Source organism: Dicentrarchus labrax, unplaced genomic scaffold, assembly GCF_905237075.1.
Source record: "Dicentrarchus labrax unplaced genomic scaffold, dlabrax2021, whole genome shotgun sequence".
In the NCBI taxonomy this organism is placed as follows: Eukaryota; Metazoa; Chordata; class Actinopteri; family Moronidae; genus Dicentrarchus; species Dicentrarchus labrax.
The window spans coordinates 3,760,877-3,898,813 of record NW_026136722.1 but is presented as its reverse complement, the minus strand read 5'-3'; the positions used below and the strand labels follow the sequence as shown (position 1 = coordinate 3,898,813).

The following is a 137,937-nucleotide window of genomic DNA, read 5'->3' as shown; positions in this document are numbered from 1 at the left end:
GGGACTTTAAACAAAGTGCCTTTTGCGTAAATATTCAGTCTGATGGTTTAAGGTGTAAATATATATCTTGAAAATGGGTTAGCTCAGACTAATTTCCTGCTGAGAGGATTTATATAGTTAATCTGGTCAGTAACCTAGCTTGTGGAGCTTTAGGCCTCCTTGTCTTCCTACCATTGCATGTTCATCTTTCTATGTGTGCTGTCTTGGCTGTAAACAGACGCTGCCGACCCAGACAGTGAGCTAAGCAGGAGTTTGAACTTGATTCCGTACAGTCCTGTCACCCCCCAGCGGACCCAGAGGAAAAGACCAGTCCTATTCACTCCCGCTTCTCTAGCCAAAACCATTATCCAGAAAATACTGAACTTGGGGGGAGCCATGGACTACAATATCTGCAAACCAGGTCAGTGTGTGATGAAATATTTCCACCTTATTGGCACAATCCCAGTGTTTGCACCTATTGTGAATCACAGATAGAGGAGATGGGAGGAGGAGAGAGAAGGGAGCTACTATTGGGATTCAGGTCAGGTATTGTACTGCGGTGTGGTGTAAATGTTAATGAGTGTAACCGGAGAGATGGCGGGGCAGGATGGAAGATGGCCTAGTTGATAATTAGGATGATGCATGATGATGATGCTGATGATGACAGTGACACAGAGGTGTTTACATCTGCATATAGGGATATTTCAGACGTTGCACCCTTTGTAAATCAGTTGACTTCCTGTAATGTGAAGCGTTTTGGTTGTACTGTCAGGCCCACAGGGAATTAACTTTCCAGTCCCATGACAGACCAACTGCTCCCAGGACAGGGGGGTCAGACAGGTTACTGGTTGAACATCTGGCAGAGACACAAGCCTGTGACATGTCTTGGTTACGTGGAGAGTCCCTAGGGCAAAAGACTCAGAAGTTTCTGTTCCTTCTGTTGTTAATGTGCTGTGTTGAATAAGATCAGTTTCTCAACATTTCTCTTTCTATGCTATTGTATTTGACTCTGTTATCTACTGTTTAGACACCCTGTCCAAGGAGGAGTTCCATCTGAAACAGAATGTGGAGCCCTTTATTCACTACAAAGAGAAACACGCCACATTCGAATGCATCACCCGAGAAAACATAGAGGTGGTCGCTGCTAAGGTAGGCTATAATTCATGAGTATGCGTATGCACCTGCCTTTCTCTGCGTATGTGTCTCCTCATAATGAAACTTTTGCACCTAATGGAATAGTTTTAAATACCACTCTTAACTCTGTATGGTTAATAGCTGGAGCCAGCACCACATTAGCTATACATAAAGACTGGAAACAAGGGGAAACTAACATTACAAGCCTCGCTTTGTCCAAATGTTGGTTTTAATTGATGAGCTTTAATGTGCTGGTAGGTGGATTTTGTTACAGTTTGAAAGGGCAAGGCTAGCTGTTTCTCCCTGTTTCCAGTCTTTGTGCTAAGCTACGCTAACTGTAGCTGGCTTTAGCTTACTGTACAGACATGAAAATAGTGTCGATCCATTTATCTCTTTTGAACACAGCAAAGAGACGTATTTCCAAAAATGTTGAACCATTCCTTTTTTTCTTTTTTAGGTTTCTGTACGTCACCTTATTCACATATTTACTTTTGTTGTTGTTAAATTCATAGATTCATGCATGAATTCATTTTTTGTCTGTCTTTGGCCAGCAGAAGAGAAAAACATGGCAAACATTTTGTTTCTTTTATTAGATCTGATTAAGCAGTCAAAACGCCTTCTAGTTTCATTGTGTTATATGTGAGGTGTTGTGTGCTTATCTCTGTGTTTAATCGTATCCGCATTACACAGATCTATATTTGTTTATAAAGCCCATTTTTTCCACCCGTCACCAGGGCAAACACTGCCTACTGGAGGCTGAGCTGAGCTGCGTCAAAGACCTTCTGCGGAGAGAAATCTACCCGATCATCATCTACGTCAAGATCTGTGAGAAAAATATCAAGAGGTTACGGTAGGCCTCTCAAACCTCACTTACTCTCACACATTTACATAGAGCCTCTTACCCGCAACTGCAAACCACAACCTTTTTTCCAAATGCAAATATACGTCAATCCTTGCTTGACATTTTTAATTCAAGCAGGAGATAAGATTGAACAAGCTAAAAGACAGGTCCACTGTTTGACTCTCTTAACCTAAGCATTTATGTGTGAGGTTTATCAGCAACCTGCAGACAATAGTTATGGATTTGAATCAGTGATAGGGTAGCTGAATAAGAACTTGTTCCTGTCCACAAAGGGGAGAATTAGACACCTAAGTAAAACAAAAAGTATGTCCAGTGGCTGCATGATTTCAGTGGCGGTACAAACTTCTGTTTCTCAGTGTATGATTGCTCTAACTATTGGCGAGTGTCAACAAACCCCGATGGGTGACGTGTTTTCTGGTGGATTGTTCCTTTAAATAGACAAATCGTACTTGAACCTATTAATGTCAGTGTAATCTTTCCGAGAATTACAACAAAGTTCAAAAGCCGCCGCTGCAAAGTGTCTACAGGATCTCATCAGAGATACTGGGTTCCAAACATTACCACACTCACCACCACAGTGCTGCTTCCTTCCTGTTTCCTGTCCACACAGGAAGTTTCCTCAACGCGTGGAGTCGGAGGAGGAGTTTCTGAGGTTGTGCCGGGCCAAAGAGAAGGAGCTGGAGGGCATTCCCTGCCTCTACAACAGCCTGGAGCCCGACTCCTGGGCAGGAACGGACGACCTCATCAAGGTCATCAAAGACCGCATACAGGACGAGCAGAAGAAGACAGTCTGGGTGGAGCAGGACCTCCTGTAGACACACACACACACACCAGCACAGATACACACAACGGTCTGTACATAAAGATAAACATGTGTAGCTGAGCACCCCAAACACACCTTGTACATCATGTTTCTATGCATATTATTATATTTATGCTCAGACTCAAAAATGTGGACACTGTTTTAGACTTTAAATAAATGCATTATTATATATTTTGTAAATGTGTGCCTTTCCTTTCCTTTAGATCAATAAACACATGGAAAAGATCAAAAAGGGTAATCTTTTATTTATAAGTTAAACATTTAAAAGGGTTCAAAGTGCTGATCCTACTTAACCTGGAGTATACTGACCTCTAGTGGCTGGTGTCATACATCAAATCATACCAAACCTTTTATTTATTTATGTTGGATGTCTTTTTCAGTTTTTTATGCTCCTCCTAAAATGATACAGAAATATAGTTTACATAAAAAAATAAACCCATACAGGGTCCCTTGGTAGAGCTAACACCCCATGTAACCAACCAGGCTCAAGTCAAGTCTGGCATTCAAAACCTCACTTAAATAAAAGTAATATTATCAGCAAAATGTACTTAAGGTAACAAAGTAAAAGCACTCATCATGTCAGTGTTTTACTAGTATATGTGCTGTTTTTGGATTAATATTACAGCTGCATTTATGAGTATGTTGCATTTTACTGCTGTAGATGTTTTAACTACTTCAGATACTGTTGTTTAGTTTTATCTACAGCGATGCATCATATTCTGTAAGATTATCATCATAGTTCTCCTACTGAGTAAATTATTAAAAAAAAAAAAAACTTTTGCTGCCCTGTGAGAAACCATTTATTTAAGTCAACTTTACATGAACTGAAGAAAAACAGTCTGTTATCAGCTCTGGGGACAATACAATGCTTTTTCCAGTTAATCCAAAGGGGGTTTTAAATAATTTATTCAGTTTAAGAAGTAGGAGAATTTTCTCAACTCATAAAGGAACACTTTTGGGTTCATCACAAGCATTTAAAATCAACGCATGTACAATAATTAACTCAACATTAATATGAGTTGTTGGCTGGTTTAAGTCTTGTTAGTCTTTTAAAAAGGCTGCTGTTCAGGTTTGTTTGCAGGTTCCATTCATGTGATTTGAGTTTTTGGTGTTGCTACTCTTTTATTTTTATTACGTCATGAATTGGGCCTTTGAAGCTTGGATAATCTTTGCACTGCAGCTGTTCATTGACAGAACTGTATTTCATTGAAATATGCAGTATTTGGAGTTTTAAATTGCCTAACCGTCAACAAAATACCATCCAGGCTCACTCATTAAAAAACTCAGACTTGGACACAGAGTTCACTCAGCATTATTATCTAGAACCCAGTAATGGGCTCCGCTCACTGGTGATTTCTACCGATTATAATTCAGCGTTTTTCAAAGGACACCAGAAGGTTCAATTTGACAAAAATGTGCAGGCCAGAGGGGGATTTAGAGTAACCTCTTTCATAAGGGTGCTGGATAATCTCATCATCTGCGGGGACAGACATGGATACAGCAATATGCAGCATTCCCAAAAATGCTGCTGTACTGTGGCTACTGTCACCATTTGGTAAACTGTAACACTCATTATCAAAAGTTATAAAATACATACAAGTAATACATATATTAAATATGGTGAGTATAATATGATTATAGCCAAAACTATATATTTATCAAGCTGGTGCCAACTTTTTCATCATCCATGCTTTTCCTTCTGTTGTGTGTGTGTGTGTGTGTGTGTGTGTGTTGTGAGGTGAATCAGCTGCTCTGTGGGGGCTCCTCGCTACGTTTGATGTCACAGGATGAATAGAGTTCACAAATAACAGGATTTTTTAAGCGCATCAGCCCGAGGCCACAGAAATAGACGCAGATCCCCACCGCCACATCACCTTATCATCCTTCTCTTGCTCTAATTTTCTGAGTGAAGATGACATTTGTTTTTGCAGGTACAGCAGGTTATTTTCTGCACGCGGTCCCCCATGTGGGAGGGAACAAGGGAGGAGGCGTGGGGGAGCGAAACTGTCTACATAAATCATCCCAGAGTAGAGACATGTTGTGCTGGAGCTGACCCAGAAAAGTGAATTTTTCCCTCTCATGAGCTCACTCTGCAGAAACCTCAGCCAGCGAAGTCTCGCGGTATTTCGCGTGCTCCCGCTCCATCTCATCTCATCAGAGGCAGCTGACGCGGCGCTGGGAGCTCGCGGCCACAAAAAGAGGTGAGAAGGTGTTGTTTTGTTTTTGTTTTTTAAAAAAAAAAACCTCGTCTTTTTTTGTTATGAACAAGAAATCTTTAAAAGTAACAAACCCGTTCACTTCTGAGTAGCGCCAACATTTTCTTTATTAGCATGCACCTTTGCTCCACTGCTGAGCGCTACTTGGACACCTAGATACCGCTGTAGGCACCCTGACAGCGTATATTGATACAAACCACAGGCTGTACGGAAGCTCCGGGGCTTCTTCTGCTAACTCCGCATTGTCTACACGTTAATTCGGTGAACCGCGCGACGCTTTTAACGGAGCGAGCCTCATGCCCAAAAGCCTCCCGGTGCGAGGAACAGCCCGTTCCCGCGGCGCTGCTCTCCCGTCAAAGGCTACATTGTGTCCGGTGGTCTGGCATCCGCTGGCGGCTGCTGCGGACAGGACGGTGGGATTTATCTGTCGCTGGCTCTTTTAATGGCTTTTATCTTTCTTGTTTACACAGCTGGCGTGACACCGCGGTGGTCGTGGGGGGTTGGTAAACACAAACAAAACGTGGACGAGTTTGGAGGTAACTCATCATTAATATGTGGTGATTAATAACCTTTCCTGACACGAGCTGGACGTGTAACGTTACGTCCAAAAATAGTTGTGTCAACACAGAAAGGAGCGTGAACCGCGGACGTAGACATTTTAATTGGTGTTTCTTCTCCACGTCTCCAGATATCGATTCAATGCTTCCGCCTACTGTCCACACAGTACTCAGTATTCAGATACTTTAGTAATACATTACTGTAATACTCCATTACAAGTATAAACAGTATATCTGCCCAGTGCAGAAACGTGCCTCCGGTAAGAGTAATTGTACTATATTATATAATGTGTTTATGAGTTGCAGTGATTAGTTGATTAATGAATTAGTCAATCAGGTCATAAGGATTAATTGGCAACTGTTTTGATAATTAATAACTAATTTATTCATCTTTAAGTCATTTTTTAAAATGCCAAACGTTTGAGGCTCTCAAGTGTGAAAACTTATATTATTTAATAATTAATAGTTTTAACTTTTGGACTTTTGCTTCATCATCATGTCAAGTTGTGCTACAGGATAATGTGATGAGAATTCTTTCATTATTTAGTTTCATTAACAGTTATTAATCAAGAAAATAATCAGCAGATTAATTGATAATGGAGATAACTGTTCATTGCAGCTGTACGTGTTAAGTTTTATTATACACATTGATGTGTAAGTAGCATTTTGTAGTTGGTTTGGGGTGGAGCTAATTGGAGCTAATTTTAACTATTTTATATACTGTTGAATAGTGTAAGCCAGACGAATGTGTCACATTTGATCCTGTTTCCTAATTAAAATCTAAAACATACAATATTTCACTCTGAATTTGAGTGGAGCTGCAGTAAAATGGAACTAACCTAATTTATTGCTATAGTACACATTATAGGGCGGCAGTAAATGTGTCGGAGCGTAGAGAGGGAGAGGATTGTAGTCTGCCGCCTCTGGAGAGTGGAATGATGATTTTCCATGTCAATGGTCCCTCTTAGCTTCAGGAAAGAGGAAATAATATGAGGACTGTTGCACGAGAGCTCCTTATTTAGAAGAGTGTTGGAATGGAAAAGTCACGCCCTGCGACTTTTAAACTGTACAGGAAGGAGAAGAAGATAGACCGGAGATAAAGCGGAATTTAGAAACGTATTGTGACTGAGATATGGTAGAACACATTTATCTTTCTGCAGCTCTCCGTAAAGCAATAGGCTGTTTTGTGCATTGCATGAGCACAGTAAGCTCCAGTGTGTTTTTCATGCAGAATGTACATCTTGGTTAGGTGTGTAAAATATTTGCAATTGGCCCCACTCTCAAACGTTGCAGCTAACATAGGGGCTTTTATTACTTCAGAGGTGCTCAGTATTAAAGTGTGCCGATGCTGCACCTAGTATGGGTACAGCGGGATACTTGTGCAATGAAAAAGTTAGTACTGTATGGTATGCAGAGCCCCCTGGCATGCAGACATTTGACAACCACTTGTGATTTTACTGCTGAGAGTGGGAGTAAAGTCAACTCAGAAATTCAGTTCATGCCAAGTGAAGCCCAGTAAACTGTCTCATTTTGCTCTTGTTTTCGAGCTGTTTTATTAACAGAGGAGCTGAAATACCTCACTCGCACTGGAGCAGTTCTTTTGTTTTTATTTTTGCCTTGAAATCTGTTATGCCTTTTGTAACTTAGGTACTCTAGGGGCTTGAACAGGAGGCTTTAAAAACACAAGGAACTCGTGCCTTGGTGTATTACTATACTTTACATTCAACCTGTTTTGTCATCATTGTCTTTGTTCTCTGCTCAACTCCCTGCTGTTTTGTGAGCTTATCTGTGTCAGTGTTTCTTCGATATGCTAACCAACGATGAGACAAGCCTGTAATCTGATTTTAGAAATGGAAGTGGTTATTTAACTCTGAGAACGATGGAATACACGACTGTGGTTTTTTCTCTCTCTGTGTCGTCTCTGTTTACAAGGTGCTGCAGGCATGGAGCGGAGGTGAGAGTTAATCCATGGATGGCCAGTTACGCTCCTGCAGTGCACCAGCATCATGATAAACTCCATCCTACCACACACTCTGCTCTAGCTGCCCTTTATCTATCGCCATGGTGAGAGAGAGAGCTCCTGGACCTTGAATCTGTTGCCATGGTGACCCAGTAGCAAGAATCCTTTAACTCCAATCTGTTGCCCTGGTGATCGCGTGAAAAGGACCCAGGTAACTATTTCAATCTGCTGCCATGGTGATTCTGTAGAGACGCCCTGTAAAGTCATAGTCAGTTGCTATGGTGATCCTGTAGCAAGCAACAGTCACCATGGGAACGTCCAGGATGTTCCGCATTTTTGTCGTCCTGGGCTCGGCCTTCATGATCCTTCTGATCATAATCTACTGGGACGATGTCGGAGCGTCCCACCTATATTTGCACACTCCCGTCTCGCCGGGTCCCAAAATCCCACACCCTGCACCCCCGCAGCGGCCTCAAACCTCCCGAACCCCGTCCTTCCTGTCGGACATCGATGCCTTCGTTAACCAGTTCTTAGAGCCAGGAACTGGTGAGCCCACAGACCCCGCCCCTGCAGACACAAGTAACCAATCAGAGAAAGCTGAAGAACGGTACATACCACGGCGGGAGTGGAAGATTCACCTGACTCCAGTGGCAGCAGAGCTCCGTGAGAGACAGGTTAATATATAATTTATTATTATTATTATTATTATTATTATTGTTATTATTATTATAAATTGTACTAGTATGGCGAGATGTCATAGCAAGAACAGCACATGTATAAATATCACAATTCACAATGACTGTATTCCAATTATGCTTGTAGCCAGCTGCGTGTTGACTCAGTGGCACAACAGACATATAAATAGAACAGAGCCATTGTTTACGTCATTAGTTCCACCTTTGATAGAAGTCACAATGTCTACCATGAAAAAGACCTGTGGGAGGACTCAACAATCCATGTTCTGGACTCTGATTGGTTGACAGCTGCAGCTCCTCTCATTCAAATCATGTGAACATTAATTAAAAGGAGCAAATTGAGACGAATATCATTTGTGAGTTGTTAATTGGAGTAAGCTTTAAAGCCTTGTAATATTGATGGAGATTGCAACACTTGCAATAACTTGAAATTAAATTGAATTCCTCATCTAAAATTGGATTCTTGCATTTATGCACAAGGCTGGGCATCTCTCTCTCTGTATTTTAAGTACCCGCACAATTTTGTCACGAGGAGAGGTTTAATCAGCCAGAATAAGTGGAAACACCTGTGTGGGTGTAGAGTAAAGACAGGCACTGTTAAAGTAAGCACGAGTATCAGTACCAATACATTTATATGCACATAAAAGGGTAAAGGCTTCCTGAATGTCTCCTTATATTAGTCACCATTTATTACCAGTTGTTTTGGCACTGTAAGAAAAATGTGATTTTAAAAACCAAACATTTTAATTGCTAACAATAAATATCTGCGTATAACCAGGAGCAGCGGCGGAGGTTACTGCAGGAGATGTGCGCTAATGACAGCGTGGTGTTTCCTGGCAAAAACCGTTCGTTTGACGACATTCCCAACAAAGAGCTGGATCACCTTATTGTGGATGACAGGCATGGTATTATCTACTGTTATGTTCCCAAGGTATGCAAACACCTATGTTTTTCTTACTTTGTTAACATTAAATTTACTTTACTGATGATGCAAGTCTGGCAGAAGTTTAACATGTTAAAGGCTCTCAGTGGCCTTCATGCTGCAGGCTTTCAGCTGTTTCTTTCATCTTTATTAACCTTTGTGGCTCCCTCACAAGATTTACTTTAACATGTGCTCCCTGTCCCCCCCTCAGGTAGCGTGCAGTAACTGGAAGCGCATTATGATTATCCTCAGTGAAAGCCTGCTGCGGGACGGTGTTCCCCAGAGAGACCCGCTGGCCATCCCCAGGGACCTGGTCCACAACAGCAGCATGCACTTTACCTTCAACAAGTTCTGGAAACGTTACGGAAAGTTTGCAAAGCACCTCATGAAGGTTTGTTCTAATACTATATGATACTGTGATCATAATACTAAAATATAGAAAAAGTAACAATATAGTTTGTTAATTGAATGTATTGATTGCTGAATTGTTTTGTCATGTGCTGCATGATACACAGTGAGGTTATGTTTCAGGTGCAGAGCTTCACAGCTGCACCTGTTTGGTACTTCAGTAAATTGTTTGTTATGTAAGTGACTATGACACCTGCTTAAACCATTAAGTACGGCATGACTGGTATGGGCTCCTGTCTTAGAACATGCTTTGGTTTTTCCTGATGTTTTATTTTTGCGACACAGTAAGAACTTAATTAGACGTGCATCACTCTTCAGTGTCATATAGGCAGCCCCGGGCTCACATCCAGCAAAGCATCTCAGTGCTTGTACTGCTAGTGTTACATTATGATGTTCATGTGTATTATCACATCTGCTATCTTTAATTCACTCTTGGTGATTCTGGACCTCTTCCAGACTGTCCATCACAAAGCCTGTTTCTAGCTGTGTCACTGTGTCCTACTGGTCACAAAATTACATAGAAAAAAAGGTTTTGCCACAAAATGTCACCATTGTTTCTCTGAGCTTTAGAGTCCTCTATCATCTCCTTCAACATATAATTACTCTTCATTATTTTAAATTGCCTCAATTAATTTTCCAGTTTATGTCTGATAATAATATGTTGTGTGTTAATACAATATTAATAATTTGTTTAAGGTGAAGCTGAAGAAGTACACCAAGTTCCTATTTGTGCGGGACCCCTTTGTGCGCCTCATCTCTGCCTACCGGAATAAATTTGAGCTGCGCAATGAGGACTTCTATCGGCGCTTTGCACAGGTCATGCTGCGTCGCTATGCCAACCAGCCGACGCCTCCTGCCTCTGTGGACGAGGCGTTCGGTGTGGGTGTCCATCCTTCTTTCTCCCACTTCATCCAGTACCTCCTGGACCCTCAGACAGAGAAGGAGATGCCCTTTAATGAGCACTGGCGGCAGGTATATCGGCTTTGCCATCCATGCCAGATTCAATATGACTTTGTGGGCCACCTGGAGACTGCAGAGGAGGACGCCGAGCACCTACTACGTCAGCTGCGGGTGGACAATGTGGTGGAGTTCCCCACCTCCCATAGGAACCTCACAGCCAGCAGCTGGGAGGCTGATTGGTTCAGCACAGTGCCTGTTGAGGCACGGAGAGAACTCTACAAGCTGTACGAACCTGACTTCAGGCTCTTTGGCTACGACAGACCAGAGTCGATCCTCAATGAATGACTCATGTTTCTACAGACCTGACCCAGCCACACACGGACACAATGTTTTTTATGTCATGAATTAATGCTTCACACACAGTAACACCTCCCTTTGTTCTGGGCTTTGCAGATTTGTTCTCCAGTCTTGTCTATTCTACACTGAATGTGCACATTATTCCAGGACCCTCGCTGTTTCTAAGGAAGCACACTACTGAGGTGAAGCCACGCTATTATTGTCTTTCTTTTTAAATCACAAAGATAACAAGAAGCACACAAGTTAGAGTCAGACAGTTGGATAGCAAGCGTCCTAAGATGTTGCACATTCAGTGTAGTCTTCAATTCAAAACTCCACGCTGAGTGCACTCCTAACTTTGATGTCACGCCACGCCTGTCGTTTGTGATGCCACAGTTTTATTGTGAGTAACTGTGATAATCACGCAGGCTCTGTAGCAGGATGTTTGAAACCTCCCCGAAGTGATGTCACAGAGCCATAGAGAGGCAAAATCCCTCTCCTTCTGGTGTCCCCCATGGGTGCTTGTTTCATCTAGTCAACGCCCCTATCAAGAGCCAGTGTTTGGTTTGTTTGTTCTGGGTATAAAAACCAGCTCATTCCAAGTTAACGAAAACACAACAGCTCTTACATTCAGGTGATTATACTCTAATGAAAACATACATATAAATATTAAATTCAATTTCTGCCAATAGATCCTCCTAAATGTTACACACTAGACGTTTAAAAGATAATTTTGCAAGTCAAGTTTGTCAGTAGTACCATTTAGTTTCATGTGGAACTCTCACCTCGCACAGTATATGTCGCAACTTGGCCATCCCTTGTAATGTTTTCTTACCTGATGTGTTTTATCCCATGAGTCGTGGTCCTTTTATCAGCCGGCAGGTGAAACAACGAGCAAGACGAGTTGCACATCCCAGTACAAAACACACAGGCATCGTAGCTTGTGGAGAGAGAAAGCTATGACGTCACTTACTGACTTTTGGGTGTGTAGTTTTTCTAATGATGTATTTTCAGTCTTTTACCTCAGCAGTTTCACAAACAAACTGCAACTTTCTTGACTTGCAGTAATTACCTTTTAAAACATCAAACATCATATGTGTAATTCATGGCACAATTTGAACAGATCAAAAACGTAATCGCCATTAACTACAGTACATATTTTTTCCGAAATAAGGTCCCGCGGTGATTCACCGTAAGAGGAGGGACGTTGCTTCTCTGTACTCTATGCTTGTGATGTCATAGAAACCCTTTAGGCTGTGACAGTGGACAGGAAGTCTGGGCGAATAGGTAAAATGAAGTGTTACTAGATTAGTTTTAAGTGTAGTTGCACTAGTGTTAGTAATCATCTTATTTATTTCACATTGTGTAAGTGCAATGTTTCTGTTAAGCATGAAAGGGATTTCTACATTGAAAACATACTTATGACAGCTATCAACATCAGAAACAGAATTATTTCATACCTCATATGCAGATTAAGAAGGTACTCATGTTATGTAACGCATACTTAAAAACAAACACTACTTCTTCAGCATGGGGAAGTCCGTTAAGTTATATCAGTAGAAACATTTCAGATAATATTTTAGCAGCTTGTTTCATTTGGCCTGTTGCACAGCATGGTGTACATGCCACACTGTAGCATCATCATATAGGAGCGTAGTGAACAGTAGGCTGCGTAACTGGATTTGTCTCAGCTTGTCTTTGAGGCATAAAACTGGAGTTTTGACATTCTTTTGTTTCCATCAGCAGGATGTACACAGGTGAGCATCTGTGTTTCAACAGACAATTTTCCAAAGGGAACTCATTCTTATTATTTTACTGGTTGTTGTTAGTGACAGTTTTATCATCGGTTGTGTTTTCACGCATAATCTGCAGTCATTAACACTGAACACTGGGTAACCCTGGAGACTACAGCAGTGTCGTTGCCCCCCCCCCCCCCAAAAAAAAACTGTATTAATATGACATTTTATAAAGGCGGCATTTTAATGGGACGCAGTATTTTGTAGCAAAGAGCTGAGCACATTATGTGACGCCAACAAGGAGCAAAGATCACTCATCAAGTTGGCTTGATGCTAGCATATTAAGTACAACTGTTGGTGCAAGATGAGTCTATGGTCAGTATTAATGAGGTTCCAAGTAAAGGTTTGATCATGATTAGAGTCAGGCTTAATCATCATGATCTGGGCGTGGATAGGGCCACACGTTTTATATGAGAAAAGTGGAAAGATACTTAGATAAGATAGTGCCTTTGGTTGCAAACGTTTACACAGCAAAAAAGTATTTTTGTAGAAGGACTTAATTTTTACTTAGAACATAATACAGTGAGAGCTGTATGAAGCCACAACAAGGTATATTTGATATACTGGGCCTTGTTTATCATGTGTAATTATTATTTGGAAAGGAAAGGGAACAACAGAGCCCTTCAGCAGAACTGACTTCATGGGAATTTGTATGGTTCTTGACGCTGTGAGGACTCTTGTCAGTGTGCATGTGTCCAGTGGATTGCTGTGTAACATTTCAATTGCAGGATTACTGTGTGGTTTGTTCTGTCTGATGTCATGGACATGCTGTGTGCCACATTATTCTGCAAGTCACTAAGGTGTTCACACTATTGAGTCAGTGTTGTCTCACTGCCTTCTGGTTTATTTGTTTTGTATAAGTGTACACAATTTACAGTATTTTACTGTGTTGTTTTTTATTTTAATCAAATTTTGACTCCTTCATGACTTAGTTTTAACTTGGACAGCCTGGAATTATTATTTTTATATATATATATATATATATGGCTGATTTTCTGTCATCATCACTTGGTGCATTTTTCCATATAGGTCTAAATATATAGAAAAACAGGTATATGTTAAGCAAAAAAAAAAAAAATTGTGCACTCCCACCTCTCTTTTGTATTTTTGTTCTTTTGTTGTGTTTTTTTACGGCCTGATGTTATCCATGTCAGCAATGTTGTTCTTGGCTGGTTTTTCTTTGAAAGTGCAAACAACAACACTCACTTTTTGTAAGGTGGAAAGAGGTGTTTATTTATTGGCAGAATAAAACCTATGAGTACATGCTGCTTTTGAAAAGAGAAAATCGGTCTTAGGGCTGTTAATGGCTCTTTCCGAGGGTTAGAGTTTGACTGGTGATGTGTTATTTGTATATCCACAGTGACCTGACGCTTCATCAGCATTCGTACTTCGAACTGCTTAAATGTTGTTGAAGCTGCAGTGCCAAACCTTCTCCTACATTTTGACCTCATGCCAATTCCTAACGTTCAATAGCATCACAGACCAAAATACCCAAATCTATTTTTGTGATTCATTGTTTTGTAAAACATAAAGCAGTTTGACAAATGTGTTCCTTCTCTCATAAACGGGAAAAATTCTGTTTCAGTGTCATGCATCATCTGGTCTTCTCTACAAGAGAAATAAAGGTTGTGTGGCATGATGGAGAATCTAATTGTCTTTTATTGTGCAAATCACTTGTATATATGAGATAATATTGGCGCAGAATAAATATTGATCTGCCATATTTTATCATATATTGTTAATATCTTTATAAAGCTGAATGGTAGCTTTGTTTGAGGACTGACATGAAGGCATTGTTAACAGGAAAAGGAATTGTCAACAGGAAATGTGGATAATGTTAACAAATACAAGGAATGTCTGGATGTTTGTGCCTGAAATGTTAACACACTGGCTTACCACACACACACACACACACACACACACACACACACACACACACACACACACACACACACACACACACACACACTCATTTTGTTTATTTAGATCCCTATTAGTTTGTGTATTGTCACAGTAGCTACACACAGTGTATGTGTATCATATGTGAGACACCAAACAGCTGTCATCAGAAAGCTGATGGGATGAAAGAAGAAACATAAGAAACCACTAAAGCTACAGAATAAAAACACTGAACAACCATTCAGTGCGTCCTCAAGGGGTTACTGTGTTCATGTTCATGTTCATGTTTATCAAAATCTTCATTAAAAGATCTTTTGTAGACGGTGTAGACAGACCAAGCTGAAAAAAACTGCAAGATGTGCAACATGGGCGTGATCCCTCACTGGCTTCCCATCCATCAATGTTTCCAAAGGTCTTTGTAGTGGTAGACAAAGGTTTTTTTTACCCTGCACCAGCTTTAATGTCAGTATAATGATTTTTAGTGAAACTATGTACAAACATAGTAGATTAGTGTGATTAGTACAAATAATAGTACTATAGAATTGTAATAACATTAACAAAGAACAATTTTGGTTCCTTCCTTAAACTCACTGGAGCTGAATCATGAGTGTTTACTGCCCTCCAGTGGTCAGAGCAAGGAACTACATAAAAGTAAGACATAAATGTATAGCTATGATACCATACTAATACCTTCAGTAAATACCTTCAAATTAAATCTAAGACACTGAATGCAAGCAATGAGAAACAAACAGTAATTACCATGAAAGTATCATGTTTATTGTTCTCTTGTGGTCACAGGAAGAAAACAAAACCCCATATCTATACTCATTATTGTTCTTCTGTAGTATCAGTTATGGCATTTATGGTCATGTTAGTGGGCCCACTAATGTTAATAATATCTTTATTGCAGGTAATGTGTCAGTTAACATGAGTGTATTTAATATTATTTAATTTTGACTTTTAGTGCTTTATGTTTTATTTAGGCCTCCATTTTATGTACAATGCACTGTTTATATTCATTCTCTTTATATTTACATGATACTGTATTAAAAGGGAGGGAGTGGAGGAGGATAATCAGCACCTTCTGGTACACATGTTTAGCACAAAACATTCAAGTACAATTTAAAAGCACAATATTATCAATCCAAAAAACATCAAAGTCAATCCAAGAAATGAAATCTTACTGGGAGAGAACATTATGTTTCCTGCAGTTTCACAAACTCCGACTCAAAGTTCACACACAATAGAAGTTCAGTTAGCACCAAGTTTTAGCACCACGTACAAATCTCAGTAACAGTCCACATTACCAATGAAAGTGTACTTTTTCTCACCATATACTGCACGGGCCATTGCTTAGTTTCTTTATTACAACCATCTTTCAACTTTAATTTGCTGTCACTGAAAGTAAACAGATTTGTTTTAAAATCAGTATTTCTCTGTGGGATTAATCTCTTTAAAAATATGATCTTTAATCCATCAAGTACACATTAGGGATTGACAGGGGAACATTACCAGCTCATTTGGGGAAATACACTTATTCATGTTTTTAGAGTTGGATGAGAAGATTGATACCATTCTCATGCTAGTACACTAAATATGATGTTACAGCTAGCAGCCGGTTACCTTACTTAAAGTCTGGAAACATGGTGAAAAGGCTAGACTGGCTCTTTATGAAGGTTACAAGATCCACCAACCAGCACCTTTAAATCCCGCCACGGTTCATATCTTGTTTGTTTGACCAAATTTCAAGTCTCTACTTGTAGCCAAGAAATGGTCTGGCAAATAACCCCTGTAAAATGATCGTTCTTTTTATACTTTGTGCTGATTTAACAAACAAGATCTAACCTTTGTGAACGGAGCTATGCTAGTTCTTTCCCCTTTTACCGGCTTTATGCTAAGCTAACCGGCTACTTGCAAGAGTGGTTGCAATTTCCCCATCTAACCCTCAGCAAGCATATTTCCCAAAATGTTGAACTAACCTTTTTCTTTTCTTGTTGTGGCATGTATGCAGTATTCAGACAATTTTCTATTGGGGTAATGCAGTTTATTTCTTCACATTTTATCAAAGAGGTATTGCTCATTCTCTGGCAACCATTTTGATTCTTGCACCTTTTTATCTAAATATAAAAGTAAAATCTAAATTTTCAGTCATTGTGCTTCCATGCCAGTCCAATGTGTTTCCTTTCCACAAATCCGAGCTCATCAGTCTAATCCTCAGCCTTACCTCTCTTTTTCATTTGCCCTCCACACTAGCTTTGATGAGGTATCCATTGAAAGTGATATAGACATCTACATCATCGCTGTAAATTGCGTTCTCCCTCTCCCTCTTGTACAGGCGGACCCACACCTCGTCGCTCAGCTCCAGCTTCAGCATCAGGCTCTGACTCTGCATGATGGAGCGGTCGCTGGGCTGAGCGTACACGATGGCCTGCTCCGTGTCGTTCTGCATGATGTGTACGTACGTCTCTTTGAAGTTCCACGTGTGAATGTTCACGTTGAAGAAGTAGATCCCGGGAATGTGGCAGAGGAATTTCCCCTTAAACATGTCGAAGTGACCGTCCAGGTTGACAAAGACCGTGTCAAACACAACTGCCTGGTAGGACTCTAGGCTGTGCAGGGATTTTCGACGGCCGACGGAGAAGGCGGAGTACTGGACCTTGCAGGGGTCTCCTGGAAGACCCGCCTGTCCCTTTGTGCCTTTTGAGCCCATGGGACCTCTGGAGCCTGGAGGGCCTTCGTGTCCAGCTTTACCTGGTGTTCCCCTGTCACCACGTTCTCCTTTGTCACCTGCACAGAGTGATATTAGTCACACTACAGTATACCATCAATAAAAGTAAACTAAAGAAATTATATGCTTATGGAAGACAAACTAAGCCACCAAAACCACATTTCCATCCCAGTTCAATTCATGATAACTGTTTATGTGTTTTGGGGTCACCTGTTGGATACTTGGTTATAAAGGCTGGAGCTTTCTTTAAACTATATGGAACTCAAAGACACTGGACCTGGTGTGGAGTTGACTTAGCTGTCTAAAAATCTGTGAATGCTCCGTCTGTCTATTAGCACATGTGAACACTTAAAAGTAGAATATATGGGGAAAAACCTAATCAACCAAGAGAAAGAGTGAGAGGTTGAGTAGGTTTATGATGGACATATAGTATTTAGGGGTCTAATAGGGGTCCATACTGTAGATATAGTACCTTTAAGGATGGTCATGTTGATGTAGGTGCGGATCTCCGGCACATGGCTGAACCCCCCTGTGGGAGGCTGGTCTCCGCTGCCCTCTTCTGGCTCCAGGTGATCACAGCAGTGCCTGCACGGGACAGGAGGAGCACTCGGAGGAGGCACCAGGGCCACCAGGGAGGTGAGGGACAGAAGGAGGAGGACACCTAACATAGCTATATGCCTACAGCAAGAACAGAGGGAAAAAACAGATGATTGGAAGAGCCTTGACATTCTGGACTTTCTACTTCTTCTTGATCTTGGAAACTCAGTGTGTGCCTTCCAGGTTACTGAGGCTAATACAAACAGTCAATGAACAGCTCTGGGACCCTATAATATGATTATATTTCCAGTTTTCTCTTCCATTTTAAAAATCAAGACGTTTGCACACAATAACAGGTTGAATTACAGTTACATAAGGGACTCTTAAAGAACACTTAAACAAAAAAATGAAAGCATACAGCGAGAGTAGTAAGAGTCTACAGCCACAATAGCGGCTCTGCGAGTCTATGCTTTGACACAGCAGTGCTTTGAGCTAAAATGTGAGCATGCTAACATGCTGCTGATTATGTTTATGACTGTCACTATCTTAGTTTACCATGTTAGCATGCTAACATTTGCTAACTAGCACTAAACACAAAATACAGCTGAGGTCATAAACCAAAGTATAGTATAAATTCATATGTTTTACCTCATAATGGCACTGGATGAAAAGTTAAGTGACTGTACCAACTTTCAGGGCAATCCATCCAGTAATTTACACGTTCGTTTCACAGCCTCATGGTGGCGCTAGGGTCAAAGTCAGAGGGCCACCAAAGACTCAAAGGATTCATCATCTGGGATCATGAATGTCTGTATGAGCTATTTCAGTCTGGACAATGTGGTGGACTGACTGACTGCTGTTTGGTTATAAATGCCACTCTGTACAGGCAGTTTCTACTAAAATGTCACAGTGACACAGCTGGCCTGATACTGAGAGTCATTTTGTTTCACAGTGTTGGAGCTAAAATTAAACTGCAGGACATTTTTGGTCAACAGATCCAGGTGGCCAACGGTGCAGGAAATGGAGTTAAAGGGGAACTTGGCAACTATTTCAACTTAATAAACCCGTTTAGAAATCATTTGGATGGTTAAATGGCCTGTTCCGGGGAAAATGGTGACTTTCCCCGCTCCCCCTAGCGTCCCCAGGCGGAAAACCAACCTTGCAACTTTGGGACTACCGTCCCGTTAAGTTGGAAATAGGAAGTATCGTGAGAAGCGAGAACGAGCGAGAAACACCAACTGCTTTACGGCAATTCCACTTAAACGCACACGCCCCCCTCAATACCGGTTAGCCACGCCGGCTATAAGAACAAGCGACGATGAATGTATTACCCACCTCGGTAGACATTGCTACACACGAAAAAGTTGCCCAGCAACAAATGCACATCAGCAGCGGTAGAAAGGGAGAGGAGGGTGCCACAAGTGAGTTTTTTTACGACAGTGTTTTGAAATATACGTCCCAGAGCTGTAGGGGGAGCTCGTTGAGAAAACAAGTGACGACAAAAGTGAAAACCAGCGAAGAAATGGCTAGAGTTGCCGAGTTCCCCTTTAAAAGATCTGAATTACTGTATGAGAGGGAGCAAAACCATGGAGAGCTTTAAAACCATTAAAATAGTATTGAAATAGAAAGTAAAGGTAATGAAAGTAGGAGAAGTTTGATCTGATTTTGCAATTATTTTGGTTGTTTTGAAAAAAAGTTCACAGAACCAGAAGAAGAAGGAAGAAATTCGCCAGTAGCGAGAGACTGTTTGATTCAAATTATAAAACACATGTACCAGCCAAAATATCAGTTGTTCAGCAGCTGCTCAGAAAATAAGATCATTGTGTGCTGGATATCATTCCCAGAGCAGTGGAAAAGAGAAAGAGGAATCCTCAACGCTGAGCCAGAGAAAACATTTATTACCCCAAAAAAGAAGAAGCAGGAGTCAGGAATTGTGGAAAAAACAAATAAAGTGAAGCTTTCTTGCAACAAGAGAAGCATATTTGTTTATGAGTTGGCCATTGGCTCACAGAGGCATTTGACTGGTTGCTTAAATGAAATGCAATAAGGGTTTTCTTTAATACATTTCCAGAGCTGACTCGAACTGTGTCTTAAAGACTCACTAATGCACTGCTCATCCAAATCCCAAAAATAAAGAATATTGCAAAAAACAAAAATGGGAGAGGGCAAGGGTACAGTGATCATAAATCAGATGAGACATTACCCTGCAGACAGCCCATAATTTATCACCAATTAACTCAGTAAGTCTGACAGTTTATTTTATCCCAAGAAGGTCAGTAAAGTGGGTTTTCTTGGACAGGGAGCCAAGCGCAGTATTTTTCAATGGAAAAGTGATGGCGGTCTGCCAGACTGTCAGTGATCAGCTAGTCTCTGTGTACTGTAACTGGAACAGTGTGTGCTGCGGTGTTTATACAGGACAGCTGTATCCATACTGACAACTGCATTCTTCATACATGACTGGACATTGTAGCTCAGTAAAAAGACCACAAAATACTCTAAAACTTAATTTGTTGTTTGAGTTTCCTATGAGTAACAGAAGAAGCAAGACTTGGACTCATGGTTTTCCCTAGAAACGGAACTACAGTGAAATGAAACCAGTTGCTGTACTGGTGGGAATGAAAACCTAAACTGGACCAGAATGAATTTAGCTTATTTTGTTTATTAGGTACATACAGTATGTACGCTCTAATACAGACTGAATAGTGTCTTTCATTTTTTGAAAATGTGTCTGTGAAATGTTAATTTTGAAGATGTAGATAGTGGTTGTGTTATGTTGGAACGCATTATATTAGCCTATAAGGTGTTTCTAATATTTTCTACACCTTGGGGACACACTGACATGGACGGGTTACTGAATGGGCCAACTGGTTCTCTGTTTGGTGTAACGGTTAACAATTCTTGTTGTAAAGTAAATTACAACAAATTAATGCAAAATTATTCCAAAGAGACACAAAACAGTTATAAAGAGACACATATTGAGACACATACATACAGCACAAATTGACAGGTATAACAAGTACGTAGACACACAGGACAAGTACAAAAAGAGACAAAATTACTACAAAAAATACAAGGAGGCACAGAACGACTACAGAGAGACTAAATGACTACAAAGAGACCCCATTGTGGCGGTGTTGTTTATTGTTGTTTTGTGTCTTGTCTGTGTGTCTTGCTGCAATGTAGAACGGGTGGCGGGGGCCCATTGTCTTATATTCTGTCCATACTTGCTGCCGTGCCATTTGATCTCTAGATTGAAGAATTGTTAAGCAGCAACATTTTGTGCTGCTTAACAAGTGCAGCCAGTAAAACTCTAAAGAGAGACTGAAGGCCGATGCTGAATGTTTACATTAGTGTGGACTAACAGTGTGTGTGTGTGTGTGTGTGTGTGTGTGTGTGTGTGTGTGGTGGAGCAGTGTGAGTGTACTGCATATTCAATCAAAGTGGAAATCTGTTGCTCATGTTAAGGTTCTGTTGGGATTTCCACACACAGCCATGGATGACCATTCATGGCACATACACTGACCAGGGATATTACATAACTGGTTTTCCGGGAAAAACCCACTTGAACTGGAAACTTGTAGGGAAAAATTAAATATACAAAATGCTGGATTCTCATATATATATATATATATATATATATATATATATATGAACATTTAATCTTTCTGTGCAGCACTTTGGAAACCTTGTGTTTGTTAAAATCGTGCTATATAAATAAAGTGGATTGGATTGGATTGAAACTACTACCCTGAGGCAGCAATATATGTGTTATATTTACTTTAAAGTGCATTTTGTCTAGTATAATCCTAAAAGTCCATCTTCAGTGGAGACATGCAGGGATACCGCAGGCGGCAGCAGTGAAAACAACTTGCTTAATGTACATTTTGCAGATGGCCATGCATTAGACTATAACAGTGTGTTTCTGTCTGGTTGTGGACCGGTGCAGCAGCCCCGGTGGTGCCGGTCTGGCCGAGCGCAAACGGAGTTGCAATCAGAAGTTCATTTTTAAATAATCCAAAACGATCATCATGACGCTCCCTCCCGCTCATGCAAGCAGCGCTCAGCCGACGGATAACTGAGTTTATCTGAATGAATCTCACCTCGTTCACGTCTGCAGCCGCTTCAGTCCGCTGGAGGAGACAGATCCCTGAGTCAGCAGCCCTCTGTCTCTATGGGAGTGAGTTGAGAGGTGTTTTCCTATAGATCCCTCCTAGTTTCACGCACACTCGGGCAACAAGTGTGTCCGTCCATGTATTTGACAACAACATCCAGGGGGGGTTGACAGCTGTGTTAAAGGGGACCCTGATGGTGAAGAAGGTGAAGTTAGTTTGAAGTTATTCGATATTCTGTCCGGATCAAGCGGTGTCCTCTGAGACAAAGACATGCAAGCTACTGAAGAAAGTTTAGGAATTTTCCATAAAATATTAATACGAAAAAGAAATCGCACTAAAATCCAATAAAAAGAGGTGTGTGTCATTTGTCCAGTGTAGTAATATAATTGGTTTGGACTCACTGGGTCAGATTTTTTCCATAAAAATATTCATAAAATCCTGAAAGAAAAATATTATTTTCTGTTTAAATATTTTTGTAATATTGTAATATTTTATTTATATGGGCAAGTCAGCAGGGAGGTATTAAAATAACACTGGTTTTGTGTCATTCCCACAGTTGTGTATTGATGGCCTGTAAGTGAAACTCCTGTGGTTAAAGGGGCAGTTCACCCCAAAACCAACATCTCTACGGCTGATATCTCCAAAACTCAGCAACTCCCACCAAAACAATCTAGATGGATAAATAGCACTACAGCTAAGAGGAAAAAATATGTATTCTTGATCTTGGAGTGAACTGTCCCTTTAAGAGCGAGGGCTTGAAGGTGAGCTGAGGTCCTTTTACTGCCAACACCGAGTAAGAAGAGTTGGATCTTCAGCTACAAAAGCTACTCAAGGTAGGGCACATGTGCTTATCCGCTCACAGTTGCCCATTAACTGCAAAATAACACACATTTCATCAAACAACACGTATGGTTTTAAAGTTTAGTAATGCATTCATGGCCATCTCTCCTGGATTATAATGCCACCAATAACTGTGTACAGTGGAACATTGGCAGACCACTCTCCAGGGTCTGTGCACACAGTCACTAAACCCCTGGTCATTCCCCCATGGGTGTGCATTTTCTCTGTGCTGAATTCCTCCATTCCTCCCGTTTGCTGCAGCTGTAGGGAGAAAGGGTGTGTGTGTGTGTGTGTGTGTGTGTGTGTGTGTGTGTGTGTGTGTGTGTGAGTGAGAGAGGCTATAATCTGTGTTTCCAGACCTGAATTATGACTGTAATGTTCTGCTTCAGTGGCAGACGCCAGAGAAAATGCAAGAAAAAGAGAAATGTGATTATGGGAGTGTAAATGTGCCGAGAGAGAGAACGTGAGGGACAGAAACTACAGTGAAAAGGATGTTAACAGATAAAATCAAACCAAATTAACCGGGCAGGTTTTTATCTGGTGACATCAGTGTACACTCGTTTATTTGTGGAATTTCTTAGTCTTTCAGCTAAATTGGCCTTTACATTTTAATGGTATCTTTTCAGGCAGTGGCCTCAAACCCTTTGGCTTATGACCCTTTAAACGGTCAAGTGATTAAAGCATCCAGTATTTCACGATAAAAAGCAAATTGAAAAACATAATAAACATAAATAAATACTTTTCCCCTTATTCACACAGTGACCCCTCAGATTGATGCAGCAACCTGCACTGTAAAAAAAATCTGGTGAGAAAACTCATTATTTAAAGGCAACTTAACTTAAGTTTCTAAGTTTTAAGTCAAACTTTTAGGTTTTGAAGTAAATCTAAAAAAGTTTTGTTGACGTTATTTACATTTCTTCTTTAGAAAAACTTAAATCTTTGAGTTTTAGAAACAAAACATTCTGCATTTCAAAACTTGCAAGTGAACTATGAACCTGATTTTTAATTATTTTGGTGCTTGAAAATTAAATAGTTGCAATTGAAAATATTAAATTATTATATGAGTTTCACTTTATTGAGTTTGCTGAATAATTTTGGCAGCCGTTTGCAGAGAAACAAGAGGAGGAAGAGGCAGAATTTGTGCACACGTGTAACATGAGCACAGCTGTTGAACATTACCGCCGCTGGGTCCCAAGGGTTTCCTAGATGCAGTTACATCAGGAGAACATTCCTCTGGTTTTCCGGCCTATGTAAACTATTAAGAGACTCGTCTGAAACCACCTTTCTGTAAACATTTATTACCTGTTGTCTTTGGGAATCAAACACTCATCTCCCGGAGGAGCTCGTAACTCTGCCGTCTGTGGGTCTGTCTGACCCCAGTAATCCTCCTTTGGTGTTCTTTCAGGTGGTATTTTATTTGGAAGTGCTGCAGTCTTAAATCAGAAGTCTCAGTTATCTTTCTATTCGGTATCTGTTCTATAAGCTCCGGCAGCAGCATCTCACAAACATCACTGCACACATCTAATTCCTCCTCTCTCTGACCTCTGGAGTAATAAAAAAGACCCATGACCTTTGACCTTCCAGATGAACGGGTTTCTCTTCTGGGTGTGGCGACTGCTGACGAAAGAATAGCTACTAAATTTTACAGCTCATAAAACTGACTTGAAACCAGGAGTGGAAGTGTGGCTGGGTTAATCGATCAATAGAAGGAGATCAGATATTTCCGCTGTCCTGTGATAATAAATAGTGATTGGAGACTTTCTTGGCCAGAAAAAGATTTTTGCCTGACACCCCCCCCCAAGAAAAACCATATTGTTAGTGGTTGACATAATCATGGAGCATCATTCAAAGTTGAAAACCAGAGAGAATTTCAGACCTCAAAGTGTTCTTGTGGTTCAGCTCAGGAATGGACAGTTGGTCAGCGAGCGTACTGTAGCTGTTCTTTAACAGCTATGTCTGCTGACGACTCTCACGCTCAAATAACACAAATACTTATAAAACCATCTCTGCACGCACACATTTCATTATTATTTACAACCTGTTTTACTCTAAAATTGATGATTTATAATAAGATCATTATTTATTATTCGCAGTGCATTCTGCCCTGCCGTTGAAATAGTTTCAGGAAACATTTTATTTGTGTTGTGGAGAAGATTGTTACCACTCTCATCTCTGTACACAGCTGGTTAGCTTATCTTAGCACAAAGACTGTACACAAGGGGAAACAGCATCGAACATAGCGCTGAAATAATGGTCCCCTTTCATGATGAAAATGCCTTTGATGCGTGCAAACACATACATGTGCATGAACGTGTGCTACACCTATGGGTCCCGGTTTCAGGGTCTGAAAATATGGTGACCCTAGTCCAGCTGTCTAGCAAGGTTAGCTGGCAGTATAGTGTCCTATTTAGAATACAGACATAACAGAGGTATTGATCTTCTCATCAAGTTTATTTCCCAGAATGTCGATCTATTGGTTTAAATAAAACAAAAACTATTAAAAGTATTGTATTAATGATCATGAAAGAAATCAAGCTTGCATTTGCAACTAAAGAATTCATCTGTTTTTTTTATCACAGATGTTTTGTAATAGCACAGGCTCTGGGGTTCGTTTACATGTGAACACAAATAGTTAAGGGTCACTGTGATAGTCATCCACACATCTTTATGTATAAGTGGCTAAAAAAAATCCAACATCTGTTCTCTTCTTACTTCAGAAAAAGCTCATGGATCTGTCCCTGGTTATCTTCTTTGCTTTGGTAGAACCGCTTTCCCCCTCACCATTATGGCCAATGTGGTGGTTGTGACTGCTGTGTCTCCTCCTCCTGACAACAGTGGTCTGGCTTTCTGTTTCTACTCCACATAAAAAGGGTGAAACATGCAGGCAGCCTGACCCCACATCCTCTTATTTCACTGTGGGTTAGATCCAAAACAATCCCTGTGGCTTTTCAACAGAATTTACAAGGTATTTTTTTCCTTTCTCTCTGTTTTATGGTACTCTCTCTCTCTCTCTCTCTCTCTCTCTCTCTCTCTCTCTCTCTCTCTCTCTCTCCATCTCTTCTGGCCAGCTGGGTCAAAGCTTCCTCTGTGATTGACTGAGCAGGCAGAGGAAATCTAAAAAGGCTGAGACTGCAAAGCCTTCCAGCTGGACGAACGCCTGTTGGCCACCAGCACACTCAGCAGATAAAGAAAATATTTATTGAATCAGGACGTAAGGAGTGAATGTAAAATGATTGATATGCTCATTTCTTTGTTTTTTTTGTTGTACAGACAAGACAACATTGACACTTTACAGACACCATAGAGGGAAGATTTGTTCAGTTTTCTAATGTCACCTAGTGGTAGAGTTAACACAGTGCATCAGATACTGCAGGGATATAAATGACAAACTAAAATCACAGATGCAGTACTGGGATAACTTTACCCAGCAAGCCAACTGTGGGTAGAAAAGTGTTAGTGCTATGTTTTATATTATTGTTGTCTTATTTACTTAAAATAAAATATCTTTTTACTCAAGCTGATTGCTGATTGAAAGGAACTTTTACACATGTGCTGCACTGAGTACAGTTTTGAGGTATTTTCTTTTTTGAGATATTTCTCTTATCTACTTCTTTATCCTTCTACTCCATTACTCAGAGGGAAATATTATAGTTTTTAATCTACTACATTTATTTAATAACTATTGTTACTTTGCAGATGAAAGTCATTAAAATGAGCTCCAGCTTTACCAGCTTAAATATATGAACACCTTCATATATTTTCTGCCATTCTGCACAATGAGTACTTCTACTTTGGTACTTTAGGTATGTTTTCATGCTAGTACTTTTGTACTTTTACTAAAACTTACCACTACACTGTGGTAATAGTACTTTAAATTAAAGTACTTCCTTTGCAGTTTTTAATGTCGCATGGACATTGTTTTGTACAACTAACAATGTATTTGAGACAGTTTTAAGGTTAAACTCAAGCTTTTTTGTGCCTAACAATAGTAAACAACCCAACAGTAAGATAAAAACTAACACTAACACTGGATCAAAGCAATCCATTGTCCTGGGTTTGATTGGCCACCCTTTGGTTTTCAGAGTTAAGTTAACCCCGTCACCCAGTCATTTTGTAAATGTATCCAGTCACTTGTGAATCAGCGAGTACATTAACAGAACTGTGTATAAATACCTAGTATTTTAACTAGAGCTGGACAGATATAAAAGTGCTCTTTTAGAGTTATTCGTAGTTTTGTGTGGCTTGAAACTATTTGGGTATGGTCCATAACAGGTTAAACTCTAAAGTCGAAAGTAGAGATGGAGAAACTCTGATGAAAAGCATCTTGTGTGGCTTCTTACTGACATGGCTTAATATTGTAAATTCTCTCTGAGGTGAACGGATGTTGCTGGTTGTGTCAGAGTTAAATGTCAAACCACACTCTAATACACATGCTCACTCTCTCACACACACACACCACCAGGACCACCTGACAGGACATGTAAACACTACACACACACATATACGCTCACACACACATACACACGTGTGCACACACACACACACACACACACACACACACATATATATTTCACATACACACATACAACTCAGGCTGGCTCTCACACTCTCACTCAGCTCACATGCCCACCCCTCAGCCCTTATTCCACAACGACACAGGAAGTCAAAGGGTGACCCATTTCTATCAGAGGTTTTATTTTGTTTGGTCTCTGCACAGATGTCACTGAGTGCAACGGAAATATACTGCATATGTAGAGACAAGAGCAGCAACGTATCAGCGACCTCAAAGGTTTACATAAATCTAGAAATAGCAATCTGATAAATATTACATTAAATCAGTTATGGTATGAAGACACAATTCTTTCTGGATGAAAGTAAACTTTACCAGGTGCAGTTAAATTGTAGGTTGGATGATCTGTTTCTGATATAATCATTACTGATAACTAAAGGAGGTGTTGCTCTCTTTAATAGCATGAAATCGTTCATAAGATGTACAAACAAATGAGATTGACTAACAAAAACATCAGCGGCAAACCAGCTGCCTTACTTGTGACAGTATCAGTAAAGACTAAAGTCAGCGATGCTTTAATGCTTGAATGTTGCTGCAGGGTTGGTTAGTTTCATACCCTTAAACTTCATCTTAGATTGTGTGAGCGATAACAGACATTATTCACTACACTGTCCTCTCATGATTCGACATGTGAGCCCCACTCACATGCTCTGAATTTATTACTAATTACATAATCAGAGCACATTTAAATCATGTTTCAGTGCTTTCAAAATCACAGATCTGCCTACAGGAATGCAGAATTTGTATTTAGCAAAATTTTCCTTGATAGTATATAATGATAATAGTAGTTCAAAAGAGCTCTCACAACATATGTCTTAAGATTTAGGTTAAAGTAGTAAAAAGCAAACTCCTGTTCTTTTTAAAGACAGTGCCATTGATATATGACAGTAGCATTTAGTTTAAAGTAATGTCTACTTTCATGCTTTGCTTTGCAATGTTTTTCTATATGTACTTCAACATTAACGCAAATAAAGCGCAATGAAAAAAAAATAGATTGTTTAAAGTACTTGTTAGGAGTCACACAGAGTCAGTAATGGGGTACACTATTCTATATACAGTGTGAATCAGCTACATAATGACCCTATAAATGTATAAACAGCATTTTTGAAACTCTCATGAGGACAAATTCTTGCTACATAAACTGATAATAATGATGTATATGTACAATTGATCAAATGACTACCTGTCGCCAGTTTAGACGTAGTAACTCAGAATGATCACCCGACTCTGCAACACTTTACACTTCACATTAAACCCACTGCACAGGAGCTGTCCAGCGCCAATCAGCTGACAAAGTTAGCGATTAGCTGGTCAACCCAGAGGAGCAGCAGCTAAAGAGACAGATATTTCCCTTGGGAGACTATGAATGTTGGACTTACATACATCAAGTGGCCAGAAATAGCTCAGTGTCTGTTGAATGTGTAAACGGGCAACTGTTGGTTAACACATTCACCATAAAAACGTAATAGGCTGATATTATGTTACGCGTGTGTTCAGCTTGTTACTCTTCCCCCAAGTGACCAAAAAGGAGTTAATACAGGTTTAAAGCATAAAAATCCTGGAATCTGTAAAAAAAAAGCACTTGTTTTTCTTAATCAGAACTGAACAAGAACTCAATATATTCTGTTGGAGATGCTCGCATCCACGATCTCATTGACATAAACAATCAGTAAGGTTGCTTATGATGTAAACACATTGGATTTAAAATGATGAATGTATTCCAGATACATTACAAGTTTTCAGATGGATTTATTACTGAATGTCGTCTGTAGCTCTTTCAGGGTCAGATACCCTGTTTTACCGGGCTCCACAGGCATGGAGGAGGACCTGCACATGGCACCGGCCAAAGGCCAGGCCGCATAGCTCTCACCAGCAGCTGCCACAGATGCATCTACTGGCTGGCTGTCAGAGGATACCTGAGTTAGACTGGGGGTGTAAGGAGGGGGCGAAGGAGAGGAGGGTGGGGGCATCCGGGAAGGAAGATGGAGAGGGAGGATGAAAAGAGGAGAGCTTTCGTTTGAAACCTCTTCCCCTTCAACATCCACGGCGCTTTTGTCTTCACTATCGTCTTCATCTTCCTTTCCGATGCCAAAGCCAGAGTCGGGGCTCTGCGGCTCCCTCTTCAAGCTCTCATAGGTTGCAGAGGAGGTTAACATGGGGCAGAGGGAGAGGTGAAGGTTGCGGCTGTTATGCAGATTGTGGAAATCGTCCTGATAGGTGAAGTAGGCAGGATTGGGGTCGGTTCGAGCTGAGCTGCTGGAGGAGCTGGACATGAAGTAGCCCATGTTAGAGAAGCAGGATGAAGAGGACGAGGAGGAATTGTCAACGACCCCGCTGGTGTCTGAGCCCGCCGAGGGGTAGCTCTTGAAGTGACGCACGGCGCTGGTGAAGGCGGCGCTGGACATGACTACGTCAGAACTTTCACACAACTCAACGGGAGAGATTTGGTCGCATTGCTGGACTCTGAAGAATGATTCAGGAGCTGACAGAGGATTCAGCCATTTCTAGGGGAAAAGAAAGAGAGAGATTTAGAGTAAAAAAACACACTTCAAGAAGGATGTGTGTTTCTAAAGTTTGTATTCATGACAGCGAATGTTTGTCTCTGATTTCTCAGAAAGTGCTATAAATGTGAGTGTGTGTATGTGAGCTTGTTTATTGATGAGGGTTGGAATACAAGCAACAGATAAACCACACCAAGAGTCAAGTTCTTCTGTGGTTTAAAATTTGTTTTTTACTAATCTGGGACAGACTGTGGCTGTACCTGTCATTTTTACGGGTAACCAGTGGTGAGTGGGGAGTGATGCTCCCTCACTTCTTATTAACCTAAACCAAAACTGCAAACTGAAAATAGGCAAGGAGGTCATGCAACTACTGAGCGGCCCATAACAGCAAAAGGCTCATTTAGTATTCAACCTTCCTGCTTGTTTGGCTGAGTAGGCTTGTCAGGGAGTTATACCCATTAGAAGACAATAGCATTAGTACAATTAGTACATTGTTGTAATGTGCAACTCACAAAAGACATACAACTCTACATCTAAATCCCACAATTCCCACAATGCAACCATTAACATTATTTTCCTTATTGTCCTCTTGCCTGCAAACAGGCTTTCTGTTGTAATAAACAAATAGTCTACGAACCCAAGCCAATATATCCCTGACAAAGCCCCAGAAGATAATATACAATTGTTTTCACAGGCTGAGTAGTATTCCTCAAGACTTGTAAAGAGTCCCCTTTAACCCTCATCATACCAACATATTCAATATACAAGGATTACCGGCTGGGGCCCCCCAAGAATGAACTACTGTAAGAAACACCCACCCTACTTCTCAAAACATTATTAGCCTTGTAATTAAAGTAATCTAGCAAGAAACACAGGTATGTTTTATTATTAGTTTAGGATAGTTACAGTTAATTTGCTCATTATGTAAAATGAAAATAGAAAGCACAAATAAAAAAAGAGAAAACAATGATAGGAAATCATTAAGAACACACTGACTGATAAAGTCCTGTGAAAAACTGGAATGTTAGAATAAAGCACCTGTGAGATATGATAACAAGCACACCTCAGGGGTCTATGGGTACGGTCGGTAGGTACCCAGTCGGTAGGTGGGGGATAAACATTGCGAGGTAAAAACACAAAACAAAGCAAGACTGGATTTGTGATGAATATTGTGATGAATATTAAGGGTTTTTATGTTATAATTAGAAAACAAAAACAGCCTATTTAATAGATTTGGTGAATACTTTTATGCCTTTTTTGAGGCTGTGAATCTTTCAGGAGTTGCTAACAGCAGCAACATTTTATGATTTTAGCCCAACATTGGTCCTTGTGATGACCAATTGTTTCTGGAACAAAAACACATTAATACGTTAATGTACAGCAGGCTAGAAAGCCATCAACACTATGTTATATCACAGCTTCTGATCTGGCTGTAGGGCTGTTAGAAACACAATCACCGACAAAGGAAACATAATATAAAATCTTTTACTCTTCTGAGTCAGTTACTAGTAACTGAATACAGGTTACTCACTGATGTTTGTCCATCTACTGCAGTAGACCAACAGCAAGAGGCCAAAGTGAACAGATCATCATACTTGAATGTTATTTGTGTATGAACATGTTTTTGTGGTAACACCTGCATTCTCTAATGCGCGTCAAAATGCTCTATGTGGTAGGATACAGTGGTAAAAGACTTGGTGAGAACATTTATTTTTACCTTTAGATTTCCTCCGTGGACAGAGTGGAGCGTATGGAAGTATGTTGAAGGGTTTGGTACTGGTTTCCCTCTGTGGAACCTGAAACAGCAAAAAAGAGCCATTGGATTAGACATACTGCATGGAAACACACACACACACACACACACACACACACACACACACACACACACACACACACACACACACACACACCAACATTTTACTCACCTTCTGTTCATGCAGCTCTTGTAAAGGACCAGCATTACAACCAGGATGAGACCTGAGATGAAAATCACTCCCCACCTTATCAGGGATGTCTGATCCAGAAACCAATCTGAAACAGAGAGCCGACATTATAGTATGTATAAGTCAAACGAACATTCAGTATTTTTTGTTTTCCTTCTGATCATAATTAAAATCAGGTTTATGTATGTGTACACAATCACCTCATCGTCTCACTGTTACAACTAGTCCTGTTGATATTCACATAAAAAGCCTGTGAACCGTTTTAATTGCCACTTAAACAACCTGGAAATGAAAAGTGTTGTTACCTTGATCCTGTAATGTTCCCACCATGTCTGTTGCTCCTACCCAGGATGTTGCTGGACTCCAGTTGCTCCAGTGGCTGCTGGTTTGCTTGCCAGTGGGGCGCACTCTCACCCTGACCTGGCAGTGCCCCTTTAGTTGCCAAGAAGGCTTTTTTAGCTTAAGATCTTGTGTGGTCCAAGTTAGGGCATCCTGAAAAATTGGCAGAATACCAAAATTAGGGTGTATCTTAACAACAAGAAAGTTTGGTAATAACATGGTAATAGTGGGATAATAGTTTAAGGTAATGAAAAATAGGTTAAAAAAATAATTAATAATATATCATATCCTATATATATATGAAGACATTGGACTGACTTATATGTAACAAAAAACCCCTATGAAGTCAAATTTGTCTTTTATGTTGACCTTTGCTGTTTGTTGTGTGATTTGATTGGTTCATCTGTATCATGCACATATGCTTCTTAGTTTCATACCCTTAAACTTCATCTTAGATTGTGTGAACGATAACAGACATCATACAATACACTGTCCTCTCATGTTTCTAGTCCCTACAAGTGTCTAATTGATTCAGTGAAATACAACATGTTTTATGCATTCCACTGTGTTAAAGCCAATTAGTGGATTATGGGTCGCTTTACTTTTGTTATTGCAAGTGTGCTATTGCAACAGCTAAAGTATTTTTGTAAATCCACAGATATTTTCTGGGGTGACTGTGATTTGGATCGTCATTGTGTATTCATGCTTGTCATTATATGCGTTTGATTTCTTTATTTTTTATTCACATAATGAATTGTGCTTGCTTCTGTGTAATGCCAGAAATGTAGTAACGTACATTACAATTATCACGTGATCTAGTTTTTCTGCAGGAGCACTATTTGTTACTGTTTGTTGCATCAAAGTTCAGCAGCGCCTACTGATCACGAGCAGCGTCAGTTGCATGCATTGGTGTGACTTATGTGTGAAACCAAACACTGGTTTATTTTCTGTGATGAGATCATTATACCAAAATAGATAAAAGAATACAACATTAAGACTAAGCCTTTAGTGGAAGGGGAAGTGATAGAAATGTATTAGAAGCTAATTCAGCAAAGCATTATCGTATGCATGCTATGAATAGTTGTCACTTTTGAAATGAGTAATAAACTCTGGTGACGGCACAGCTCTAGGGATGGCAATGTCAGTCAGTCAGCTGATCGGTCCACCGCTTTGGTCCAGCCTGAGATATCTCAGCAACTATTGGAGGGATTGCCATGAAAGTTAACATTCGTGCCTGGCAAATGGCGAAGCCTACTGACCCATAGACATAGCCGGCAACTAATTGGTTGGCTGCTAAAGGGCCAAATATTTCCTTTAGAAGTGGAGAGATACCACAAACGGAGCTAATGGAGAGTGAATATTGGACTTACACTCACCAGCATGGCGGGAAAGTTTAAAAATGGCAGGTTTAACTTGTCTTCTAAAGCCACTTGATTGTGGCTTTTGATGACAAGTTAAACGTGTGACCAATCACCTGCAAAGTGAATGGCATTCCCATCAGCCTCAGCTGTACTAAACATCCCCATGTTAGCATTGTCATTATGAGCTTATTGATGTAACTACAGCCTCACAGGACAGCTCGCAGCTTAGTCTTGTTACTTTGTGCCAGTGGTTTACTATTATGCTCACATAGCATGTTATGTCCATATATCCATGTATAAAATGTCCATTCAAGCATGTACAGTATATGCACAGGCACTCACCTTCCATGTCTGGTTTTTCTGCGTGGTCTGAACTTCGAAGTCGTAGGCTGTGATGTAGTAGGATACAGGACTGCCTGCACTCCATGATATCCAAGTCTCATTGACAGTGAGATTGACTTTGGGAACACCTGGAGGATGCATTTTGACTGTACGCACACACACACACACACACACACACACACACACACACTCATATGAGGTACGAAAATGTTTTCTTGACTTTTTCAACAATCTCTTAATGAATGAGAAATTGTGTAAAATGTGTTTTATAACCATATTTGTGAATAACATTTCAGGGGCTACAAAGGTAAAACAGTTTACTGAGGAATTAAAAGGCACTCACTGTGATCCCGTGGGTTATAGTCTGTGAGGTTCTCCACCAGCGTACCATTGCACTCCATACTGATGTAGGGCATGGGATTATATGTGTTGAATATCTAGCGGGATCCACAATATAATAAATTAAACAGTGAAGACAGAAATTGTAATGGGTAAAGCAACAAGTCATGGCTTTTACTTTGGAAAAAGACTTTTGATTAGGGTATGATGGTTGATCTTAACATTAAAAAAATCAGTGATTCACAAGGGTAAGATAGAGAAACCAATGTTTTTACACGTGGAATGAATGATATATGTTGGTGACTTACTTTGCCTTTAAAGACAAAACTGCAGCCTGGAGGAGAGTTTCTGTGTTGTTTCAGCTTGCAGGTTTGACTAAGTAAAAAAAAGGACACAAATTATCATTAACTGCTGCAGATATGACCAACTAATGATGATGTTATTGTATTTCACACTTTTCTTTTCCCTTTGTGGAATTTCCCAGAAAAAGGGAGCACATATTTTCCATCCATGATGTTTTGGCAAGCGGTACTGTGTAGAATATCTCTAACATCTTACATCATGTTGCATTGTCTTCTATCCCGATCCCTAACTTTCAACACACCAGAGATCCAACAGTCCACACCAGGAGACACCGAGCCGTTCCACGTGCAGCTCACATTGTTGACATAGTCATTCAAGCAGGAGAGTCCTTGAGAGACAGAGACATAACAGCAGACAGAAAGAGAGAGATTAGGATGGTGTCTGTATTTATCAGTGCTGTCGGACTTCATGCAGGACATTCAGATAGACCAGTGATCTCTGTGCGTACTGGAGTTTAAGTTTCAAACAGTAGTTTTTCAGCTTTAAAATGGTCACGTTTAGTTAATATACTGTCATTCATTCAATCATATAAGTCATGACTTGTAGTGACACTTATGTATGTGTATATATAGCAGATATAGTAGAAAAGAGACGCTTCATATCGGTTCAAGAAAATAAGTATACTAGAAAGACTAAATGAAAAAGCACATGAAAAAGAATAATTAAAAAAAACATTTTATTAAAAAATCATCCTCTTCTATCCCTTGTGCCAAAAGGACATTGACATAAAGACTATATCAGTTATGAACATACTCAATCATACCTTGCGAGCCTTTGTGAAGGTGCATTGAATCTACTGAAAACAGAAGCACCAGGACATGTAAGGACGACAGGATCTTCATTGCTATGACCACAATACGACTGCGAACAGAGAGGATCAGCACACACTGTACATTAGAATCTGAATCAGAAGGGTTAAATACGTTGACAAATTCAGTGGAAAGATACAGCTTGAAAAAAAAAGAAATTTGACAAAGGAAATTGTATACATGTTTATTCCAGAAGAAAACTGCTGGATATGTGTCAAAAACTCAAAGAGGCAGTGATGACCACATAGTAACTGTTATTGACAACAGTTATGCAAATAAGTTTCTACCTGTGGTTTCTTTTTCTTTTTTTTTTAATGGAGAGAAACTCATTTCTGAAACCTGGACGTTGAGAGTGAGAAAACAATACTAGATCCGCACTGAGCAAAATATTCATCCTGAGAAGGCGACAACCAGCAGTTATAAGTGAAACTTGGCACCTGTGCTGGTGCTCTATAGAGAACATATTAACTGTGTGTTACAGTAAGAGCTAATAAAATGTCAAAGTTTAGTTTAATGTGGCGAGGCATAAATTTCTGCAAAAAAAAACAGAAACCCTCAAAAACTGTGAAGAACTGACATGAAAAAGTATTCAGTATATATATCAGGATTCAGATTATGATGACATGATATAAGTATTTTCTATAGAGCACCATATTTTGTCAGAAGTTTGAGTCATCTGGTGATGCACTTTTTTCCGCCAAAGCCTGAAGTGAGTAGGACTAAAATGAATATGTGCCACCATAATCAAAATGCATATTACAACATAATGTACAGGGGAGACAAAACCACTTGTGAATAATAACCACCAGTCAAGAAACCTACATTATATCATACATTAAATGCAGTAAAAAAAAAAGCCAGTGTGACTGTTCAAAATGATGCTACATTCTAATTATAATAGCAGAATTTATATGCACATTATTACTTTATAAATTATTTTTGAACATCATCAGTAAAAATTAGTGATAGATTACCTCATGAGTCTTGGTTGTTAAGGGTAGCAGGGGGTCCCAGAGAGAAAACACATTGTCGTTTCCTTTTACTGGACTGACGAGTTCAGAAGATTTCCTCTCTCTTCTGTCTCTTTCTGTCCCTCTTGCTCTCTACTCGCACATCTCTATCTCGCTCTCTTATGCAATCTCCCTCCCTCCCTTTCTGTCACTCATCCCTCTGTCTCCTTATTCGTGGCCCTCTCTCTTTTTTAAAGTGCCCAGTGACATTTTCCACTCGAAACCACAGCCTGTGTCTGGTGCTTACAGGAAGCCTCATGCTGTGTGTGATAGTGAGAGAGGGGAGGAGGAGGAGGAGGAGGAGGAGGAGGAGGAGGAGGAGTGGGGCTGAGAGGGCTTGTTGTAAGAGCAGAGCACCTCCTCCTGCTCACCAGCAGCAGCAGCTACCTGGACCTCAACACAGCTTTTAAGATAATTGCACTGAAAACAAGAAATACAAAGCACACCACATCCGGTTTCAATCACAACGTAAAGTGGGTTGTATAAAGAGGAACACACACGTTGTCCTATGAAGTGGTTTATGTCAATGAAAGTCAGCTTTAAATGAAGATTCGGAGGATTAAAGAGGCTAAAGCTACCAGATTTAGAACCATGGGGTTATTTAAGATGCAAACACACACACACACACAACAAAAAAGTTGTACAGCGTCAAACCGCCGCTGTTACAGCCGCAACCACTGCAGAGACGTATATTTACTACTCTGCCTCTGTACAGGTGAAAGAGGAAAAGAGGTTGAAAGTTAAAGCAGCAGCGTGTTCTACACTTAAAGGTCACCGGACATTCAATTTCTGTGTCCGTTGCCAGGAGACGGGATTACTAAATACGGGGTTGTATAAAAAATGACCACAGATTGATATTTTATTTAACCCTTTTCTTGCAAGAGCTCCAGTAAAAATGACAAAAAGTTGAATATTTCCATCAAAAGGCCGTCCTGGTGGCTCACCTGTACCTACTGCAGCAGCTCAGGTTGGATTCCAGCCTGTGGTCCTTTACTGCAAGTCATCCCTGGTGGAGAAGAACTTTCATTTGTTATGTTTGCCATCGTTTTTGCAAATGCTAAACCCATCACTAGTGTGTGATTTGGTCTATGGAATAATTGTTGTTAATCCACATATTAAGCTTCAGGCTTAAGAAATGAGGGGGACTCTTAGGACGAACTTACTTTGGCTGCTTTGTGTATCCTGTGTTTGTTTGGACTCTTGGTGGAGAAAGAGCAAAACAGAGAAACATTTGTAAGAGTATATTTTGACCCAATTACACTCAAACCTGTATAATCAAATGCCAAACTGTGAGTGCAGTAAGTGTAAAATACAATAGGTGAGCTCAGTGTGTTCATCTCAGTGTTAAAGTTCAATGAAAGGAAGGCCATTGCGCAACACTCATCCACGCTGTATATAGACCTACAAACCACAAAGCAGTCACGCAAACAACTGTTGCAACACAATATGTTTGAACTCAGCAGTCAGCAGCAGCCTGTTTTGGGTGCCTGAGTGGGTTCAGGCCTGCAGTAGGCCAGAGGGTGATCTGATACCCCCCCCCTTAGTTCCTGCAGTTACTTAGGTGTCAGCATCAGCTAGCAGTGGTAAAGAGAGAGAGAAGGGCAGAGAGGAGGGTTGAAGTGTGCAGAGGAAGAAGAAGAGCATACAGCTCTCACTGAAAGGTCAAAGTCCGCCGCGCCTGAGGGAGGAAGCTACTAAAAAGACCATAGTGTATGTTTGTGCTCGGAAGGCAACCAGAAAACAGTCTCCATCAACAGACCACAGAGACAGGGGAGGAGGGGCTCAGTGGGGAGGAGGTGAGAACAGTAACACGGGAGGGCACACTCATACTGCAAAACCTGTAGCTCTCGAAAAAAAACATAATGCATGTCTTTTGCTGAGGTATCACAATTAAAAAACAGCTGTTAGAGACTTAAGACAACACCTGCTCTTTATACGCCGTTAATTGACTCATCTAATAAAATATGTACAATTCCTGTAAGTAGTGGCCAGAGTTGACTAAGCTCGATATCCTGTGATGCAAAAGGGCTGCACATTAACATACGCTATGATTCACGTACAGTGCCACCTAACACAAGACCTAGTGTGAACATGTGGCTGCACAAATGTGTTTTGATGCAAATGCTAGGCCTTAGCAATGCCAATGCTAACATGCTGATGTTGATCAGTTATAATGTTTACGACGCTGACCTTTTTAGTTTAGCTTTTTAGTTAAGTACAGTTGAGGTTGAGGCACATGATAGTGACCCTATGAAGGTTAATACGTACATTATATGTGTAAACTGTCATACCCACATATTCTTTGCTAAACTGAGGTTGCCAAAGATGTAATTTATTAATTTTTACTTTAAGCAGTGCAGGGTTGATATTTTGAGCTGAGAAATACAATGTAACAGGAAAATTGATTATAATGCGGTTAATTATTCAATTATTCATCAGTACCTCTTTATAGATCATTTGACATGAGAAGTGCTTTAAACTTAAACACCTAACATAAGCTTCATGTGATGAATTTAAACAAGAAGTCAGAACTATCTGTAGATCAGTGCTGCCTGAACACCTCAATTTATTTGGACAGTTTATTGTGCGTTGTTGAATCATTGTAAGTAACTTCAAACAGTCAAACTCCCTGAATGTAGACCGGATCAGGTTACTATAACAGATACTCATTCTATATAAGTCCGACTTGATAGGAGAGGCAGTAGGTAGTGACAAAAAGTAAGTTTCAGTGGTTTCTGCTGAAACCACCTTCATTCTGCTGCCTTTATAGATCACACGCAGAGACAGAAGTTCAGCTGGCTGCTGGTAGCATTCAGCGGTTTAGGTCCTTTAGTTTTAGTCTGAGTGGGGACTTTTGTGTGTTATCACAATGTGTTATAAAGGTTAGACAGCACTCTTTAATATCTCATCTTGAGGTAGAAGGAGAAAAAAAAAAGCATCTCTTTCAGTCAATTAAACACAGTGAGTGAAGGTTACCGATCATTACTAATTTCCTTCGCACATTCGAAAGTGTGTTTATATAGTTGCCAGTCCTTACTACCCAACTGATTACAGTTTGGTTTAGCCCAAACCAAAGAGAGCACAGATATGTTTTATCTGACCAATATCATTTTTAGTGGCATTTCATCTCTACCTTTCATCTTGTTTGTTTATTGTCTAGCAAGCAAGCTTACAACAGGTATGGTTGCAAATCACACTTTATTTTTGCATTTCCAAAGGAACCCGAGGTGTGAATGAAGAGGGCGTAATGTGTGTTGTGGTCTCGCAGGACCTCATTTTGTGGTGCCATTTCTTTCCATTTGCTTCAGCATCTTGTTGAGTTTCTGGTTCATGATATTTCTCTCTGTCCACTGGACTGCAAAAGAGGTAAAGAAACAAAAAGGCATGATTCTATCAAAAATACATCAGACCAGAACAATGAAAGAGAAACAGAGAGAGAGAGAGAGAGAGAGAGACAGGAGGAAAGCAGAGTACCTACCCATTTCATCAGTCTTATGGCCGTACCAGAGATGGGGGTCGGCAGGCCAAGCAGTCAGAGGGGGGCTGATGTAGGAGTCCCTGGTGTGGGATTTCCCTGTGAAAGAAGGACCTACAAACAGTGTGTTGAATTAAAGGTGTGAAAAATGAAACATGCTCAATATGCCATTCCTAACATACTGATGTTCAGCAAGTATAATGTTTACCACATTCACCATCATCATCAGCACTTGACCTTTTAACATTTTGATGACAAGGTAACCATTAGAGTTTGTACGACCGCCCAGTCAAAGCAAGTGTGGCTCATATCCCAAATGTGAGTGAGTGCTCTGGTTAGTTACATAACAATCCATCAAACGTCATGAGGAAGTGTTACTTCTTCTTTCTAAATGTACATTTTCTTAATTTAAGTGCCAGCCAAACACCGTACTACACCTGGCATACAAGCATAGAGTGAATGAGTGAGAGTAAGTTAGGGTTGTCACACAGCCGCAGTGTGTAGCAGTGCACATGGCAACATTCACAGTTGAATTATTCAACAGGATAAGACAGATTGTGTTTCAACTACTCAAGAGTCCCATTGATTTACTATCATTGTTTTCCATGTGGCCACTGTCTGTAAAATAATGTTACTGTCATGTCTAACAATGCATTACTGTCAGCAGTGTATTGAATATTAATCAATATGTCACAGAAGCAGTACTCTGGACACATCTTCTCAGCTGAAGACCAACCACACCCATAGACATGGTAATCCTAATTCTTCCGGAGCCATCAGCCGCCTGATATTGGAATACCTCGTGGACCAAAGCTCACTGTGAACCAATTAACTGCCAGTCATTTAAAAACAAATTTGCAAAGCTGCATGACCTGATCCTGAGTCTTTTGTTCAGCAGTTGGTCTTACAGCAAAGCCGCTACAGATCCACTGGGAATTAGAGTGTAAGCAGAGACTGGATGCTGATGTACAGACCTGGAAATATGTTTCTGCGGAGACAGTGACCCAGGCTGTGGTAGCTGTGGGGGTATGAAAAGGCCGATCCGGGATCAACATAGTGAGGCAGCGACAGGGACAGCACCTGAGGGATTTCTACTGCCTAAAGCACAACATGTTCAGAGGAAATCGTCACAACACACAACAACAGCAACAACACATTGTTAACACGCAGCAGCAGAAAAAAAAGAGAGAAAAAAAAGAGAAAAAACAACGTAGATTTCTCACCTGCCTCTTTGCTGGTTCTGTGTCTTTTTGGCCATTTGTGGTCATACTGAGATAATAAGCGGCAACACAGGTATGTCAAAACAAAAGGTGTTAAATTTCTCAAGAATGTCATGCAAGACACCCGAGAACATTACATCAGGGTTCACCTGTGGTCAAGAAGAAAGAAAAAAAATACTGACATTTTAAAATAAATGATAAGATTACACCTCGGTGTGCAAAACACTTTGAAGTGCACAGAGGCACAATTATTGTGAAGTTATTTGCTATTCAGTGCTGTACGCTTATTGCTTTAAAGTCTACTAGTTCATTCCTAAGAAGGACAAAACACCAGATAGATAGACAGATAGATAGATAGACAGATAGATAGATAGCTAAATAGATAGATAGATAGATAGATAGATAGATAGATAGATAGATAGATAGATAGATAGATAGATAGAAGCACATTTACGGCTGTTTGTAAAAGTTTCTGTGTGGTACTTGTGCTGTAACATTAGCTATGCCAGCAGCTCAGCGCTAACTGAGCTAACTGAGCTAGCAGCCGCTGTGAGACTCTTTGCGTCCGTGCTGGACACTCGTCTGTTAAGGTTTCTGTGAGGGGCTTGTGTTGTAACATCTGCGGTACAGTGTCATAACTTATTCACACTAATTACAGGAACACTGCGTGTACGTGGTGGAACTTCATGCTTATTACCGCTATTTCAGCGGCCATAATAACAGATACAGCAGTCACGCCTCAGCCACGGCTGCAGCGACACTTCACTAGAGAGACGAGGTCTCACCTATTTCCAGCAAAAATAGACAGTGAAAATCTTACGTTCATAGTCATATCGTCATTAACCCGGCAACATGTACACCTTTAAGTACAGTTTCAATGTCTATATCTGTAGAATGTGTCGCAGACATGTAACACCTCCTGTATGTTTCAGATTAAAAGCTCTCTGGTGTTTCTGTGGACAAGGTCCACTCGTGTTAACTAGGCTTTTACTGTGGGGAATTTATCCAAGGCAGGCTCCGTATAGAAAGATAGGGCTGGTAGCAGCGCCGCAACCGGCACACGCTGCTCAGGTAGGCAGTGTGAGCCGAGGGTCAGGCTGCAGTCTGCAGAGTCCAGGCCAGTAGCACAATTAAATTGCAGTAGTCGGCTTTCAGCCAGTAGAGGATGGTTGCTATGCATTTTTATACCAAAAGATGTAAAATTAAAATACTTTGCACTAAAATGTCAAGATTGGGACTATTGGAATAAACACCAGTAAATACCCATGTACAGAGGTTTTTAGCAGAAAAAGTGGTGTGGGGGTTTACTTAATCTTTAATGACAGATATGGGATGTCAGTTTATACAATTTATAGATTGTAAAAAATAAGTTAAAAAAAGTTCTGTACTGAATAAAAATAAATACTAAATATATGTTATGACAATATTCAAACATATTCCATGCATAAAGACAATCACAGCACCAGTTTTAATTTTATTGCCACCAATCATTAGGTTTTCTTAAAGTAACAACAAGGACTGTTTATTTTCTGTTGCTTCTGGCACACTGTGGACGTAAGCGGTGGTCGTTGATTTCTTAGGAAACCCAACCCAGTGGTAGGCATTAAGAGGAACTAGACAGGAAAAGCATTTAGTTTGTTTCATAATCAGTTAAATACTCCTTGTAGTTGGTTTAAAGCTCCTATATAACCAATATTTAATAATAGTAGTCAATCTACAATCTACAGCTATAGTTATAGTGACTTTCAGCTCGTTGTTAAAATGTCTGGTCTGTAAATGTTTTAAGAGAAAACACTGAAATACAGCATTTAAATCAAAGGTCACCATATTCCACTGTCAAATCAGACCTCTAGTTTCATTAGAAAGGGAGGAAGGGAGACTTTATTGGAGTACCTCTTATACCTAATTTTACAGTGGGAAAACTACAGAGCTCAGATCTCTGCAGCATAATTCAACACATTAAAATCTCAGTTATATTTAAAAGAAATTCACAGGAACACCTTTTTTTTGTACTTTTATTTAACTTTATTTCACAATTTTATGCCATTTATTGTGTTCTTTGTTATAATACCACACACAAATGTCAACTGGCTAAAACAATATAAAACATAACTTCCACAATTTCATTATTTATATTATGTACATGCACTCATATATTCAGAGGCAAAAAAATCTCAGGCCTTTGCTTACTCTCAAGTGCACTTTCATCTGTCTTCCTTGCTGGTTGAGAGGCCATTCCAATGAGGATCCTTCAGCTTCTGTTTGCCAGATCAACTTGAAGATTTAACAGCTTTTGGATTTATTCAGGTGTGTGTTCATTTTGTAAGCATTATGGGAAAAAAATAACTCCAAGTGATGCTATTTCTAATTGCTTGAAAGCCAAAAACGAACACACAGCAACCGCTTTTGTTTACTTTTACCATGAAACTCGTACTATAGCATTTCTTTTTGGGAAGCAGATGACGTGCTGGTGTCGAATGTGCATGAAGTTCATAAACCGTCACTGAAAAAATACTTTCGCTCCCAGTTGGATTCACAAAAAGAATCTTAACACTAAGCTTATCTCAGCTCCACTGCAATAAAGGATGATTTTAAACTCATTGGTGGAAGCAAAACCCTGACCTGTGTGCCCCATTTTCCACCCGTCACGCATCCCTTCTTTGAGGTGGACCGAGCGCCACTTCCTACATACGTAACTGCCACGGTTTAGCTTACAACCAAAGTATAAGTGCCAGGATTGTCTTTTACCTGAATTTGACGTGTTGATGGTGTTCTTTTGATGCTTTTCTGGAAACTCAGATGTGACGGATGCGTAATAGGAACGAAACAAGGGAATCAAGAGCACAATGGGTGGATTAACTTCCATTGTGCGTTTGACTGCTTTGTCGCCAGTTCATTCCCATACTCATGAAACACTATCTACAATACTTGTGGGGTTTGATGGTTTGATAAAAACTGGAAGGTTTAGAATAAGCGAAATCTCCTCCTCTGCCACAACAGACTAAACATTACACAGAGAGTGGTTTGGACATGAGATCTTATTTCTACAGCTCTGCCGATACATTAGCATGACTTACAGTATTAATGAAGGCATGAGTGAGCATAGCAGCACTCATGACAAAACTGGAGATATGGATTATACAAGAGTTACAAATAGCAAAGGTCCGTGTTGACAGCAGAGTCCTAGGATCATCAGCTATGCATTAAAAATGCATAAATATTTCTTGAAGAGGTAACATTATGATCGTATTGAACTTTTGTTGTTTGAAGAAAGAAAGAAAAAGAAAAACAGGCTCACTTGCCACCTGTGTAGTAGTATAATAATACTCAAAACTGGATTCTTATTGGAGTGGTCCTTCAGGCGCTGCCTGCCTCCTGTTTGTATCCTCCATCAGTTCAGGCTGCTCAGGCGGGACAGAGGACGGCTCTCCTCTCTATGTGGGGGCAAACTTCTTGGCCTGTGCCCTTACCCGCTTCTCATAGTCCATCCTGTTCTGACTGAAACATAAAAACACAAAGAGGCAAAGACATTGTTAACCATGCTGATGCTAGTTACATGTTTATTTAGAGCTTCCATTTGCAACACATCGGTGTATAAAGTGCTGAAACAACAGGAGACGTTTCTTTCTTCTTCTGTGTTACAACAGGCACTGTCCTGAGAGTGTCTGAACTTCAAATAGAATCACAACAACAGGTTCAAGAAATGTCAAACAAGCTAAAGTTTTAGAAAGGCAAACGCACTTACCAGTAAATTGTGTAAGCCTCTGCTTGTGCTGGGTCTTGAATGTTGGGCTCATTCAGCAGCTCCTGGATACCCAACAGGATCTGAAAAACACCACCAATCAGTCTGCAGTCAGTGTGATAATCTACTGGTTCATTTAAAACAATGTGCATTCATTTCCTCACTGCAGTTACAACACAACACAAAGATGTTATATTCATAAGTTATACGCTAAACAAGTTAACAAGTAAAACAACCACCTCCCCCTGTTGAGTATTAGACAGAGACTGTGGATAAGCGAGTGTTCAGACCTGTTTGATGGTGATGGCAGGCCTCCAGTCTTTGTCCTCCTCCAGGATCGACAGACACACGGTGCCGGATGGGTAGACATTTGGGTGGAATATTGGTGGCTCAAACTTGCCTGAGTGGAAATCAGTGAAAAGAAAGTCAGAACTTTAAAGCTTGAAGAAAGCCTGACGTGGAAAAATGAAAGATTTCAATTACATTGTTCAATTTAGTCATTGTAGAAAACTGTCATTACCTTACGTTTTTCATTCAATATCTCTAAAACACAAGAGGATTTGTGAAAGTGCTGTCATTCTTTCCATGACAGACAATTTACCTCACATGTATCTGCCAACATCCTGATTAAAGAAACGTCTCTTCAACAACTGATCTGAATATCACAACACTTTAGTAACGGGGACATTGATGTCCTACGGAGGCTAAGCTCAATAAGATTTTATTAAAGAATGGAAAAGTAGCACTGCACCATCACACTCTACTGTACCATCAATTAACTAACCAGAATCATTATGCAATTTGAGCATGCAACATACAATATGTGTTTTTGAAATTGAAAGCATTATCACACCAACATTTACACAAGTGTAGCTCAATGTGTGGCTTAGAAAATAGTTTTTAAAAAATTGTTTTCCGCATTCACAGAATCCAAAAGCAGTGGGTCAAAGAATTAGGTTTTTGCATGGACCAACACAAAAATGCATATTTATATATTTTTTGTCATCTTTCACTCTGGGTTCATCGTTTACTCAAGGTGGTACTGACTGAACCCTGGTGTACAGACTTTGTTATTTCCTGAGCTTTGAATTTGAATTTCTGCCCTTCAACAGAGAATGAAACTATGGGGAGAGGTACTCACATTTGGGTGGTGAGGAAGGGTAGTCATCTTTGAACAGCATTCTGAGTTTGTAGAGTCCTCCCTCCCACAAAGTCTTATGAAAGAATAAGCAAATAACACGGTTAAATTCAACACTTCAAGAATCAAACTTTAAGACATTTGAAAAGGCATAAAATTCTGATTATGGCATTTCAACTTTTTAAGACCTTGCAGACACCCTAAATAACTGCTTTAGTAATTTCAATGAGGACATAATTTAATTTTTATAATAATTTAAAAAGAACTAAAAAAAGTAAACATACATAGAAACATTGGCTTAATGAAATCTGGAGCCAGAGTAGAAAGAAACACAGACATTATGTAACAAATTTTACACTGAAAGTAAAATTAGACAACAATGTGGATTTTTGTCTCTATATGATGAACAAAGTTATTGTTGCTGCATGTTTTGCTTAAATAACAAGTAAACACTTGTAATACACTCAAACTATGAACTTCAGATACTGCTCCTTTCATTTCCAAAAGTTTTTTTTTTCCAGCATTAATTAGGCCAAAAGATAAAAGCATTAAAAATGTCTTGCTTGTGTCATTTGAGTGTCGTATTTGTTGTGTTTGGCTGGATCTAAACAGGAAGTAAACAATAAGCCGGCTTCATCACTTGCAGTAATTACTCATATAACATTAGTCATTACAAATTCATGACACAGATATTGAAGAATTAAATGTAATGTGTTGTTTAATGTTTGTTCAACATGCAGAATTACCTACACAACAATAAAAAAACAATCTTGTGACAACTTGCAATTACATGCATGTCGGTATATATTTTCATTTATTGTCTATTAAGTTCATTCACTATATGGGAGTGCTACTCCAATTACTACTGTACTGCATTTATTGTTTGTATGTTTATTTTACTTTGGAATACTGAGCACGACTGTTATTGTTATTATTTGTAAAATAATTTGAATAATAATAACAACTTGTAATTACAGTAATACTGAATGCAAGTGTCCAAGCAGTGGTTAAAAGGGTTTGAGTGGTAAAGTTGGTGAGACTTGCAAACAGATTCAAGATTATATAAAAATATACAGCTATTGAACGGGCCTAGTGCTGGTCATACAGAAGATGTGTGAAAGCATCACTTTGATATGTACGTTAACTTATAGCCGACTCTGTGCCAGAAGGAAACTTACTCCTTTCTTCCCTGGGATGGCACACTCCCAGTTCATCAGATTCATGGTTCCATCAGGATTCTTCGTAGGCACAGCAACAAAACCCTGTGTGGTCGACAACAGACACAAAACATCAGTGGACAACCTGACCTGTTCCTGAACTGTAATCTACTACTCATAAATACTGGGGGGACTCACTGTAACAAACATGGGGCAAACAAAGTTGATCCTGAATTAAGGGTGACTTACAAATGGGTGGTCTTTTCTCCAGGCTTTGCGCTCCTGGGACAGTCTGCTAAGAGCGATGCCAGACATTGCTGCTCATCAACGCCTCCCTGTGGAAAAACAACCCAAAACTAATTAATTATTCAATTCCAGCTGTCCCAGACTAGTAACACAGCCCCAAATGTTTCCTCTGGAAACTGAATTGTGGATGTTGGGCATGTACCAGATACCACCGACATTGATTTACGTTATTTGTTGTGCGACCGGTAGAAACTACAAAGGTAACTTAGCTACTGCAACAGCCGTAAAAGGTAAAACAACCGCTGTACCACACTAACAGACGACAGACGGCAACCTCTCGACTGGACTTACCTCTGAGTTTGTTTGGCTAACTATCGGAATTACGTTGGTTTCAGGGCTAACGTTAGCTTGGTTGCTTCGCTAACGCTAACGTTGCTGCTGTGTTGACGGCGAGCGAAAAGAAAAACACACCCTTCGACGTTGGACACCAAACCTACGGGAACAGTTAGGGCGCAAATGTACAAAGCGAAAGAAACTGTGATTTTATAAACATTCCCCAAACACTCTATTCGGCATATATTGGTGTTATTTTTTGATAATTTACCACACTTGTGTAAAACAATGTGACTCGTATGACGGCTTCAACAGCTAGCTTATTGCGAGAAAGGACCCCAATTTGTTTATTTCGGTAGGACCTTCAGGCAGTTTACGGGACAACCGAGTGACACACGTCACTGGTGGTCGGCCATCTTTGTTGTGGCGTTCTCAATGGGCAGTTCACGACTTCGGAGGATTCGATCATTTTGAGTCATGTTTCCCTGAAATGAATCAGCCAGGGTGCGAACTAATAACGTCTTAATAAGACATGAGCTCAGCTGAAAACATGATTTGTTGAATTTTATAGGTTCTCTTAAATATTGCCCGATGCATTTAAGAACCTCTCAACTTTGGGAAGCAGATGTGATTGTCAGCATCCATGTTAGCGATAAAATGCCTGATTTTTAAATGGAGTTTGGTCTGCAGAGGTAGAACGTTTTTTAGATTTAAAACAGTAACACTGATGTAGTGGACTCAGAGGAGCTCTCAACTTTAGGAAGAGTTGTGGATTGTTCTGTTTTGTAGTCAGCCAATTGTGAGTCCATCAATCAAGTACCCCCCCCGTAAGAAAAAGTGAGCTGCCCTGAAAGCTGTTGTATATTTTGCACACTGGAATCACCTTTCACTTCCCTGGTATTTGTAATATTGGGATTGCATACACGCATGTGCATTATTATTAAATGTTATTTCAAGGTCCAGTGTGTAGCATTAAGGAGGCTCTTTTGGCAGAAATGGAATATAATGTTCGTAGGTATGTTTTCATTAGTGAATACTTTAGGTGGAAAAAATAGTAGCATTTTTGTTATAGTAGAAGGAGACATCGTAGTTCCTCCTATACACTTCACAGCCTGTTTTTATTCTCAGGCTGTCAAATACCAACATGAGCGGCGTTCAGTTACAATCTGCAACTTCACTTCTTCATATCCTTCATGCTGGTCTTTTAAGTAGATGGGACTTCATACAAATAGCCTATCGTTACATTTTAAAGTTATGATCAGTGTGTAAATCCTGAAAAATATTGTCTTACCTTTATCAGCTTTTAATGATAATACTTATATACTACAGCATGTCGTAAGGGCTACAATGGTGTGACCTGGAATTTTGTGTAATAGGCTTCAGAAAAATACAATGTAAAATACATAATCTGCCCAAATAAACACCTTGCCAGCACATGTTGTATAAAATCAGTAGCACCTCCACCATTCAGTACTTTTGCATTGCTACGATAGTTTATACTATCACATTATGCGTGTGGAGATGACTTGTGCATCAGTGGGTGAGTGTCTGAAGCTAAATAGATGTTAACAAAGCTGCTGTCAGTCACAGAATGGGAGTTTTGATGTATTTTAAGCAATATGCAGGTAAAGTAAGCAAAGTCCACAGCTCGAAAAGAATTGTTCAAAATGAGCTGTTCGTTCTCTTTTGCCCACTGATAATGCTCTTTTGTTCTGGTCTGCACAGTTTGCTTTATTTATTTATTTTTTTACCTCAGTGGAACATAGCAACAGCTGACAGCATAAACAGTGGTTAATATAACTTAATACTCGTTATGTTTAACAGTTCAAAGATGAACAATGCCAAATTGCTGGTAACAAAAGACGACTCTGCAGGTTGGAATAAGTGCACAGCTTCCACTGCAATCTTCTCAGCCACTTTAAAAATGGGACACTTGCTCAGCAATTTATAAATTATTTTTGTACGCATCTTAAGCCCCATATGAGTTAAATGTTGTACATTGTAAAACCAACATGGCAACTAAACAGAAGCTAAAATACATAAACTTTGTTTTGAAAATCGGGCATCTTGCCAGACACCTCAAATCAAGCACTGGAACCGGACTGAACTGGTTTTGATTTCCTCTGCGTCAGCATCCCAAATTTTTTTATGTGTTGTATTGCGTCTCGGCAAAAGCTGCAGTCTTTTTGTGGAACTATTATCTGCTTCACTTTTTCACACTACATTATATTTTCTTATTCAACATGTAACTTTGCAACAAATAAAAATTGTATAAAGTAAAAATACAATTGCAAACATTTAGACTCCCATTGAAATCAGCATAAGACTGGAAGAAAAACACAAAAAAAATATTAAAATTGGTCGATCAATATTTCTACTGTCTATAGTATTTTGCCCCTCTGTCTTCCACGGCCCAGACTAAATATTTACTTTTCTGTTTACTGAATAAATGAGTTTTCCTCAAATTCATGAGCGTGACATATTTTAAAGGGGGAAGAAAAGATGTGACACCCTACCTGTATGTAACATAAGAAAACAAGAACCTCAAGCAGCCATTTATTGTAACATTTGTAAAAGAATTCAATATATCCATCTGACCTCCTCCTATCAAAAAGTGCAGTTCTTCCAAGAATCAAACGTTCACTGGCCTAATAATGCTGAACCTTTTAACATTGCAAACATGTTGAGATAAACTAGACAGAAACATGTTACATCATGGTAGTATAAACGTGTCTAAAAGAATGGAAAGTTAAATAGGTTGCATAGTGTAGAAGAGATGTTCATTGAATGTTTGTGAGGAAACTTGCAACTGTTGAGTTAGTAATTAGGTTTCACAACAAGCTTGCTGTGCAACCCGCTCACAGCTTGTACTATCTCCTTAGTATTAGCAGAAAGTACATTATAAGGCTAGTTACTCTTGATCTATCACCCTTGCTGACAGCAAACACACTGCTTTCCCTTGTAAAAATATCATCACATCCTTGGTTGTGCAAGTCCACTGCCTTTCCGCTTCCATTCACAGCTTCTTTCCTTCTCCCTCTGAGAGGATGTGATCAGGAGAAGCCCTTTTGAACCATTCAGACCAGGAGCCATCATAAACACACACCCCGGGGTGTCCCAGCAGGTGAGCCGCCAGAACAACATGACACGCTGTGACACCAGAACCACAGGAAGCCCAGAGTGGTTGCTCCAGGTCCACCCCTGCCTCCCTGAACAGTCTGGACAGGCCCTCGGTTCCCAGCTCCTTCCCAGAGGCATCCATGAAAGAAGTGAATGGCATGTTGACGGCACCGGGGAAATGGCCCGGCAGTGTGTCTGTGAGGGTGAGACAGAGGGGTGAGACACATTTTGGGCGATGAAGACTTTGTGGTTAGACAAAAAAAAGAAGAAGAGAAACACTCAAAGTTAAATTACTAGATTTCTTCTAGTGCTTTCAGACATATCTAATGCCCTTCATCAGCAGATGGTTTGATGAAGATGAAGATCATTAGATGTGGCTGAAAGCCCCAGAGGAAATCTAGTATGTTTTTGAGCCAAACTACTGGCTACAAGCTTGACATTGAGCTTGATGTAACTGCAAAACAGCAATTTATACATTTATAAATATATAATAGGCTATATAAATAAATAATAAGTCACACTTCATTATTTTACACAATCAACCTGTCAGTAATATTGACTATCACAAGATTATATATGCATCACATACATATGAAAGCAACCATGCATAATAATAATTGATTGATCAAACATTTAATTATCAAAGATGCAGTGTATTAGGCTATTTTCATGCATGCGCTCCCTAATCTCTCCTCTTTATTATAGAAAAGGGCAAAATTCTGACCTCTGTTAACTGAAAACAGGCTATTATTATTACTTATTGTTTTGTTTTCAAACTAGTAACCCTGCTCACCCTCTCTGGGCTCCGGCTCAGTCCCCCTGAACCTCCCAGCGGACCTTGCGTCCACCGTCTGGACCTGCTTGGTTTTGATATTCTCCAGCACGTCCTCGTAGCTCTTCACCCACGACTGATTCAGGGTCGCCTTGAACTCTCTACGCTCCGGCTTGGAGTACTCAGACGCCACCGGGTAGCCGTCAGCCAGCCAGTTCCTCATCCCGCCGTCCAGCACCGACACCAAACTGTGTCCGAACAGCCGGAACATCCACCACACCCGGGGCGCGCTGAACGACCCGAAGTCGCTGGTGTCGTACACGACTACGTGCGTGTCGTTGCCGATGCCCAGACCCCCAACATACTGCGAGAAGTGGCTGGAAGTTGGCAGCATGTGATCTAAAGGAGAGGTCTTGTCACAGCACTCGTCTATGTCAAAGAACGAGGAGCCCGGTATGTGCTTCTGCGCAAACTCCGCTCTCGGGTCCCGTTTCGTTTTGGGTAGGTACCACGAAGTGTCCAGAACCCGAAGCTTTGGCCCGACCAGGTTGTTCCTGACTGCATCTGCTAGCCACTGACTTGACACCAGAGCCCGGGTCTGTGCCGCCATGATGAGGCTCTGTGATATAATACAAGCTCCGAGCGCTAGAGGGAAATGTTTGTGCTCTTTAAAAGGAGAACATGGGAAGTTAAACATTTGGCAAATGTACGGCCGCGGTGAACTTTGGATGGTCAAGATGTACAAACAACAAAGCAGGATGCACACGTTCTTGTACCAACGTTTAATAAGAATTCATTGTGAACATAAGAAAATAGACTTTTGGAATTATATTTAAATCACATATAAAAAAATAAATGGATCAGCTTTATTATCTAAAGTAAAAGTGAAGTGTAGGGTATGGCACACACACACACACACACACACACACACACACGTATAAGTGCTGCATTTGTAAAACTGGACTTATAAGTCCTCCAAGGCACATCTTTATAAACTGCACATCTGCTAAAGCACCAGCAGGTTGTGCCATATTTCTTCAAAGGCTCATAAAGAGCAGGCACTAGAGTAGGAAAATGCTTTTCAGACACATTTAGTTGGATTATAACGGTTAAGGGGTTGGAAAACTGCTCAAAATACACAGGTTTTATAGAATGGTATTGAAATAATGGGAAGATAAAGCTTGTAAAAGAGGCCCAAAGATAAACAACATGAATATGAAACTACCATTTTTAGCACCATCTTCATAAGGTCCTACATACTGATGATACTGAGTTTTGTCAGCAATTAAGTGAAATTAATTCAGGGCAACCGTTGTTTCTTTTAACATGTTTCAACATACAAGAAAATTATTTAAATTCAACAAAAATAAAGTACAGTGTAACGCTCAGACCTGCGTCCATACTGCCAACAAACAGTCCATTGTCTAGAGGCTGGGTTCGCATTCAAATAAAGCTTATGTGTTAAATCCACACGCAAATCCTCTGACAAGCTTCAGCAGACATTTCCATTCACACAGCAGATCTTAGGTTTATATCTCTGCTCATTTCAGATATGATAAATCAATGACCTGGTGAATCAACCAGTCACATAAAGTGATTGTTTAATGCTGAGTTGTAAATTTAACTTTGCCATTCAAAAGTCGTCTGCCTCAGATCTTGCTTTCTACCTCGGAGACGACGTGCTCTGGCGGGGCCTTGGTGAACCACTCATACCAGGATCCGTCGTACACAGACGCATCAGGGGCGCCGCACAGATGTGCAGCCAGCACCAGGTGACATGCGGTCACACCGGACCCACAGGATCCACAGATTGGCTTATTCAGGTCCACTTGTGACTTCTGAAAGAACTTCTTCAGCTGCTCAGGAGAGAGCATCATGCCATCGTCATCGACAAACCCGAAGAAAGGCATGCATTTGGAGCCAGGGATGTGACCTGGTTTGACACCTGTGGGACGATGACACAGTAGTTAACCTTTTTGCACACACCTGTAGCACAGTTAAAGTATATGGAAATGTAAAAAGTCCCATTTTCTTTAAAAAAAAAAAAAAATACTAAGAATACATTTGTATATGAAACTTTTTGTTGTTGTTGTTGTTGTTGTGTCCCCTGTGGATAAACATAGTGTTTCTACCACCTTGTGTCTTTGATTGCACTGATGGTCTGGTGTGCTTTTAGATCATACAAAGGCATTTGTATTAAACTGAGACTATTTCAAAACCAGTTAAAAACTCCTTGTAGTAGGGTTGCATTTGTCTGTTGCTTACTTATAAATGATTTTTTTCAGGGGCTTTAAATTAAGTTTAAATGAAGTTAAGTTGATCATCACAATAATGCCAGTGACGGTGATCTACAGTGACGTTTGAATAAACTGGTACCTTACTTTGAACTTATTAAATACTAACAAATCACTCCTACTCACACTTTTTGAGGGTAAATATTAAATGTAAAACTAGACCTACCCTCTCTTGGTTCGGGCTCTTTCCCGCGGAACCTTGCATAGGGCCTCACATCCACCACCTGGAACTCCTGGCTTGCAATATTATTTGTGATGTCCGCGAATGACCTCACCCAGGAGCGGTGTTTTACAGTGGCGGTGAAGCGGGCCGGTTCAGGCCTGGTGTACTTCCCTGTGACTGGATGACCCTCTCTGACCCAGTTCCTAAAACCCCCGTTCAGCACAGACACCTGTGGGTGGCCAAAAAACCGGAACATCCACCAAACCCTGGTGCAGGTAAATGCCCCAAAATCACTGGCGTCGTAAACAACGACGTGGCTGTCATTTCCAATTCCCAAATTCCCAACGTAATCGGCGAAAAACTTCTCGGTCGGGAGCATATGATCGAACTTGGATGACCTGTCCGAGCACTCGTCGATGTCGAAAAACGAGGCCCCTGGGATGTGAAACTGTGCAAATTCCTTCTTGCCGTCTCGACTCATCATCGGTAGGTACCAGGACGTGTCCAGGACCCGCAAACGCGGTCCCACAAGATTGCGTTTGACCATGTTTGCAAGCCATTTTGCAGAGACAAGAGGTTGAGTTTGCACTCCCATGTTTACACCAGGGTGAAGTGCAGCTATCCTCATTTAACCTCTGCTTTCTCCAGCCTGTTTGATGTCTGCGGGGTAAACAACTAATTGGTGCATTACCTCCACCAACTGGACTGGAGTGGATCAAATAAAAGTAATACAACAATCACAAGAAAGAAAAATAGAAACATTTTTCATAGTTTTAACCGATGTATTAAGTTATTAGATTTCATTGTTCATTGTCATTCTTTTTTTAGTATTTTTCTGGGCTTTTTATTGCCTTTATTGATAGTGACAGCTGAAGACAAGCAGGAAAGGGAGGCAGAGATTCGAACCCTGGGCCGCTGCAGCAAGGACTCAGCCTCGGTGCATGGGTCGCCAGCTACCGGGCGCCCTCATTGTTATTCTTAATATCACTGTTAATATTTCCCAAAATTCATGTCCTCATTAATGGAACAATAAAAACGACAGAATCATAACGTGACAGGTTTTTAAGGTTGGGCTTCACAAGGAGATCTTTACCTCTGAAACCTCTCACATGATATAGGACTAGGCAGTAAATATAAAATATTATTTTCATAACATCATCCAAGCCATTTAATTGTATTGTTACGGTCACCTTGGGAAGGGAATGCTTACATTTATGAAGTGACATGCTATCTTAGCTACACCCAGTACTAGCATGATGTCTTGCACAAGCATGTCACTTCTTCTCTCTTAGCGTATGAATCAGTATCATCACAGAGACTAACTATCCTTTTTATATTGTACTTGGCAGGGGTTCTGAATCTGAGTGACTAAAGAGGAGAGTAACTGTAGAATAGCTGTAATTTAGATTACCAAAACTACAAGTAGTTAAGGAGTGCAACATCAGAACATCAGAGGTCTTAATAATGGGAATTACAGAGGCACCACAGTTACATGAAGAGGCTTTTAAAACTTTTTAAAGTTAAAGCTTTCTAGAGACATCTTGTAAAACTGACTCCATATAGTAATGACAATGATTTGATTAAGCAATTGATTTTATTGACAATTTCATAAGAGTACCACCCACATAGCGAACAAACACAGTATATCAATTAAGGGGGATCAATATTTAATCAGTATTTTAATAATATTTAATTGCTTGCCCAAAAAGTAATATTTTCAAAAGGAGGATCTGTAAATTTATCAAAGCATACAAACATAATTTGTCACTTGTAAAGCTATGGTCAGTTTGCTACTGATTGGTATTTAAACAAGAACAACAAAAACAGCAATGATACATTTTACATGATACAGACTCACATAAAAATGCTTATATTTGACATAGGATGATCAGGAAAAAGAAAAACTATATTCTATTATTCACCTTTAATCTTTTCTATCAGACTTAATTTTGTGGTATTTTTTGTGATTATATCTCTCATTTGTTCTGCTATTTAATTAAATATCATGTTGCATTTCTGTAACTGAAAACCTGTGGAGAACTTATGATCAGGGCATGTACTTCATTCCTTTCATCCTAGGAATGATATGTATATCTCTGATGTCATGGTGCTGAAGCAGCCAACACAAGTAGCGCTCCGTCCCCATGCCCCATCCACTGGTAAGGAGTGGTTTCACTTGCCGCATGTTAATGTACCATTTGTAGGACTGCTCTGGCACTGCATGGTGCCTCAGGGCCTCCTGTACCATCTCTGGGGTGGAATGACGTTCACCAAGACCCAGAGTCTCACCCAGGCCCAGAAGAAGGTCAGCAGCTTTGGCTTTGCACCGCCCAGTGCCCTCCACATATGCCTGGTAGAAGGGAACTCCTAGATGATCCATCTCAGTCAGCCAGACAGCACCACCATATTTCTCTATCAAGACCCGCTCTCCCTTGCGTGTTAGCTTTCTGCCAAACTTGGGCTGGCCATCTTGGACCCACTCTGAGCAGTCAGCAGAGGGCATCATGGGAATGGCCTTGTCTAGAGGGACTCTTGGTAGTGGGGTCTTCCCATCCAGCTTACTCAGCATGGCTGTGACATGTGTAAGGGTCCCTGCAGTGTTGAGGATCAGATCAGAGTGTTTCTTCAACATGGACTTGGTAAGATGAGCCAAGTATCCCTCTGCTATGGACATGGCTTTGTCCATGTCACCCAACAGTTCACACTCCACATGGTAGAACTGGTTCAAGTGTGTGGCATCAGGATCTTCCCCTCTAAAGCTGGGAGAGATGTAGTACGTCCCTGGCAGGTTCTCTTGGAAGCGAAGGAAGTATTCAAGTACAAATTGCATTGAATCAGCCAGGTAGATGTCTTGGCCCAGCAGATTAACAGAAACTGGTTCTGAGTCAGATCCTAAGCCCATTGGTGAGGAGATGGTGTCTGTGGTGAGAGGGGTCAGAGCGTAGGAGTACTGGCAGGAAGTATGGAAATATTCCACTGTACTGTGGAAAAGAGTGTTTTGAATCTGGAACAGGTTGCGATACCACTGGCTCTTGATGGCAAGTGTGGAGTGAGACTGTGGGTCTTCCCATGAACGAGGAGGCCTGCACTGGGTAATTTTTGTATGGATCGTTTTGAGGGCCTCAGGGTCAGCAGCTGGGCCATCCAGTGATGACACATATCCAGGATAGCTTTGGAAGCATTCTGGTTGCAGCTCAGCATGATTAGTACCAACTGGTGAAGGTAACACAGGGATCAACTTGGCATGAGCATAGTCAATCTCAAAGCCTTCAAAGATCAGTGCAACACCTCGAGCTCTCATGCTCTCTTCCAGAAGTCTGGACACTTTTTGAGTGGCTAAGATCAGTGCCTTGTAGTCAGCTTCCTCTAGTTTGAAGATGTCACTGGACAGTGGTTTGCGTGGCACCACAACAGTTACTCCAGGAGTGTTGGGGTATGGTGTCAGGAAGGCAATGTGCTCACTGTCTTCCCATACTCTCCATTGTTGCTGCTCTCCACGCACAATGCGACTGAACAGGTTATCATTTGAAGCATCTCCGAAAAAGTCAAAGCAAGAGGGTGCATTTTGTGTTGGCAGTCCATTTCTAATCTTGGCTTGAACCTGGGTCAGTGCCTCATCATCCCAGCGTGGGCCACTTTTTGAGGTGCAGTAGCCAGGATCATGAGTGTGGAATTCTTCTTCATTGGCAAGATGGGGCTGCCACTTTGGCTGTGGGCCATGAAGCGGGAGCAGTCTGATTTTTGCTGGCTGATCAGGGGTTGGGTTAAAAACCAAGGCACAGCGCTGCACTCCCAGACGCTCACATAGCAAGCTTGAGGCAGCTCTTGCTCCTTGTAGCATAGCCACAAAATCAGGTGTAGCCAACTGAAAGATGCTACTTGCCCCACTAAGAGTTTTTCTAGTCAGAATGGTTGACCCAGGGATCCAGGGGTTGGGATCAAGGTAGGCAACCAGCTCATCTGTTTCCCAGATCACATCAGAGAAGCTCTTCAGGGGCCTCAGGACTTCAACTCGTGAAATGCCATTTACCATTGAGGCCACAAACATCACACTAGCATTTGTTTCAATGATAGCATCACCTTTAGCGTCCACTGCAATGATTCCTGCACAGATCCCATTCAGATTTTCAGCCATCACTTCTCTACATGCCTGCCTAAGGCTATAGCCTTTGTGATGGTAGAGACTAGCTATTTTCTGTGCAACTGTGTGTCTCAAAAATACATCTCCATCTCCAGAGCAGGTAATAGCTACCTGGTCATCAGCATATATTCCTGCCCCTACTACTGCTGTATCCCCAACTCGCCCTTTCAGCTTTCCTACTAACCCACCGGTGGAGGATGCAGCAGCCAACCCATGCCAACGATCCAAGGCCACAGCTCCAACTGTCTGAGGGTGATTGTTTTTTGAGGTATTTCCACCACTAAGCTTTGCAGTTAACTCTTTGTGACGTATATCAGTGTAGAAATACTCAGGCCCAACAGGCGTCTCTTTCTCCTCCAACCCCTGCAGAAACTCCTCAGCCCCATCTCCCACAATTAGTGAATGTGAGCTTTTCTCAAGGACACACCTGGCTGCTTTTATTGGGTTCTTCACACTCTGCACACAAGCAACAGATCCTGACCCCTTTGCATTGCCATCTGCGATGGTTGCTTCCATTTCATTTTTGCCATCTTTGTTGAATACTGAGCCTTTACCTGCATTGAATAGGAAGCAGTCCTCCAGAGCTTCCACTGACCTCTGAACTGCATCCAGACTCCTGCCCCCTTGTTGAAGCACTTGAGTTCCAAGGGTTAAGGCTGTCTGTAGAGAAAACTCAATAACTCCGATCACTTCGGTGTTCAGCATCATCACCTCTCCTGCGCCACCATGGATCACCAGATTATAGTCTGGGCTCATGCCAGAAGTGGAGCCAACAATGGTTTTGCCATTGTTTAGGCTCTCTGGACAGTGATATGTCTCTCCATTCATTTTCTCTGTTTGACCCTGTTGGAGTATACACTCCAGGGCTCCCATTTGGTATGCAATAGCATATCTAACAGCTAGAAGCATCACTAGCTTCAGGTTTTTCTTCAGGCTTTCTTGAAGCTTCTCCAGAACAAGAGCAAAGCTCCCTTTCCCATTAAGCACAATGCGAACCTTGTCTCTCTTCCCAAGGTAGGTTACAGCAAGCTGATCTTGGGCATAAACATTCCCTACTCCACACTCCACACCCTCCATCAGATCTGTACCTGTGAGGTATACAGATGGACACCCAAACGGGTCCAGGTACTTCTTCAGTGGGTTGTCAGATGGCAATGATCGACGCAAGGTGGCAATATGGGGACCGACTCCGTGACCATTTTTGGTGTTTTTGATGAGGCTTTTATGTTCCAGAAATGCAACATGGAACAAGTGTAGGAGGTCAGTTGTGTATTGGATTGTGTTATCTGGGCCAGCACATGATGCCAAGGCACCAACCAACTTGCGAGATTGCATGGTGAGTGAGTATGTAGGATCACAACGGCCATGTTTGAAGTGGCGGACATGGGTAGGTGTCACAAGTATGTGATTGGCAGCAGATTCCCCAAGAGTCTGCTTTAGGGAAAGCTGCAAAGAGAAATTGATCCAAGCATCATACAGGCCTCTCTGCCCCCTAAGAGTAGAAAAGACATCAGGATAGGAGGGCACATCAAAAGTGAGAACTGGGTGTGCTGCTTGTAAGGAAGCGCTTACTTTGGGGGTATTTACACCTTGCAAAGAGAATGTTAGGGAGGTTGGGAAAACAGAATCAACATTAGCATTGTTCAATGTGAAAGACTGATTTGTGTTTTTGGTGTCAGTATGGACTAGATTTAGGTCAGCAGTCTCAGACATATTGTAAACACTCGCAGTCACGAGCCCAGCCACCATCCCATCCACAGCACTGTGTTCAAACATCATCCCAGCTGTGCTGTCCTTGAACACCACCAGGTTCACCACCTGTGATAAAAGCAAGCATTTGTTAATGATCAGTTGAATCATTAAAAAATGTTATTAGCTCAGCTTGTTTATGTCCTGCTTTGACATTTGATGTCTTATCTGACTGTTGTGGCAACTCTTCTTCCATTCTGAGGGTGTTTTTTATTTGTTTTGAGCTGCTTTGACTGAGTATTTGAAAAGAACAGAAATGTTTAAATAAAATTTGAATAATCACTGTGTTTCTGCAAATAAACTGAGCTAATTTTATATTTCCTATTGCATATTTTAATACCAATCAATTTCTCAATTGCTTTCCAATTTTAGTGGTATAAATTAGGTTTTGATGAGTATGTGTCAGTCAGTTGTATGGTTTGGCTGATTTGACATGTATATGTAACATGGAAAAGCAGTGTGGACACATGCGATATCTATTCAGATTCTATCCAATACCTTGTCATAGTATCTCAGACATGGACTGTCTCCTCCTCCTCCCAGTCTCACTGCACTGAGAATATCGGCCAGTTCAGAGGGTGCGTTGCACTCCTCCAGACACAGCGTCAGCACAGCACTCTCCATCAGCCCCAGTGATGCCGCTGTGTCCCCTCCTTGCCCCATGATCTCTTCCCTGGTGGCAGCCCAGGTTTTGCGCTCCAGAGCGGAGAGGCTGCAAATGGCAGAGGGATCATTCTGTTTTCCTGCTCTGGGTTGATCAATCACCTGAGCCAGCTGTTTATAGATGTCATTGAATGATCGAGCAGAAACTGGCCCACCAGTGCTGGGACGCCACAGTATGTCAACAGGGAACACTCCTCCAACACAGGTGATGATGGCATGGAGGCTATCTGGGTAGACCTGGAAATAACATAGCTACAGATTAGAAATAGTCTTGACCTATTGAACTCAACATTGCTTTGAGAAATGTTATCAGTTGTGCCCTGCCAGTAATCTCACCTTAATCTCATCTTGATGCCTGCCAGGAATCCGGCTGGCAGCGAATATCTCAGACTGCTGTGTGCGCTCCATTGCCACATTGCCCTCCAGTAACAAGGGCTCACTGTGCAGCTTTGCTGCTGCCCAGAGTAGAGCGGCTGCCCTCCCCAACTGGGTACATTGGTTTGCTTGGGAAGGAAGAAGAACAAGAGGGAGGGCTGTGGAGGTGGGCAGAGGGTCAACGCAAGACAGCAGACCTCTTTTGAACTGCTCTGTCACCCAGTTCTCTTGGCCTGCACCAATGCTTGCTAATTTTTGCTGGGCCTCTTGAAGGAGCTCCCTCTGCTGTTCCAGCGTACTTTTGAACTCAGGATAAAGGTCAGGGCTTAAAGTGAGCTGCAGGACACGGCTCACTTCTTGTAAGGTAACATCCAACTCTGGAACAGGGTAGTTGAGAAGGGCCATCCTGTTGATATGGAGGAGGCTTGGGTGAGATAGATTCATAAAATTCATAAAAGGTACTCATTTTTATTTTACAAAATAATTGTATCCATTTACACAGTGCAAGGTGTATTAAAATAATTGCTGCTACTGGCTGAGCAATATTGCCTGGTTCAAATAAGCAGAGCAGCAAAGAGTCATCAACCAGATATTCTAGTATGACCATCTATTTTCATGCACTTAATTACTTTGTAATACTTTGTGTCTAGCTTTAACAAGTTTGGTACACTGAAAAACTAATATTTGGACCCCATGTAAATGTTACATGTTTTAATCTGTCTTATTTAATTGACTTTAATATGTTATTGAAACCTACTCATCTTTTTAAATTCATTTTAAAATGTACTGTGCTTATTTAAAAGAAGTTAATTTCAGTCAATTAAAAATAATTAGAAAAATATTTAACACATTTTAATTTCCTCATACTGTCCTTTCTGCACATGTGCAGACACATACCACTCTTTGTTCTGGAGGCAGGGCTTTTTTTCACTCTTGAGAAGCCCCATCAGTGCCGTATGGCTCTGCATTTTTGGTAAGTAAGCATTATAACCATGGATGTGCTTCACTTAAACAGGGTTGTGTAAAGTGTTCTGAATCATGTTTTTGATAGAGAAAAAGTAGTCAGCTAATGCTTTCAGTTGTGTTAGCTCAATATCAGCTATCCTTTCAGCCACTAGCCTATTAAACCTGACTATCACTCTAAAAAGTGGCCCTATTATCACCACTTAATTAAGTGCATGATTGCAAGTTAAAAATTCTTATATATTGATTTAGATCGACCTTTTAAGTTCCAAAAAATGTTTTTTGAGTTGTGTTGATATAATAATGTTGGTAATTACGTCAACTTAATATTGTGCGTAATTTGAACTAACATTTCTGTGTTAATTGGCTCAAAACAAAAGTCAAGCTGTAATCACTAAAATTTGCTTGATAACTTCATTTTTCTCCAACCTGAGTTCAGCCTTTCAAGTTCCCTCCCCTACCCACCTATCACATGCCTGGGCAAATTCAGACATTTAAGGACCTGTAGGCTGAGCACATACTCAGGTGTTGACAGTAATGGCATGGGAAAATACTTTCAATGTATTAATAAATCAATGTATTTTTCTTTTAATTTGCTGTACAAGGAAACAGTAGCGTTTGAGGCAGGCCTCAATAGACAACTGATGAAAACTGCCACCATTGGTGACCAGTCCACCCCAGAATCTGACTATATGACAATAACCATCATGGTTGAGGGAACCAAAATCCTGGAGGGCAAGGATATCCCAAGGTGCTGTGCTTTGCTGATGGGAATCTGAACTATTGGAAATTAAATGTACATTGATAGTGACAGTCTGCTGCTCTTTGTTACAGTTTTTGTAAAAATTGAGCTAAAAGGTCTTTCCTATAATGTGTAAAAAAAGACTGCAGGACCCTTTTACACTTTTATATTGAATATTTAAAACTATTAATATATTTGTCTGATAACCTTTTATTACAATATGTTAGGTTCTGGCCCCATAAATGTAGTCAAACTACTTAATTTGTCCAAACTGTCTAAAACCCCTCAATTATTTCATTTATAATGATATAAAATAGACAAAAATACACCTGGTCAATAGAATATTAGAAATATGCATCAGCAATAGACACCTCATCATTAGCAAAAAAGGCTATTTTTATTTTTATTTTGTTATTTTAAAGTCATCAGTTTGGTTCTTTAAATGTTGATGAAGACTGACTTTATTCATTATTTTTCTCGTTGTCCTCATCTGTCAATAATAAATAAATTAAATAAATAACCACTTTACAAATGTATAGTTTTGTTCAGAAAAATATAAAATATGAACAGATTATCATCAGGGATTAATAGATATGTGAGGATAAAAAATAGAATAAATTCTACTCAAAATAGTTGAGATAAAATTATACAATTACTCTTAACTTAGTTAAAAATAATTAGTACACTCAACTACACCACACACATTTAGATTTAGATAAAGAAAAAAAAATTTCAGTATATTATCAGCAAAATATACATCTCCAATAGCTCTGACACCACCTGGGACATAAATACCAATATCAATATAGAAACTAGTAAATACAGGAATATATCAACATATGAAATAACAACTAGGCTATATATTGAACATGTTCACTTTTTGTATTATAATTGTCCTTATAGTACAAAAATGACCTTAAATAAAGATTGCCCAATAGGCAGATATTACATTGTAAATTAATCTCAACTCTAATTTAGTGAAATATTTCCAAATTAGTCATTTATTTTTGTTTTACCCAACATCTGCACTAACAAGTGCAACTAATTCCTGTACTTTCAAACATACTATTTAAAGATCACTGCACAAATGCTGCTATACATGAATGTTATTTAAAACTGATGACATTTTCTTTCTGGATAATTAACAGTTGATTGTAGACATTAGGTCATGTATTTAAATATTGCAGTGCAGTTAAATCAGTGACCTCAGTGGTGGGTACAACCATGCTCACCAGAGGTGGCAGTGCTCAATAAGAAATAAGGATACTTGTGTGGAAAAATACTCTGTGCTGGTGAATGCAAGCCCATTTCAGGCACTGATGCTACATTAATATGGAAATTAAGATCTATCCAGTTAGAAGGAGAACAGTCACCAGAGAGAACATTTGTTTTCACTACACTACAAAACTGTTCACGTAATGTGAAGCCAGTGACTCCAATTTCCTTTTATTTAAATTTCACTCATTTCTGGGACTCACTGTCTGCCACATGTGAGTATGAACTAAATTTCAGTTTTTGGTCATTCTTTCTTTGACCGTTTTCCAGTCATCTGGAAAGGGAGATATAAATAAGTACATCAACCAAGAAAACTGAAATAATGAGCAAACTATTGTCAACTTTTTAAAAAATTATTATTATTATACTGCATTCAAAGCTGACAGGAAATCATGGGGAGAAAGAGCAACAAAGAACCCCGTCATGGTTGAAGCCCCTATAACACAATGCACCTGTAAGTCTACAGGCCTGTTGTGACAGAGGATCGTATGTTCAGAATATTTTGCAATTGTTTTTTCTCTTGCAGTATTTATGTTATATTATCAGTTTGAAAGTTAAATACATAGTTAATGTTTGAGCTTGCCATAGGTTTGGATTTATTGCAAATAGTCTGAATAACTATATACTTTTATTTCTTTAGTTATCATTTTTGATCATTAAATTTAAGTATTTTATTAGAAAATAAGCAAAATAAAAACAAACAAAGAAGAAAACCCCAGTAAGACTAAACAATACAAATAAACTTACTTGTATCTTCAGTGTCTCTGTGTAGCTTTGCCTGATGCCAGGTAGATGTGGCTGCCTTGGGCACATTGGCCTTATATACACATCCAACCATGACCCACCCCAAGTTGGTCATAGAGGAAAAACAGTCAAACAGAAACTAAAAGTGCCCCTTCAATGTCACACTGTGATTTTTTTAAACCATGTGAATCAGCCTCCTATTCTTGCACCACTCTCTGTACACTGCTGCCTCAGCAGTGTTTCAAAGGTAATATTATTACTTTACTTATTACTCCCTGCCAACAGTAATTAGTTACACAACTATTGCTTTTCATTTATTTCCAGACAAATGTAGGTGTTTCCATCTTATCAGTGATATTGTAACTAACAATTTTTTGGGTAATTAACTAATTATTAGTAATTAGTTACAATACTAATAACAGGGAAAAATAATATTACTTGTAATGAGTTACTGCCAAACACTGCTGTTGGGTTGGGTTATTGATTATAATATAATCAGACTGATTAAAGGTTTTTCCTTTCTCATTTAATTCTCGTCATTGTATCAAGCCACACAGATAAAGTTCATGCTACTTCTACTCCACTATATTTATTTGAGAGCTTGTTATGTTTATCCAGAATTGTTCATTCAATATTTATAAAATATAATAATAATAATAATAATAATAATAATAATAATAATAATAATAAGAGAATTAAAGGAAATAGAGGAAAGTTTCATTTTTACTCATTCAAGCAGCCTGTTCAATAAATGCCACTTGAATGAGTAAAAATTAAACTTTCCTGCAATATAATAGTTACGTGCAGGGGGATCGCTAAAGGTATATCTTATCTTATTCTATCTGGTCAGCTTCAGTTTCAGTTCATAGTTTAGTTTATACATTACACAACTCTTTCATACATCACTCAGTCATTCATTCATCTGCTGACACACTGATACTCCTTTTTTCCATTCAAAACGGTTTTCTTCCTGTATTTTAATGACAGTATGTACGAGTATGAATGTATGGGTGTATAAATATGTGAGAAAAAAAATTGGTGATCCATTTTCTAAGTCTGATCTGAATGGTTTTCTCTCCTCTGTTTATTACTTAAGAACAAATTTTAAAAAATATGTTTTGCCAGGTTAATCTTTTTAATTCTCTTAAATATTTTTATTTATTTCTTTATCTGTGAAAGAGGTGGAAAAATCAGTAGGAGGGTGTCAACAAAAGTAATATTGTAACTAACTACTCTGTACTGGATTGTGATATTATTATGGAAATATTTTTTGTAATTAGTTACAATACTGATCACTGGGAAAAATAATATTATTACTGTACTATTATTCCTTGTAATGAGTTACTGCCAAACACTGCTCTTGGGTTTGGTTATTGATTATAATATAATCAGACTGATTAAAGGTTTTTTCTTTTCTCGTTTAATTCTTGTGATCGTATCGAGCCACACAGATCAATACAGTACAATTTTCAGTCATTTGTACTTCATGCTACTTCTACTCCACTATATTTATTTGAGAGCTTGTTATGTCAATCCAGTATTGTTCATTCAATATGTATAATATATAATAATAATAATAATAATAAGAGAATTAAAGGAATTAGAAGAAAGTTTCATTTTTTCTCATTCAAGCGGCCTGTTCATTAAATGCCACTTGAATGAGTAAAAATGAAACTCTCCTGTAATATAATAGTTACGTGTACTCACTTCTCTGCTTTGTCTCCATTTGACCCCTGTCCTACATTCAGTCTAATGTCTATTGTATGAGTCACAATGGATGTCATCCTTAAAAGGTCAGCAGGCCTCAAGGCACTTTGCACCTACCTTGGTGAGGATGATTGACATCTCATTTGGGAGTATATGGTTTATGGTATATTGTATAACTTATTGTAATTACAGTAACACATACTGTTTCATATTGTAGAAAATGTTTCACACTCCTAATGTCACTCTCTCACTAGTTATTGCAGGCTAGAGAAAATGGCTTTCACAATGTGCTTTAGAAAGACACTCAATGAAAACAAAGCAAACCTACAGCCTCTCACTATGCACAGTATGAACATGCTGGTGGTTTTTATGTTTTAGCTCATTGATGACAAATACATTAACATTACCATGACCATTGTCCAAAGCCTCAATTTTAAAAAAATATATATTGAGAATTTATATATATTTATATAAAAGTAATGACTTGCTGCACGGTGTTGCAAGCAGGAGCTATTTTCTAGAAGAAAGTTTCGTTTTTACTGGCTGCTTGAATGAGTAAAAATGAAACTTTCCTCTAATTACTGTAATTCCTCTAATTCTCTCCTATCAGCTTACATGAAATACCATAGTTTTTTTCCTGCAAGTTTCTCAACAGACTGAGGACTGTTTGTACGGTTCTGATCTGTAGAGCCTAGAATTTAAATACCATGTGCCTTATTGTTTTATTTAAACTAAAATCAAACCAAAACGACCACAAAAGCCAATGTACATTTGTTTTTATACATATGATACATAAGACATGAGTAGAGGGAGGTAATGACAATTTAAAAAATACAGCATGCTGTTTGGTATTTTAGCCTATATCTATGCCCTTAAAACATGAGACACGATACCATACTGAGGCCTTAAATTTAAGAAAAATATAGCTCTAGTTGGGTCTATACACTTTTTCTTTTTAGTTTCTAACCATTCAAACCATTTTTTTCTCCTGTACTTAAAGCTGCAGTAGGTAACTTTTATATATATAAAACTTTTTTCATATTTTCAGAAATGTTCCTCATCTTTACAGTAGTAAATGAGACATATAACCTGTGAAGAAATCAGGTTCCTCTGGCCCCTCCTAGTGCTCCTAAAGGTGTTTGCAAGAACCAGAGCCGGTCCACCATATACTCGTGCGTAGGGGTCCGCCTTCTCCTCATGTCAAAGCGGGTGTCAATGTTAACAACTTTGATGAGAGGATCAACGGTGAATTGTGGGAACATTAATTTGGTAAACTTGTGTTCTCTGCAAGTTTGATGTCAGTAAATAACAGTCATATTAAGTTTGCTGTCTGTCTGTCTTACTAACAGCTGACAGTGCAGCTCCCTGTCTCTGTCTGTCTGTCTGTCTGTCTGTCTGTCTGTCTTCCAGTGCTATTCTGTGACTTTGTGTCTGACAAAAGTGAGAATGAAATATAACTATTTATTACAACAAACACCAACAGACAGCAGTGTTTATTAACTGCAGCTCGGGAATGATTACCGCGTCATATGAGCGTGCACAAAATTAAACTCATGCTTTCCAGCAGCGGTAATGTCTCTGGGCACCAGTCCAGACAAAATATGGGCATGATGGAACTCCTCACATCCTGTTTTATAATGTTGTGAGGACTGGACTAATAGGGCAGCAGAACTAAAGTAAGGTTTTAGTTTTTATTTCTAGTTTTTACTAAATATAATATAAATATATATTTAGTAATAAAAAACTACTGTCAGGATATAGTGAAACATACGACAAAAAGTTACCTACTGCAGCTTTAAGTCATAAACACAAGAGAGAGAAAACAATTCAGATCAGACTTGAAGGATCACCAGATTGTTTTCTTTCTCACTTACCTCAGTGGGCTTCTGTATTTTAGATATATGTGTATCTATATATGATTGTACATTGTGTGCATATATATATATATATATATATATATATACAGTGCCATGTTTCTACAGTAGCCTAGACGTGACAAACCAAACACTTGCTCTAGATAAGGGCGTTTATAATATCTCATTAAATGTGTTTGCTGTGTTGGTGCTAACTTGACTTCATTTCAATGTGATCAAATTATCTCAGTTTCAGGTTGTTGGGGCCTGATGTGCCTTAAACATCAGGATGTTACAGAATCATAGTTTGTCATTCAGTATCACATTATACAAGACAACAGCTGAGGTCCTGAACAGGAGTTTAGATATTTGCGGTCACTGAGGTACATAAAAACTTTTATTTCAAATTTGTTTCACTCCTGATAATATTGCTCCAGTAGGATGTGAATAAGAAAGAAGGAGGAAGAGTCATTGGTGAAGTTAGAACATAAAATGACATATCAAACACATGAACAAACAGTGAAGAGACCGACAGACAGAGAGAGGAAGAGACAGAAAGAGAGAGACAATTTGGACAGGGAGAGGGAGGCAAGAAACTGAATTGCTTAATTGGAGTCACTGCTTCTATATTACAGACAAACCCGTGTTTTTGTAATCCAACCAAGTTTTAGTCCCACTGACTGCTCTGCCATCCTACCAACTGGTCAGATCTTAGAGAAATTTCCATATTGAGGTAAGCTGATTTTTTTTTTTTTTTACGTGTGAATAACGTAGAAAATAAATGTTGGCTTTATAATGATTTACTCTCATGTGTAGTATGTGTATCCATGCTCACAAAAGCCTGAACCTTTATAAGTCTTGTTGTTTTTGTAGATGTAAAAAGTTAAAACTATATACATATAACTAAAGATAAATGAGATAAATTAGTAGTCATCTGTCCCTCTGATTGCTTGTTGGCAGTTTCTGTAGGGACTTCTTGTCTTGATAATAGTTTTAGAATGGAATATAAATAAATCATGAACAATAATTCTAAACAATAACGTTCTGTCATATAAGAAAAGTGCATTTTGTCCTGAGATCTGCAGTATGAATGTTGCATAATGACATTTTGAACAGACACAGCACTGTGTTGTCCTGTATAGTCATATTAGCCTAATCCACAGACTTGACTGTGAATAGTTTTCAGAGAGACTATTTCTAATTTCTACTACTTATTCTTTTTTGAGCAGTCATCTCTGTGGCTTATCCCGAGTAATTGGGATTTTGTTTTAGGAAAGCTCAGACACTGATATCGCAAAATCTCAGCAGATAAAACTGAAATGATCTGCATGGATTGGGAAAATATGTTTATGTAATTTGGGTAAACTTTAAAGTAAGAGAATCACAAATAAGAGAAAGGGTAAACATTTTGGAATATGTTTTTGTGTTTTGTTCATTTTTCCTAGAATTATTAAAAATAATTTCCATGTCCATAAAATCTGATGATTTGAATTTGATCAAATATAAGCCAAATATCCTCTAGGGTTACATTGTTGCGTTGAAAAATATCTATTATGTAATATATGGTAGTAGGCCTAGTGGTACTGGTAGTACTGCTTGTGTTGAGTAATTGAGCTATTGGAATCACAAGATCAGTATCCTTGCAGAACCTGAATTCATCCTCTGACAGAATACAGACAGACAGCATTGTGTGGATGACTTGAACTGATGAGACATATCAGGAGAAATCTAATTTTCCAACAGTCATACAGCGGGGCAATGCATTCCCATGGCAACCAGCAACAAAAAATGTCAAGCTTTAGTTTTATGCGGAGGAGTGGTGAAAAGGGGGTAACTGCTTTCACGTGCGAGCAGATGAGTTTAGTTATCAGTCATTACCAGAGTCTGTATGGATATTGAGTACAGGGGGTATTGTCTCACATGGAAGTAAAATCTGGATGCATTCCATTGCATCCAGATTAAAACACAAAGAGACCTGTGTTAGACTCAGCAGTACCTTTACCATAAATTAGATAATTCATTTATTGGTTCCACTAATGTGAGAAAGGTTGGACATCATGTGAAGGGAATATACAGTAAAGGGCAATGAGCAGGGGCACATGTCGTGTGATATATTGCTCCTATATTGCAATAGTGCTGATATATTGCATTATGCCAGTTTTGTGTGTGTGTGTATATGCATGTCAGTCTGTGTCTGTCCTGAGATGTAGGTTGTGAGCCCACTAGCAGCTCTATGAGGCATTATGTAGGCACAGTAATGCATTGAGGTAAATCCTAAATCCACATGCTAACATGCCAACAACGACAATGCTAAAATGCTGATGTTTAACAGGTCATTTTCACCATTTTCATCACATTAGTTACTTAGTTTAGCATGTAAGCATGCTAACATTTGCTGACATGCACTGACATCGTGACAACACAAAGCACAGTTGAGGCTGATGGGAATAATAATTAGTTTTGCAGGTATTTGAGTTGTTACAATTTATCCTGTGAGGATCATGAATGTCTTTAATGGCAATATCCTATATTTGTTTAATCATTTTGCACACACACACACACACACACACACACACACACACACACACACACACACACACAAATTGTCAACCTCATGCTGGCACCAGAGAAAATGTCAGGAGATCACTAAAGTCATTACTACTCATACTTCAGTCCCCCTACGTTAGTAGACCAGCTGATAGACCGACATTGCCATCCCAAGGGCCACAGTAGCAGTATAGATTTAGAGCTTTAAGCTGTTTTCAACACACACTCTCATGTACATTATGTGTTCTCTGTAGAGTCATAGCTCCATAAATGTAGGCAAAGCTGAATGTATTGGTTTTGGAACAAAGCATAAATTAAAACCTAACGGTTTTTCTGTTGAATATAATGTAACAAAGATACAGGAAATGTGTCCTATTATTTATCTTTGATATGAACTGGAACAGTGTCCAGTGAGTCCCTCTGTGTCGCTGGAAAAGAATAATGGGAAATTAAATCTGCTCATTCTCTTTTTTATGACTGGTGCCTGAACTTGTGAAGCTTTCATAGTTTTCATGATTGTATAATTATGATGTTTTAATTAGGCGTATTAGTGTAAAAATAGGACATTACTAGCATTAACATGTCACTCCCTTTTCCTGCCGGCCTCCTAGCCTAGACTTCAGGACTGCAATGGAAATAAGTCATGAAACTTAATTATTATATTTTTATTATATATTTATAATTTATTAGATATTGTGATATCTTGATGAAATATAGAAGGCCTACTGTATGCACATCTGTGTATTGTATTTTACTTTATAGAAACTAATCAATCAGCGTTCAAAAGCATACACTCTATACAGCACATTCTGATGATTTGGAGTTTGCTGTACTGACTTTGATTGATACATAATATTGGTAGAACACGTTTGCTAAATACTTAACATGCACTAGCATGGTTTTCTTTTTCTATGTTCCTTATTTGCGTCTAACACTGTTGTGTCTACACTGCACCGTCAAACCCATCAAACAACCACAAAAACTGAAGGAGCTGGCCTCACCACTGATTCTTTTTCTTTTTTCTCCTCTATAATAAATATCAACAGGATGGCCCTTCTCAGCTACCCTGTTCCAGAGTTGGATGTTACCTTGCAAGAAGTGAGCCGTGTCCTGCAGCTCACTTTAAGCCCTGACCTTTATCCTGAGTTCAAAAGTACGCTGGAACAGCAGAGGGAGCTCCTTCAAGAGGCCCAGCAAAAATTTGCAACCATTGCTGCAGGCCAAGAGAACTGGGTGACAGAGCAGTTCAAGAGAGGTCTGCTGTCTTGTGTTGACCCTCTGCCCACCTCCACAGCCCTCCCTGTTGTTCATCTTCCTTCCCAATCAAAACGATGTACCCAGTTGGGGAGGGCAGCCGCTCTACTCTGGGCAGCAGCAAAGCTTCACAGTGAGCCCTTGTTACTGGAGGGCAATGTGGCAATGGAGCGCACACAGCAGTCTGAGGTATTCGCTGCCAGCCGGATTCCTGGCAGGCATCAAGATGAGATTAAGGTGAGACTACTGGAAGAGCACAACTTCAGTGAAAATGTTAAATGTTATACTGTTGGGTGTGGTTACAGGTGAAACAGGCTTGAAACTTGCAACCAGAGATGGCAGTTAAAACTGTTTTTAGCTTGATGTTAAACGACTCATTAAATATTCTAAGCAATTTCTAAATCTATAGCTTTGTCATTTTTATTTCCAGGTCTACCCAGATAGCCTCCATGCCATCATCACCTGTGTTGGAGGAGTGTTCCCTGTTGACATACTGTGGCGTCCCAGCACTGGTGGGCCAGTTTCTGCTCGATCATTCAATGACATCTATAAACAGCTGGCTCAGGTGATGGATCAACCCCGAGCAGGAAAACAGAATGATCCCTCTGCCATTTGCAGCCTCTCAGCTCTGGAGCGCAAAACCTGGGCTGCCACCAGGGAAGAGATCATGGGGCAAGGAGGGGACACAGCGGCATCACTGGGGCTGATGGAGAGTGCTGTGCTGACGCTGTGTCTGGAGGAGTGCAATGCACCCTCTGAACTGGCTGATATTCTCAATGCAGTGAGATTGGGAGGAGGAGGAGACAGTCCATGTCTGAGATACTATGACAAGGTATTGGATAGAATCTGCATAAAGATTTTAAACAAAGCTGTGATCAGATTTCACACCTCTTTAATGCTCATACTGTTAAACATGGTTCACTTTTCAATTAAAGCTACTTTTTGTTCTATTTGTTCCATCAGGCAAAACACACACATTATTACACAATTCATACAAGGGTTCAATTACTATATTATATGACAAAATAATTCAGTTACAATAATTGCAAAATTTTTTTGATTAGTGCTAGCAATCAGATCTTGAATTACAATTTCTGCATTGGTTCATCAAAAGAGAATGAGGGTCAGCATCATCTGCCACTTAGGGCATCCAGTCTCAAAAGAGAACAGTAACAAACTAAGCTCATAAAATTTCCTATTAGACGTGGTCAAATGTCACAGTGCTCACTGATTTCCAATGGACAACATCTTTGTTTTTCTATTTTTTAACAGGTGGTGAACCTGGTGGTGTTCAAGGATAGCACAGCTGGGATGGTGTTTGAACACAGTGCTGTGGACGGAATGGTGGCTGGACTTGTGACTGAGCTTTTGTACAATCTGTCAGAAACTGCTGAGCTAAACCTAGTCCATACTGACGCAGAAAATGTGAATGGGTCTGTCAAAGTAAACAATGTTAATTCTGTTTGTCCAACTTCCCTAACATTCTCCTTGCAAGGCATCAATACCCCCAAACCCAGCCCTGACTTAAAAACAACACACCCAGTTCTCACTTTTGATGTGCCCTCCTATCCTGATGTTTTTTCTACTCTTAGAGGGCAGAGAGGCCTGTACGATGCTTGGATCAATTTCTCTTTGCAGCTTTCCCTAAAGCAGACTCTTGGGGAATCTGCTGCCAACCACATACTTGTTACACCTACCCATATGCGCCACTACAAACATGGCCGTTGTGATCCTACGTACTCACTCACCATGCTTTCTCGCAAGTTGGTAGGTACCTTGGCATCATGTATTGGCCCAGATAACACAATCCAGTACACAACTGACCTCCTACACTTGTTCCATGTTGCATTTCTGGAACATAAAAGCCTCATCAGAAACACCAAAAATGGTCACGGAGTCGGTCCCCACCTAGCTGCCCTCCGTCGCTCATTGCTATCTGACAACCCACTGAAGAAGTACCTGGACCCGTTTGGGTGTCCATCTGTATACCTCACAGGTACAGATCTGATGGAGGGTGTGGAGTGTGGAGTAGGGAATGTTTATGCCCAAGATCAGCTTGCTGTAACCTACCTTGGGAAGAGAGACAAGGTTCGCATTGTGCTTAATGGGAAAGGGAGCTTTGCTCTTGTTCTGGAGAAGCTTCAAGAAAGCCTGAAGAAAAACCTGAAGCTAGTGATGCTTCTAGCTGTTAGATATGCTATTGCATACCAAATGGGAGCCCTGGAGTGTATACTCCAACAGGGTCAAACAGAGAAAATGAATGGAGAGACATATCACTGTCCAGAGAGCCTAAACAATGGCAAAACCATTGTTGGCTCCACTTCTGGCATGAGCCCAGACTATAATCTGGTGATCCATGGTGGCGCAGGAGAGGTGATGATGCTGAACACCGAAGTGATCGGAGTTATTGAGTTTTCTCTACAGACAGCCTTAACCCTTGGAACTCAAGTGCTTCAACAAGGGGGCAGGAGTCTGGATGCAGTTCAGAGGTCAGTGGAAGCTCTGGAGGACTGCTTCCTATTCAATGCAGGTAAAGGCTCAGTATTCAACAAAGATGGCAAAAATGAAATGGAAGCAACCATCGCAGATGGCAATGCAAAAGGGTCAGGATCTGTTGCTTGTGTGCAGAGTGTGAAGAACCCAATAAAAGCAGCCAGGTGTGTCCTTGAGAAAAGCTCACATTCACTAATTGTGGGAGATGGGGCTGAGGAGTTTCTGCAGGGGTTGGAGGAGAAAGAGACGCCTGTTGGGCCTGAGTATTTCTACACTGATATACGTCACAAAGAGTTAACTGCAAAGCTTAGTGGTGGAAATACCTCAAAAAACAATCACCCTCAGACAGTTGGAGCTGTGGCCTTGGATCGTTGGCATGGGTTGGCTGCTGCATCCTCCACCGGTGGGTTAGTAGGAAAGCTGAAAGGGCGAGTTGGGGATACAGCAGTAGTAGGGGCAGGAATATATGCTGATGACCAGGTAGCTATTACCTGCTCTGGAGATGGAGATGTATTTCTGAGACACACAGTTGCACAGAAAATAGCTAGTCTCTACCATCACAAAGGCTATAGCCTTAGGCAGGCATGTAGAGAAGTGATGGCTGAAAATCTGAATGGGATCTGTGCAGGAATCATTGCAGTGGACGCTAAAGGTGATGCTATCATTGAAACAAATGCTAGTGTGATGTTTGTGGCCTCAATGGTAAATGGCATTTCACGAGTTGAAGTCCTGAGGCCCCTGAAGAGCTTCTCTGATGTGATCTGGGAAACAGATGAGCTGGTTGCCTACCTTGATCCCAAACCCTGGATCCCTGGGTCAACCATTCTGACTAGAAAAACTCTTAGTGGGGCAAGTAGCATCTTTCAGTTGGCTACACCTGATTTTGTGGCTATGCTACAAGGAGCAAGAGCTGCGTCAAGCTTGCTATGTGAGCGTCTGGGAGTGCAGCGCTGTGCCTTGGTTTTTAACCCAACCCCTGATCAGCCAGCAAAAATCAGACTGCTCCCGCTTCATGGCCTAGAGCCAAAGTGGCAGCCCCATCTTGCCAATGAAGAAGAATTCCACACTCATGATCCTGGCTACTGCACCTCAAAAAGTGGCCCACGCTGGGATGATGAGGCACTGACCCAGGTTCAAGCCAAGATTAGAAATGGACTGCCAACACCAAATGCACCCTCTTGCTTTGACTTTTTCGGAGATGCTTCAAATGATAACCTGTTCAGTCGCATTGTGCGTGGAGAGCAGCAACAATGGAGAGTATGGGAAGACAGTGAGCACGTTGCCTTCCTGACACCATACCCCAACACTCCTGGACTAACTGTTGTGGTGCCACGCAAACCACTGTCCAGTGACATCTTCAAACTAGAGGAAGCTGACTATAAAGCACTGATCTTAGCCACTCAAAAAGTGGCCAGACTACTAGAAAAGGGCATGAGAGCTCGAGGTGTTGCACTGATCTTTGAGGGCTTTGAGATTGACTATGCTCATGCCAAGTTGATCCCTGTGTTACCTTCACCAGTTGGTACTAATCACGCTGAGCTGCAACCAGAATGCTTCCAAAGCTATCCTGGATATGTGTCATCACTGGATGGCCCAGCTGCTGACCCTGAGGCCCTCAAAAGGATCCATACAAAAATTACCCAGTGCAGGCCTCCTCGTTCATGGGAAGACCCACAGTCTCACTCCACACTTGCCATCAAGAGCCAGTGGTATCGCAACCTGTTCCGGATTCAAAACACTCTTTTCCACAGTACAGTGGAATATTTCCACACTTCCTGCCAGTACTCCTACGCTCTGACCCCTCTCACCACAGACACCATCTCCTCACCGATGGGCTTAGGATCTGACTCAGAACCAGTTTCTGTTAATCTGCTGGGCCAAGACATCTACCTGGCTGATTCAATGCAATTTGTACTTGAATACTTCCTTCGCTTCCAAGAGAATCTGCCAGGGACGTACTACATCTCTCCCAGCTTTAGAGGGGAAGATCCTGATGCCACACACTTGAACCAGTTCTACCATGTGGAGTGTGAACTGTTGGGTGACATGGACAAAGCCATGTCCATAGCAGAGGGATACTTGGCACATCTTACCAAGTCCATGTTGAAGAAACACTCTGATCTGATCCTCAACACTGCAGGGACCCTTACACATGTCACAGCCATGCTGAGTAAGCTGGATGGGAAGACCCCACTACCAAGAGTCCCTCTAGACAAGGCCATTCCCATGATGCCCTCTGCTGACTGCTTAGAGTGGGTTCAAGATGGCCAGCCCAAGTTTGGCAGAAAGCTAACACGCAAGGGAGAGCGGGTCTTGATAGAGAAATATGGTGGTGCTGTCTGGCTGACTGAGATGGATCATCTAGGAGTTCCCTTCTACCAGGCATATGTGGAGGGCACTGGGCGGTGCAAAGCCAAAGCTGCTGACCTTCTTCTGGGCCTGGGTGAGACTGTGGGCCTTGGTGAACGTCATTCCACCCCAGAGATGGTACAGGAGGCCCTGAGGCACCATGCAGTGCCAGAGCAGTCCTACAAATGGTACATTAACATGCGGCAAGTGAAACCACTCCTTACCAGTGGATGGGGCATGGGTACGGAGCGCTACTTGTGTTGGCTGCTTCAGCACCATGACATCAGAGATATACATATCATTCCTAGGATGAAAGGAATGAAGTACATGCCCTGATCATAAGTTCTCCACAGGTTTTCAAACGATTAGAAGAGGAATTTTACAAAATGGAATTAAACCATAAAAATGCCTCAATAATCCAGACTTTGGGACTTTGATCCTCACCAATGATCTTTCTTTCTTTTTCCATGGCTACAAAAAAACTCCCACAGCCCTCAATTCTACCTGACCCTTGTGTCCTTAAAATTAAAATGTTTCTGTAAATTGAGTGTTTTAACATTGCAACACAAAGCAGAGGCATCATCGTAGAAAAGACACAATTAAATAATTTTAGAATAAGTTAAAAATTATGCTACAGCAAGTAAATCATTAATTGTTCTTTAAATGTTAACACTAAGACTTTGTTTTCTTTCTCATAAGTAAAGCTACAGTACAATTTCCCTGTAAACTGAGAATACATGAATAGTGTATGTAGAACTTGAACTGTTTCAGTATGCTTGATTCTTGGTGTAAGACTTATTAACAGTGTTGACAAAATAATTAGTTAAGGGTATAAATTGTATGAATAAGTTGTGCAGACTATGTTAGAGCAACATAAAGAACACATATGTTCTTGTTGTATCATCATTTATGCAAACAAATGTTTTAGTGTTCCTCAATATAATGTTTTTTTTCATGTTTTTTTCACGTTTTGTCATATTGTCTTTGTACGTAAAAGATTTTTGTGAAAGTCATACGGATCATGTATCATTGCTCTTTTCAATGAAGTAATGCCTTTTAAAATAGATATCAGGCACTATCTGGATGTTTTACTTACAGTGTCAATGGGAACTTTTCCCAGGAGTCTCTGAACAAGGTGGTATCAGCATTAGTGTGACCTGGGCCCCCTGCAGGGACAAATATCACAAAGCTATAATGTGTGTTTAAATATAGTGTTTTAATTTTAGTTAATGATTGCACAGTATGAGATTGGTAAAGCTATTAATCATGCTACCTTTCTACTAGATTTCAAAGACCACAAACTCATTTTACAGTGCATATCAATTATATAACACCCCTTGAAAATCGCAGTGATACTGCTGTGTGGTCAGAGTTGAAACAGGATTTAAATTTTCAAGGAAAGAGGGCAATAAAACATTGCTTTTTAGGCTGATGTTAATTCAGCTACAAGGAACTTTAATTTTGTGTTGATTCTCACGGCCCCCGTGGGTCTGTGATTAATCAATGTCAGTCTACTGGTTAGGGTTCAACACCTCATTAGTTTGTCTCTCTGCTAAGTAATGACCTGAAAGTTGCTGAACTGCAAAGTACTATTAACTCTCACATTACAGGGTGTCAGTTGGTTTAATATTTAGATCATACATTTTTCACATAATTATAATGTTCAGGGCCACATTTTTCCAGTGATTAAGAATAACACACACAGATTTGTTCACACAAATGGAAATCCATGAACAAACACACTAAAAAACACAGAAATAACAATACACAACTGGTTCAATGTTTTAATAAATGCAATGTATCTATGAAGGGTTAGAAATATTAATAAACATTTAATAAAACTATTGATATTTAACCAAAAATGATGACTGATCTACAGAAAATGGTTTAGCAGCATCTTTCACCTTTAACCTCATGAAGAATTTCAGCTCTGAAGACATCCACCTCCCCAAACACATCACCGCTTTCCAAGGTGACCTTGCAAGGGCCTCTATTATACTTTTTTTGAATAAACTTTTGCATAAAGTTGGGCTCGATCTGTTCTATCAAGTATATCAAGACAATGTGTATACACAGTACGTGCACAGATTTGAGGTTCTTTGGCTGATTTGCATGTGGCCATTTGACATGAAATGAATGCCAAAGGGGCTGACACCAAGTTGATTTCCTATGATGGCTATCCACTCAAATGCAGTATGCTGTCAGGAAGTATTTAATCAGGTGTATCCCACAATTCCAGGGTAAGTAACGTTTGATGGTGTGCACAATTATACCACACACCTTTTGCTCATCAAACCATTTGGCGGTGGTGGAGTTCAAGCAGAAACTACCTAATGTGACAGTAACACATATAAAAAATGGTTTTAAAAACATACAGATTATAATCTGTTGTGAAGATATTTTCCAGTAGGAGTAGGATGTGAATAATAACTAATAATTTCTTATCTTTGGCTAACTCTATTTGAAATATCAAACAAGAAATCACTTGCACATATTATTCTTACCATGCAAGATTGCATACAGATTACCTCTAACATCATAAAAGTAAATAAAAATAGATAGATAAAGACACACACACACACACACACACACACACACACACAACACAATGGACAATGATTATAAAAAAAAGTATAAAAATGTTATTATAAAATTAATGAGCGTTTTCAAATGTAATGTAACAGAATGATTATAACCCGGATGTAGTGTGTGCGTAGTAGACTATTAGTTTCCGGTTGTCACTGTCGTATCTGACCCCCGGCTGGAGCAGAGCCCTGTCTCTGTCTGAAGACAAATTCTTTGGTCTAATTTCTGAAACGTAAGTAGGCTTTTGTTTCTCTTCTGTGTGCACTAGTGTTTTGTGTTTCCACTATGTCCTCCGCACCGTTTTTTTACGAGCCTGTCTGGTTTTTAAAGCCGGTTAAAGGTAAGGTCAGCGCTTTCTTAGCTTAACAGCGTGGAAGGCTAACAAGCTAGTCAAGAGATGTTTGACTTTCCGTTGAGCCAGCCATTTTCTAAAGACAAATGAGCCTCGCTCTGCTACACTGCCAGTATTTTACTACTCGCTAGAGGCAATGTGTCACATAGCTGTCGATGGAAATCAGAAATAGCCTAAGTGGTCACATTTGCATAGTTGCTAACGGCAGCTAGCGGTACCGTTACAGTCCCTACGAGCTGACACTGCAGCTGAGAGCCAGTAGTGTCTCTGAGTGTGAATCATTGGTGTTACACAACAACCAAAATATAAACTGGGAAAGAAAAAGGATTCACAAAGCAAGCGTGTTTTTTTATTTTTATTTTTTGTTTAAATGTAACTTTTATATTCAAAGCGGTCGACAGAGCGATATATGGATGAGCTGGTGGATGACGTTAGCGTTTTGCATCCTGAAACTTCTGTTTATTATTCAGAGCAGAGTAATCAATCTAAGAGGGGAAGTCTGTTGCATGGTTTCTAAATGTAATTCATAAACAGTTTTACAGGAGCAAACTCTTGTTTTCTCTCTCCACTCACACTCTCCACTCCAGGGACCCATACCTCACCCATAGACTGTGTCTGTACTTTTACTCATTCTGCCTAGGAATGCACAATATGGATTTTCTTTCCCCCCCAGTCATTCAATAACTGATAATTAACCTGCTTCACGTGGCTGACACAGATAAAATAACTGATAAATTCACATTTTTGTGTTCATAACCTGTAGTATTTACACACCTGATGGTAAGAAAGATGCAGATGTGTTGAGCAAAGATGAATCATTTAATATCTGACTGAACCAAATTTAACTGGCATCACTATTGTTAACAACATTTCTGACTCTTCAAATCTCCTTTCTTGTAAAGTACATCAAAATACTAAACAAACATACATTGGCGTTCATTGAGCAGACAGCCTATCAATTATTTTACACAAGAATATAAATCATTATTATTATTATTATTATTTTTATTATTATGGACCCATTATCAGCTGGTAATTTATCTGCCCTGTCCCTCCCTAACTATTGCCCTCGTACCAGTTACATCCACTAATGACCATGCATCCAGCATGATGTCAAGATACATTTTTGGCCCATATGACCATTGTAATATTTTAAATATTGTTTCTTTGTCACCATATTGGCTCATTTCCCACCACATTTTCTCATCCCTTCATCCCTTTCCTTTTCCCAGGCGCCAGGGTGTCCCCCCTCTCCATGTGTTGTCCCTAATGGGCGGCTGGTCTCGCAGTGCCGTGCTGGAGCTGTACCGGGCGCTGCTCCGAGCAGGGCGTCAACTTCAGTACACTGACCGTAACTACTATCAGCGTGCCGTGGCTCGCGAGTTTCGCCGCTGCCAAGCGCTGACGATACCCGAGGATAAGGAGGACGCGCTGAAGAGGGGCCAGTTCTTCCTCAGCAGCCGATTGGGTGGGCTTATGTAGGGGGAAGGGTTCACAGGCCTTCTGGAGGTGGGTTAAAGGTCGTCTGGAGGTGTATCCCCCAGGTGGGTTTACAAATAAGAAAAGACTGAGTGCGTCAGCAGTAAAAACTTTTAGATCTGAGACTATCTTTGTGGGGTATGTGGACAGTTTAGTTTAGTAGGATAGGGCAAAGATCACACCTCACAAGTAAGGTTGGGTGTAATTGATTTACCCTCTGTAGGTACATTACTTAATTAGTGCTGAGAGAGGTGTCTCAGTTGTGTCTGTAATATTGTTATACTTGAGAATCTGGTGAGCTAAGCAACAGAGCAAAGAAAGTACCTTTTTCTGTCCCTATCCTCTTCCTGCCAGTATCCTTCTGTCTTACTGGCTTTCTTCATCTCCTCTGTTTTCTTTGGCAGGATGGCGGGGATGAATGGAGACCGTAAAGGGAAGAAAGATGACAATGGGATTGGTACAGCCATTGACTTCATGCTTTCCAATGCCAAGCTTGTGTTGGGAGTGGGAGGAGCAGCCATGCTTGGCATTGCAACACTAGCTGTCAAAAGAGTAAGTGAGATGGGAATTATCTCCCAGCTTCCACTCCTTTTGTACAATAAAGAAGAAAAAAAATAAATAAAAAAAGCTCTTAAGCATCGATACCAATGTGAACAATTCTTTGTTGTGTAGATGTATGACCGTGCCATAAGTGCTCCCACCAGCCCCACAAAGATGGAGCAGACAGGAAAGAGGAGCTGGGAGGAGCCCGCCTGGATGGGTTCATCACCACGGGTACTGAACCATGACATGAAGTCCACCGTTAGCAGGTCACTGCAGTCTCTGCCCACTTCCTCACATACTTATGAACCAGGTGAGAAAAACAAAGTGCCCTTTTGACAGTTTAGTTACACTTGTCATACATCATCGTACCAGATGTCTTTTTCATATCATATTACGCAATATTGTGCAGCTGAGTTTAAGCCAGCTGTCATTTTATCTGTTGACAGACAGCCTATTTGGAGGAATCTTGCTCTTCCTTTACAGTGGGTGTTTGCTGTCTGTAGTGCTGTAGTTAGTCAGCCAGCTGTTTTTACATTAGTTTATGTTAAACTATTATTTATTAGATTTTATTTTTTTATATAAGATTTAGTTGAACCATAATCTTATAAATTCTCAGATGCAGTAGAAGTCTATTAATTTAGTATTTAGTAGATTAAGGTTTTTTAATTTTCAGATCTTAATATTTAGAAAACACCCATACCTCTTCCATCTTTCCCAACTTTACTGCCTCCCCATCAAAACTATCTGAAATGGTGGAAGAAGTATGCATGTATGCAGCGGTATTTAACACAAATGCATATTTTCACTTTCAATTGCTTCTAATCTCCTCAGACTGTCTGCGCAGAGCTATGGGTCGAGCTGCTGTGGGAGGCAGTGGTGCCACTGAGTCAGACATGATGCGGGCCCGAATGCGTCTGTCCCTGCAGGAACATCTGTGGGAGTTCTACCAGTACAATGTGAACATCCCTGCCGAGGAGCAGGCTGTGGCTAGGAGGGCAGCGCTGGACATCTGTGCTGAGCTCAGAGTGTTCCTTCACGCCAAACTGCCTGACATGCCGCTCAGAGAGATGTACCTGAGTGGCAGTCTCTATGATGACCTGCAGGCAAGAACATTTGGTCTTACTTTTAGACAAGGGAGTTTTGATTTTACTTGATACATACATCAACATATTGATTAGATTTTTTGACTCTTAAGTTGCCAGCTAGGGCCAAATATTAGATTTTTCCTCTCTTGTTTTTCATCAGTTAATTTTATGTTTAGGTTATTTTATGAATACTCTCTGTATAAGTTTACAGCCTGCCTTGCTGTTATCCTATGTTGCCCTTTGTACAGTGATGCAAGGTGGAAGGGTATATCAAATGTAGATAACACAGTTGTTGAATTTGCCAGCTCTATTTCATCAGTTTTACCCCCTTCTTCCTCCTCCTAGGTGGTGACAGCTGACCACGCCCAGCTCATGGTGCCTCTAATCCTGGAGAAGAACCTGTGGTCGTCCGTCCCCGGGGAGGACACCATCATGAACGTCCCAGGTTTCTGGCTTGTCCGCAGGGAGAATTTGGAATATTTCCCGCGGAACAGCAGCTACTGGGACCGCTGCATGGTCGGAGGTTACCTCTCCCCTAAATCAGTCCTCGAGGTCTTTGACAAGCTTGTGGCTGGCTCCATCAACTGGCCAGCTATAGGGAGTGTCCTCGACTACATCATCCGTCCTGTGGTTCCTTCAGAGACACTGACCCTTGAGGTGCAGTACGAGACGGACCGGAAGCTGTATGTGGACTTCCTGCCATTACTTGTGATGGAGGATGGAACCTCACTGATCGCCAAACCTCATCGACTTGCCGCAGAGCGCCATGAAAACCTGTGGCGGCAGAGCTTCCGCGTGGCTGAGACGGCGCGACTCAGGGCCCTGGACCAGGAGGACGGAGGCTGCCGATGTGCTTGCCTGAAGTTGGCGAAGGCCGTGTGCAAGCTCAACCCTGCCCTTAACCGGCTCAATGCCAGCCAGCTCACCAACGCCATCTTGTTGCTGTGCGAAAAAGAAGGTGACTGGACCCAGGAAGCGCTGGCCGACCGCTTCCTTCAACTGCTACGAGCGCTAGTGGGACACCTAGAGGCCGGGAGGCTGCCATGTGCCCTTAGCCCTAAAGTTAACTTATTCTGTGAGCTGACTGATCAAGAAGTGGACGAGCTGGGGTATACTCTCTACTGCGCCCTCTCAGATCCTGAAGGGCTGCTGAGAACTGCTGTGGCAGAGCCCCTCCATCCCTGACGACCTCATATATCACTTCTCAGCAACACAGCGTTGAAGTGTCCACCACTGTTTTGTGGGCAACGGTGACCTCGAGCCTACAAAAGGTTCTTGGGGGGGAAAATAGAAGTGCATGGAATCATCCTCTCTCCTGAAACACATGGTCTACTCATTCTTAAACGCCACTTTACAAATCAGTGAGAACATGTGATACACACAGTAGCAGTTACTGAGCTCTGAGATCTGTTTGAGTCTTGACATGAAAGCTGCATATGTGTTGTGATCATGCAGATACTATTTTAATCTCAGATGTAAGTGAAGGTCCATTGGATTTCATGGCTCTCACTACAGCCATTGTATTAATGAAGTTAATATCAAAATGAAAGGGGAACACATGTAATCTAAGACACAGTATGTACCTCTGATTATATTGGAGCTCTTTTTAACTGATCTGGAAGTTTTAGGAGGACAGACACATCCCATGCAGTTAAATGTCGTTTACTGTTTTGAGATAGGCCCGTGCCACTGTGTTAAGGGATAGAATGTAATGTTGATTGTGTGTATGCCAACCCAAAAGCTAATAAATCGTTGATCAGCCTGAAGGACTCAACATTCTTGAGTGAAAGAGACAAGCTAGCTGTCATTTCATGCTCCTTTTTTTTTTTTTTTTTTTTTTGGTTATCACATGTGAAATCCTGCTTGTGTTCAGTTTAAAATCAAGGTTTTTATTAGAAAGCTTCATTAATACAGTGGCTGCGTTCAAGATGTGTGCTTTACATGTTTCTAGGGATCTGTGGAAACAAACATTAGGCTGTGATTGGAATGTCTGCGGCTTGCATGTGTTCTAGAAATCTAGAAATCTAGAAATCCAACAGGTGAATATACACTTGAGTTGTACGTTGATGTCTGTTTCTAATATTTCTAGTTCACACTACTCAACTATGAATCTGATATAAAGTTGAATATACTACCATTTATGGAAATGTGAGGTTCCTGATTTGTTGGTGATCATGAAATGTGAACAATACAGCACCACCATTTTATCATCCACTCATTTTGGCGTGACCGGATAATATGTCCGTATGACTGTCTAATACAGAGCTGATCTTTGTTTGTCATGAAAAGGAGGTTTCTTCTCCAGTCCAAGATTTGTTGCTTTTGTGCGCAGGCTTTATTAACTCATTTTCATCTCTTACGACCTCGCTGGTTGTTGCACTGTCAAAATGTTAAGTGTTCTGTTGTGGATTTGCAACAAAAGTGTCTGAGTTGGACATTCTGAAAGTGCTTCGGTGTTTACTGGTTTTTGCTTTAATTTAAACTCCAGTTTGGATCCTGTTTCCTCTAGATCATTACCTTCATTGGTGACTGTTTATAATTTGGGTTGCGTACACTTGCTTGATCTGGGGAAGGATCTCTGTAGCACGGGAGTCCCGTTTGGGCTGGACAGCTACTGTCTGTCTGCTGTTTGAGTCCATAACCAACAACACGCTGCTGTAAACAAGGAACTAAACCTACAGGGGAAGGTGTTTTGTGTTTGAGTTAGTCTCGGTATTAACTTCAGTACCTGGCCTGATTGCAGTTAAGAGGATTGAGCCTCTTACCTCTGCAGTTCGGTGCACTTTAAAGTTCACATTAAACCCTGATTAACTTAACGCTGCCAGTCTGTCTAGAGTAGGTAGCCAGACGTAGATTAGTGCTGTGTTATTGGTCAATTCTGGCCCTGTTCATGAAGCGTGTGATCTGTAGTCCTGATCACTACTAGCAGGCTGCTTCTGCCTGTCAGATCTACGTGTATATTTATAGATTACAGGTGCTAATCTCTTTTAGATCATGATCTGATTGAGAGGGATCAACTCAGCTCTATAAAAGCAGCTTCGATAGCCAATGTTTCTGACGTTAGATCAGCCTGCTACTCAGTGTCAGTGTAGGTGGAGCCACTAAAACAATAGCTGCCAGACTGTCAAGTGGAGTTTGCATCTCTAAATGACAACCCAAAACGTGTTGTCCAAAATAATCACATGGTTGCTTTTTTGTTCTCACTTTTAGCCTTAGAATAAATAATAAATGCAGTGATATGGAGCAAGTGTCCCCTCAACCCCAAACCCACTGTTTGTATAGTGTACAATATGTTTATAGTTCTGTTGTGTATTCAGTTATTAATGATCATCCAGATAATAATGGAGAAACAGGTGAATATTTTTATATTTATTGTACATTTGTAACCAAAAAGAGCCGGATATTTATTTGCATTGATTCAATTCAAAATGTATAGTACCACTTATTGTGCTTAATTAAGTGCTTTGTTCTGGATGTAATCTTAAAATGAATCCACAGTAGATAGTCTTTGCGTGCATATTAGGTGTCTTCCTTTGCAGACCTAGTTTATGCTATGAATGACTGAGGGGAGGGGAGGGAGTCACTGTGCCACATTTATATTATTGTAAAGAAAAAACTAAACCCAAAGTAGATCTCTACCTCTACATTGTGGAGAGCATATTGGCCATATGCTGTGTTGCATGCTGTGTAATTTTCCCCAGCTTTTTTTTTTCCTTTTTTTTTTTTTTTTAAGTTCAGCTCTGGAGTTGAACGGTGAAGCACTTTGTATAAGTCATTAAATGTTACAAATTACATTTTGTAGGTTCCTTGTGTTTTTTTTGTTATCTAACTTGATTTTACAATATGGTAACTTATACTATAAACCCATCCATCCAAAATTTGACAAGGCATTTAATTATTAAAGTTTTATTCAGTGACATTTGGTAATAAAATGCACATAGGCGTGTTAAAAGAAACATCCTGAGATACCTTCAGTGTACAAAAGCAGCTCCAACTAAATCATTAGACATTGGAAACTGGAAATATGGTTCAGTTGCTAAGAAAGAAAAGTACATCAATGTGAGGTGCATTTGTTCCCTCAGAGTACAAAAAATAAAGCTGAAATGTATTGAAATGCGTAGAACTATGCATTTTCACTCAATCCTGCCCCAAAGATAAAAAAAAAAAAAAAAAAAAAAGCAGCTTCAGACAATTGCAAGAAAAGCAGTCCCTTTGTTCTGTGGCAGAAAACATCCACTCTGTTAGATTTGTGGAAGTGGCTGTTAACGTAAGATCCAGATTTGCTTATTGGAAACCAGCTACTTGTGTAAGGCCTTGCATTGATGCACAAGAACCAATGAATGCTTTTGACTGCTGCAAATCAAACAGTGCAACACACTGATGATGAAATTTAGCTTTGCTTGGTGTCATCTTTAAAGACAAATGACCACGACAAATGAAAAAGTGCAACATGTTACATACAAAGTGTTCTGGGGACTACTTGGCAGGGGCGAACCCCACACGATCGGCGTTTCTGTCGAACACAGTGTAGTACTTCCCAATGAATACATCTCCCAGGATCCACAGGGGCCCTGCGGGTGGTGGGATATCCATGGCCATGAAACCGGACAGACAGATGGACGTACCCATCTGAGACTCCTGCGAAAACAATTTTTCAGTTTTGTCAGGATCATTTAAAGATTTAGTCACACTTTCATCTAAATGTGTTTTAAGACTACTCATGCCCATATGCACACTGAGTGAGTTATTGGTCCACTAATTGTTCCCCCTGTCCAAATTGGCTGTGAGGAGATCCCTACACATAATCCACAGTCCCCTCCATGTGTGAGGAATTCTCAACTAAATTGACTAACTCTGGAAGATACTCAGTTGATTTGTCTTAGGATCTAAAGAATTAATTTGCAAAGGAAAACCACACAATGTTGTTCCCCATCTCCAACACTAATAGTGTTAAGGTGGACTGCTCTTCAGTATGGAGATTAGGAACAATTACAGCAACCGATAGGATATAATAAGACATGCTTGGAAAATTATTCTTTGAAGCTAGGGTAGTTAAACGTTGCAGAAACTAGCTAGAGATTTCTAGTTTATCTAACCAAAAGAAAAATCCCACCACCACTTCCTTCATGCCTCCCTCCAAAAGCCACTCTTCCAACACATGAACATGCAGTGCCCGACTACAGGACCAATGAATGAGAGAGTGTTGGGGAGAGGAGCGCAATGCATCGTTGTCAACACTAGTTGTATCCAACTATATAGTTCTAAATACTCCTGAACCCCAAAACAAAGCAAACCACCTGTCCCTCAGTTCTCGCCATCATTGAAAACCTACACCGACGTTGACTCTGGTTTGACCCTTTGCTTTATTTAACCTGTTTGTACGCAGCCTTTTCCACTTCTGGGTTTCTTTTCTTGCTTAAACTGATATAACAAAAAAATACTTCTGATAAACCTTACTGAGACAAACGTACAATATAATGGAGGCCAATACACCAAAACTAAGTCATTTGAATAAGATATGTACCCTATAAAAAGAGAAATCAACAAGGCTGGCAATATTCTGTAGATGTTAAAAAAAATGCTAAATACTTTGAGAATTCCAAATCCTGACTTCCCTACTGAAGACATTTGTTGGGGACTACTTTTAGCTTTAACTTTTAACTACAGTGCCAAGATTTTGGACTACAATGAAGCTTTATGGCACAGAGGAATAAGCTGTAACAGGGGAGACATCATGGGATTTGTGGACAATAAGAATATATCACTAGACTCACTGAGCTTCAAAAAGGTAGGATTTATTGCAAGGCTACTGTATTGGATAGCATTATATTCTGGATATATCAGCTCATCAAATAATTCTATTATCTTCCAAGGACTCTCCCATATACATGTTTATTATCCTTGAAGCAAAGGACTGCTTCTGATTGGTTTAAATAACTGTCAGTGATCTGACATTAGTGTATGTACCTTCATGACATAATCCTCTCCAGTCAGGTTAAACATCTTCCCTCCAACGTTGAAGGAGATGACAGGCAGAGATGGGATCTTCTTACAGTCGATCAAGTACTAGCAAGGAGGCAGAGGGGAGAAGAAAATGCGGAAATGATTCCTCAAGACTAAAAAAAAACAAAGTGAGCCTTGTTGTTCCATGAGTCATCAACCTACAGCATTGTCAAAAATGTGGCTTTTGCAACCCTCGACCACAAAAGGTCAGTTTCTCCAGTAGAAAGGTTTAAAGGTTACATCTGGTCACTCGGTATAATGTCTTTTTAACAGGCATCAAATGTCACATGTTCAGTTGTACCTCTCCCATCAGCAGGGGCAGAGCTCCGATGGCTTTGTGCAGCGCTCTGATTTCCTCTGCAGGGCCGACAATTAGCGATGTTCCCGTGTCAACAATAGCCTGGCAACCGGCTTTGCAAAGAGTCAGCTGGTTGCCAACTTCAACTCTGTGGGGCAGGATAGAGAGGGAGCAGCAGGGTGGGGCAGAGACAAGAGGCATCCGTTTATTTCCAACAGTTTCTTAGAAATGTGTCGTCATGTCATTGTAACGCAGCTTTTAAAACAAAGAACATGCATACACAACTATATTATGATTTTACACTATCCAAAGACCCGATATTAAATTTAAGTTTAAGCATGCACCTGCTTCATGAGAATACCATTTTCAATTACCAGGTAAAGGAGTACCAGAAGTGAGAACTGTGTCCATTAAAAACACAGAACAGAAAGTGTACACACACACAGTTTGCAGTGTTAATGAAGCCACAAAAGTTTCTTCCTCACCCGTTGACCTCGATCTGCCAGTAGGCCTTTCGTGTGACATTGACATAGTGCAAGTCTCCGGTGTAGTACTGGGGGTCTGTCCCACCCAGTATCAGCTCTCCTCCCACTGCTGCTTTGGGGTCTCTAAGAGACAGGGTGGACAGAAGCAGAACTCACTGCGTTAACTAAAAGCAAAATGTGTCAACTCCAATTAACAGCTGGCAGTGGTTTCGGTCTAGCAGAGGTAAAAAGAAAAAAAAACAAAAACAAGTTTAAGACCAATTTAAACCAATACAGAAGGCAGCCATTATAGAGCTGGCTGATTAGAATAATATTTATATTATTTATGCCCGTTCTTCCTCACTTCTTCTGTCAGAAACCAACCTGCTTATGTAGAAAGAGAAAATGTTCTGGGGCAGCAGTTTGGCTGCCATGGCTGTGTCAAACACCGGGACGACTTTAGCTACCGAGATAGAGGGGTAGGCCATGCCCAGGACCCCATCGAACCGTGCCACTGCAAATGTGATTCCGGGCTGCGTCACTGCTTCAGCAAACTGCTGGCCAGGAACGGACAGACCTGCAACCTGCAAGCAGAGGCACAGGAAGCAGGGAGAGAGAGAAAGAAAGAGAGAGACGTCGATACGGACAGAAAACACAAGACTTTTAATCAAATGATAGGAACGGCATGACCGCCAAAATTGAGGAATGCTGTTCAACAAAAGGACTATGTGAGTGGGTGACTCACAGAGACCGTGTCCCCACTGATGAAGCCGGTCAAGCTGCCTCTGCCATACCGGATGGAGAACTTGGTGCCGTTCTGAACGTATGTGCTCGACTTCTTCGAGTTGTAACGATGATGAAGCCCTGGTGAAAGACGACAACAATGTATGGATTTCATGGACTTCAGAAACAAGATGTTAGTGATAATACACCAGTAACAGTTTAAAATAGAGTCAGAGGACTGGCACACCACAAAGATATGCAAAACAATTAATAAAAGACATTGTTTTGTGTTTCTCAGTCTGGGGGTCTTGCTCCCATGTAGGAGGGGTTCAGGAACTAATTGTTTCACTTTTGAGTTACAAATAGCAGATATGAGTTGATATTATTTTGTAATACAATATTTAACAGTTGTTTGACTGAATAAACAAAGATTATTAATGTACAGTTTATGATGTCCAAAAGCCAGGGCTTTACATTTGAGTCTAAACACATTTGGTTATTGGGATTGTTTGAATCTGTGCCCCACCCTGTCTCCGCATTTCAAACATTTCTAAACCTGCCACCTCACAGAGCTTATTGGAAGTTTAAGAATTATACGGACAGCAAATCATTTTAAATCTTCTGACAGCTCGTCTTTAACAGTCTTAAAATACAGTTCACCCTCTAAATGCAATTGGGGTCAAAGTTTGGTTTTCTGTCCCTATAAACACTCCTTTGTGTAACTTTTGATCTTCTGTCTGACTGACTTTACTTAAATCAAACAGTCATCAAGTCAAACCAGTCCTAACACACAGCCAAATGTTTGCATGCATACTTTAGGTAAAAAGCAAACTTAAAAAAAGGAACAACGAGGAGGAGAAGTGTGATATTTTGGTCACAACTGTTACAGCGAGCACCTTCCAGGAAGTAGCCAATAGATACACATATAGCACAGAGGATGTTGAGTGAATACACTTTCCCAGAAAAGCAAACTCACAGCAGGCCAGATCGAAGAAAGAGCAGTGAATGGAGGGGACCCAGAGGTTGGAGGAGCCGGTGTCAAACAGCACAGTGAAGTCCTGCGGAGGGGTGCCGATGCTGATCACCCCATAGTACTGGGCCTGGGGAGACAGGAAGCTAACAGTAAACACCGAGATCTGCTGTGAAACTACATGTGCATCAGAAGAAAGATTAAACATTAATAGTCAGCATTTGAGTCAGAGCTGAAGCAGGAATGCACAAGTGGAACTAATAACATAAAAACAATAACATTTGATAGAGTGAATGCAGAGTACACTGCTCAACTCGTGATATCTTGGGTTCCTCAGTCTAATATTTACTCAATCATTCCCCTTCTCCCCCCCCCCCCACAAATATTGAACATTTTGTCCCACAGTGCATTGTGTACTCCCAGATAAAGCTGAACAACTTGGAGAATGGAGGTGGAGTTATTAGAAGCTGCCTCGCTCCAATAAGACCGCAGCAAAATGAGTCCACTCACTGTGTGGCCCTCACACTATGGATCTGAGACCAGTACAAGTATACAGTATGTGCACATACATCCATGAAGTTGGTCAGCCTCTCCACAGGCAGGTCGGGGGCGGGGGAGCTGTCCGGAGCTCCTGTGTCTCTGGCCCGAGCCCGAAGCTCCTCCAGAGACATCCCATTGTCGCTCATCAGGCGGCGCAGGCTTCTGGTTTTATGAAGGGGAACTCTGAAATGAGGGATTGTTGAGTTGAATGTCACAGGTACCACCGCGCGCGGGCGTCGTGCGCGCGAAACGGCACGCATCCTAGTACAGCTCGCATCCACTTACTGCACGCACAGCAACTTTAACCACAATGGTGTCAGTGAGACAGTTTTACATGGTTGATGTAGTTTTACATGGTTGAAAACTCACAGCAAATGCAAACACGTGTGAATAATTACGACTGTGCCAGAGAAGGAAGTTAAAACACACACACACACACACACACACACACACACACACACACACACACACACACACACACACCTGCACTCAATGAAGCCTAATGTAACTCGTCTGCTGCTATGAAGTGATGTAGTTGTAATGTTATCGCTAGTCCCTCCTACACAGTATTTACCTGATGATGGCGGCGCATTGTGTTACCAACAGCGCCCCGACGATATAAAACACCTCCGGCCGTGTCATTTCTGTCCTCGTTGAAATAAAACACACTTTTCTGTATTGTTTCCGCTACTCACAAGCGCTCACACACACACCACTATCCCAACTGACGCAGACGACTAAACTGAAGCGCTTCGGCGATGTCCGCCTTCACTCGGTTTTCTCCGCTATGTGGCTCAGCGATTGGAGGGAGATAATCAGTGCGGTGCTCTGATTGGCCGGGAGAGGACGTCCATCATCCTGCCTTATAAACCGGCGCATTTGGCGTGTTAGTGGTCACGAGTTGTGATGAGGCTGTGGAAGGAGTGATAGGGCATAATACCATATAATAGAAAAACATTCTTCAACATCAGCTTGTTAAATACCTTTCCCCAGAGAGTCTGTAAACCTAACAATGCTGACCAAAGCTTACTGATAAATAAGTTCAGTTACCATGGAAACACCTCTGCTTGTCTAATCAAATCTTGCACTTTAAGCTTCCATTTGAGGGAATTAAGTTACTACAGGAGTCTGAGAATATGTTCAGCTTGGGCTCGGAGACTACACATTTATAGCATTGCATTGCAAACTGGGGATTTCAAATGAGAAAGACATTTACCAACCAGAGAAGATCTAATAAGCTGAGCTTGAGCGCATACCAGGGAACTAAAACTAAGGACATGTCTGCCTTTTTCTCTTCAGTTCTCAGCTAGTAAATCTGTCTCTTGCAAGTCCGCCAATAGGAGAGTTATCCCTGCTGAGAAATTATGACACAGCCTTTTATTTTTCAGACATAAGAAAGTTCCTCCAGGGGGCGTCCTGCTGCCTTTTGCTTTAAGATGAAGCAACTGTCCTTTTTTTGTTTTACCTTTATTTTGATTTTGAGTGCATTGGTGAGAGGAGTTCAACCTGCCAAAGACGATGATGGTGCACTTCTACACCGCCATCATCGAGTCCATCCTCACCTCTTCCATCACCATCTGGTACGCTGCTGCCACTGCCAAGGACAAGGGCAGACTGCAGAGTATAATTCGTTCTGCTGAGAAGGTGATCATCTGCAATCTGCCATCCCTCCAGGACCTGTATGCCTCTAGGACTGAAGCGTGCAGGCAAGATTGTGGCTGACCCCTCCCACCCTGGTCACAGACTCTTTGACCCTCTCCCCTCTAACAGGAGGCTATGGTCCATCAGGACCAAAACCTCTCGCCACAAAAACAGTTTCTTCCCATCTGCAGCTGGCCTCAGGGTTGCATTAACAAGGCCTGGTACCCCCTTTGTCACTGACTCTTATACCCACCCTGTATATACAGTATGCATTATATTAATGCACCCCCGTCTTCTGCACAGTTTTCTTTTCTTATCTTTCTCTATTTATATTTTGAAAGTACTTTATTTTTCGGTGTGATTTTTCTGTGATTTGTATATTTGTAGATTTGTATATTTTATGCACCAATTGCACCAGGACACATTCCTCGTAGGTGGAAAAACCTACTTGGCCATAAACATAATTCTGATTCTGATAAAAGAAAGGTTTGAAATCCAAACCAAAGTAAGATGAGTCATCTAACAAGCTGCTATTTCTGTCATTGATCCATAACAAAGCGTGAAAGCAGTCATGGATAAGACACTCACTTGGCCTGTTGAACGAGTTTCAGGTAAAATCCCCAGCAGACGACACAAACACTGACATAAAGACTGACGTACACACAAAAACATTCACACACCCTCATCATCAATCAGACTCCGACCTGTTGACAATAAGCAACACTGGTCCCCACAAGGTAAACTAAGAAACCTCAGGGTTAAGACTTGGGTTTTGTTTAAGGTTAGGGTTAGTTTTGAGTTAAGGCTGGGTTTTGACATGCGGTGGTTCTGGTTAAGGCAAGGTTTAGTCTCCAGGCAATCAATGTCAGCGAAGTGTCCTCTGGCTGACAAACCTGTGTGCCAGTTGACGTCTGAGTGACAGTGCTGATGTTCGGCCTTCATTCCACTCATTGCTTGTGTATATGTTGAAATTTTGCAAAAAGGGGATCCACCCACAATTTCTTTTCTCTGTTGTGACGCGGCAGGGAAATCACACCATTAGGTCTATTTAGACTGGACGACAGGCATTCATGGCATCCGTGGCTTGACAAAAGGTGCATGCGTGTACATGCATGGCAGACAAGCTGAGCCATCCCTTATACTGGATTTATAATTAAAAGCTCAAGTGGAATGGTGAGAACGACTTTGAAACTGGACCATGATGGTAAGAATCAGCTCTTTCTTAAGTTTATAAAGAGTTAAATATGTTTTAGAAAAGAGCTGGGTCTAAATGATACACACATGTACCACCAATTCACCTAATAGATGACTTTAACAAAGAGACCTTTTTCACAGCAGCAATTTGACATGAAATAGTAGGGTAAACGCAGGTGTCATCAATGATGCTAATAAAGGTTCCATTTAGTGTAGCAGAGCCTATCTAGTGAGCACAACATGTAAAATAGCATAATTATTCACTTATAATAATCACACAGAGAATTACATGAGAAGATTGACACCAAAATTGTGTGGCGAATATAAAGCTACACCCGGCAGCTGATTAGCTTAGCTTAGCATAAAGACTGGGAATGGGGAAACAGTTAGTCTGGCTCTGTTGAAAGGTAACAGATCCATGATTAAAGGCTCAAATGGAATAGTGAGAGCGACTTCTAAACTGGACCATGATGTTAAGAATCAGCTCTTTCTTATGTTTATATGTAGCGGCTGTGAAAAAGGTCTGTTGGATATTATATCTGAAGCTCTGTACATTATTAAGTAACAATTAGCTGGTAAGATTCTGGCCCAAGCAGTGATTAGTGATCTTAAACAGCAGCAACCTTGTACCATCAGAGCACCTATGAGTCAATTTGGGAGTCCAAACCAGACAAACAGTTTAACAAAACAAACCAGTGACATGAACAAGTGAATACAACAATGCATTAAGGTGTACTTAAAATGCTTAAAAAATGTGTCACTATAGTGCAACAGAACCAACCCTATCAGAAAAGCACTTATAACGCACATTATTACTACTAATTACACTGCAGGTGGATCTACCAGTGCTGCATGCGTCAGGTTGACTAAACCTGTTCTTGTAAACAATGCTGGTCTCAGCTCAGGTTTGTCGCTCAATTGTCTCATTGCGATCATATTTTTTTCTTTGGTTGAAAACAGCACTTTCTGACTTGTTATTAGCACAGGTGTCACTAAAACGTTAAGCCAGCAGTAGAGGAAGGGTATTCAGATTCTTTACTTCTACTACTATGTAAAAGTACTAATACCACTGTGAACTATTTTGTATAGGACTGCAGCTAATCATTATTGTCATTACGGATTGATCTGCTGATTATTTTCTTCATGAATCAATTTATTTTTTGGTTTTTATAACCTGTAAAACCTTCACACTTACACACACTTAAAGTGTCACCATCACACCTGTGTGTCTTGTTTTGTCCAAACCTCAAAGTTATTAAAAACCCATAATACATGAATTAAAATAATTCAAAGGCAAAGCAGTACATCCTCACATTTGTGAAGCTGGAACCACAAAATGTTTTTCATTACATTACAAATAGTTTCCAATTCATTTTCTGCCAATCAAGTAATTGATTTATTGAATAACTGTTTCAGCTCTACTTGTATAATAATATGGTATAATGATAATAATAGAAATTAAAGCGGCCAAACAAATGTGGTGGAGTAAAAAGTATAATATTTCCCTCTGAATTGTGGTGGAGTAGAAGTAGAAAGTGGCATTAAAATAAAAGTAAATTACAAGTACATATCATTTGTACTGAAGTGCTGTACTTGAGTAAATGTACTTAATTATTGTATTTTTTACACCTGTGTTTTCTTCCTGTGACTTGTCTGGCCTCTGTTAAAAATGCCTGATTGGCTTGTTTTTTTATGACAAACAGCATCAAACTTGTCCATCATTCACAAATCTTTAACACTGGTCTCCTGCTAAAAGTATCAAAGACTGGATTACTAACTGGACAAAGTGGGCCCTGAAAGCCCCGGCCGTGCTCAATTAATAACAAACAAAAAAGACTGACATGATGAGGTCCTTTAGGTAAACTCTGCTGTACTTAATCTTTAGACCCTGTCTTAAAGAGGGCTCCCATGTCAATATCCAGTTTTTTGATTTTTTAGTTTTATGCTCAAATGTTGCATATTCCAAAATGAAGTAAACATGGGGTCAGGCAGGGGAATACCATGTGACAGGGGGTTAATAGGCTCTGCATTTTTGCTCTGAGGAACCAGTACAGAAGAATTAGTCCATCAGTGATGGTTACAACTGCTGATTAGCACAGCCAGATTCCAAAACCCATACTTTAAATTAAAGATATGTGTGGTAATTGTTTAGTCAGATGTGTTTGAGTTACATAAGATACATAAGATTCTTGTGAATTATGACACCACCTTGCTCCACCCCTGCATTCATGTTTGGAGATAAGAGGGTTACAGGAACTGAACTGACAATTTTGGAAAAAACCTGAAGCTTTCCTGGTAGATAACAGACAGGAACATTACTGGTAACATGTATTTATGCAACATATACAAGGATAAGGAAAACATAGAGACACAAGGCACTTGGTTGTTTGGCAGTGTTTGTTGGTAATAGTTCTAATATCAGAGAGTTACTTTCTGTCATTATTAAACCCCATAGCCACCCAAACCCCCCAGGAAGAGCGACATGATAAAGTCCGCCACCACCAGCTCCTGTGATGTCTCGGAGTCTGTCTATGAGGACCCGGATGCATCAACGGTAAAAATATTTTTTTTGTCTGCTGGTAATTGCAGTTATCATCTTGTTCCATCTTTAGAGGAACTGGAGACATTTAGAGTGAAATAGAAATCTTAGGACTTACAAATTATTAATTATGGGGTTTTGTCTTTGTTTTTTTTTTTTAATTGCAGTCCTTGTTCCATCTTAGAACTCAAAAAAAAATTTTATTTTTTTTTTTTGGGTTTTTTTTTTTTTTTTTTTATTCTCTTTCCTTGTCAGCCTGCTGACACAAGTGGAAGCCAGTCAGAGGTTAAAGTCAAGCCCGTACCATCTCCTAGGTCTATATGGAAACCAAAGTGTCCAAACACCAACAACAAAACTGTTGAGTCTGTAGAGACGACCAGCCACACAAACAGTGCAGTGGTAAGTTGAGCTGTTTTGACTTCTTGACTTTAACTCACAATTGCATAATTGCATATATTAATTAGTATAGGCCTACATGTAAATGTTTTCCTGTTCCTCTGTTGTCAGAAATCCCAACTAAGTCCATACCCTGCAGACTATAAGAGGCCTCAACCTGTTCGTCCTCCTCCCAGACCACCAACGAGCAAACACCTGACCTCCAGTAAACCCACGGCAGCAGTCGAGGGAGGAACTCGCTATCTGAATTTGAACACTGAGCCAGCTGTGAAGGTATATAATATATGTATAAAATATTACTTCATGTGTGTTATTACCAAGAAACCAAAGGAATCATTTGACAATTTGGGTAAAAATGCTTATTAGCTTTCAGAAAACTGCAAATTGTCATTTTTACACTTACCAGATGTAAAATGTTAATTAGTGAGATTCAGAGGTGCTGGGGGGAAAATATGTTTCTCTCAAAACAAGGGGTTTTGATTGTTGTGACACCTAGAAAGAATATAACTTTCTCTCTGCTAGCCTCCAGCTGTCAGTACTGACAAAATACAACCTCATCCTTCATCACGGCCTGAACGCCCTCCTCTTCCCTCCAGCTATTATGACAGATCACTGTCTACAATGAAGCCAAAATCTGAGGTACTTTCTCACCTCATCCCAATATTTCAGGAAAATGAACACATTGAGAGGAGTTACACTCACTTTGTCCTGTTTAAATATGTAATATATTGACCCATGTCTATCTTGTTAATATTTTCCTGGACAGATCTACACTGATCAGAGTCCGCAATCCAGACGTTTGTCCATTAGCTCTCTGCGAGAATCTGTAGTGTCACCAGTTCTCTGTGAAGAAGTGGTGCACAACTGTGGGACTTATGATTCAAAGGTAAATTACATGCATTATACTAGCATACTGTGTTTTCTGTAAGTTGGGGTAATAAAGATATGGTTTTAGTAGAGTTTTGGTCCAAACATGGGTTTGGTATTATTATCAACAGTCAGCAAGCAACCTGCTTCTGGAGAAATAAATGTTGGAACGCATTTAATGTTTTAGTTGTATTAAACTCCATTATGCAACCACAATGTGAATGTCTTTGATATTCAGGCCACAGACAGTACAGACAAACCTGCAGTTCCTCCTCGACACTGGCGGTCGTCTCTCCCCTGCTCTGCCTCAGAGTATGAAACCTTGCCTTCACAGGTATGAGAGCTACTGCACAGTAGACAACAAAGCTATAGGTAATAAACTGTCCTTGGACAGGTGCCAAAACAGCAACAAAAGATGCGGAAACACACGTGTTTGTTGAAACAACCTAAGACCCTGTTTTACTGTCAGCATGAATAGCAGATTTTTCCCTTAACAGAAAGTGACTTCCAGCCTATTCCTGCCCTAAATTTTATGGAAGAAACAAGACCAGACACATTCAAGTGTGATCAATATTTAGTGGAAAGAATCTCACGGAGCATACATGTGAGAAATAAGGTCCATTTGACCCACCATACATCTGCCCAAAGCCAGTTGTCATCACCACCACCATTTCACTATTTGTGTATAAAAACTCAAATGTTTCTGACAACGAGTTTCCTAGATCTTTAAGTAAGTCAAGAACTAATTTGATCCTTGAACTCGATAAAGAGTTTCACTACCATACTATAAAAGTAAGAAAAGGCACCAGTATCTCTTATACCAGTATGTTTAAAGATTCAAAGCACTTTGTCTAGCACATCTTTATTTTATATTTTACTTCATGTCTGGGTGCTTAGCTTCAAATTTTAGTTAGTTTGGGAGGTTACTCTCATTGACAAAGCACCATTCACATGAGTGGAATCTTGTTGACTTAACCCTCTTTGACCCTCTTTTGGAATTTATTACACATTGAAAGTTGTGGTTATGATTAGCTGTCAACTATTCTTCTTCTTCTTTACTTGTTGTGCAGGGTGTGGGGACTGGACTTCCTGATCAGCTTAAATCTGGGGGATCAGTACCACCACACATGGGGTTTTTAACCCTAACCCATTTATTTTAGACTAATTTCTCACTCACTCAGATTAAGAGTCTTGGCTAGATACTTAGGCACAGTGGTGGTTTAAGATAAATGCTATCATGCTGATATTTAGCAAGTATAATGTTTACCATATTCACCATCTTAGTTAAGCTTCTTAGCATGGTAATATTAGCTAATTAGCAATAAACATAGTATAGATAGTATGCTCTGGAGAAATGTTTGTGCAGTTAACAATTAATTTCCTCTGTCTATTACAGACCAAACCACCACTACCTCCATTCAAACCACCACCCCCGCCTGCAACATGGACACAATCAGAGTCGGTGTACAGTGAAATAGACTATCGTCCCTACTTGCCCATTCTACCAGAGGATGGAGATAGTATGGTGAGACTGTGTGTTTGTCTGTACTCACTAATACTGAGCAGATTATATCTATCTAGATTTAAACAATGGTCTACATCAATTTATTTCTCATACATTAATCTGTTTCTGGTAAAACACTACCAGTCACTAGGGAGGTCAACACTTATGTCCGGACAGAGTGGCTGCTTCTCTTCTCATCAACAGACCACATCGGAGGTAAGGCTTAATTCACATACTCCCCTCCTGGATAAATAAAATGATTTAATTTTATTTTATTTATAGTTTAAAGAGGTTTTGTGAATAAAATCTATTGTCTCTCTGCAATGGTTATTGACAAGAAAATGACTTGAAATGTTTTCCTCAGGACATCTATGGGATGCTGAGATGGTTGAAAAGAGTGTCAAGTAAGCACAATGTTTGTTTTCTATATCGTATCAATTTCATTGTCATTCTTTTATTTTTATTCTTATACTGTTTTAAAGAAGTACAATAAATAAAATCAGTAACAAAGATGCACAAAAATGTCAGTGTCTTCAGTAACAAAGAGCATGATCAGTATTTAATCTGTATCTGTGTTGTCATACCAACAGAATCTGATTTCATGGCTCCGTCACTGTATTGCCTCAGTATAGAAGAAGAAATCAGGTATACACAGGGAAACAACTACCGTTTTTCTCCCCCTTTTCCTCCCCCCCTACAAGTAATTTCCCCACGGGGATTATTAAACTATTTCTGATTCTGATTCTGATTATGAATTCGTTCTTGGTGATGTCATTCTGGTGCCAGTAGTTTTGTGTTACAATATTTCTATAAAAAATAAATACAGGAAACAGTGCTGGCCTTTTGTAAAACAAATTAAATGTGACAGTGGAAGTTAAACTATTTCAGAACTGATATCAAACTGAACTACATGTGCTGATTTTTGTTACGTCTTTTCTGTCGCTGTCTCTGTGCAGATCATTTAATGACAGAGCGATGACTGTGAGAAAGGCCCTGCGTCTCTACAACCTCCTCATGATGAAACGCAATAAAAGACTGCGGGACATCATCGTAGAGTTCACCTCCATCTACCAAAGCCTGGACAAGATGGAAAAGGACAACAAAACTATGGGCATTGCTGGAGGGACCACAGGTGCTGTGGGAGGGGTGACTGCAATTCTGGGCATCGCCTTGGCTCCTGTGACCATGGGAACGTCACTGATTGCTACTGCTGTTGGTGCTGGTATGGTGGCGTCTGCTGGGGGCGTTGGCGCCCACGCTGCTAAGGCCAACAAGAAAAAGCTTGTGAATAAGATGTCAGTTGAGAAACTAGTGTACGAATATAAGGATAATATTGTTGACCTGGAACAATGTCTGGAATTTATCCTCTCTGGGATGATGGAGCTCCGAAGGCACGACATTGCCAGGTTACAGAGGGCAGGAGCTCATCCTGATGCACTGATGACGGCACATCTGTCCAAGACTGTGATTAACAATGAAAGGAAGGGTTCGGTTTCACACACAGGTGGAATGTCATCGGAGAGACTGCTTCAGGCTTTTGTTAAGGAAATTGATCAGTATTTCAAAGAAAAGGAGGGTCAGAAGCTGAGGAAGTCGAATAAGAGCAGGTTTTCAGCCAGAGTTCGCCTGCTGGCTGAAAACCTGCAGGATGACCTTGATCACCTGAATAATATGTGGGAAAAGTTTACTTGAAGTAAAGAACTTGTCGTTGGTTTATGTGCGAGAGTGTGTGTGAGATATGTTTTGAAAGGTTTTTGTTGGTGCAACTGGAGAATAAATGCCTTAGTATCCACTTTTAATAAGCATTTTATATTTCTAAAACCTGATTTGTGTAATTGACTAAAGCCAGTATTCAGGTAGTTCAAGATTGTAGTTCTGCTACCAATTATGATTGTGATGAATAAAATGTTCTGTATTAATGTACAACCGTGCTTTAATTTAGCCTAGTAACAGTGACTACTTTTTAGGATGAACAGACTAGACAAGGAATGTGGCACATAAACAGTAGCGGAGTGATAATGTCAGCACTGCGGAAGGACACCTCCGGAACTCCCTGTTGCACTATATCAGCACGCCGTGCCACCGCGTGCGCCATTTTCCTTCCTGAAGAACAACAAACGAAGCGACCGCATTGTTGAACATCGCTCTATTCGCCGAAATGGCAGTGTAAAAGTGTGCCGCGATCCAGCCGCCAACAAAACAGTGCATCCAGCCAGTGCACTGAGTCACTTCTAATTCAGCAAAAATGTCGTAAGTATTATTTTTTACAATATTTGGTCGATGACAGCTGTCCGGCCTACAGTGGGCACGCGCCTCAGCAGCCTGACTTGACCGAAGGAATCTAGATCCTTAAATTTGATTTTACTTTTCTAATTAATTTGACATGATGTGAATCGCCGAATTATAATAAGATACGGTGATTTATTGGTGGATTAAAAAATAGAATATTCTTGACACATGTCACAGAAATGTGACATGTGTCTCGATGTTACCTATACTTTATATCAATATAATTAAAGACGGTGTAACTACATCATCCGTTAAACCTTCAGTATTATTATCCGGACTGTCTACGTGGCAGTCAGAAAATGGTTCGTTTCCTCTTTGTGTCAAAATGGCGGCTTCCTGTAGGCGGATTGAGAACAAAAGTGTGGCTGTTTATAGTGCGGGAGGGCGGCGGAGTCCGTGCGTGACCCTGTCTGCAGACAGACTGACGTCAGAGTCACAAGACTGGTAGCTGGGTGGAAACACGTGATGTGCAGCAGGTGCACTGCAGTGATGGGGGCAGTGTTGCGCTCAGTGTTATTTAGCAGAACAACACTGTTATTATTTACCCACACTATTGCCTTTCTCTGCACACAGTGTAGTTTAAAGTCTAAATAATAAAATATGTCAATGAGGTGTATGAACTACAGCATATTTTCTACAATACTTATGTTTAAATTTTCACCACCAATTTCTTTTTCTATCCCTCAGGTCCTTCGTGGAAACCCTCACCACTGCTGCATACGACAGCATAAAAGAGTTCGAGACTTTCCTAGCATCGTCGCACGCTCCTTTTGTGACCAACAACGGGCACTATGACCATGATGATGACAAACTCACAGTTTGGCCTGGAAGACATGGAGGTCCTTCTCTGGGGACCTTCCTCTCCCATGGCTGACGCCATGGACCTCTTATCTGTTTGCCCTGACCAAGAAGAACTACAGGAAGGAGGAACCTCTTTGGAGGGGGACACTTCACCCGCGTCTCCCCTCACCTCCTCATCGCTGTCTTCTTTCTCCTCTCCTCCTCCCTTCTACTCTCCTCCTCCCTCACCGCCGGCCGTCCTCTTCCAGGGGGACAAAGTCGGGGCTGAGTCTGACCTGCTCTCCCTTCCCTGGTTGGGCCATCCTGGTCAGCTGAGACAGAGCGTCTCAGATGACAGCAAAGGTAATGATGTTGTAAAATAAGTTCTAATGATCCAAAAGCAGTGTTTTAAGCACATTTGAAATCATTTTTCAGCACCAAATTAGAGGTTTATTAAACGATTAAAAGCCATCATCTCATTAATTTAATGCCTCTGTTTCCTTCACAGAGGATATGTTCGGTGACCTGGACTGGATGGCTGAGAGGGTGGATCTGAGTGAGCTTGACCTGGAGAGTCTGATTGGCTCCTGCAGTCCTACTGAAGAGTCCCCTGGCTCTCCAGACGACATCCTAGCCTCCTTGGATTGCTCCATGGAGCTTGACACCCTCCCAATGCCCACTCTCTCAACTTCTGTGCTCCCGAGTCTTCCCGCTGCTTCTCTTCCATGTGTGTCTCCTCCTCCCCCTGACCCTCTTCCCACTGTCTGTGCCGAGCCTTCTGTCATTACAGTGGATGAGCCCGAGTCCTACGTTGATGAACAGGGTGTCCCCTCCCCTCCCATGTGTGTCCCAGAGCCACAGGAAGAGCTGGAAATCAAGTCTGAGCCCACATCTCCAGACCCGTCTTCCCCCCTGGTTGATTCTCCCTCCTCCCCAGCCTACACCCTGGACCTGGGCAGTGAAGTGGATGTCTCTGAGAGTGAGGTGAAGCCAGTGGTGATTCCTGTCGTCCCTCAGGTCCAGAGGCTCGTACTCAACCTCGCACCGACCCGTATCGTCCTCGTGCTGGCTCCCAAAGAGGAAGTCTCAATCGCCACCACATCAGAGGTCGTGCATTCCGCCCCTGCTCCAAAATCGTCCAGAAGCAGACCATACCCCGAGCCCACATTTAAAGCGAGTCCACCGTCTCCCAATGCCATCAGTGTCAAAGTCAAAACCCTCCGTGGCGCAGGTGGAGAAGAACGGACGAGTTTCAAGGCACCAAAGGCCAAGAAACTTAAGAAGATGGAGCAGAATAAGACGGCCGCCACACGTTACAGGCAGAAGAAGAAAACTGAGCAGGAAGCACTTCTTGAAGAGCATGCACTGCTGGAGAGGAAGAACATGGAGCTGACTGAGAAGGCAGAATCCATGGCAAGGGAGATTGAGTACCTGAAAGAGCTGATGGAGGAGGTCCGCCTGGCCAGGACCAAAAAAGGTCTTAGTGCTGACCTCTAGTGGTTGGACCAAATGACGTGTGAAGAAGTGATATTTGAGAAAGTGGGGCTCAGCAGATTTTTGAATTTCTTTCATGCAAACAGTAAAGTATCTGTCCACTCAGCACGTCTTGGATGCACAATCCAGTAAATCTGATGTTTGTTAGAACATCTTTTTAAAAATATCTAACACTGGTATTTAATATAGTATACTTTTCTGCTGTTTAGAGTAGTTCTATGGTAACAAGTATTTCCCATTAAGGATGTAAACTTGTGTGCTCTTGTAATTGTTGTTGTATATTTTTCCTCTCTCTGGACCTCAGTACCGTGCCAGTAGAATGTATTTTAAGAACTTGTGTATGTATTATAGTATAACCGGACCATCTGTATTATGAGTCTCTTAATAAAGAGTCTAAAAACCTAATTGCTGTCTTTTGGGTTCCCTCTGGGTATCAGTTTATATTGGGAGGATAGTATTAGACAATGGCTGCTATAGGTTTTCAAAACATTTTTAATTATCTTTCCTTGGATAATATATCATAATAGCTGTAAAAGTGAGAATCATTTAAAACAATAGCAATGTGAAATGGTTAAAGGGGGGATATATACAGGGTGAGAATGGGTTTGCAAGATCGTAAATGGCATTATATGAAGACCAAATCCCTGGTTTCAAATGATTCAGAAAGCTTCGCCGCAGTGCTGGTGATTCATACGTACAGTGAACTAGTTAACATCGGTGAAGCACGTGATTTATGACTTAGTTTGAGACAGTTTTAAGTGTTCAGAATGTAACCTCGTCCCGAACACACAGTCTTTGTTCCTGATGTGATAACACAGCACAATGAGCCTGCAGAGGTCCATCTGTGTGGAGCCTCTTTCAAACAAACTGGGAAGAGGATAATGGGGCCCGCCTGACCAGCAGTGTGCTGCACACACGAGTATTCAATCAACTGACAGTCATGTGAAAAAAAAAAGAAGCAATTTCTAAGTACAAGGGAAACCAGTTTAAGATAAAACATGTATTGTTTTAGTGGGTTTTTTCCCTCTGCTGATCACTAAATTATGACACTTGCTGATGTGTGTTTCTCATAGTCTGTGGGAGAATGAGAGAGAGAGGGAGAAAAGAGAGTGCTGACTGGTGCTGACCTCGGCACTGCTGGAATAATATTACCAACAGAAATGCGGGCATTCAGCCTACGACTGGCCCGAGGTGTTCACACTGTAATTGGCCCAGGCTTTCATCCAGATAGCTTAGGGACGATCTATAGCTGGAGGCATGCCAAAGTCAAGATGGTGCAGAGCTACTTACAATAGGAAAAACATTTCCTCCAGAAAAAGACTTGGCTAACTCATGCCTGTGTAAATGCTCTCATTTTTCAAAGGTGTGTTCAAGATTCTTACTTTCTAAGCAACATAATTATGAAAGACCACTTCTTTTCCTCGTTTAGAGTTGGTATAGACATACTGACATACAGTATAAATGGTTACCTGACCAGATACGGCAGCCAAGATCAATAAAACCTTATAAAATATAGTACAGTATGTGTACTGTATGTACTAATGGTAGTTTTTGACAACGTAAAGTTAAAATGAATGTGTCAACGATCCCCAAATAGTCTGCTTGGAAAAATAATGTGTGTCTAACATGTTTTTCCCACAAGCACAAGTTTAATTGCCACATTAAAATTCTTAAAAAAGATATCTTCTCCATCTTCCTCATTATAAATTCCAGTAAATTTTGTATGAATATACAGTTTAATAATAATAGTTTCCTCAATAAAGTTTTCCTACTGGACACAAACTGTCTCCTCCTTCACTTTAGAGTCCATTCTCAGTGTATGTGCACTGGTGGCTTCAGGTTTCTACATCACACTGTACAAGCTGCATCCTGGATCAGGTTTGACTTCCAAACTACTTATGATGTCACAAATCAATCTCATAGGCCCCGCCCCTTAAAGTCAAACTCTGCACATACATCATTCTGTACTGTGAAACCCAAACATCACACTGTGGGAAGAACAAAAACATACTTTTGACTGGAGGGGACTTTAAGAAAAGAGGGTTTTCTAGACTTTTCTTACTAACTTTATAATATTTTAAACAGAATTCTTTCCCATGGAGAGCAGATAATACACTAAATGAGTGATTTCACATTGTTTTAAAATATATTTTTTGCTTAGTGTAAGTATCCACAGTCAGTATTCAGTATCAGTATTCAAATCTGCTTGCTACAGTGCCATCTAGTGACAATACTGCATCCACCTACTACTTCCACCACAGGGTTATCTGCATGTCAAAACAATCATGTTTTCTAGGATAGTACTTCAGTTTGTCTATAGGAAAAATAAAATAAAATAACAAATAATAAGATGAAAGCCAAAAATACACAACAATATATCCATATCTTTTATTGTTGTCTGAGGATGAGCTAAGTACTGATGATGCAATCACCATTTAGGACGGACCACACAGGAAGTAACGTCACTTTGGCTACGGTAGAGTGGTAGAACTTACACAGTGCAAAATGCTTCGCTAAAAGCGTACAATGTAACATATTTTACACTGTAAATATACACGGATAATACAATATATTCACAGGTGAAGTGGGACTCTAAGACTCCAAATGAATGTTTGAAACATCCTCATATCAAATTGTAAAGTCATGCTTGTCACACGAAGTGCTGCGGTAGCCTACATCACTAGATGAAGCACAGAGTCAGTAAAGCGTACGGGGAAGCAGTGTCGGGGGGTTTTCTTTTATAGGCTACGTCATTTGTATAAAATAACATTTTACAGCATGGCAGTGGTATCGGTCACATATTATATATGCTTTTATTTGTACCTTTCAGAGCGTGAATTAGCTTTTTTCCACTTTTTTTTGCAGTCGTAAAGGTAGAGGGATGTGATGTCATACCAGAAGTTCCCACAGACTTGCTCAAGCAAGAGTCAGAGGAATAAGAAGTGAGGTTGCCTTCAACTCTATAGGCACTCGTTTATCTGCATGCGGTGTCTTAACATGCCTCTGAGAGCTGAATATATATATTTTATTTTTTCAAAACATCCCTATTGATGTCAGGAACAGATGTCCCAGTGATGTAGAAAAAGGTAGTAAAAGCCCTATGTGAGCCCGTATGGTTCATGAGGTTATGTTGTTTCTGTAGCATGCGAAAGCTCGATGTAGCCTACGGGATACTGCCCCGCAGCAGGGCTGTACTCCCACTCTCACGCTTTGATGCTGAGGCACGTAGCTGAATCTACCTTGTCGATAAATGCAATGGATGCATGACCGCAAACAGCGAAGCAGAGCCAGTCCAAGTAGCTCCGCAGGGAACTGAGACTGCACACAGTTTCAATACAGCCTTTCCTTACTGTTTTTAGGGCTGCTCCTGTGTATGAATGCTACAGCAGAAGGTGGGCTAAGAATGACTATATTTACTGCTTTAGATGGATCCAGTTAATTTTTTTTTTAGCACAAGATAACCAAAGGAACCAATTCCAGCCAGAGTGCAAACACTGGCTCTCTCTTACTTCCAGCAAACTAAAGCAAATACTTACAGAAAACCCTCCATTTTGAATTAATATTTGACTTACGTATGCAGTTTAGTGATCGGCATTAATCAGCGTTTCTGTAAATGTACCAGATTTTGCCCTGGAGGAAGCATTTTAAACCCTGACTCCCTGAGCAGAAACTAACCAAATGTTAATGAAGAAAATTTTAACATCACTCGTGTGAAAGCTCATAAAGTTTCATGTCTGAGGGTGAACGATACCGGTAACATCTACGTAACCGGAGTGCACAACTCACAAAACCACTCACTCTTAAACTGGTGTGCACACACTCCAGCATTATTATCTTTTGTCCTACTGTCTGTCCATGGTTTGGTATTCAGTTGGTCTCTGCCACTCAAACCATTACTTTTGAACTACTAATTCAATCTGACTGACAGAATTGGCACGTGACGCAGAAGGGGATGACTAATTCATGGTACAAGTCAGACACAGAGATATTCCTCTTTGTCGTCCAATAACTAAGAGTGACAAACGTACTGCAGACATGAGACACGAATATCTTCAGTATATGCCTTTTGGTTTTGATTTAACACTTTAAACTGGTATTAGTGTGGTCTTAACATAGTTACAATGACGAGTAATTCTTTACTCTGCAGTGTTGAAACAGGGTCTCTTTAGCAGCAGTGGATATCTGTGTACATGCTCATGAACAGGGATCAAACTCTGGTCCCATGAAGCAGAAGCAGAATGTTTCTCCTCCGCTTGGGTTTTGAGGAGGAGTGTTTTGAGCATTTAGTCTCAGGCGTGCTCACTTTCAGTCCAGGTCGAGCTTTGCTCAGTGACTTCGGCCTTTACATTTCATTCAAAAGGAGCTACTCACGATGAGACTCTTGTTCCGAACCATTTGTTTTCCCTAAAACTCTGCAGAGTCTGAGCCGGATATCTAGATGAGGTTTAAGTTACACAAGGCGATGTTTGGGCCTATTGAAGGCTCAGAACGAGGATGAAAAGCCGGACCACTTTCCTTCTGGTGCGATCGTGTCACTGAAGCTGGCATCCTCGACAGTCATCTTCAGGCTCCGTGTTGTCAGAAGAGTAAGAACTCTCCTCGCTCACTGTCAAATGCAACACAGTTATATTAGACAGATGATTAATATAAAAAGGTCAACGATTAGACACACAGACTTCAGACATGTATGTACGTACGCTCAGACTGCAAAACAAGAAGGTATAGGAAAATAAAATTGTGTGACTTACACCACTCCGTCTGTATGGGGAGGAAAGCCTTGTCTCCGTTCTCTCTGATCATCTCCTCTATCTTATCCAGCAGGACTGACACACTCCTGTCCTTGCCAGGGGTCTTACTGTCCAGGACGTGGTAATAGTTCCCACAGTATTCAAGTAGTCTTTGCAGCTCCCGCCCGCCTCTAAGAATGTGTTCCTCGATGGGTGTGCGGCCCAACCAATCACCACAGCTGAACAGCACCATGGTGTGGAGGCACGCGCTGTCACCAAACAGAGTCTCTATGTGAGCCAGGAGAGTTCGTCTCTTCCTGGCGGTGAGCGACGAGACGACTGGGAGGACGAGCAGCAGGGTGTGGGGTCCAGGTCGCAGGAGGGCAGCTCCGCGCTGGGACTCTTGGCGGATGCGCTTCGGGGTTCGCCTCACCGAGAACCAATCCCAGCCCGGAGTGTCGACGATGGTGACCCGACGGCCTGATACGAGCGCCTGCCTTCTAAGGCACAGGTCCGTCTCCTGGCCTGATTCAAAGTACCGCCGGCCCAGGATGGAGTTCCCCACGGAGCTCTTTCCCACGCCCTTCCAGCCCAACAACAGCAGTCTCAACTCTGAGAGAGAGAAAAACAGACAAAGGAAGATTTAGATATGGACAGAAAGATGGAGAGGAAAACGGTGAGAGAGAATGGAAAACCATTAAGAATTAAATCAATATTGATTGACTACCAATGAGTAAGCTATTTCCTAGAACACCAATTCTGGAGATTTGTTTTCCCAACAGCAATACAATGCATGACTCACTCACACACACTAACACACACAGCTGCCTCATACCTCTGGGAGGTCCTCCAATCATTTGCTCCCGCTGTCTGGCGTGCTCCTCCATCCTCATCCTCTCCTCCTCCAGGGCTCTCCTGGCCTGCTCCTCCTCCAGTAAAATCAACTCATTCACCTCAAAGTACCAGCCTGCATGACAGAGACAATATATGATTTGTTGTCTTCAGTTCTATAACACAGCTGATGTGTTCGTTAATAATGCATTGAATGCTCTGCATACAGTATTGTTATTGAGCGTATCGTAGCACAACACAATGATATTACTTCATGTGCAAAACAAACCTTGGTTGTCAGTGATCATCTCCTCCACCTTCTCCATCAGCTCAGGTACCTGTGTGTTGTCTTCTGTTTCTTTGCGAGTGTTATCAAAGGCATGGTACCTACAGGTGAAAGGGACACATTGTTAAAGGGGCATTCCACCAGTTTTAAACATAAAGTAACTTTTCTCATTACGAGGAGTCCTATTCGGCCTGTGAAAACAGGTTGTATAATGTCTTCTGTAGCTCTGAAGGGGGATTTCACAAATTTGAGGAAATAACCCTGATGAGTCATAATGATGTCATCAGGGTATCAGTGGACGTAAGACTTAAACAGAAAGCAAAACACCGTCCAGTGGACATTTTTGGATCTGGAAACATAACAGGGACTAAAAGTCAGTTTATCTTGATTTTGACTGTTTTTAAAAAAATCTGCCACTTAATCGGACTTTCTCAGAGTACTGAATCACTGGAGTGCCCTTCTAAACAATGCAAAGAAGGTTTATGGCCAACTGTGAACAGATGCACAAGTCACCCTGTAAGAAACTTACTCCATTGATTTAGCAAGCGATATCTTTAATATATATATATATATATATATATATATATATATATATATATTTAATTATTATATCTTTTTTATTCCATGTATTCCTCTTTCTTGTCAAAACCTGGTGCCAACATTACCCATAATGCAACTGAGACAGCAACAGTTCAGTCAGAGATTTGGGTCTGTTATGCTAGCAATGTTAATGTAGCCTTGGGCTACAGAAGTCTGGTAGCCTCACTTCTTTCTAACCCCACAAAACCAGATTCTATTTATTTTCAAATTTGTAGTTTTCAGACCTCAAACGACATCACTTGAGGCAACTTGTAACATTTCGAGCAGCTCCCTCTAGGGCCAAAATCTTTATACTACTTTTTTCACTTACGCAGTGGTATTTTGATTTCATTTTTAATTTAATTTAATCTAATATTTTTTGAGCCCAATGAGCACTGTATAATAATACCTATCCTGTTCAAAGGTTTCACACTCTTCACTATTAATCGCCCCGTCTACAGTACAGGCAGCTGGAAAAACAAAATCTTATCAGACGAGGGAATCTGTCAGTCTTTGTCTGTGGCCTGCATGTGTATGAATTTAGGGGGTCCTTGACACCAAAATCGTTTAGAACCACGAGTCTATTGATCTGCTGCGCCGTTGCTCCAAACACAAGATTCAGTAATTATTTGAGTGCACAGTTCTAACAAAGATTTGACAAAGACTTTTGTTTAGAGCAGGAGAGAAGAGAAAGGGAGAAAACAGATACTGTACCTGCTTCCACATCTCTCCACCAGCCACTGCAGGGCCTCTCCAGTGTTTGCTATGTGCTCCTCAATGAAAACACCTTTGGGCAGCTTGTCCACCCCCGTAAAGACCACCATAGAGTACCTCCATGTCCCCCCACCCAGGGCCCCCAGCTGCTCCTCTGCGGCCCTCCTCTGGATGTCAGTGAAGGGCTGGGTGATGGACACCACTAGCAGGATGGCGTGGGGTCCAGGAGGGCAGAGAATGGCTCCCATGCACGGCCCCTCGCTGTCCAGGCTCGGCGGGGGCTGTGGCTGGTTGTCCGACTCGGCGCCAGCATTGTCGTTGCTGTCAGCTTCGGCGTTGTCGTCCGGGTCACTGGGGATGGCCCACGGCGGGGTGTCTACCACAGTCACCCGTCGGCCGTAGATCTCCGTCTGGCCCACGTTGCTGTGAGTAGTCTCTGTCCCAGAGTCGAAGACCTCATCCCCCAGGATTGAGTTGGCGGTGGAGGTCTTACCAGACTGTGGCCCCCCCAGGATCAGTAGTCTGCGTTCAGGGGGGTGTCGGCCCCTGGGGTCCCCTGTTAAAACACAAAATTACTATTAAGTTACATAAAATAAAGATTAGACTGGAGGTTCCCCACATGGATGGGTTTGTTGGTTTTGTTTTCTAACTGCTGCCTCAGAGGAAATTATCTTTATCCTTTACTCTGTTTTAATCCCCTGTTCCGTCTCTGAAGGATTGTCTTGTGCCCAAAGTGCTTTTTGGAGATGAAGAAACATATAACCATAGCCCTCTAGTTCACATGCCCTCCCTTTCTCTCCTCACTCCTTAGATTTCCCCTTCTTATCTGAGCTCCTTGCTACCTTATACCTCTTCTCCTTAACTGCCTCCTCTTTCATTCTTGTCCTTATCCCCTTCTCTCCCCCTCGCAGCCATGCCTCCTCTTTGTTTTCCTCCGTCCTTAGCCTTTGGAAAAATTGGGTCAGAGAGGAGGAACCTTGGACTCCTTCCAGAAAGAATGGCATGTGGACAGAATATGATTTACTTTGAGTCAAAGTTACACGAAGAGAATGCATGTTTTGATAAACAGCATCACAGAAGAATGAGTATGGATGAATATTCAGAGGACGGCAAGAGGAAGGATGCCTGCGCTGTGCGGATGCCAAGAGGGGGAGAACACAGAGGGAGGAGAAGGAAGTTTATTGATTTACGTCTGTTACTCACTGCTGCTGACACTTTCCATGTGAGCTGCTAAATACAGGAAGTTGATTCCAGCAACAGTTTCTCAGTATTGGATGTTTGGGATTCAAACATGAAACCGCTCTACCCTGGATGCTGTCAATGAATGAATGGGGATGAATGGGGGAACCTGCGGCGAGGTGTGCAGCAAATGATGAAAAACCCACTTACCAGTGTCAGAGGCAGAGGACACAGCAGCCATCTTGTGTGTAGAACCTCTGGCTTCCTCCTCCTCAGCCCCCCTCCTCCTTCTCCTTCTCGCCTCCACGGTGGCTTCCTCTTCTTGCCTCTTCAGAAAGCGACGGATCCAAAAGCGAAAGGCTGGCAGCTCAAATGCTTCTTGGCTCTCTCTTTCACTCTAACCCTCATTCTACTGCAGTGTAACTCACTCTATCTTCTGTTCCCCGTGTCTACCCCTGCCTCCCTTTCTCTCCTCATACCTCCGCTGCCATTCAACTTCTCTCCCTCTTTTTTTTTTTTTTAATCTATTATGCTCCACACCCCCTCACCCTGCTATGGCTCTTTTCTGTCCTTTCCTCCGTAGCTTCTCTCCCCTTCTCCTCGTCTTCCAGCGTTCCTTCTTTGGTCTTATTTATCTGTTCAAGCAGAGGGGAAAGATTGTGCAATGCAGGAGGCTGGAAGCCAAATCCACCCCTGCTGCAGCAATTCCAGTAAGATGTCTTGTCATTTTTTTTTAGACAAAACAGAGGAAGCTGTTCCTCCCACTTGCTCGTATCACACAGGGGCAGCAGCAGCAGCAGCAGCAGTGTGGCACTGTAGGCAGACTGCAGTCAGGAGGACAGATAGAAAGATGGATAGACAGAGAGAGAGAGAGGGAGAGGGAGAGGGAGGGAGAGAGAGGAGCACTTTGTTCTCTGTTTACAGCTGGATGTATTCCCCAGCTGCTGCATCATGCACAAACATAACTATTTATATGATGCCTGCAGACATAGAAATATTGTGAGGCAGGGAGGGAGGTGTATACTGCATGGACACATTTAAATATTGATATAAGACATGCAGCCACAGCTTACATAATACATATAAAAGCTCCTATGAACTGTAAGACGTTATCTGATTGCACTGGCTTCAAAGCACTGTCACCTTAGTGCCAGAGGGATGCATCACAACATGGTGAAAAACGACAGAAATCACCCTGAACCTCTGAGCTCATCCTTGGCTCCCGGTCAGGTTAATTATGTACGCTATATGGCGAGATACATTCACGGACCTAAGGGAAATCACGTAAAACAGAGGATTAGAAAACACTAAGCTGTGTGCACTTTAAAGTAAAGAGAAACCACAGTGATGCATTTTATAATGTTTGCTAGCGTACTTCCACGTATTGTTTAGCTAGTTTCTAAACTATTTAAGAGCAATTAGCCGATGACATAGTAGCGCCACTCTGCCGTACACCGTGTCACAAGTGTCGTGTTTTCGACCTCATGCCGTACTTGTAGTGTCGTAAAAAAAAAAGCACTGCCTCTGTCCCACGTGACGCTACAAGCTGAAGTCGGCGCGGCTACTTGTGGGAGCTGGTGTGTGTAGTGTGTGTAGTGTGTGTGTGTGGAGGTGCGGGGCCAGACCTGTTGTGTTGTGTGTTTATATAGCGGACACAGCCTTACTATCATGGAGGGAGCTGACGAGTTCATGAAGTACCGTTCCCCGCTGGTATCGAGGTATGCCAGCAAGGAAATGGCCTACAACTTCAGTGACAGGAAGAAATTCACCACCTGGAGGAAGCTGTGGATCTACCTGGCTAAGGCTGAGAAGGTTTGGCACTTTGTAGCTGGATGGTAGCAACCATAGCATGTGTTCCTTGCTGTTATATACACGCTTTGTTCATGCTTATGTCTTGTGAGCTGAGGTTTGCGACCTTCAGAGAGCCCTATCAAGTTCCCTGCTCTAAATATAGTAGTAAGGAGGACCCCATGGAAGAGCTCTCTGCATGGTTGTAAGGTGCTGAGCTGAGAGCAGAGGTATACAATAAGAAGAAAAAAAACCAACATGTTTAAAACCATAAAGAATAACAAGAAACAGTGTTAGGTTTAGAGTTTATTAGTCTTCATGATCTTAACTACATTGCTATTTACAGAAACCAATTTAATGAATGCAATGTTTAAACAAATAGTGACGTTTTCCTTTTTGTCCATGCATTTATCAATCTGAAATTCAAATTAATTTAAAGAGTAGTTGCATACAGCTGCAGACTAATTTATCTCCTAGGATGCAAAATTATACTTGCTTCCATTCAGTGTGTTGTTCAAATTCAAACTGCATCAGTGCAACAAAGACCTTTTTCTGCTAAAAAAAACAAAACACCCAGAACCCAAAACATGTTATTTATTGTGCATCATTTTATGCACATTTTTACTAAAAGTCAATCTAAGTATTGAATACTTGAAGAAGACTTGTGGTCTTCTCTAGAACTTGAACTTCAGGGGTTATGAGAAAGTACCCTCTGAAACATCTTGACATTTAGCTCCCAAACCAAACAACTAGTGTTCCCCCCAGCCCACGTTTAACACACCGGTCAAGATTTATCAAAAGACACAAGGTGTGCTTAACCAAGTTGAATTTCGCAGCTGTTGATGGTTCAAAAATATCTGTTAACATTTCCCTGGAGCTGAACTCTAAAGCTTATAATGTCATTTTAAAAATGCCTCTCATTGATTTGGGCATTTGCTAACTGTTGACAGACCCTCTCTCACATGCATCACCTCACATGACCTGTTACACACACACACACACACACACACACACACACACACACACACACACACACACACACAGTCCATCTTTTCCTCTTTTCCCTGCAGTTCGAGATGTTCGTTAGGGGCTTAGCCTGGCTACAGCTTGCCTGTGCTGAGGTTGTGAGGCCAGTGGCTGTCGCTGTGTGGTTTGTGTATGAAAATAGCATGCAGAGAATGTCACAGTAACAGGAGACCGACCCTTGAGAGGCAGCATTTTACCAGCTCAGCCTAATGTCTGTAGCATTTTCCCTTAAAACACTTCTATTTTGATACAATAATATATATTATAATATATTTTCTGCAGTGACCTCTCTTGTGTCGAGTCACTATTTGCTTGGAATTGGCCTGCCCACAGTCTGACCTTTGACCCAGCAGGGTTTGATGTTGTTGGGTCGTGAACTGATAACATAGAGGGAGAGAGGTACTCTCAGGGGTTGGGCTCAATTTTTCAATTAACCCATTCTGTGGCCCCATCTCATGACTGCTCTGTACCAATGGGACAAACCTCCAATCTAATCAGGATATTGAGCGCCTTCTCACGAGGAGAGCACATGCCTGTCAAGACTGTAGAAAAGACAGAAGGATGATTAGTGTCATCATGTTGGTCTCCTGTATAAACATCTTAAAATCACATGTGATTGCTGCTACTAATGCCCAGATTACCTGCCTCTAAACTAAGGCTGTAGCTATTTCAGTATCAGTTAATCTCCTTGTTATCTTTTTATATTAATCAAATTGTCAAACATTTTTTAAATGCTCATCACAGTTTCCCAGACTCCAAGGTGACTCCTTCAAATGTCTTTTGTTCAACCAAAAGTCCAAAGACATCGCATTCACTATAAATCCTCACATTATAAGAAGCTGAAACTAGAGAATGTTAATTCATTTATTTTTCATAATAATTCTTCTGTCGAGCAACTGATTAATTAAACGACTAATCAAAAAAACCCATTGATGGGTGCCTGGTTAGCTCAGTCGGTAGAGCTGGAGACTCATGTACGGAGTTGCTGCAGTGGCCCGGGTTTGAATCCGACCTGCGGCCCTTTGCTGTGTGTCATCCCCTCTCTCTGCCCCCCCTTCCTGTCCATCTTCGGCTATCACTATAATAAAAGCAATAAAATATTAAAAAAATCAAAATAAATATATTACTTTATATTAACCTGTTAAATTGCCTTCAATATATGCCATACACACAGTTAGTCTTTAAGAATAAAATGTACATCACAGTAAAGCTAGTATAACATAGTATCGGTATATTGTGATTATCTAATAAACATCAGATCACATCACATGCATAATAATATAAAACATTTCCAGTTATAACCTTTACAATGTGAATGAAAACAGTGTTGTTAAATTAAATTATAATGCAACAAATTCACAATTTTTCTCTTTCCTTCCTCTTCATCGTTGTCTTCCTCAGGCTTTGGGTCTGCCCATCACGGACGCCCAGGTTCTGGAGATGGAAAGCCACGAAAAGGACATTGACTTCGCCATGGCGGCTGACGAGGAACGCAAGCTCAGGCACGATGTCATGGCCCATGTCCACACCTTCGCCCACTGCTGCCCCACCGCTGCTCCCATCATCCACCTCGGTGCCACCTCCTGCTACGTGGGAGACAATACTGTAATTAAATAAGTATTATATAAAGGACTATGGCCTGCATCATTCATTGCATTACATGATCAATAATCTCATATTTGTGCTCCAGATTGTTCTTTATGTGTTCCCTTGAAAAACAGCTAGAAGATGTAATACTGCGTTGGGATTATTTATGATGTACAAAGTGCTTTTCTATAAAGGTTTCCGTGTTCTCTAAGTTGTTTTGTTTTTCTTCCTCAGGATCTGATTATGCTGCGTGATGGATTTGACATCCTCTTGCCTAAGGTGAGGCTCAGCTGTTTGCCAGAAAACACGCACACCCATCCAGTTGTGCATCTATGAAATTGCCATTTTTTTTAAATTTTTCTTTGCCTCAGCTGTTCAGCAACAAATCAACAACGTAGAAATAATTTTCTATCACACCATATACGTAGAATAGAAATGAGAAATCAGCTTATTAACGTGACGGTTTGTGCAGGCACAAGTGAAAACGGTGTATTATGCAATAATTCACAGCTAAAAACCCTTTGTTCTTTTTTTCCACAGCTGGCCAGAGTCATTGACAGGCTTGCAAACTTTGCAGAGAAATACGCTGATCTTCCCACGCTCGGCTTCACGCACTACCAGTGAGTCTCAATGCAGCTGCACCTCTCTGACGCTCGTCGTCCTATTTGCAACCTTGTCACGTGGCTGCGTTTACACGTTTTCTCTCTTCTCTCCTCCTTCTCTCGCTGCGCCTGCTCCCCCTACAGGCCCGCCCAGTTGACCACAGTGGGAAAGCGAGCATGTCTGTGGCTGCAGGACTTGGCTATGGACATGCGCAACCTGCAACGAGCCCGTGATGACCTGCGTTTCCGGGGAGTCAAGGGGACCACTGGGACCCAGGCCAGCTTCCTACAGCTCTTTCAGGGGGACCATGACAAGGTATAGATAATCAATAAACTAACATGTAGATGGCGATGATGATGATTTTTAAATTCAGAAATCTTATAAATAAATATGATTGCTCTAAAAATGAACCTAAAAATTCTTACATTTTAATCATTTTCGTTCGCCAGGTAGAAGAGCTCGACAGAATGGTGACAGAGATGGCTGGCTTCAAAAAGTACGTTTTACAATATTTCATCTTCATATCTGTTCTCTAATAATAATGGATGTAATAAATAATGGCATAAATGTGATGACACAAGACAAGCAGCAAGTTATTTTTGTAATCTAAATGCCACAACCACAATAAAGGTTGCGTCATTTAACACGTAACAGAGACTTTGTTATTGGCCCTGATGATGTTGTGTCCTGTGCTACGCAGAGCCTACCTGGTGACTGGACAGACATACAGTCGTAAGGTGGACGTAGACTGTCTGTCCAGCCTGGCCAGTTTGGGAGCCACTGTTCACAAGGTAAGCTGCAGGCGTTGCAGACATATAGAGGAATGTTGCCATCTAGTGGATTTACTGGGAGTTTGCAAGCAATATGATGAACCTACTCTTCATCTGACTTTTTAAAATTAGCATTCAGTATTTGTATAAACTCATCGAGTCTCATCTTTGATCTGTCTTTCTGCTTTAGATCTGCACAGACATCCGCCTGCTCGCCAACCTAAAAGAAATTGAGGAGCCTTTTGAGAAAGAGCAGATCGGTATATTCACTCACATTCACTCAGTTTCACATTCTGAACATCAAAGGCGCGTGATCCTGTTACAGCACAAACCTGCATGCCAGCATGAAGTTATCTTCCTCTTCCAGGTTCCAGCGCCATGCCGTACAAGAGGAACCCCATGCGTGCAGAGCGGTGCTGTAGCTTGGCCCGACATCTGGTGGCACTGATGTCCGACCCGCTGCAGACGGCCTCGGTACAGTGGCTGGAGAGGACGCTGGATGACAGCGCAAACAGGTCAACTACCACGTGACCAAAAATAATTTACTGAGATTTTTTCCCTTATATGACATCTCCACCAACAGTGTTACTCAGTAAGAAGTTGCAGCTTGTTATTGAATCAGCTAAAGGTATCTGGGCTCTGAATTGGTACTGGAAAGAGTAGGATGGTATATTTTCTTTCTGGTTCCTCTACATATTTACTCATATGACCCCCTTCACTCATGTGCAGGAGGATCTCCCTGCCTGAGTCCTTCCTGACAGCTGACATCATCCTCAGCACCCTGCAGAACATCACAGAGGGGCTGGTGGTCTACCCCAAAGTCATTGAGAGGCACATCCGCCACGAGCTGCCCTTCATGGCCACAGAGAACATCATTATGGCCATGGTGAAGGCTGGAGGGAACAGACAGGTAATGCCATCGGTTTGTAGCGTGAACAGAGCACGGTTGCTTTGACCTCGTTTGGTCAAACGGTGCTTTAAAATTTCATCTTTCTGCTCCTTCAGGACTGCCACGAGAAGATCCGTGTTCTGTCCCAGGAGGCGGCAGCTGTGGTCAAACAGGAAGGTGGTGATAATGACCTGCTGGCCAGAGTCCAGGGAGACCCTTACTTCGCCCCCATTCTGGGGCAGCTGGACACCATACTGGATCCCAAGACATTTATTGGTCGTGCTCCGCAGCAGGTACCGCATAAACGGTCCCACATCTTTATTCCTGCTGCTACTCTGCCATCACAAGAGCCTTCAGCCTGTATACATAGCAACAGGCACCCAAAAGGGCTGCGTCTTGGCAAGAATTAGGCAGTATGATACGTATCACAATACAGAGGTTACGATTCATAATATTGCCATATATTTTGATTCTAATTTTAGAAAAACTTTAATATTATAAAGAACACGCCACCATATGCATAATATCTGAGTAAAAAAAGCTGTTTTTTTTAATGCAACCAGAACAGTTATCAGTCCCTGTAACATCCAACAACACAGCCCTTAGTTTATAAAACCGTTAGCTGTTAGCGGTTGGAGGTTAAAATATAAAAGTCGGCGCAATATCACTAAACAATATCGTGATACAATATTTTTCGATATTTTTTTACACCCCTAGCACCCAGGCTCAGTTGTTTTTTCTCACAGACTTGAAAGCTGTTCTCAAAATGCCCATCTAGAATGACAGCCTCGTGTGTAATCGTGTGTAATTCATTCAGTTCTTTCCCTATGTTGTGTCTAGGTGTCCAGGTTCCTGTCTGAAGAAGTACGCCCCCAGCTGGAACCTTACAAGGCTAAGATGGATGTCAAGATTGAGCTTGAGCTCTGACACGCACACACAAACAAGTAGCCAAGAGAAAGAGACTTCATCATGGTGTGTGGCCTCAATAAATGACTAAATTAATTGATCTCCATGTGTCTCCTAGTGTTTTCATTTGTGTGCTTTGTGTATACTCGAAATCATACTTAGTGTTGCATGTTTTTTAATGAAATATAACTCAAACAGTGAATAATAATAATGTGGTAATAATCATGGTCCTCTTTATTGACAAGAACCAAAGGTCATATGTGCTTCAAGGGCCTTTACAACCTCCCTCGTCATTACAAAAATGCTAATTAAATACTTAAGTGAATTATTAATCCACCACATTATGACTTAACCTTTACGACTGATCCTGCAATCATCTGCAGACATCGGTTGCCTGAATATGGTTGAGACTGTGTTTCACACAATTTAAACTGTTAGGATAATCAGGATCCTGTTTAGAGTATTCAGACTTTGGGGTTTGTTTTCAGTTAACGGAAAGGAAGAGGTAAACTGTAGAGGAGAGGAAACACTCTGTTAGAACTGGGTGGAACAAGAGGTTGTAAATCTAAAAAAACACCGGCTCAAAGTCCAGCCCAGCCCTTAAAATAGAAACAGTCATGTTACCGTACTTTCCAATGTAACGCACCACTTGATAATTCCCAGTGGAGAGAATAAGACAGGCTTTTTTGTTGTTGTTGTTTAGAAACTCAACTTTTTAAAAATATTGGTAATATTTCTCTGTTGCCCTCCCTCAAACTACACTTTTCATCCCCCGGTAACCAAAAACCACACTCATGGTGTACGGCTGACACAAAGTTGACTTGTCACTGCATGTATGAAACATCAGGACAAAGTGCAGAAGTGTCTAAGCTCACATCATCTGCTAGTGTCATTATGGTAACGGTAAAGATGGACTGAGCTACTCTGAATGAAGTTTTAATAGAGAGCTGCATCTCAACCCACAACCAGCAGTTCCCCAGCACAGAGTGAGTACGAATGTCTTCTCTCTCACACAATGTGAAGTTAATTATTCATACTTTATGTTTACTCTGCCACTCATAGTTTCGGGCTGTGTGCGTTTCCATAGGACCACTTTGTTTGGTAAGGGATTGGAGGCAGTAATGCATGTTTCCTCCGTATGAACCAAGCGACAGCTGTCCTGCAACATGTGGCTGTGGGCATTACTCCCCGTCTGTCTGGCAGTCTTTGGCACTGTGGGAATTTGGACTGTGTGAGTACTTGGCGTCTTCCTTTATTAACACCTTCTCGCTGTTCTCATTGAGTTTTGCAATTTCATACTCCTTATCTCATTTCTAAAAACTGAATCAGAGAGGAAGTGATCTTAACTGAGGGCTCTTGTGTTCTGAGTGTGAGTTAATGTACCAAATGGGGACACACAAACAGCAGCAAGTAGTATGGACGAATGGCACCGCAAATCCAGATGTGAGCTCCTGGAGCCGCCACCTGCCTGAAGCCTGGGAAAAGACAAGGGAGTGAAAACTGAAAACAATTTGTTACTATTAATTATTTATATATATAGAATACAGGCAGTAAATTACAGTTTTAATTATTTTGTTTTGGGGGGGGTGGATAATAAACTTGCACCAAGGAGGTATTTGATTCCCTGATACATGTTAAATAATTACATTTAAATAGATAGGGGACCAAAATGAGCTTGATACCTCGTACATACTAAACAATTATGCTGTAATTTTACTAATCTAAAACAGTGGGTTCCCAACCTGAATTCCAGGAGTCGCCAAATGTTTGTGGAGAATAAAATAGAATAACATATTGTGGCTAGCAGCTCGGAATGAGAGACAGGAAGCAGCTCTCAGTGATATCATCACAATAAATAAGTAAAATGACAAATAGATAATACTAATAACTACAACAGGCATATTTAAAGTGAAACACAACATGCAGTTGTACAAAGAGCTATTGCATAAAATATGGCCTACCTGAGGAAGTGGTTGTTTTAAAAGAAGAGCCAACAGATGTTTGCTCTGATAAGTAATCATACAGTGCTAAATGTTTCCATGTAAGAAAAAAATAAGAGGAAGAGTTATTTACCCTGCCATGCATTTAGGGTGCAAGCTGAGCTACGATGTAAGGGTTGTTTTCTTTCCATCAGATTTGCTGTAGCTGTAACAAATGGATCAGTGAACCTCACAGAAGGAGTCCCTTACATCAGGTTGGTACGATTCCTCTCCGTCCTCAGAGATGATGAAGAATAAATCAACTATTTAAAGTGAACTTATCAAACCAATTCAATTAAACAAGTTCATGTTGAATGATAATGATTCTATTTTCTCACTCTCCCTTTAGTCAGTGTGGCACTTACAACCCTCAGAGCTGTCTCTTCGCCCAGATCTGCAACATCTGCTCTGTTTTAGGTAATCACAGATACATTTATGCCATTCTTGCTAGCGGGAGTTCTGTTCATCGTATGCTCTAACCTGCTTCAAAATTAACTTCAAGCAGCTATTAATCAGGGCTGTAGCTGTCAAGTCTCCTTTTGAAGTCTCGGACGTGTGCCTGATTTTTAATTTTTTGCTATGGTACTGTTTTCCTTTAATCATAATTATTTTCAAGCCATTTCTCTGTGCCTCTCAGCTCTGTGGATAGTGGTGATCCGTTTCCAGCAGGTTAGGGATTTTGGTAACCATGGAAAAGCCAATATTGCCAGCATTGTTTTAGGATTCATCTCCTCTACAGGAATCTCTGTCATTGGAAACTTCCAGGTAACAATAATACAAATAAGAATGAATAACTTTTCTCTTTTTCCTAACCCATAATAATCCACCTTCTCCCTCTACATGCACAATTTAGCAATCAGTCTTGAAGAGTATTCACCTTTTGGGAGCGTTCCTGGCTTTCTTCCTCGGCATGGCCTACTTCTGGGTGCAGCTGTTTCTAACCTATCGGGCTCAGCCGTCTCAGGACCGATGCTGCATTGGTCCTGCCAGGGCGACCTGCTGCATCCTCTGTACCATCTTGGTCATCAGTAGTATCCTTCCTTCTGCGAAAATAAATTCAGCATTAAGAAACAACACATTATGTTAATATATAATGCAAGCTATGGTTATTCTAGAAAAGATTGTGTGTATTGTTGCAACCACAATTTTAAAGCACATATATTTGTTATCCAGACTAGTGGTTTCCAGCCTTTTTTGTTTGACGTACCCCTGCAGTCCTGTTTACCACCATGCTCCATAAAACTGGATATTAATTAGATTAACACTGTTATTATCTTACATTTCAACAATTTATCTTAGGTTTAACTATCCATTTCAACCTTTATCTGCTTCTTTTAGTTTTACCATTTATCTACTACTGTTGGCAAGCTTTACCTATTTCAACCTTTATCCGCTTTTAGCTATTTTAAAGGTCCAGTGTAAAATTTACAAGGATCTGTGGCAGAAATGTAATATAATATTCATTGGTATGTTTTCATTACTGGATAATCTCCTGAAAATAAGAATCATTGTGTTTTTGTTACCTCAATAAGCCATTTTTATCTACAGAGGGAGAGGGTCCTCATCTGTGGAGGCCGCCATGTTGACCCTCTGTGTTTCTACAGTAACCCAAAACGGACAAACCAAACATTAGCTCTCGATATTGATAGCGTTTTCGAGTTTTTTGCGCACCCTATTTCTCGCTTGATGTGAGGCGAGGGCATTGTAATCTGCAACTACACCACTAGATACCACTAAATCCTACACACTGGTCCTTTATCTATTTATCCATTACTTTTAGCTAATCATTTAAATAATTTATCCATTTATATTTGCTATCTATTATCCATTACTATCTATTTGCTTATGTATAATTTAGTTTAGCTACTCTACAATTGCTCCACATACCTTCCGTCCACTGCATCAGTACATTACTCCCTGGGGTACAAGAGCCCATGGTTTGTAATCACTAGTTTACAGGGTTGAGCTGAAAGCATGAGCTGTACCACACAACCACGAACCAGAACAGGAAACTCCAGAGAGGTACAAGAGGAAGGTGCTCAGAACACAAACTTGAACTACATCATCTTTGATTTACTATTGTATTTAATATGATGAGTATTTATTCAGTGTTAAGTTCCTTAACCACTCTCCCCTTCTTCAGTGACTGTTCTCCACAATACAGGCTATCCCTCTGAGGCCGCTGTGTGTGAATGGGCCTTGGTCATGGTGTTCTTCATGCTGTTTGGCCTTTTTGCAGCCGAGTTCAGACACATCGACTGCCACCACCTCAATGTACAGAAACAAGCTCCTGGGAATGACTGCAACACTCCCTCAATAGAAATAAATAGTTATGTCGCAAAATGCACTTAGCTGAAAACACACACACACACACACACACACACACACACACACACACGGTTGGAAAACAACGATCCTGTTGGGCCTACAGTTGCCATATTGTCTAATGTAGGTATAATGCCGTATAGTGTTAGTGTTAGTGTAGAGTTTGCTGCTTTAGTGTCTTTCAGTGACTCAACTAGGAGTTTCTCTTATTCTATTTATTATATATTTTCCATTTGAATCAATATATATACAATAATAATAGATTTGTTTTATAGATCTATATTTGTATCTTTTAACAAAAGCTGTATTTGAAACTTTCTGAACATTGTTATCTCATACTTCTATCAAATGTTTATAAGATTTACAACCTTTACCTTTTCATGTCATCCTGCCGTTCCATGATACACACATAAAGATTGTAAAGAACACATTATGTTTCTATTTCTTTAAAATGATAATCTAGCTATTGTTTTTATGACTAACTGATTTCCTTGCCTGCCGATAAAATGGCTTGTTTTGTTCAACCCCAGAATTAGTTTGGTCACGAGACAGAAAAAGATCCCTACAGCTGAGAATCTTGAACTAGAGAAGTAGAAGAATTAGGCTTGAAGTAGGCTTGAAAAATAACCTGAAAGATTATTCAGTGATCAAAATAGTTGTTCTTTGTGTTTCTGCTTTTAACTGACTGATTGTTCCAGCTCTAAAAATAGTCAAGGCTGCATGTAATTAGACAGAGCTTATAAAACTAAACCTGCACTGCAATAAATATGTACTAACACATGGTGGCACCGTTCCACTATCATTGACTGTGCACAGTTATTCCGTAATCTCCATTTAAATTGAACTATATATAAACAATGTATTCACAGTTGAAACACTTATAAAAACCATCCATGCATATATTATCTCTTCTCATATATTTCTATATCTCTATAACTCTATAACACAGTGTCCATCTTAAGTATGTGACATGAACTCCCGATTAGTGCATAGACAGTGAATACCAGGAAAAGTCTGCTTTTTTTCCCCAGCTCTCTCCCCACCTGTCAGCTGGGCAATACGCATAGAGGAAGGGGAATAGAAAAGGAGGATGGAGGTACGTATGAAGGAAAAGTTTTGTTAGCAAGAGAGAAAAAAAAGTTCCCTTATGACATAATGAGAACTGTTTCCCGCTATTCGATACATTTCATGTGCTTTTATTTTGCAGCACTCTGCAAAAGTCATTAATAAAAGCTCTGTAATACAAATGAAAATGTTTGTTAGTCTAGCTGAGGTTTAAGATCATCTCTCTACAGCACTATAGATCCTCCTTTCTTTATAATAAAATCCTCTTTGCACATTGAAGATGCCCTTCAACATCCCCACAAACAGCACTGACCAGCAGTGGCGCTGTGGAGCGACGCTGGCTGATGATCATTTCACTGATGGGAAAATGCAGCTCTGGTGCCGTGCCAGCATGTTTTTGGAAGATGCCTCTAGTTTAAACAGAGGTTCTACATTCAGCACAATTTGTCAGGGCTATTTGAGATGGGCAAAACAATGGAGCTCTCATAGCCATGCTGATAGTGGGAGAGGTCCTACTCTTGGCTCCAGCGCTCAAACTGTTCCTCTCATCCAAGTTCTCTGTTTATTTAAACATATTGTCCTGGGGTATGTTGGCACTGACTTTGGTCGCACTTTGTGATCAAATCTTCACTTTTGTTTGTATCTTTTATTGATGTCATTAAAAAAAAAAAATCACTGGGGCCATGTAGAGAAGCTTGAGATGGGAATACTGGGCCCCCAGTGTCCTGCTGTGTCCCGACAGCATTCTTTCACATACTCCATGCTGTGTGATCACCAGAGGGGGGCTTTGACGAGCGGGCACAGGGATCAGACGGACAGCTCGGAATTCTATGGGAATTTCTCAAGTGCTGTTAGTTACCAGTGTTTCTGCTGCAGACAGCATGCAGATTTTACACTTGCAGTTAACAGTGCTGTCTCGGGTCTCTGATAAACTTGTTTACTCCAGCTGACTGCCAACATGAACTTCAGGTCGCTCTTGTGATGCCTGTATTTACTCCAAAATGCAGATGTGGACTGGGTTCATTTGGAATATTTAAAAACCAGAGAACTTGTTTTGGCCTACCTTGCACACAAACTTTTGAGCAAGCCAAGAATCTGACACATAAGTTCACCTCAGATGGTGTAAATATTTTTTTGAAAGTGCTATCTATCTTGGCAAGGTCTGCTGAAATGACAAAATGTTCTTGAATTATACAACAGCGCATACAGAGGAATCCAGATGGAAACCATTGGCGCCAAAATACCCTTAACCCTGCTGTTTTCATTAGTGAGTATAAAAGGCTTCTGATAAAGTAATAAAACTCATAAAATCACCTGTAGCGATGTGCAAAGACTGGGAGGCCCTTGATGTAAATGTCAGAAAAAGGTCTGGATCGTCTATTGTAGTGTAGGAGAACATGCTTTATGTGACGCCCGCCTTGTTGCTTTTGACTTTGATTCAAGAAGGAGGTAATAGCAGACATGCTTTCTAGGCCTATATTGTAATCTCTCCTAACACCTGCTCGTGCTCTAGTCTCTCTTATCCCCTCAACAGCCCTTGGCCAGAAACAACAGCAATGCTTTCCTATCATGCAACGGAGCAGTCGCCTCCAAGTCCCGCTATCAGACATCGGAGCGGTAGCCCTTAGCCGCTCGGTTTCTCCGTGACTGTGCAGCCTGTCAGCTCTTATCATCGTAGAGCCAAATCCTGTGCATTCCATCTCGAAAAGGCCACTTTATCGGCAAGACAGCTGGATGTGCCAAACTTGAAGGTTTTAGAGAGGAACGGGAGTTAAGTGTTGGGGCAGAACGGTTGATGGAGAGGCGGAGGGATAGCAACACGGCGAGAATGACAGACACAGAAGAGAGATGGGATTGTCCAGAAGTGAGAGATCTAGAGAGAGATATAGAGACCTACAGACAGGCAAGAGTCTCAGAAAGATGGACTGAGTGATAGAGACAGAAGAGAGAGAGAGAAAGAAGAGTGGGCACCAGCAGCCGTGATCTCACCCTCCTCTCCTCTCCTTTGGCATTGGCTTCCAGAAAGCTGCCCTTTTGCTGAAAAATGCCAAGCGCACCGCATTCCACCGGCCACACAAAGGCCCTCCCTCGTCTCAGCTGCACAGGCACAATCAGACAAGGGATAATTATATAATTAGGCTGGCTGGTGCAGACAGGGACCCTCAGATGGTGTGTTGGTGTGTCATATTTATGTTATCAGACAATGAAGAGAGTCTGGCCTTATCAGAGGAGGCAGCAGAGTGTGTGGGGGGCTCCAGCTGTGGCACTTAGGAACAGATTGTCATGATACAGAAGAACGGGTCGATAGAATGACCTTCAGCCTGTGGCCCGGCCCGAGATCAGGGCCTGTATTGTGGCTGAGCCTTGGTGTGTATGTGTGTTGGGTTACTGTGATATGTGAAGAGGTGGGGACTTTCGGGGCTCCGACAACCAGACGATACAAACTGACAGGAGGCGAGAAACATAGAAGGCGAAATTATAGTTAAGCGGAGAGAGAAGAAACAACTCATTCACATTCGTGCAGATACGCGTGAACATGCACATGCACTTAATCAGTAGTTCCAAACTTTTGTGTGTGTACCTCCCCAACCCTGTCTGAACTCAAGTACCTCTTTGTTCCAAAAGTGTTCGTTAGATATTATCCAACACTAATAATTATCTAAAAGTGGATATTTTTACATTATTTTTTATTTTTTTAACTATCCCAACCATTTACCCACTCCTTTGAACTTTATCACCTTTGATTCATTACTTGCAGCTGTTTAAACTTCTTTGCTCACTTGCTAACTCCTTATTTTACACACTCTAGATGCACAGTGGTGTTCAGGTACATGAACTCAGTACATGGATGTCTAAAAATAAAAAGTCATATCTGTTTTTCCCCCAAACATGCACCCCTGGCAACTGCACATGTACCCCTGGTCGGGGAATCTCTGCACTAAATGACAACTAGAATTTACAGCCAAACAGAGAAGACCACCTCTTCCCTCTTGTTGAAGCAGGATCCACGCTCCCAGACGAGAATCGAGCCAGTGTCCCGCTCAGTTGGCCACCACCCAACAATCTCCCCTTGCACCGTGGCCTTGGCTTTGGGTGTGTCTCCACTCGCACGGGACAGCACAGAATAGACTATTGTTGATCGCGCAAGACAGAGAGCCAGGGGAAGAAGGAGGGGTGGTGGTGGTGGTGGTGGTGGTGGTGGTGTTGGGTGACTGGAGATGGTGGGGGGAGAAATTAGCTTTTAACGAGCGCCCGAAAAGCACATGGACAATGAAACATGGCTCTCCTCCCAGTTACATGCATGTGCACTGATGCAGGCCCACTGGACATTTATATGCACACACACATACAAACATGTCTTCCTTCAGTATTTCTAGATACAAAGAGCTCATGAGTCTGAAAGCTGCCATGTGAAACTTTGTGTAAAGCTGAAAGGCATGTTCACAGTGAAGTGTATCAAGAGTCACCCTACAATTCTCAAACATCGAGTAGCTTTAGCATTTTGGGAAATACGCTAAAAGATACAGATGTAATTTCTTTAAGTATTTTTTGCCTGTGACCAGTGACTTCCTCCCTGGTTAATGCTTTATTTAACTAGTTTGGCACTGTCTAGAATCCACAGTGCATATGTAACCATATTCATGAAGGATGTGTTTTTTGGGTACTTGTTTGTCCCCACTTTTCTCATCCTCAAGAGAAGAAAACAGAATGTGTTACAGTCAAAACACAACTCAGATTTTGTGTAACTTAGCCTAGTGTCTGTAAATTTAAATGAGTCATGTGGGTGGTTTTGCATATTTTAGACAGTGAACTTTAGAGTTCCTTACATCATTTACAGCAGTTCTGACCATTTTTCAAAGCACACCATAGATTTCTAGATTGATTTTTAGCTTCTGGGCAACCTTCCAGTTTCTTGGTGATAGAAAATCAATCTGAAATACACGGTGTGCTTCAGAAAAGTAATGTGAACCATTGAAGTTAATGAGGTAAAACATGCAGAATCAGTATGCATTTACTATACACTACATAGAGTATTTTCTCCTCCTCCGAGTATATAGTGCATAACTATAATATGCATGCATTTACAACAAAAAATATCCCGATGTGAGAAAGCAGATGAGAAACTGTAAAGAATTTCTTTATCTCACGTAACCACAGGTGACTGTTTGCCTTAAACATCAGCAAACAGTCATTAGCACTTTCGAGGCTCCAATTGTCTGTCTCTTTGGTGAGATTACTGCTTTTGAAACACGTGGAAAAACAGATCTTCATACGGTAGAAAGTATCACTCTCATGGCAACAAAAACAACCCTCTTCAATTACAGATTCTCATCCCTCTTGGAGAGGATATTCACATGTAACACTGTGCTGCAGAACTATATTTGGGCTTCAGAAGCTTTTGAGATGGTGAGAAACTACTATCTAAGTAGAAATGAATGCCATCACCAAGTTTTTATGTTTTTAATCATGCTGTTTTTGGATGTTGGCAACAATCTCTTAAGCTTTGTTTGTCCCCAGAGGTTTGCATTGCTTTGGAGCTTTGGTAAACATTTTCCAGAGGAAAAAAAAACTCATTGGGCAGAGGTCAGGTTTATTGGCATGGAACATGAATTAAAAATAAAAACATTTGTAGCATGTTATGTTAATTTGACCAATGTCACTTAAAAGTAAATGATAGAATCTGATTAAGGATGACGGAGGCTTGATGAAGTGACTAAATTAGTCACTTTGTATGACCGAGATCTGAGCCACCCTATGAGTTCACAGGCTGGTCCAGTTGCCCACTCGCCATACCAGTTCAACAAAGCCAGACTCAGACTTGAATACACAACTTCATAGGTCACTCACAGAAAATCTGTGACATAATCAATAAATCAGCATCCAGGTCAGAGAGCGGGTCAAGAAAACTCATTCTCTAATTCCCACTCTGCATGCTAACCTTTTGCATGATGCTAGGGGAGCTTGCCAGAACCATTCTCTCCTCTCTAATGTCTTGACCTTTTTGTCTTGTTGGAAGACTTGGGAGCGAGGGGAGAGGGGTATAGCTGGTGTGCCTCGACGGAAAATACATGCAGGGATTATGTAAGGGGCCGTGACATTTTCAAGTGGGCTGTGACCTGCCCTGCTCCTATACCGCTTTGAGGATCAGTCAGACATTCACTCAGACAGACCCCCGAGGTCGGCGCCACTCGTGGGTTGAATTGATGTCTTGATGCAGCATCAGTAGAGTTACAGTAGAAAGGCTCGTCATGGGCTCATTCTATGTGACAAAGACGTCATTATCAATGCCACACAGTAAGTAATATGGCATTGCACTGTTATTAACCCCTGATGAAGGTTAAAGCCTCCTTTAACTCCTACACTCCAAAACGTGCTTTGCTTATTGTTATTCTGCTTGAATGTTTCACTGTGCAGAATGATGATGTATGTGCACAGTTTTACACCATGAGGTTTTCAAGTTCATCTGCCAGAGGGGGAAAATTCCTCTGTGCTTACCTTAAGTCTGAGTTTAAGACAACTAGGGTCATTTTGGACCGACATCCTGCAGCACACACACACACACACACACACACACACACACACACACACACACACACACACACACTGAGAATGGACTTTTTAATTACGCATCTGGTGTCCAACTTTTGGAAGGGGATACATTCATCAATTAACAATTCAATGAGGCTTAAGAAGAATTTCTCAGGAGGCAATTGTTTGTTTTATGTCGAAAAAAATATATCAGACACAGCTTTTATTCAGTTTTGGTTTAAAGGAGTAGAACTGGTGGTCACACATAAAGCATGTAGGAAGCATATGTTTATTTCCCTGTGACTTTTCACATATAATGAGACCTTTCCTGCTGATATAGAGGAATAATTGTACAGTCTTTAGGTTGCAAGGATATGAAAAATGGAGAGAGCAAAATTAGGGATATTTGTTGATCAATATATCATGATGTTGTGTGTGTAGCAGAAATAAAGCACTAAAAAACGGGCATTTCCTGTTTGAAGACTCTCTACATACTCTACTCTCGACTGGTCTCTCCTGTTGTCTAACTTTATCATTTCAGTAAAATTATTTTAGCTGTGCATGCAGTGCAGCTTTAAGTTAACAGTCTACAACAAATAGTATGCAACACTCTCAAAATAGTTAGTCTTATAGTACATTCACTGTCATAATAGAAACCGTTCAGTCTGTTGTATATAGCAGATGTCCATTAAATTGGCACCTGACCAGAGATCTCTGATGAACCTGAAGTCCAATCCAAGGCTGGGCCAGGCCATGGGAAAATTGACGTCAAAGAAGTTCACGCTCTGAAATAAGTAACCTTTTTTCCCCTCTCCTCTCTGGTCTGGCATGCATTTTCATAATTCACTGGTATTTCCGGATGGCTCCCACATTTGCAAAATAAAGGCCATCAGAGTAATCATTATAATGTTGAACAATAATAACTGGGGGAACTGAATGAAAGCTTGGAGAGGCTTGTTGACCTTTCAGAGCTAAACTGGTCCTGGCTTCTGTCTGTGCACTGCTGGGCCCATTGTGTTCCCAGACCTTATCATTGTGTTGCAGTTTCCTCTCCCTGCTGCGTGTGCGCACATGTGCATGTGTGAGAGTGAGCGTATGAGTTGATGCGTGTGCGCGAGGTCCTGTCCTTGTGTATATATGTGTGTGTGTTTGTGTTTTTTGAACTGGACCGGCGTACAACAAAGGTACAGAGGCTTGAAGAGTGATACATGCGGTTTCACACTTGCTGGACCCCTCTCGAACACACACACACACACACACACACACACACACACACACGGTTGCTGATTTCACACATTTGGATCAAAGTTTACATGTTGACCAGGCAGTTCAGGGTACTTAAAGGAGATATATGTGAGAACTGGCCACCTGTCAAATTCATACTTCAAACTATTTGGGGGCAGCATATCACCAGAAAGTTGGGTCTTTCTTTCTTTCAACAAACTTATTAACACTGTAAGTAATTTTATACAATTAGCTACCTTTATAAGCTATCGCTAAATAGCCAACGTTAGCAATAAGAGCTGTGTATGTATGAGTTTAGAAGAAATGTTGCGAGTTCAGCATCAAATTTCATCCCTTTACTCACCAAGAGCTAACACTAATGTATACTCTTGTGCCTCTATTTGTCTCACTTCCAGCTTTGCTTCCGATGGTGGTTTCTTGCCCTCAGGGCGGCGCTGCTTCTTCCTCCTCTCATGTTGGACAGAGGGCAGTAGATATCTCTGCAACACAATACATTGATGTCTTAGACATGAGGTCAAAACTGTTATTTCTTCACATTCTGTTGATCATTTTAATACATTTTTGAACGTTTACAAGTACACTTCTTTCATATAACTCCTTTAATTAACAAGCTGGCTTTTTTAAAGATTATTTCTGGGGGTTTGTTTGCCTTTAATTGATAGTAGCAGCCGTCAAGAAACACGAAGGTCGGGAGAAAGAGATGAGAATGACAAGCAGCAAAAGGCTGCAGGTTGGAATCGAACTGGGACCCCTGTGTTAAGGACTTAGCCTTTGTACATGAGGTGTACATGAAGCTACTAGATACCCCCTAAGAACACACTTGATGACACCATGAGGGGACAGCATTTAATACTAAAAACAGATGCAACAATAATGCCCTACATATAACGATATATTTGTTTTTGTATTCCACCATTGTCACTGAGAGTTATGCAATTTGCACTGTTTCAAGAGAACGTTGAAATTAAAATCATGAAATCAAAGAGAACAAAACCATAAACTAATAAAACACACAAATTAGTTTATTAAGATAAGATAATATATTCCTTTATTTGTCCCACAATGGGGAAAATCCAATGTTACAGCAGCAAAGTAGATAGAGAAAAAACAGTATAAAAAAACAGTAAGAGTAGGAAAATAATAATTAAAAAATAAAAACACTATGTACAAGAGAAAAAACAGTAAGAATCCACAAACAGTAAGAATCCACAAACAACAGATAACACAAATAGTAGCAGCAGCAGCAGTTCCACATAGGCAATAGATTTAATGCATATAAGTGATATCATCGGCGGCTGATGTAACCACATTACAGAAGTGAACAGATGGTTGGCAAGACGTAATTTCATTCAAGAGTGAATTTGATCTCACAGATACGTCGACGTGTCACAGTAACATGAGTGCCCAGCACACATACAAATGTCCATAAACACATGCACACACAGAGCTAGAAGACGTCATAGAAAGAACCAGCAGTAAGAATTTTTCTCCCAAATCAACCAATCAGGGCTCTGGCTAAATCCTACTGAAAAAAAATGGGGCTTTTAACAGTGAGGCTCATTCATAAAAGTTAATAGCTGATGATAGCTGCAGTTATCAGAGTATTACTACAACTCAGGAATGAGTGACAGATTCTGCTTTCCCCAGTAGTAGTCTGTCTCTGACGTTAAGAAAGAAAGGAAATGAAAAGAAAGAAAGAGCCACTGCCTCCACCTGTTGCCTCCCCCTCCTCCCCCCCCTCCTCCACTGACTGGTGTAGGAGAGAGACGTCCTATGATGTCACGGTCAGCTCTGTTCTTCCAGACAATACACCCACACCTCCGGGGCTTCCCCTGCCCCGGCAACAGGGGGAGCTGTTGTGTCCTGGTGGTATGTGTGCTATGACTCATCGCCTCCTTTCTCCCACGCAGGACACACACGCAGTGATTCACACACACACACACACACAAATGCTTAGCCAGCTGTACACAGCTGCTGTCAGCCAGAGCTCCATAGTGATACACAGACACACACATACACAAACAGACGGTGCATCAGTGGGTACACAGTGCAGTGCATGGACAAAAGAGACAAGGGCTGCATGTAGGATGTGGGGGCGGACCGATGGAGATGTTGCCAGGGGCAACAGATATCCCAACACAGCTCTGACCCCGGTAACGCCTGTGGCTAATTGAATCAATGGCAGTATTGATACACATGGAGAGAGTGAGACAACAGAAGGGAGAAACGACAGAGAAGTACAGTGTGTGTGTGTGATCAGTTGCTGAGTGTGTATGCTTTATGTATGGCTGTGTTTACAACTGTTTGTGTACTTTTATTATGTTCATCAAAGTGCTGGAACTCCGAGGGCTGTATGATCAAAGTGTGTGTGTGTTGTCCCACATACCCCCATATGTATTCTATAACCTTGTGTGTGAGTGTCTATGGGACAAATAGCAGCAGAACAAGCTGTAAACACAACACTGGCACATTATCTCTCTGGAAAGTTGTTAACTGTTAGCAAATAATATCTAATTACACATCAAGCAGACACTGCGCAACATTAATTTGGAGTTGTGCGTCTGGCCAGCCAATCAATTTAAGTCCAATATCCCTCTCTTTATTGGTCTCTACCAACTCCTGAGGAAAATATCTCTTTAGCTGCTAAATGCTGCACTGAGAGAGAGAGTTTAACAGAGCTTTTAGCTGATAATATGAGAGAGGTGAAACCGACCTAAAACAAGTTAGCTATAAAACACCAAAACAATAAGCTGAAAGGTGCTAAAACACTTGCTGGGGGAAACAGTTGGATGCTAATTTTAGGTTGGTTCGTCACTACAAGCAAACTTTATAACATTATATATATAGTCATTTGATTGATTCTTAATATAGAATTATTGATTGGTGCAGCTTTAATTCCATTACAAATGACTTTAATTACACTAATAAAATGTACATCATTGGATTCCTGTGCTGATTATTAATGAAACTGCCAACATTGGCGATTTTAAATGTTTAAACACTATTGATTAAAGGTGCAAGTACCTTATTTAGCAGACATAGTGGTTTGTGAAAACTGGCCTGTAGCAAACAAATAATCTACAGCTACAACAATTATAGGAAAAACCATAATCAAATCTAAAATATAGTATTAAACTCAACTCAAGCACATGTAGAGTCAATATTTAGTACAAAAAGAGTAGTTAACGTTCCATAAAATCACTCCACATATAACTAGGTAACATGGGTATAGTCATAACAATACACACACACCAGGGAACGCTTACAACAACAATAATTTTTTAGGTGCCGTCTGTTAATGCAGTTGCATGTCGTCCATACATCCTGACATCCTGACACTGGTTAAGGACAAAGCTGTTCCATAGAGTAGGATGCTGCCAGGATCTATAGCTGATCTGCTGATGTTGGGGCCGATAAGGGAGTGTCTATAACAAACTACCTCTGGCCATCAAAGCTATCCTACTATTGTTCCCCCACGCACAGGAAGCAAGGTTTGTTGTGTTATTGTTGGATGAGGGAGAAAGAGTGAGGGAGCTGGAATAAGACTGTGTGTATGTGTGTGTGTGTGTGTGTGTGTGTGTGGAGTACTACAGGATGGGTGCATATGAATTTAATTATTGTGTGTGTGTCTGTGTGTGTGTGTGTGTGTGTGTGTGTGTGTGTGTGTGTGTATGTGGGCTTCTGTCCGTGTTTGTGTGAAGAGTGCGTCACACGTGTGTATATTGATCAGTGTGTTGTGTATGGCAGCTAGGGGAAGCCATCGGTATACTGTACCTGAGTCAGAACGGAAGAGGAGATTAAGTGGCCCTCTGCTCAGCGGAACATGGAGCCGTGCAGGAAAACACCTGGGAGCCCAGAGAGAACAAACAAACCCGGTGGAGGGAAGAGGAAGAAGAGGGAGAGGAGAGGCAGGATAAGGAGGGGAATTAAACTGCGAGAGAGAGTGAGAGAGAGAGAGAGAGAAAGAGGGAGAGAGAGAGAGATAGAGAGAGAGGGGCAGAGCAGCTGCTGTTGAAGCCATGTGGAGTCCAGGAAGAGGAAGAAGAGGATGAAGAGAGAGTTCCGGTTTATGTGCCAGTGTAGCATCATTGAGTTCGAGCTGCCTGAGTTGCTTTGTGAGTTTTAAAACTGAACTTAGGCTTTCATAAATTATGTTGCAGACTCTCTCCCCGGTTTCAAATAAATACACGATCGCTCGACACAAGTTGTACAAGAGTTCCAGTTATGTCAGGAGGTTGTTGCAAAATGAGAGTGATAATTTCTATAGGAATAGTTTTAATTTTTGGAGTTAGATAGAGTGATCAATACCACTTTGATGTTTGCCCAGTGAATGTAAAGCTACCACCAACAGCCAGTAAGCTCTTCTTTATTTTGCTTATTTGTTTTTTTTTTCAAGACTATAAAAACTAGATATAAAGAGTTAATTAATAGGCTTTAGATGTACCGGCAGCCAGGCTAGCTGTTTCCCCCTATTTCCGGTCTTTAACTGGCCACTGGAGGTATGACACTAGTATTAATCTACAAAGTGAGCAAGCATATTTCCCAAAAGGTCAAACTGTTGCCTTAAAATGTATGCATATATGGAGACTTGGCTGCACAATTTTCATCATCATCACTTTTCTCCCAGTTTGGAATCGCTTCTTCCCCATGTGTCCTAAATTCCTTGTTAATAATAACTCCATCTCTTGGCCTGACTCCACTCTGCTGTCTTCTTTTTTAGCTTTCTTACTTGCAACCACTACTGTAGGCAGAAAAAGACTGTTGGTGTGCCTCAGAAAAACTGGGTGTACCACAGCCTAGTACATCAAGTAGGCCTAGGCTAGACTGATGTGCACCTCCACAAAAATATGACCATCCATTACTCACCATATGGGCCTGCCTACAACATAGCCATAACACAGGGCTTCAGTCATTGTACGATCCATTCTTTGACTGTTATTCTAAACGTCACAGTACAATATAGGCTCCAAAGAACCCTTTGAAACGCCAGCAACAAGGGGCTCTTTAGTCTTCCTGTGAGCATGCTTTGCTCCGGTGCTGGATTTTATCCTGTTTAGTCTCGAGAACAGGCTCTCCACAGAACAGCTAGTAACAGGCAATGTGATCTAAACATGTAGCACACCGTTTATGCTGGGGAATACATCTTTATCACAGGAGTCGAAGACTTCAGACAGGGATGGACGAGTGACACACATTCACTTTTTGTTTGATCAGTTGCCCAAACACTGTTAATTCGGGCCATTCATAGTATTTCTATTTAACCAAAGGAGTCCAACATGGGCAGCGGGAGGCTCCTATTCCAATAGGAGCTGCACGCAAAATGGTTGGTAATTTGCATAAGCTGTCTGTCAAGAATCGAAATCCCC

The 137,937-nt window shown here is 41.0% G+C and overlaps 18 protein-coding genes and 1 long non-coding RNA gene across 31 annotated transcripts in view; 10 read left to right on the top strand and 9 right to left on the bottom strand.

Annotated features, from left to right (window-relative positions):
- Positions 1 to 2,978, top strand: part of card11 (caspase recruitment domain family, member 11) — a 20,565-nt gene extending 17,587 nt beyond the window's left edge. For all 5 annotated transcript variants that reach the window (XM_051387828.1, XM_051387827.1, XM_051387830.1 and 2 more), the window contains exons 22-25: positions 218 to 400; positions 1,007 to 1,128; positions 1,848 to 1,963; positions 2,586 to 2,978. In XM_051387828.1, coding sequence (XP_051243788.1) covers positions 218 to 400; positions 1,007 to 1,128; positions 1,848 to 1,963; positions 2,586 to 2,790 — 626 coding nt within the window. In that variant the 3' untranslated portion in view covers positions 2,791 to 2,978. The remainder of the gene's footprint in view (positions 1 to 217; positions 401 to 1,006; positions 1,129 to 1,847; positions 1,964 to 2,585) is intronic.
- A 1,829-nt stretch (positions 2,979 to 4,807) lies between these two features.
- LOC127356239 (carbohydrate sulfotransferase 12) lies at positions 4,808 to 14,234 on the top strand. Of its 2 annotated transcripts, none has more exons than XM_051387831.1 (5): positions 4,808 to 4,999; positions 7,504 to 8,205; positions 9,005 to 9,157; positions 9,360 to 9,539; positions 10,253 to 14,234. In XM_051387831.1, the coding sequence occupies exons 2-5, from the start codon at positions 7,840 to 7,842 to the stop codon at positions 10,799 to 10,801; spliced, it is 1,248 nt and encodes a 415-aa protein (XP_051243791.1). In that variant the 5' UTR covers positions 4,808 to 4,999; positions 7,504 to 7,839; the 3' UTR covers positions 10,802 to 14,234. The 2 variants fall into 2 exon arrangements, with proteins under 2 accessions (XP_051243791.1, XP_051243792.1); XM_051387832.1 differs by lacking the exon at positions 4,808 to 4,999 and adding an exon at positions 5,023 to 5,550.
- Positions 14,235 to 15,242: 1,008 nt separating this feature from the next.
- Positions 15,243 to 22,154, bottom strand: c1qtnf6a (C1q and TNF related 6a). Its single transcript, XM_051388921.1, has 3 exons — positions 21,853 to 22,154; positions 17,688 to 17,893; positions 15,243 to 17,274 (listed from the first exon to the last, which is right to left on the bottom strand). Exons 2-3 carry the CDS (start codon positions 17,881 to 17,883, stop codon positions 16,721 to 16,723), a joined length of 750 nt encoding a protein of 249 aa, XP_051244881.1. The 5' UTR covers positions 17,884 to 17,893; positions 21,853 to 22,154; the 3' UTR covers positions 15,243 to 16,720.
- Positions 22,155 to 27,375: 5,221 nt separating this feature from the next.
- On the bottom strand, positions 27,376 to 36,528 carry il2rb (interleukin 2 receptor, beta). 2 transcript variants are annotated; one of them, XM_051388437.1, is made up of 10 exons: positions 36,246 to 36,528; positions 35,226 to 35,323; positions 34,658 to 34,790; positions 34,408 to 34,474; positions 34,104 to 34,197; positions 33,761 to 33,906; positions 32,024 to 32,210; positions 31,701 to 31,806; positions 31,493 to 31,571; positions 27,376 to 29,778 (listed from the first exon to the last, which is right to left on the bottom strand). In XM_051388437.1, the coding sequence occupies exons 1-10, from the start codon at positions 36,248 to 36,250 to the stop codon at positions 29,014 to 29,016; spliced, it is 1,680 nt and encodes a 559-aa protein (XP_051244397.1). In that variant the 5' UTR covers positions 36,251 to 36,528; the 3' UTR covers positions 27,376 to 29,013. The 2 variants fall into 2 exon arrangements, with proteins under 2 accessions (XP_051244397.1, XP_051244398.1); XM_051388438.1 differs by lacking the exon at positions 36,246 to 36,528 and having other exon boundaries at positions 34,704 to 34,790; positions 35,226 to 35,277.
- A 1,367-nt stretch (positions 36,529 to 37,895) lies between these two features.
- On the top strand, positions 37,896 to 40,880 carry LOC127356512 (uncharacterized). The gene is made up of 2 exons (XR_007882002.1): positions 37,896 to 38,077; positions 40,453 to 40,880. It is a non-coding gene; the product is annotated as an uncharacterized LOC127356512 (long non-coding RNA).
- LOC127356511 (testis-expressed protein 33) lies at positions 39,461 to 41,237 on the bottom strand. Of its 2 annotated transcripts, none has more exons than XM_051388289.1 (4): positions 40,980 to 41,237; positions 40,731 to 40,850; positions 39,760 to 39,870; positions 39,461 to 39,636 (listed from the first exon to the last, which is right to left on the bottom strand). In XM_051388289.1, exons 1-4 carry the CDS (start codon positions 41,089 to 41,091, stop codon positions 39,554 to 39,556), a joined length of 426 nt encoding a protein of 141 aa, XP_051244249.1. In that variant the 5' UTR covers positions 41,092 to 41,237; the 3' UTR covers positions 39,461 to 39,553. The 2 variants fall into 2 exon arrangements, with proteins under 2 accessions (XP_051244249.1, XP_051244250.1); XM_051388290.1 differs by having other exon boundaries at positions 40,731 to 40,854; positions 40,980 to 41,229.
- A 1,740-nt stretch (positions 41,238 to 42,977) lies between these two features.
- On the bottom strand, positions 42,978 to 47,962 carry LOC127356510 (SUMO-conjugating enzyme UBC9). 3 transcript variants are annotated; one of them, XM_051388287.1, is made up of 8 exons: positions 47,864 to 47,962; positions 47,611 to 47,752; positions 47,263 to 47,348; positions 47,035 to 47,118; positions 45,860 to 45,932; positions 45,009 to 45,118; positions 44,722 to 44,801; positions 42,978 to 44,474 (listed from the first exon to the last, which is right to left on the bottom strand). In XM_051388287.1, the coding sequence occupies exons 3-8, from the start codon at positions 47,326 to 47,328 to the stop codon at positions 44,411 to 44,413; spliced, it is 477 nt and encodes a 158-aa protein (XP_051244247.1). In that variant the 5' UTR covers positions 47,329 to 47,348; positions 47,611 to 47,752; positions 47,864 to 47,962; the 3' UTR covers positions 42,978 to 44,410. The 3 variants fall into 3 exon arrangements, with proteins under 3 accessions (XP_051244247.1, XP_051244248.1, XP_051244246.1); XM_051388288.1 differs by having other exon boundaries at positions 47,869 to 47,888; XM_051388286.1 differs by having other exon boundaries at positions 47,611 to 47,928.
- A 2,173-nt stretch (positions 47,963 to 50,135) lies between these two features.
- Positions 50,136 to 52,141, bottom strand: LOC127356752 (3-mercaptopyruvate sulfurtransferase). Of its 2 annotated transcripts, XR_007882060.1 has the most exons (3): positions 51,506 to 52,141; positions 50,287 to 50,907; positions 50,136 to 50,255 (listed from the first exon to the last, which is right to left on the bottom strand). XR_007882060.1 is itself a non-coding variant. In XM_051388770.1 (2 exons), exons 1-2 carry the CDS (start codon positions 52,092 to 52,094, stop codon positions 50,609 to 50,611), a joined length of 888 nt encoding a protein of 295 aa, XP_051244730.1. In that variant the 5' UTR covers positions 52,095 to 52,141; the 3' UTR covers positions 50,136 to 50,608. The 2 variants fall into 2 exon arrangements, 1 of the variants encoding a protein (XP_051244730.1); XM_051388770.1 differs by having other exon boundaries at positions 50,136 to 50,907.
- A 110-nt stretch (positions 52,142 to 52,251) lies between these two features.
- LOC127356753 (thiosulfate sulfurtransferase-like) lies at positions 52,252 to 54,590 on the bottom strand. Its single transcript, XM_051388771.1, has 2 exons — positions 53,945 to 54,590; positions 52,252 to 53,429 (listed from the first exon to the last, which is right to left on the bottom strand). Exons 1-2 carry the CDS (start codon positions 54,567 to 54,569, stop codon positions 53,134 to 53,136), a joined length of 921 nt encoding a protein of 306 aa, XP_051244731.1. The 5' UTR covers positions 54,570 to 54,590; the 3' UTR covers positions 52,252 to 53,133.
- Positions 54,591 to 55,516: 926 nt separating this feature from the next.
- LOC127356759 (uncharacterized) lies at positions 55,517 to 64,684 on the bottom strand. Its single transcript, XM_051388776.1, has 4 exons — positions 64,597 to 64,684; positions 60,831 to 61,275; positions 60,330 to 60,731; positions 55,517 to 59,900 (listed from the first exon to the last, which is right to left on the bottom strand). The coding sequence occupies exons 2-4, from the start codon at positions 61,272 to 61,274 to the stop codon at positions 55,989 to 55,991; spliced, it is 4,758 nt and encodes a 1,585-aa protein (XP_051244736.1). The 5' UTR covers position 61,275; positions 64,597 to 64,684; the 3' UTR covers positions 55,517 to 55,988.
- A 4,152-nt stretch (positions 64,685 to 68,836) lies between these two features.
- On the top strand, positions 68,837 to 77,755 carry LOC127356886 (uncharacterized). The gene is made up of 4 exons (XM_051388948.1): positions 68,837 to 68,886; positions 71,747 to 72,191; positions 72,385 to 72,786; positions 73,227 to 77,755. Exons 2-4 carry the CDS (start codon positions 71,748 to 71,750, stop codon positions 77,130 to 77,132), a joined length of 4,752 nt encoding a protein of 1,583 aa, XP_051244908.1. The 5' UTR covers positions 68,837 to 68,886; position 71,747; the 3' UTR covers positions 77,133 to 77,755.
- A 1,777-nt stretch (positions 77,756 to 79,532) lies between these two features.
- Positions 79,533 to 81,216, top strand: LOC127357080 (MIEF1 upstream open reading frame protein-like). The gene is made up of 2 exons (XM_051389246.1): positions 79,533 to 79,614; positions 80,967 to 81,216. The coding sequence occupies exon 2, from the start codon at positions 81,004 to 81,006 to the stop codon at positions 81,214 to 81,216; it is 213 nt and encodes a 70-aa protein (XP_051245206.1). The 5' UTR covers positions 79,533 to 79,614; positions 80,967 to 81,003.
- A 402-nt stretch (positions 81,217 to 81,618) lies between these two features.
- Positions 81,619 to 84,607, top strand: mief1 (mitochondrial elongation factor 1). Its single transcript, XM_051389240.1, has 4 exons — positions 81,619 to 81,765; positions 81,886 to 82,066; positions 82,588 to 82,859; positions 83,187 to 84,607. The coding sequence occupies exons 1-4, from the start codon at positions 81,619 to 81,621 to the stop codon at positions 84,024 to 84,026; spliced, it is 1,440 nt and encodes a 479-aa protein (XP_051245200.1). The 3' UTR covers positions 84,027 to 84,607.
- Positions 84,608 to 86,731: 2,124 nt separating this feature from the next.
- On the bottom strand, positions 86,732 to 92,589 carry napsa (napsin A aspartic peptidase). The gene is made up of 9 exons (XM_051389243.1): positions 92,414 to 92,589; positions 91,869 to 92,022; positions 91,306 to 91,429; positions 90,352 to 90,470; positions 89,991 to 90,190; positions 89,628 to 89,750; positions 89,146 to 89,290; positions 88,809 to 88,907; positions 86,732 to 87,479 (listed from the first exon to the last, which is right to left on the bottom strand). Exons 1-9 carry the CDS (start codon positions 92,479 to 92,481, stop codon positions 87,318 to 87,320), a joined length of 1,194 nt encoding a protein of 397 aa, XP_051245203.1. The 5' UTR covers positions 92,482 to 92,589; the 3' UTR covers positions 86,732 to 87,317.
- Positions 92,590 to 94,166: 1,577 nt separating this feature from the next.
- Positions 94,167 to 101,906, top strand: LOC127357073 (uncharacterized). 2 transcript variants are annotated; one of them, XM_051389236.1, is made up of 13 exons: positions 94,167 to 94,217; positions 94,506 to 94,684; positions 97,130 to 97,228; positions 97,469 to 97,612; positions 97,721 to 97,882; positions 98,132 to 98,248; positions 98,376 to 98,495; positions 98,715 to 98,810; positions 99,873 to 100,001; positions 100,125 to 100,196; positions 100,345 to 100,384; positions 100,571 to 100,625; positions 100,937 to 101,906. In XM_051389236.1, the coding sequence occupies exons 2-13, from the start codon at positions 94,679 to 94,681 to the stop codon at positions 101,670 to 101,672; spliced, it is 1,776 nt and encodes a 591-aa protein (XP_051245196.1). In that variant the 5' UTR covers positions 94,167 to 94,217; positions 94,506 to 94,678; the 3' UTR covers positions 101,673 to 101,906. The 2 variants fall into 2 exon arrangements, with proteins under 2 accessions (XP_051245196.1, XP_051245197.1); XM_051389237.1 differs by lacking the exon at positions 94,167 to 94,217 and having other exon boundaries at positions 94,250 to 94,684; positions 97,528 to 97,612.
- A 157-nt stretch (positions 101,907 to 102,063) lies between these two features.
- On the top strand, positions 102,064 to 104,948 carry atf4b (activating transcription factor 4b). The gene is made up of 3 exons (XM_051389241.1): positions 102,064 to 102,230; positions 102,957 to 103,412; positions 103,558 to 104,948. Exons 2-3 carry the CDS (start codon positions 103,061 to 103,063, stop codon positions 104,544 to 104,546), a joined length of 1,341 nt encoding a protein of 446 aa, XP_051245201.1. The 5' UTR covers positions 102,064 to 102,230; positions 102,957 to 103,060; the 3' UTR covers positions 104,547 to 104,948.
- A 1,959-nt stretch (positions 104,949 to 106,907) lies between these two features.
- Positions 106,908 to 114,084, bottom strand: si:dkey-110g7.8 (GTPase IMAP family member 8). Its single transcript, XM_051389238.1, has 6 exons — positions 113,070 to 114,084; positions 111,681 to 112,236; positions 110,391 to 110,488; positions 110,106 to 110,237; positions 109,292 to 109,882; positions 106,908 to 109,149 (listed from the first exon to the last, which is right to left on the bottom strand). Exons 1-6 carry the CDS (start codon positions 113,098 to 113,100, stop codon positions 109,076 to 109,078), a joined length of 1,482 nt encoding a protein of 493 aa, XP_051245198.1. The 5' UTR covers positions 113,101 to 114,084; the 3' UTR covers positions 106,908 to 109,075.
- A 289-nt stretch (positions 114,085 to 114,373) lies between these two features.
- On the top strand, positions 114,374 to 120,529 carry adsl (adenylosuccinate lyase). The gene is made up of 12 exons (XM_051389239.1): positions 114,374 to 114,671; positions 117,075 to 117,278; positions 117,495 to 117,539; positions 117,801 to 117,880; positions 118,007 to 118,178; positions 118,313 to 118,359; positions 118,564 to 118,654; positions 118,824 to 118,893; positions 119,001 to 119,148; positions 119,363 to 119,543; positions 119,639 to 119,815; positions 120,363 to 120,529. Exons 1-12 carry the CDS (start codon positions 114,528 to 114,530, stop codon positions 120,447 to 120,449), a joined length of 1,446 nt encoding a protein of 481 aa, XP_051245199.1. The 5' UTR covers positions 114,374 to 114,527; the 3' UTR covers positions 120,450 to 120,529.
- A 570-nt stretch (positions 120,530 to 121,099) lies between these two features.
- tmem150b (transmembrane protein 150B) lies at positions 121,100 to 125,534 on the top strand. 2 transcript variants are annotated; one of them, XM_051389244.1, is made up of 7 exons: positions 121,100 to 121,414; positions 121,516 to 121,659; positions 122,563 to 122,622; positions 122,757 to 122,824; positions 123,045 to 123,172; positions 123,261 to 123,438; positions 124,551 to 125,534. In XM_051389244.1, the coding sequence occupies exons 2-7, from the start codon at positions 121,595 to 121,597 to the stop codon at positions 124,757 to 124,759; spliced, it is 708 nt and encodes a 235-aa protein (XP_051245204.1). In that variant the 5' UTR covers positions 121,100 to 121,414; positions 121,516 to 121,594; the 3' UTR covers positions 124,760 to 125,534. The 2 variants fall into 2 exon arrangements, with proteins under 2 accessions (XP_051245204.1, XP_051245205.1); XM_051389245.1 differs by having other exon boundaries at positions 121,491 to 121,659.
- The last annotated feature ends 12,403 nt before the right edge of the window (positions 125,535 to 137,937 follow it).

Coding starts and splice junctions, on each gene's coding strand:
- LOC127356239 (XM_051387831.1), top strand. CDS start 7,840: ATGGGAACGTCCAGGATGTTCCGCATTTTTGTCGTCCTGGGCTCGGCC. Junction 8,206..9,004: donor CAGAGCTCCGTGAGAGACAG/GTTAATATATAA, acceptor GCGTATAACCAG/GAGCAGCGGCGGAGGTTACT. Junction 9,540..10,252: donor TTGCAAAGCACCTCATGAAG/GTTTGTTCTAAT, acceptor AATTTGTTTAAG/GTGAAGCTGAAGAAGTACAC.
- c1qtnf6a (XM_051388921.1), bottom strand. CDS start 17,883: ATGTTAGGTGTCCTCCTCCTTCTGTCCCTCACCTCCCTGGTGGCCCTG. Junction 17,275..17,687: donor CAACATGACCATCCTTAAAG/GTACTATATCTA, acceptor CACTCTGTGCAG/GTGACAAAGGAGAACGTGGT.
- il2rb (XM_051388437.1), bottom strand. Junction 34,791..35,225: donor CCTTCACAAAGGCTCGCAAG/GTATGATTGAGT, acceptor CTGTCTCTCAAG/GACTCTCCTGCTTGAATGAC. Junction 34,198..34,407: donor GTTTTGTCTTTAAAGGCAAA/GTAAGTCACCAA, acceptor GGATCCCGCTAG/ATATTCAACACATATAATCC.
- LOC127356511 (XM_051388289.1), bottom strand. CDS start 41,091: ATGACATTCTTGAGAAATTTAACACCTTTTGTTTTGACATACCTGTGT. Junction 39,871..40,730: donor CCGCAGAAACATATTTCCAG/GTCTGTACATCA, acceptor CACTGTTTGTAG/GTCCTTCTTTCACAGGGAAA. Junction 39,637..39,759: donor CCATAAGACTGATGAAATGG/GTAGGTACTCTG, acceptor CCTCTTTTGCAG/TCCAGTGGACAGAGAGAAAT.
- LOC127356510 (XM_051388287.1), bottom strand. CDS start 47,328: ATGTCTGGCATCGCTCTTAGCAGACTGTCCCAGGAGCGCAAAGCCTGG. Junction 45,933..47,034: donor CCATCCCAGGGAAGAAAGGA/GTAAGTTTCCTT, acceptor TTCTTTCATAAG/ACTTTGTGGGAGGGAGGACT. Junction 44,802..45,008: donor CTGCCATCACCATCAAACAG/GTCTGAACACTC, acceptor GGTGTTTTTCAG/ATCCTGTTGGGTATCCAGGA.
- LOC127356752 (XM_051388770.1), bottom strand. CDS start 52,094: ATGGCGGCACAGACCCGGGCTCTGGTGTCAAGTCAGTGGCTAGCAGAT. Junction 50,908..51,505: donor TGAGCCGGAGCCCAGAGAGG/GTGAGCAGGGTT, acceptor TCACCCTCACAG/ACACACTGCCGGGCCATTTC.
- LOC127356753 (XM_051388771.1), bottom strand. CDS start 54,569: ATGAGGATAGCTGCACTTCACCCTGGTGTAAACATGGGAGTGCAAACT. Junction 53,430..53,944: donor AGAGCCCGAACCAAGAGAGG/GTAGGTCTAGTT, acceptor ATCGTCCCACAG/GTGTCAAACCAGGTCACATC.
- LOC127356759 (XM_051388776.1), bottom strand. CDS start 61,274: ATGGCCCTTCTCAACTACCCTGTTCCAGAGTTGGATGTTACCTTACAA. Junction 60,732..60,830: donor GGCATCAAGATGAGATTAAG/GTGAGATTACTG, acceptor TGTTATTTCCAG/GTCTACCCAGATAGCCTCCA. Junction 59,901..60,329: donor GTCTGAGATACTATGACAAG/GTATTGGATAGA, acceptor CTTTTATCACAG/GTGGTGAACCTGGTGGTGTT.
- LOC127356886 (XM_051388948.1), top strand. CDS start 71,748: ATGGCCCTTCTCAGCTACCCTGTTCCAGAGTTGGATGTTACCTTGCAA. Junction 72,192..72,384: donor GGCATCAAGATGAGATTAAG/GTGAGACTACTG, acceptor TTTTATTTCCAG/GTCTACCCAGATAGCCTCCA. Junction 72,787..73,226: donor GTCTGAGATACTATGACAAG/GTATTGGATAGA, acceptor ATTTTTTAACAG/GTGGTGAACCTGGTGGTGTT.
- LOC127357080 (XM_051389246.1), top strand. CDS start 81,004: ATGGGCGGCTGGTCTCGCAGTGCCGTGCTGGAGCTGTACCGGGCGCTG.
- mief1 (XM_051389240.1), top strand. CDS start 81,619: ATGGCGGGGATGAATGGAGACCGTAAAGGGAAGAAAGATGACAATGGG. Junction 82,067..82,587: donor CTCACATACTTATGAACCAG/GTGAGAAAAACA, acceptor TAATCTCCTCAG/ACTGTCTGCGCAGAGCTATG. Junction 82,860..83,186: donor GTCTCTATGATGACCTGCAG/GCAAGAACATTT, acceptor TCCTCCTCCTAG/GTGGTGACAGCTGACCACGC.
- napsa (XM_051389243.1), bottom strand. CDS start 92,481: ATGACACGGCCGGAGGTGTTTTATATCGTCGGGGCGCTGTTGGTAACA. Junction 90,471..91,305: donor TTTCTTCGATCTGGCCTGCT/GTGAGTTTGCTT, acceptor GTCTTTCACCAG/GGCTTCATCATCGTTACAAC. Junction 89,751..89,990: donor TTCTCTTTCTACATAAGCAG/GTTGGTTTCTGA, acceptor CCTGTCTCTTAG/AGACCCCAAAGCAGCAGTGG.
- LOC127357073 (XM_051389236.1), top strand. Junction 98,811..99,872: donor ATGAAACCTTGCCTTCACAG/GTATGAGAGCTA, acceptor TGTCTATTACAG/ACCAAACCACCACTACCTCC. Junction 100,385..100,570: donor ATGGTTGAAAAGAGTGTCAA/GTAAGCACAATG, acceptor TCATACCAACAG/AATCTGATTTCATGGCTCCG.
- atf4b (XM_051389241.1), top strand. CDS start 103,061: ATGACCATGATGATGACAAACTCACAGTTTGGCCTGGAAGACATGGAG. Junction 103,413..103,557: donor CGTCTCAGATGACAGCAAAG/GTAATGATGTTG, acceptor TTTCCTTCACAG/AGGATATGTTCGGTGACCTG.
- si:dkey-110g7.8 (XM_051389238.1), bottom strand. CDS start 113,100: ATGGCTGCTGTGTCCTCTGCCTCTGACACTG. Junction 110,489..111,680: donor GTGGAGAGATGTGGAAGCAG/GTACAGTATCTG, acceptor TTTCACCTGTAG/GTACCATGCCTTTGATAACA. Junction 110,238..110,390: donor GATGATCACTGACAACCAAG/GTTTGTTTTGCA, acceptor TCTGTCATGCAG/GCTGGTACTTTGAGGTGAAT.
- adsl (XM_051389239.1), top strand. CDS start 114,528: ATGGAGGGAGCTGACGAGTTCATGAAGTACCGTTCCCCGCTGGTATCG. Junction 114,672..117,074: donor ACCTGGCTAAGGCTGAGAAG/GTTTGGCACTTT, acceptor TGTCTTCCTCAG/GCTTTGGGTCTGCCCATCAC. Junction 117,279..117,494: donor GCTACGTGGGAGACAATACT/GTAATTAAATAA, acceptor TTTCTTCCTCAG/GATCTGATTATGCTGCGTGA.
- tmem150b (XM_051389244.1), top strand. CDS start 121,595: ATGTGGCTGTGGGCATTACTCCCCGTCTGTCTGGCAGTCTTTGGCACT. Junction 122,825..123,044: donor CAACATCTGCTCTGTTTTAG/GTAATCACAGAT, acceptor TGTGCCTCTCAG/CTCTGTGGATAGTGGTGATC. Junction 123,173..123,260: donor CTGTCATTGGAAACTTCCAG/GTAACAATAATA, acceptor TGCACAATTTAG/CAATCAGTCTTGAAGAGTAT.